Source organism: Salmo salar, chromosome 22 (assembly GCF_965601325.2).
Source record: "Salmo salar chromosome 22, fSalSal1, whole genome shotgun sequence".
Classification (NCBI taxonomy): Eukaryota; Metazoa; Chordata; class Actinopteri; order Salmoniformes; family Salmonidae; genus Salmo; species Salmo salar.
Window position 1 is genome coordinate 2,187,905 of NC_138312.1, and position 144,179 is coordinate 2,332,083.

The 144,179-nt window shown below is 41.8% G+C and overlaps 2 protein-coding genes and 1 long non-coding RNA gene across 4 annotated transcripts; all 3 read left to right on the forward strand.

Annotated features, from left to right (window-relative positions):
* Positions 1–35,524: 35,524 nt before the first annotated feature.
* On the forward strand, positions 35,525–88,236 carry LOC106582625 (charged multivesicular body protein 4b). The gene is made up of 5 exons (XM_014165851.3): positions 35,525–35,870; positions 64,847–65,024; positions 85,919–86,033; positions 86,332–86,464; positions 86,772–88,236. The coding sequence occupies exons 1-5, from the start codon at positions 35,687–35,689 to the stop codon at positions 86,834–86,836; spliced, it is 675 nt and encodes a 224-aa protein (XP_014021326.1). The 5' UTR covers positions 35,525–35,686; the 3' UTR covers positions 86,837–88,236.
* An 8,146-nt stretch (positions 88,237–96,382) lies between these two features.
* Positions 96,383–102,526, forward strand: LOC106582626 (uncharacterized). 2 transcript variants are annotated; one of them, XR_006761337.2, is made up of 2 exons: positions 96,383–99,692; positions 99,795–102,526. It is a non-coding gene; the product is annotated as an uncharacterized LOC106582626 (long non-coding RNA). The 2 variants fall into 2 exon arrangements; XR_001323351.2 differs by having other exon boundaries at positions 96,383–97,712.
* A 12,515-nt stretch (positions 102,527–115,041) lies between these two features.
* Positions 115,042–136,303, forward strand: LOC100194597 (adenosylhomocysteinase). Its single transcript, NM_001142321.1, is given in 10 exon segments — positions 115,042–115,133; positions 119,849–120,039; positions 124,473–124,548; positions 125,480–125,632; positions 131,358–131,470; positions 131,773–131,980; positions 132,746–132,833; positions 133,318–133,435; positions 133,543–133,737; positions 135,512–136,303. Coding segments are annotated over 10 exon segments (1,302 nt in total). The 5' UTR covers positions 115,042–115,105; the 3' UTR covers positions 135,644–136,303.
* Positions 136,304–144,179: the final 7,876 nt, after the last annotated feature.

Below are 144,179 nucleotides of genomic sequence, written 5' to 3' on the forward strand. Positions count from 1 at the left end.
ATCACGGAAGTTAGGGTAGCAGTGATCCAGTGTTTTGCCAGCCCGGGTACTACAATCAATATGCTGATATAATTTAGGTAGCCTTGTTCTCAAATGTGCTTTGTTAAAATTCCCAGCTACAATAAATGCAGCCTCAGGATATATGGTTTCCAGTTTGCACAGAGTCCAGTGAAGTTCCTTGAGGGCCGTCATGGTATCGGCTTGGGGGGGATATACACGGCTGTGACAATAACCGACGAGAATTATTTTGGGAGATAATACAGTCAGCATTTGATTGTGAGGAATTCTAGGTCAGGTGAACAAAAGGACTTGAGTTCCTGTATGTTGTTACAATTACACCATGAGTCGTTAATCATGAAACATACACCCCCGCCCTTATTCCCGGAGAGATGTTTATTCTTGTCGGCGCGACGCAACAAAGAATCCCGGTGGCTGTACCGACTCCGACAGCATATCCCCTGAGAGCCATGTTTCTGTGAAACAAAGCATGTTACAATCCCTGATGTCTCTCTGGAAAGCAACCCTTACCCTAATTTTGTCTACCTTTTATCCAGAAACTGGACATTAGCGAGTAATATACTCAAAAGCGGTGGGGGGTGTGGGCGCCTCCGAAGTCTGACCAGAAGCCTGCACCATCTACCTTCTGCGGCGACGTTGTTTTGGGTCAGCATCTGGAATCTATTCGAATGCCTTGGGTGGTTCGAACAAAGGATCCGCTTCGGGAAAGTTGTATTCCTGGTCGTAGTGCTGGTAAGTTGACGTTGCCCTGATATCCAATAGTTCTTCCCGGCTTTATGTAATAACACTTAACATTTTCTTGGCTAACAATGTAAGAAATAATACATTAAAAAAACAAAATACTGCATAGTTTCCTAAGGACTAGAAGCGAGGCGACCCTCTCTGTCGGCGCCATCTTGTCGAACGGTGTTCTCGGCCTATTCTACTGACACTGACAACCGATCAATAAAAACAACCTTGTCTTGAATGCAACCATGTTGTCTTGGCCAAAAAGTTTTGTTGTTGTTGCATTTTAGCTAACCCTATTCCTAACGTTAACCTGATGCCTAAATTCTCCTAATCTGCTACGAATTATCAAATATTGCGTACATTTGACAAAAGCTGGATCCCTTCTAGCCATGACCATGAAAAGGGGATATGCAAATTGTACGATATAAGGTCCATATGTGACCGACTGGCTGAAATTGGTCTTATGTAATAAAATTTGAAATTGTGTTTTTTACATTGGATAAAAGTAGAGACTCAGCACTACAAAATGGTATGTCATACACTACAGTTGAGGAACAATGGGAAAGTAATTTTGCTTTGAAAGATGATAAACTTGTAAACTCCATTTTGAGAAAATGGCCTTTGAATGTTTTGGAACTACTACTGGAGAGCCCTTCTTTGTCTAAACCCATTCAGCATTGTTCACACCCTCTTAAGCTTTAGCCCCACCCATCTCTTTAAGGGTTTGACCGAGCGTTCTGTACTAACAACAGCAGTCAAGCACCCCTGTAAAGACGTTTATTATACACAAATTCAAAAAAGCTATTGATAACAAATGTGTATTTTGTGGTTGTGACCCAGAGACTCTTGACCATTTATTTTGGGACTGTTCTAATGTCAGAAGATTTTGGAGTGAGTTAGAAGATTTTATTTTAAAATAAACTATTATTAATGTTAATTTGAAAGACTGATATTATGTTTTATTTTGATCCAAATTATTGACCCTGATTTAACTTTCATTGTTAATTTGTTTATTTTTCATGGCAGATTCTCTATCCATAAAATGAAGTGGGCGGATAACAAACCCCTCTTCACATTGTTTATGTAATGGCTGTCTGTAAGAGGGAACCAAGGTGCAGCAGAGGATGTGTTCATCATTAGAATTTTAATTCAACAAACAAGAGAACACTACAAAATGAACAAAAACGACAGCAAACAGTCCTGTTAGGAAAATATTCTAAACAGAAACAATTACCCACAAAACCCAAAGGAAAAACATGCTCCTTCAGCAGCAACGAGCTTCAGCTGTGCCTGATTGGGAGCCACACACATGGCCCAAAACAAAGAAATACCAAAACATAGAAAAAGGAACATAGAACGCCCACCCAATGTAACACCCTGGCCTAACCAAAATAAAGAACAAAAAACCCCTCTCTATGGCCAGGGCGTTACAGTTTAAGATAGAATTTAAATATTATTTTGAAATGATCATTAAGTGTAAAAACAAAAAAATCAATACATACCATAAAGCTTTTTGACAAATTTAATATTTATCTCTACGTAATACCCCTGTCTGTTAGGTTTATGTACTCTTCAAATCAAATCAAATTGATTTATATAGCCCTTCTTACATCAGCTGATATCTCAAAGTGCTGTACAGAAACCCAGCCTAAAACCCCAAACAGCAAGCAATGCAGGTGTAGAAGCACGGTGGCTAGGAAAAACTCCCTAGAAAGGCCAAAACCTAGGAAGAAACCTAGAGAGGAACCAGGCTATGAGGGGTGGCCAGTCCTCTTCTGGCTGTGCCGGGTGGAGATTATAACAGCACATGGCCTAGATGTTCAAATGTTCATAAATGACCAGGATGGTCAAATAATAATAATCATAGTAGTTGTCGAGGGTGCAACGAGTCAGTAACACAAGAGTAATTGTCAGTTGGCTTTTCATAGCCGATCTTTGAGAGTATCTCTACCGCTCCTGCTGTCTCTAGAGAGTTGAAAACAGCAGGTCTTGTTTGTATATTTCTGTTTTTGCATTTGTTTTGTTCATAATAATATATTTTTTTAAATAGCAGTCAAGCACCAAAGCTAACTTGACAGCTACTTCCAGACACAAATGAGAGAACAGCTCACTGAATATTACTCGCCCTAGCAGAGCTGGTTAGGCTGTTATGTTATCCAGAGTGTTGGTGACTGCAACTGTGCTGTCAGATTGTCCGTTCGTAAATTCAAAACGTGTCGCTCTCGGAGCGTTCAGAGAGCATATCAGACGCTCTGGCCGATGAGTAGGGCTGATCCGAACGTTCTGAACTCACAACAGCAGTCAAGCACCCAAGCTAACTGGCTAATATTGTCTAGCTTGCTAACTACTTCCAGACACATAATGAAAGAACACCCCACTCTGACCCTTTTACTCGCCCTAGCAGAGCTGGTTAGGCTGTTTTCATGTTATCCAGAGCATTGGTGACTGCAACTGTTCTGCTGGGAACAATTTAATTATGCTTTTTTGATGACGTTTACTGACACCGGCTATATTCAACTAGTGTTGAGCGTTCGTTAATTCATAAGTTATTCTGCACTCTGGAAAACTCAGATGAGAGTGCTCTGAAATCAGAGTAGATGGCCAGTGTGAATTTACGAACGCACCCGAAATGGTTACTTGCATAGTGGAGACTTTTGTTAATGTAGCTAGCTAGCTAGCTAGCTAGGTAAACAATGAACCATAATCACAACTCATGATGTTACTACCCTGCATGAATCTGCAGGTAGCTAACCGAACAGGTTCAATGTTAGCTAGCTAACATTAGGCTATAGCTAGACAAGCAAATGGCGAATAATAAGATCATTCACATAACATTAGCTAGCAAGCCAGCCAGCTAATGTTAGCTAGCTAACAGACACTTTAACTTGAAATGAAACCACTTTCTTACCCGTGTACATCATAGATGGACGCGTCTCCTGTCATGGATGCAATGGTTGCCATTAGTTTGAAGATGTAATCCTGAGACCGGTGTTTTCTCCATCTCCTTAGCTATCATACTCAAATTCCACTGAACTCGGTCCTCCAGAGAGTGGAGAGCAACACTCATGCAGTTTTATTACGCAATACATAAAAAAGCCGCATTAGACAGGATTACCAACACATACTGACCTGCTCAAATAGACAGAAGAAACACAGCCAGCCATGTGGATGATTGGAGGACTTCCAACAGACTGACTTTGGTCTTCCAAAATGGCGTTTGCTTGGTGATTTGTGACGCAACTGCAAGCCCTCTATGTTTCACTTTGTTTACACTGTAAGAACGTTTGTTGGCCCTGTCGCCATGACTACAACAGGTTAGCTTGGCTGGAGCTAACTTTAGCCTATGTAGCTTCTACGCTAACAGACTTTTATAAATTAATTAAACTATCAAAATATTATAAAAAATAACAAAAATGATATCTTTACACTCAGCTTAACTCTGTATAAATACTGTACATTTTTACAAAATGCCAAAGATTAGGCTACCGTATATCTCACATTGTCCCAAATTCAGGTTTGCAACACAGAGAAAATGTATTACCCCTTTTTCACAGCAGCTATTTCCCGTTTTCTTTGATGTTACAGACCAAGTAGCATGCTTCTGACTTTATCAGAAACTTGCCCATACTGGTATAGAAATTCATCAATATAATACCAACCAAACTTTTTTGACCTTGGTAGGGGGGTTATTTATTTAATGCATTATACTGCCATTGTACTATGGTAACACATAATTAATAAAGATGGTATTATATGATAATTTTTGGTACCATTTATCATGATTGTGCATAATGCAGTTTAAAAACATGGTATTTTCATGATTCAGATCTATACCATGGTATAAATTAGGGATGCAAGATATATCAGTAAGCATATCGGAATCGGCCGATATTAGCTAAAAATGCAAACATCGGCATTGGCCTGATGTCTAGTTTAACGCCAATGTGCAAAACCGATGTTAAAGCTGACGTGAATACCTATATAACGTAGGTAGATGATGTAATGACGCCACATAAAATATACCGCTACATGTGCAACACAGCATTCCTAACCTAGCCCACAACGTCTGCTGTGTGGATCGAGCAGTCAACAAGTCGAGCAGTCATTTTGAAAGAGTAAGAAAATGTCAGCGAGACAACACAAAGGTGAAATCCATTAACGCCCATATAATGGAATTCATTGCCCTTGACAGTCAACCGTTCTCTGTTGTGGATGATGTTGGCTTTTGCCGATTGGTCGAGCACCTCGAGCGCCGGTAAACACTACCAAGTAGGTGCTATTTTTCAGATCTTGCCCTACCGGAGTTAAACAGTGTTGTTGAAATGCACATCCATGAGCTACTTGCTATGGGCGTCACTGCTATTAGCTTCACGACTGACATTTGGACCAGCGAGCATGCTGAGTCTGACAGCACAGTGGGTCGACAAGGATTTTGTACTGAGGAAAGCCGTATTGCATGCTCAAGAATGTGCTGGTTCTCATACCGCTGCTGCCATGTCAATGGCATTTGAGAACATGTTTTGAATCTTGGAAACATGAAACACTCCTAGCTCCATTCGAACATCTGACTCGAGAAATAAGCTCTTCAACTGCATCTGCAGCAGACGTGATACCTCTGTCATGGCATTGAAATGCCTGCTCAACAAAACTGCTGACAGACCGTGGGGTTAACTTGGAAAAGCACTCTAGAGACTGTGAACAAGCGATTCGGTGGCATTCTCTCTGAGCCTCTTTAATGTGTCGCCACCATGCTCGATGCTAGGTACAAGAACAGCTACTTTGATGCAGACAAGAAACAGGGTTTCCGTGAAATGTTAGACACAGCTGGACAAGATGGAAACGGACAAAGTGACAGTGCGCACCGAGGAAGAGAAGCCACGGACAGACAGAGCTGAATCTTCACTGCTTGACATGTATAATGAAATCCTGGTTGAGAATGAAACGCCTGAACAAATTAACAATGAAACAGCACAGCAAGTAAGTGAAAGAAATAGGTTTTGATTATGTTTTACTGGGAATGGGGACATACGTAAATGCCAACAAAATAACTTTTTGGTCTTTGTGTGTGTGGCTGTTTTTCAACTATTTAACTGTACTAGAATGCTTAAAAGGCCGCTAAAATGTTAAATAGTGGGTATCGGATTTTTTGGCAAGGAAAATATTAGATATCGGTATAGGCCAAAAATGTCATATCGGTGCATCCCTAGTATAAATTATGCAATACCATGTTAATATTTTGGTAAAATGGTAGTACCATCATACTTCAAGGTAATTTTCCATGATTCAGACTATACCACGGTATAAGTGAAAGTACCATAGTAGTACTATGGTATGAATGAAACTACCATAGTAGTACCATGGTACATTGGTAATGTGGAGTGAATGCAATGTTTTTGATCCATGCACAATTCTCTCAGGTCAGTGGCAATAAATTATGTGGCTGTTTTTAAAATCTTCTTAAGCCTCATAGTGAGCAGTTCCCATTCTCTCCCGCAGCTCAGTTTGGAAGGATGGCCAGATCTTTGCGGTGTCTGGGTGATATAATACACCATCCACAGATGAATTACCATACTCAAAGGGATGTTCAGTGGCTTGGAATTATTTCTTAACTTCCCTTGGGAGGTAGGTCATCCAACTCAGAATTCCAACTCGGGAACTCGGGCCTCTTTCTAGAGCGCCAACTTCTCCGACCTGAAGATCACTGATGTCAGGTCAACAAAAAACATGGCGGACCCTTTCTCTTATGGTAAGAAGGAATTCTTATAAAAGTTTGTTTTAAATAATGTAACACATTATATTGGGTGTGTTTGTTTTTTGAGCGACATTCATTTATATTGACTATATTGATTATTGTTGTTAGGTAAAGTTATGAAATATAATAGCTATGGCTGAGATCAAAGTACTAGAATATAAAGCAATAGCTAATGCTAGCTAGCAAGCGCAGATGATGTTTAAGATAGGTATTAACTATCATTGTAAACATATCCCTGAGCTTGCGGCCTCTTGGATTTCAGTGTAGGCAGACAAGAACATGAATTTGTTCATCGATCTGGAACAAAACAAACCCCTCAAGTCGCCCCTGTATCAACCAGTTGGGGATCATACAAGCTACTTCCTTCATGAAGATTTGACTATAAGAGTTCACGTGCTTGAGTTGAACAAATTACTCTAGCTACATAATCAAGTGATTCGTCTAATGTTACACAGCTATTAATATCTTTTATCGTACAATAAACCGATGAGATGTAATTATTGATCCAGGTCTTGAGGCCAGCTGTGAGGTTGGAGAGAGAGAGAGATGTCTATTGAGACCGAGCAGCCAAGAGAGACAGTCCAGCTTTCTACGAGCACATCCTCCCTGCCAACCAACGATGTGTTCAGTCGAGAACGAACCCTCTTTCTAAATGATTTAATGTGGCAGAATTTGGAAGCAGGTGGCAGAGTTTTGCCAAAAAACATTACAGAACTGAATGCCAGGGTGAAATTACTTTGTTTGGATGTGAATGCCAAGCTATCCAACCAATTCAAAGAGACCTTTGATCCAGACATAGTAGCCAGGAAATAGTACACCCTTGCGGATGCGTATAAAAAGATAAGACAACAACAGCACAATCTGTTTTCAGTATTTTAATGAAATGGAACTTCTCTTTGTAACCATGACATAGATTATAAAGTTATTGACACAGCAGAAGCCGTGGAGATCACGAGACCAGAAGCTTTGGGACTTGATGGCCACAAAATGCCCACCAATGAGGCCTCATCAATGGTGCCAACCACGCAGTCCAGTCTACCGACCCCTCGCAGGTGGAGGGGAAGAGCAGAGGATGACCCTCTTCTGGGGTTCTTGAGGGACTGAAGCCGCCAGCCAGACCAGACATCAGGTGATGCTCGCCCAGATGAGATCATCAAATTAAATCAAGTTATTTTTGGTCACATGTTTAGCAGATGTTATTGCGGGTATAGCGAAATGTTTGTGTTTCTAGCTCCAACAGTGAAGCAGAATCTAACAATTCACAAATCTACATGTAAAACAATGGAATTAATAAATATATAGATATTAGGACCAGCAATTTTGGAGTGGTATTGACTAAAATACAGTAGCAAAGAATAAAGTATACATATATACATATGAGATGAGTAAAGCAGTATGTAAACATTATTAAAGTGACTAGTGTTCCATTATTAAAGTGGCCAGTGATTCATTGCTATGTATATAGGGAAGCAGCCTCTGACAGAGCTCCAGAGTTCTTCTGTGGAGATGGGAGAACCTTCCAGATGGACAACCATCTCTGCAGTACTCCACCAATCAGGCCTTTATGGTAATGTGGCCAGACAGAAGACACTCCTCAGTAAAATGCACATGACCGCCCTCTTGAAGTTTGCCAAAAGGCACCAAAAGACTCTCAGACCATGAGAAACAAGATTCTCTGGTCTGATGAAACCAAGATTGAACTCTTTGGCCTGATTGCCAAGCATCACGTCTGGAGGAAACCTGGCACCATCCCTACGGTGAAGTATGGTGGTGGCAGTATCATGCTGTGGGGATGTTTTTCAGCGGCAGGGACTGGAAGACTAGTCAAGATCGAGGGAAAGATGAACGGAGCAAAGTACAGATATCCTTAATGAAAACCTGCTCTGTCCCCAGTCTAAAGGTTCGCCTTGAAACGGGACAGCGACCCTAAGCACAAAGCCAAGACAACGCAGGAGTGGCTTCGGGACAAGTCTCAATGTCCCTGAGTAGCCCAGCCAGAGCCCGGACATTATTAATTATTGTTTAAACTGAATAAGTAAAGATGAAATTATTTGTGAAATTATGTAAGGTGATTTTAAACTGTTTAACCTGTTGGAGGTAGGGGGCAGTATTTACACGGCCGGATAAAAAACGTACCCGATTTAATCTGGTTATTACTACTGCCCAAAAACTAGAATATGCATATAATTATTGGCTTTGGATAGAAAACACCCTAAAGTTTCTAAAACTGTTTGAATGGTGTCTGTGAGTATAACAGAACTCATATGCCAGGCAAAAACCTGAGAAGATTCCTTACAGGAAGTGCCCTCTCTGACCATTCCTTGAGCTTCTTGTCTCTGTTTATTGAAGACAGAGGATCTTTGCTGTAACGTGACACTTCCTACGGCTCCCATAGGCTCTCAGAGCCCGGGAAAAAGCTGAATGATATCGAGGCAGCCCCAGGCTGAAACACATTTGCGCTTTTGGCAAGTGGCTGATCAGAGGACAATGGGCTTAGGCGCGTGCACAAGTCGACCCCATGCTTTATTTTCTTTCGTCTTTTTACCTAAATGCAGATTCCCGGTCGGAATATTATTGCTTTTTTACGAGAAAAATGGCATAAAAAATGGATTTTAAACAGCGGTTGACATGCTTCGAAGTACGTTAATGGAATATTTAGAATTTTTTTGTCACGAAATGCGTCGTGCTCGGGATCTTCTTTACCATTCGGATAGTGTCTTGAACGCACGAACAAAACGCCGCTATTTGGATATAACTATGGATTATTTTGAACCAAACCAACATTTGTTATTGAAGTAGAAGTCCTGGGAGTGCATTCTGACGAAGAACAGCAAAGGTAATAACATTTTTCTTATAGTAAATCGGACTTTGGTGAGTGCTAAACTTGCTGGGTGTCTAAATAGCTAGCCCTGTGATGCCGGGCTATCTACTGAGAATATTGCAAAATGTGCTTTCACCGAAAAGCTATTTTAAAATCGGACATATCGAGTGCATAGAGGAGTTCTGTATCTATAATTCTTAAAATAATTGTTATGATTTTTGTGAACGTTTATCGTGAGTAATTTAGTACATTTTTTGTAAATTCACCAGAAGTATGCTAGTTCTGAACGTCACATGCTAATGTAAAAAGCTGGTTTTTTATATAAATATGAACTTGATTGAACAAAACATGCATGTATTGTATAACATAATGTCCTAGGGTTGTCATCTGATGAAGATCATCAAAGGTTAGTGCTGCATTTAGCTGTCTTCTGGGTTTATGTGACATTATATGCTAGCTTGAAAAATGGGTGTCTGATTATTTCTGGCTGGGTACTCTGCTGACATAATCTAATGTTTTGCTTTCGTTGTAAAGCCTTTTTGAAATCGGACAGTGTGGTTAGATTAACGAGAGTCTTGTCTGTAAAATGGTGTAAAATAGTCATATGTTTGAGAAATTGAAGTAATAGCATTTCTAAGGTATTTGAATAACGCGCCACGGGATTCAACTGGCTGTTGAGTAGGTGGGACGATTTCGTCCCACCGACCCTAGAGAAGTTAAACAGCCATCACTAACATTGAGTGGCTGCTGCCAACATACTGACTCAACTCAAGCCACTTTAGTAATGGGAAAATTGATGTGATCAATTATATTATTTATGTTAGATAATGTTTACATAACCTACATTATTCATCTCATATGTATATACTGTACGCCATACCATCTACTGCATCTTGCCATCTTGATGTAATTAGATGTATCACTAGCCACTTTAAACAATGCCACTTTATATAATGTTTTCATAACCTACATTACTCATCTCATATGTATATACTGTACTCTATACCATCTACTGCATCTTGCCATCCAGATGTAATGTATCACTAGCCACCTTAAAGAATGCTGCTTTATATGTGTTCATACCCTACAATACTCATCTCATATGTATATACTGTACTCCATACCATCTATTAAATCTTGCCTATGCCGTTTGGCCATCACTCATTTATATATTTGTATGTACATATTCGTATTCATTCCTTTACACTTGTGTGTACAAGGTAGTTGTTGTGCAATTGGTAGATTACTTGTTAGATATTACTGCATGGTCGGAACGAGGAACTAGAAGCCCAAGCATTTCGCTACACTTGCATTAACACCTGCTAACCATGTGTATGTGACAAATAAAATTTGACTTGATTTGAAATGCAATAAGAAATGTCCAAATGCAATATGAAAGTATTGAAAGTGCCAAATCAGAATGTTTTGTCCATTTACAATATGATATCATAGGAAGTCAAAAGTAGAAGTCAAAAGTCAGTGAACCATTGCCAAATGCCATAAGAAATGTCCAAATGCAATATGAAAGTATTGAAAGTGCCAAATCAGGATGTTATGTCCATTTACCATGTACGATCATAGGAAGTCAGTTTCCAAACCCAAAGGTCAGTGAACCATGTGCAAATGGCATTTATACATCCAAAATGATATATAGCACTATGTTAAGCCATGAATCAACCTAGATGGTCTATTTGTCATGTATGATGAGGGAGAAGTGGGACTGTTGTTTTTTAACGATTTTTTGAAAAATGTCCAAAATGACCAGGGGTGCCCCCTATTGGATGGGCATGGGTGAGGGGTGCTCCCTACCCAACCGTGGACTCCTTGCACCCTCTAAAGGCATTAAAAAATATTTTTTAAATGTTCTCCTGGTAATCCGTTCCAATGACCATGCGCCCGCACTGGCTATTTGCAATATGTTTCAATGGGCATTTACCATCACGAATTTAAAATGCAAAAAAATACTGCAGGAATGCGAAATAAACTGGCCCGATGAACACGGGATGGCCGGGCAGTGATTCTGGTTCCTCTCCATCGCTCCTTGGTGTTGATTTCAGAATGTCAATTTGGTGATGGTCTAGCACTGTTTAGACATATTGCAAATGTACAAAAGTCACCCAGCAAGTCAGCATCCATCAGTCAATTAGATATCATTCTGACACCAAACTGATACCATCTGACACCAAACCCACTTTTTCCAACTCGTTTAGAAGCCAACTATCACATATTTCAGAGCAGGCCCAAAATTCACAGCGGCTTCTGTTTAAACCATAATAAAAACATAAATCACATAGTTACGTTCTAGCTGCGGGTCCAGTTTTGACATTTTGTGTAGGCCTAGCTGAGGCGACCTCGAATCCCGAGTTTCAGCTCGATAGGTCATTTGGTGCCCGAGCAACGACCTTAATTGGTGCTGAAAATCCACTTTTTCCGGGCGATGCTACGGGGTCCTTGAATGAGCTATCGGACAGAAACATTGGGGTCCGTCTCTATGGGCCGAGGCGGTTTCAATGCACCTAGTCTTGCGACTCTGGGACTTTTCTAAGTGTCGTCATTTTCTTAATGGTCAAAATGAATTGAAGTTATTGCAAATGTATGAGGCTGTTTCTCGGACTGAGAACCTTCTAGAGCCACATAACTCACCACGCACTATCGACTTGAGCTCTAGAACAGGTTTCTAAAGTTTCAGAGCTCTAGGTCTGATGGTTCTTTGACAGTTTGAACAAAAGTAACTATTGCAAGCTCTGTGTGTCTCTAAGCCCCACACTGTGTCCCTCCATCCCTGCTGTGTGTGTGTGTGTGTGTGTGTGTGTGTGTGTGTGTGTGTGTGTGTGTGTGTGTGTGTGTGTGTGTGTGTGTGTGTGTGTGTGGTGTGTGTGTGTGTGTGTGTGTGTGTGTGTGTGTGTGTGTGTGTGTGTGTGTGTGTGTGTGTGTGTGTGTGTGTGTGTGTGAGAGAGCTTTTCTTTGACATCTGTTGAGAGAAATGACTGATTTACAGTTCATGAGGGTTGCCTAATCACACATACAGTATGAAGTTTTGAAAAGATCTGTCCTTTTTAACCCTTCAAAACAGCCCCTATGACACCATTTTAAGGCACTTCCAGTTGACACGGGAAGCAGAAAGTAAACACATATCCTCCTTGGGGTAGGCTCTTATAGAATATTGAGTTTTAAGTCTTTACGTTAAGAACTGACTTATTTACAGAGGGTTGAATGAGTGTGTGTTATTTCAGAAAATCACAGAAAATCACAAATCTCGCAGAGCTCCGAAACCCGCCTTAACAGATTCATCTGAACACGCTGCAACTGGATCTGTAACTTTTTGGGGGACGAAAAACAATTTTTATTTGAACATCACCAATTGTACATTGTACGATTTCTCTTTAATTACGACAGATAAATGGCTGGTTCTTTTATTCCTGACACCGTAGGTTCATGTACTTTGACGTGAAGTGGTCAAATTAGCACTCTATTTTCGTTTTTGACCTTTAATCCCAGAAAAATGGCCTTAACTCAAAAAGCGTTAATGCCTCGATGCCAGCTTGTTCAGGGCTAACTGCCCATTATGCCAAACCTATGCTCACCAAGTTTAGTCTTTGAAGTCTTTTCCGTTTTGGAGAAATGGCCATGTCGTGATTGGTGATGTTTTGTACATTTGCAATAAGATTCCATTCGCCTTCTGCTGGAATTCACCGAGACAGCGGAAAAATGACCAAAAGTGGAACATTTTGGAAAACGGAAACCGATTGTCTGAGAGACTTCGTTCGATGACTTCCCGGAATATCTGGCCCCGGTGCACGGCCTGCCGCTGTCCGTGAATTTTACAAACATTCGCGGACGTCTAGTAAGGGACCGTTCATTTGCAATATGGAGTTTCTCATCGATCATACAGCAAATGCCAAAAAATGCCCTTCATGTATGTAATGACACGTTATATAAACTCTTTATAGTGTTTTATTTACATTTTAGAGGCGACAAGGTGATTAGTTGGACAGATCGAGTGAAAAAAGCCGTTTCTCCAGACAACATCTCTCCTTTTCACAATCACGCAATAGGTTTTGCTTCCCCACCCGCCATTTTAAAAAAAAAGACCAGACGGAGCTCATTGCCTCCTTGAATTATGCTGAGATGGGCATCATGAAGGTGTTACGTACCTCCTAGTAGGAGGGAGGTGCAGGAATCTGGAGCAGGAGAGCAAGGAAGTCCCAGTGGCACAATCGTTTATTCAAGGAGTCCCAAACAACAACATGTGGGAAAACAAGCTAAAATGAAGTCGCCACACACAGGGAAGAAACGCAACTCACGGAGGAGAAACTTCTACTCCTAGATGAATAAATCAAAATGGTAACATTACCATGAGCAAAGAAAACCCAGTGGTGCATACACGCACTCCTAACAAAGTAACACTGAACAATCTCACACAAAGACTAGCAGGCAGCGGGGTGTAAATAAACCCATCAAAATCAACTAAATGAACACAGGTGTGATAAAACAGACAGACACAAACGAAAAGGAAAAATGGATCGGTGGCAGCTAGTATGCCGGCGACGACGACTGCCGAGCACCGCCCGAGCAGGGAGACGAGCCACCTTTTGTGGAAGGCGTGACAGAAGGTCTCGTCATTGATTTTGTTGGAAAAGGGAGAAATTGTGCTTTACAATGGTATTGATATTACAGTTGATCTGGAATTATTACATTTTTTGGGCGCTAAAATTAGGTCAATTGTACGGACCAGCGCGATGTACAAAAGTGAGTGAGTTTACGTTAGCTAGCTAGTGTTATGACATGAGTATGAATGTCATTTTTAATTTTTTATGTTTTAGGGACTCCTGAGAAAACCCGGCTCTTGTCTTGTGAAACAGTGGATGTAAAGAATCTAGCTAGCGAAAACATTTACTGCACATTGAATGTACAATTGTGTTAGCTTGCCTTGCTTACATTTGCCATGTAATACAGCTGAAGTAACATAGCTAGCTAACTATTTATTTATTTGCTTATTGTGTAGTGGAGGATAAAAATAACTGTATGCCTATGGATGTGTAGCTAGCTACAGTATGTAGCCGATCTGTGTATGGACCCTAAAACGTTTGGTATGAATATTAGTTCAGAACCTATGAACCTCAGCTATCATAGTTGGCTTATCGACTTCAAGTCTGAATGGCATTAATGAAGCCTATGGATTGAGTAGAATATAATAACTTTATTGTGCTAAGGATGCAAGTCCTATATACATGTACTGTAGTTACTACCACGCATGAGATCCCAACATTGTAGCCTGTACATTGAATATATTCACTGATCATGTACTCTTTCTTGGCAAATAAAGGTGCGGTTCAGATATGAATCTCTATGAGACATTCTTTTTCAGTCATATCTGTTACGTGTCATGTTTTTCTTGCTCCCCATTTTTCCATGTTAGTGTGTTTGTGTCCTAGGCATTACAGGTGTACCTAGTTGCGGCTGACGATGGTGGGCGTGGCTGTAGCTGATTGAAGAGAGGATATCTGTTTTCCGTGTGAACCCAGAAGTGGAGAGAGGGGGAGAGAGAGGAGACACTTGTTTTTTTTGGCTATTTGATGATTTGTTGTTTTAATTTATCTTTGTTTGTTTTAGAGCCTGTCCTCCTGATGTACTCCACCCTACCTAGGTCCTAGAGAAGAGAAAAGGTAGATCTGCCCATGGGTGTACATTCCCACGTAGATAACCCATTGTTTTATACACTAGGTTAGCCGGGCGGGTGTCACCCTTGTATTTATTTGGAACCAGGTAGGACAGTGGGTTAGGTTTTAGAGTGTGTTAGGAAGGATTAGGTCTGTAGAAGAGGAGGGACCTTTTGTTTATTTTCATTACTTGGACCCCGATCCCAAACATTCCCTTCTCTTACCTTCCCTGGTTGTGGTTGTTAGTTTTTGTTATCTTACTGATTCTTTATGGGTGTTTTATATTGTTTATTTAATTACTTTACTAAACATCCCCTGAGGGCTAAAATTGAGTTCTGGTTGTGGTTTGATTATTTTAGCTCATTACACCCCACATTTCTTCCCCTTTCATCTGGTTTACCTGGTGTGTTTAGGCCCAGGTATTTACGTCTCCTCCTTAGACGAGCCACACCCGAGGGGAGAACGTAATATATCCAATAACAGGTGTATCAAACTCCATTCTTTGAATGATGCTGTGTCTGCATGTATGTATTACAATTATACACTTTAACATTGTTTACCACTCCTGCTCCTGGGACATCAATGACTACACATTGATCTATGCAATAGACTAGAAACATGTTTTAAGTAAAGGCTGATATGTAATTCAAGTATACAGAAATACACCAATGCATATCTAACTCCCTTCATCTGCATTAATCTGAGGACACAGGATAGGTGTAGTATTCCAATGAGATACTTAATTTAAACCATTGGAGAATGTGAAACGCTTTATTGAAAGTTCATTATCCAGGTGTTATAAATACATAATACATGCATTATAAATATTGTAATATTAGATTTTAACCTGTTTGGGATAGGGGGCAGTATTTTCACGTCCGGATGAAAAGTGTGCCCAAAGTAAACTGCCTGCTACTCCGGCCCAGAAGCTAGGATATGCATATAATTGGTAGATTTGGATAGAAAACACTCTAAAGTTTCTAAAACTGTTAAAGTAATGTCTGTGAGTATAACAAAACTTATTTGGCAGGCGAAACCCTGAGGACAAACCATCCAGGATTTTTTTGTTGTTAAGGTGACTGTTTTCAATTGGGTTTCTATGGGAACCTAGATCTCTGTGGCACTTGGTTGCAGTTCCTATTGCTTCTACTAGATGTCAGTCTTTAGAAATTGGTTGATGTTTTTCTTTAGAGAAATGAAGAAGTACGGCTATTCAGAACGAGGGTCCAGCCGAGTGGACTATACTGTTTTGATGCGCATTCCAGGTATCGTGCTTCACGTTGTTTTTATCCGGTATTGAACACAGTTTATCCCGTCTTAAATTGTATCGATTATTTACATTTTAAAATACCTAAAGTTGGATATTCTGCCCTTGAATTGCGTTCCCATGCAAAACTAGACAGATGGCTAACAACTAAGTCTTCAATAAAACTCCCAAGGCGTGACTTTTCTTGAATGAATATATTGAAAACTGCAAAATACAGAAAATAATATACTTCAGTATTCAATTCACATCGACATACTGTAGCTGTACATTATACCTTTCAAGTTGAAGTTGCATGAAAATACAAAGCACGTGCCAAGGTACCATGCATCTGGCATGACGCCAAACCATATAGCTAATTGTTACTCATATGGTAATTGGCTAACTCCTTCCATTACTCTAATGTACAACCATCTCTGTAGAATAACAAAGCATATTACACTAGAAACAGTAACAAAACTTTAGTATTGTATGTTTTACAATTCGCTTACATGACGCACGAGCAAAGTAATACAGTTGACAGCATACATGAAAGGCATTGCAATGTGTGAGTAAATGCAACCAACCAACATTGATATGTAAGCAATTCTATCAATAACAAGATTATCATCACTAGCTAAATGCTTGAATCGAACTTACAAACAAATATTTTCCGAGGCTGAAGCGTGACAAGAAATAGCTACACTGAAAGACCTGCACCGTAGCGTTGTTTTTAGCTGCTTCTATGCGTGCAGAACGAATTCTCTACTTCCTGTTTGCCTACAGTCTAAGTACCAGAAAGCTCCACTAGGGGGCGAATAACACCATGGAACACAATGAAAATCCATCTTAACCATTGTAATAAAATGATCTGTTACCTTCTAACAGGATGGCAGCACATTGGATTAGGAAAGTTGTTTGAAATGTTTGGACAGTGTTTACAGGTAACTTATTAGATATTTTTTTGTCATGCTGGGCGAGTTGGAACCGGTGTTTTTCTGAATCAAACGCGCCAAATAAATGGACATTTTGGAGATATAACGACAGAATTAATCGAAGAAAAGGACCATTTGCGATGTTTATGGGACATATTGGAGTGCCAACAGAAGAAGTTCTTCAAAGGTAAGGCATGAATTATATTGTTATTTCTGAGTTTTGTGTCGCGCCTGGCGGGTTGAAATGTGATTGTCATGTGTTTGTTTGATGGTGTGCTGTCCTCAGATAATCGCATGGTTTGCGTTCACCATAAAGCCTTTTTGAAATCTGACACGGTGGCTAGATTAACAAGAAGTTAAGCTTTAATTTGGTGTATTGCACTTGTGAATGTATGAAAGTTAAATATTTCTAATAATATTTTTTGAATTTTGCGCTCTGCAATTTCACCGGATGTTGTCGAAACGTTCCGCTAGCGGAACCCCCAGCCATAACAGCATAAATACAAGTTCAATCTGTACTTCAATGCACATATGGTGTGCATTATAAAAAAAGAGGAAGAAAGAGGAGGTGGGGAGAGAGGTGTAGAAGACAGAAAAGGAAAGAGGAAAAACAGAGGAGCATATGATTAATGAATTACAGTGCTACCCTAATATTCTCTCAGTTCATCACAATTACATAGTGTCTCTTGCAGTGTCTCCTAACCAGCCTTGGGCTCCAAGTCGGCCCGAAGGTTATCTTAACCTGTTGGGGCTAGGGGGCAGTATTTGCACGGCCGGATAAAAAACGTACCCGAATTAAAGTGGTTACTACTCTTGCCCAGAAACGAGAATATGCATATAATTAGTAGATTTGAATGGTGTCTGTGAGTATAACAGAACTAATATGGCAGGCCAAAACCTGAGAAAGTTCCATACAGGAAGTGCCCTATCTGACAATTTGTTCTCCTTCTGTGGCATCTCTATCAAAAATACAGCATCTCTGCTGTAACGTGACATTTTCTAAGGCTTTCATTGGCTCTCAGAAGGCACCAGAAAGTGGAATGACATCTCTCCTGTCTTTGGGCAAAAAACAGCAGGAGATTTTGTGAGTGGTCAGGCTGAGAAAAGTGACACTGGAGATGCGCGTTCATGTGAATTCTCAATTTTTTTCTTTCAGCCTTTGAATGAATACAACGTCGCTTAGTTGGAATATTATCGCTATTTTACGAGAAAAATAGCATAAAAATTGATTTTAAACAGCGTTTGACATGCTTCGAAGTACGGTAATGAAATTGTAAGTTCACCTGTGGATGTATTTCAAGGCCTACCTTCAAACTCAGTGTCTCTTTGCTTGACATCATGGGAAAATCAAAAGATATCAGCCAAGACCTCAGAGAAAAATTGTAGACATCCACAAGTCTGGTTCATCCTTGGGAGCAATTTCCAAACGCCTGAAGGTACCACGTTCATCTGTACAAACAATAGTACGCAAGTATAAACACCATGGGACCACACAGCCATCAAACCGCTCAGGAAGGAGACGCGTTCTGTCTCCTAGAGATAAACATACTTTGGTGCGGAAAGTGCAAATCAATCCCAGAACAACAGCAAAGGACCTTGTGAAGATGCTGGAGGAAACGGTACAAAAGTATCTGTATCCACAGTAAAATTTGTCCTATATCGACATAACCTGAAAGGCCGCTCAGCAAGGAAGAAGCCACTGCTCCAAAACCGCCATAAAAAAGCCAGACTACGGTTTGCAATTGCACATGGGCACAAAGATTGTACTTTTTGGAGAAATGTCCTCTGGTCTGATGAAACAAAAATAGAACTATTTGGCCATGATGACTATCGTTATGTAAAAAGGGAGAGGCTTGCAAGCCGAAGAACATCATCCCAACCGTGAAGCATGGGGGTGGCAGCATCATGTTGTGGGGGTGCTTTGCTGCAGGAGGGACTGGTGCACTTCACAAAATAGATGGCATCATGAGGAAAGAAAATGATGTGAGTATACTGAAGCAACATCTCAAGACATCAGTCAGGAAGTTAAAGCTTGGTCGCAAATGGGTCTTCCAAATGGACAATGACCCCAAGCATACTTCCAAAGTTGTGGCAAAATGGCTTAAGGACAACAAAGTCAAGGTATTGGAGTGGCCATCACAAAGCCCTGACCTCAATCCTATAGAAATTTTGTGGGCATAACTGAAAAGGCGTGTGCGAGCAAGGAGGCCTACAAACCTGACTCAGTTACACAAGCTCTGTCAGGAGGAATGTGACAAAATTCACCCAACTTATTGCGGGAAGCTTGTGGAAGGTTTCCCTAAACGTTTGACTCAAGTTAAACAATTTAAAGGCAATGCTACCAAATACTAATTGAGTGCGTGTAAACTTCTGTCCCACTGGGAATGTGATGAAAGAAATAAAAGCTGAAATAAATCATTCTTTGTACTATTATTCTGACATTTCACATTCTTAAAATAAAGTGGTGATCCTAACTGACCTAAAACAGGGAATTTTTACTAGGATTAAATGTCAGGAATTGTGAAAAACTGAGTTTAAGTGTATTTGGCTAAGGTGTATGTAAACTTCTGACTTCAATTGTACTTTGTATTGCTTTGTTATATATTTTGCATTGTATTATGTAGTGTATTATGTAGTGTTATGTATTTTAGGTAATCTATTTGTTGTGTTTTGTTTCCTGTTTGAACCCCAGGAAGAGTCGCCACTGCCTTGGCATCAGCTAATTGGGGATCCAAATAAAATACAAATACACACGCATCATACTCACAAAAGCTATAACTGCGACTACACATTAAACCATATGAGTTCACATGATAAAGATGGTTATGGCGTTGGGAAGAGTCGAAGGAGTGACTGAGAGAGACAGAGACCAGAGGTCTAGAAAGCGTGGGTGTGCCTGCAGGCATGAGGTAACGTCAGCCTTTGACGTCAAACTGTGGAGCCAGTCTAGCACACCCTGAAATAATAATAACACATCCCTCTCCTCTCACACCTCTCCATCCCTGACTCCTCCGCTCTGACTTTCAACAACAACAAAAAAAATAGTACCAGTCTACCCTCCTCTTCTTCTCTCTTCTCCTCTTCTTCACCACGTTCTGTGTTGCTAAGTGCAGGTGAATATTCTGGAGACAGACACTCTCTTATCAAATAAATACTTGATTCATTTTGGGTCTGCGAGCTCGCTGATTTGCTGTGCATGACCGTAATGCTGTTATAATTTTTTTGTCATAGTTGCATGAGCAAGAGCTGATTATTTGAAGACAAAAGATTGGCACCTGTTTCAGAGGTGTGATTGTAAATGGTCTGTGAACTGCCTCTTGAAAAGATGGAAAGAGGAAAAGCAGAGAATAAAATAGTCAGGTAAAATTGGCCAGACTCAGGCCAGACTGAGTATGTCATCACCTTCCACACTCAAAGTGCACTCTATAAAAGTAGTTTATTCAAATCCCCATAAAACCCTAACATAAACTCAATTGCTAAAAACATTTACAGTCTCGAAATGCAGTTTTGTGGTATGCTTATAACACGCATGCCATCGCTCCCTCTCTTTCTCACTCTCTCTCCCCCTCTCTCTAACTCACACACACACACACACACACACACACACACACACACACACGCACACACACACACACACACACACACACACACACAGTGAAACACTCCCAGCAGACACTCAAATCTTTCCTAAAATCCCCTGGCAACCCAACAACAGAGACTAATAATTCCAGACTGCCAGCACTATCTCCTGCGCATTTTGATTATTTAATGGGAGAGGGTAATCATCATAATCTGATTTGGCCGTGACAGTTTAGTTCCTCAGAATTTCCTGCGCAGTCTACCCGCCTTTGGGTGGTCACAGTCCAATCCCCTCCAACACAAATCCCACACACACTACCCACCACCCTCACTTACACTTTGCATAATGAGAATGCTGGCAACCAAAAAGAAACTAGCTCCAATTTCCTGCTAAACCTGGAACTTTCCTCAGTAAGTGCGAAGATCTCTCTGCCTGCGTATGTTTCTCACTGGCCTCCAAGGAACACCTGCAGGGCTAAACAAAATGGAGAGAAGTGCAGTGAAAAGCCCCCCAAACCATAGCTCGTCTTAGGGCTAGGGGGCAGCATTGACACGGCTGGATAAAAAACATACCCGATTTAATCTGGTTACCACTCCTACTCAGTAACTAGAATATGCATATACTTATTACATATGGATAGAAAACACCCTAAATTTTCTAAAACTGTTTGAATGGTGTCTGTGAGTATAACAGAACTCAAATGGCAGGTCAAAACCTGAGAGATTCCTTTACAGGAAGTGGCCTGTCTGACCATTTCTGGAACTTCTTTGCCATCTCTATCATTTACTAAGGATCTCTGCTCTAACGTGACACTTCCCACGTCGTCCATAGGCGCTCAGAGCCCGGGAAAAAAGAGAATGTCGTCATTCCAGCCCCAGGCTGAAACACATTATCGCCTTTCTCAAGTGGCCCATCAAGAGACACTAGCTTATGCGCGTGACCCCGACCGCCCCCGCCTTTGGGATTTTTTCCTCTGTTTGCCGAAAAGGAGATTCCCTGTCGGAATTTTATCGCTTTTCTACGAGAAAAATGACGTAAAAATTGATTTTAAACAGCGGTTGACATGCTTCGACGTACGGCAATGGAATACTTTGAATTTTATTGTCAGGAATTGCGCCAAGCGCGCGACACTTCTTTACTATTTCGGATAGTGTCTGGAACGCACGAACAAAACGCCGCTATTCGGATATAACGATGGATTATTTTGGACCAAACCAACATTTGTTATTGAAGTAGACGTCCTGGGTGTGCATTCTGACGAAGACAACAAAAGGTAATGACATTTTTATAATAGTAAATATGATTATGGTGAGTGCTAAACTTGCCGGGTGTCTAAATAGCGAGCCCGTGATGCCTGGGCTATGTACTTAGAATATTGCAAAATGTGCTTTCACCAAAAAGCTATTTTAAAATCGGACATATCGAGTGCATAGAGGAGGTCTGTATCTATAATTCTTAAAATAATTGTTATGCTTTTTGTGAACGTTTATCGTGAGTAATTTAGTAAAATGTTAGCGAATTCCCCGTAAGTTTGCGGGGGGTATGCTAGTTCTGAACGTCACATGCTAATGTAAAAAGCTGGTTTTTGATATAAATATGAACTTGATTGAACAAAACATGCATGTATTGTATAACATAATGTCCTAGGGTTGTCATCTGATGAAGATCATCAAAGGTGAGTGCTGCATTTAGCTGTCTTCTGGGTTTTGGTGACATTATATGCTGGCTTGAAAAATGGGTGTCTGATTATTTCTGGCTTGGTACTCTGCTGACATAATCTAATGTTTTGCTTTCGTTGTAAAGCCTTTTTGAAATCGGACAGTGTGGTTAGATTAACGAGAGTCTTATCTTTAAATGGCTGTAAAATAGTCATATGTTTGAGAAATTGAAGTAATATGATTTTGAAGATTTTGAAAATCGCGCCACAGGATGGCAGTGGCTGTTACGTAGGTGGGACGAATTCGTCCCGCCGGTCCCATAGAGGTTAATCTTTTAGTGCTTAGTAAAATTACCCGCATAAAATAGAACAGTTATTCTTCCGAAAGCATTCATAATAAGTGGGAATTTGAAAAGACGACACTCGAGCTGAACCGAAATTATATCATGAATTCAATTTGAGGGTGTTCATTATATCCATTAGACACTGTTGTTGTTTTTGTTGGAGCCTGACAGCCATTCATAACGAGAGTAACCTATTTGGAAGGCCTCAAAGATATTCATTTCAGTCTAGTTCCCAGAAAATATTTGTCACTGCCACATCATATGCACTACTGGTGTGACAAAACAAGACAGTTAAACCCTCTCACAGAACAACAACAAGCCACTGACAATGCTGATTGAGGGATGACGGGAGTTCATTTGAGGAAAGTTGGCCCGTTGAATGCTTTGCTTGGTATCGAGCTGTTTTCCCATTTGTCCCCCCCCGCCCCTGTTGTTATGGTAGCCCCAGTGTGTGACACCTTCTGTAACCGACAGTCACCGACAGTATGTTTGACCTCGGCTCCAGACAAAATTTTGCTTCGGAGACTGTGAGAGATGCCTGATTGGTGATGTCATTTGGACTGTTTCCTGGATTCAGTTAGGTCACAACAACACAAACAAACAAAAGTTGTTTTGTCTGGTGAAGAGCAGGATGCCTTTGATGAATTTGTGTTGCCAATTGCAGAGGGACATACAAGAGAAACATGCAAATAAAAAGGGACATTTTGAAATGTGACATTGTCGAAAACAACCAAAGATTGGGGAAAGTTAGAAACAACTACTGGTATCAAATAAAATAAAATAAAATTATATTAGTCACATGCACCAAATACAACAGTGAAATGCTTACTTACGAGCCCCTAACTAACAATGCAGTTTAAAAAAAAATATGAGTAAGAATAAGAAATAAAAGTAACAAGTAATTAAAGAGCAGCGGCAAAATAACAACAGCGAGACTATACACAGGGAGGTACCGGTACAGAGTCAATGGGCCGGGGCACCGGTTAGTTGAGGTAATATGTACATGTAGGTAGAGTTATTAAAGTGACTATGCATAGATGATAACTACAGAGAATAGCAGCGGTGTAAAAGGGGAGGGGGGCAATGCAAATAGTCTGGTTAGCCATTTGATTAGATGTTAAGGAGTCTTATGGCTTGTGGGTAGAATCTGACATAGACTTGGCACTCCGGTACCGCTTGCCGTGTGGTAGCAGAGAGAACAGTCTATGACTAGGGTGGCTGGAGTCTTTGACAATTTTAAGGGCCTTCCTCTGACACCGCTTGGTGTAGAGGTCCTGGATGGCAGAAAGCTTGGCCCCAGTTATGTACTGGGCCGTACGCACTACCCTCTGTAGTGCCATGCGGTCGGAGGCCAAGCAGTTGCCATACCAGGCAGTGATGCAACCAGTCAGGATGCTCTCGATGGTGCAGCTGTAGAACCTTTTGGGGATCTGATGACCCAAGCCAAATCTTTTCATTCTCCTGAAGGGGAATAGGTTTTGTTGTGTCCTCTTCATGACTGTCTTGGTGTGCTTGGACTATGTTAGTTTGTTGGTGATGTGGACACCAAGGAAGTTGAAGCTCTCAACCTGCTCCACTACAGCCCCGTCGATGAGAATGGGGGCGTGCTCGGGCCTCCTTTTCCTGTAGTCCACAATCATCTTGTCAGGAATCTCGCTTCCTGAGTCTGTTTCTGCCTGAGCTGACTGTTTTTTGTTTGGAGTGTTGTCTAAGGTTCCTGAACACACCCTGTCTGGTTGCTAGGCAATGAAGTTAGGCGGGAGATCTAGTGATTACCCTCACCTGCATCTCATCAACCTTCTGCACACCTGGTCCTGATCATCACCTCTTCTTAAGCCCTGAGCTGACATCCATTCCCTGCTGGATCGTTAGCAACGAACAGTATGTTGTGCCAGCGTATCAGCCTCATGTTTCCTGAGCTTGTTTTGTACTTGTTGCTGGTTACTCACTCCCGTTTACTCTGTCTACAGTCATTCTCCCGGAACATTCAACTCCCTTGCCTGGCCGTCGGTGGATACAGTGACATCATTGGATCAACCCATTTACTCTCATCAACTCACCTCCGCTGCCGCTCCGTCGCCTGGATTACTCAATATACACATCAAGACTACCAATAAATACTCACTTTCATTTTACTCACCTTGTCCTGGTCTGCTTCTGGGTTCTGTCTTAGAGAATCGTGACACATCTCCTTTGTCTTGATCACGTTGAGGGAGAGGTTGTGATCTGGCACAACACGGCCTGGTCTCTGACCTCCTCCCTATAGGCTGTCTCGTCGTTGTCGGTGATCAGGCCTACCACTGTTGTGTCATCGGCAAATTTAATGGTGTTGGAGTCGTGCCTGGCCGTGCAGTCATGAGTGAACAGGGAGTACAGGAGGAGACTGAGCACACACCCCTGAGGGGCCCCTGTGTTGAGGATCAGCGTGGCGGATGTGTTGTTACCTACCCTTACCACCTGGGGTTGGTCCGTCAGGAAGTCCAGGACCCAGTTGCAGAGGGAGGTGTTTAGTCCCAGGGTCCTTAGCTTATTGATGAGCTTTGAGGTCACTAGGGTGTTGAACGCTGAGCTGTAGTCAATGACTAGCATTCTCACATAGAACACCTATGTTCACATGATAATGATATAGTATGATTGTGTGGTGATATGATGATGTGATTAGTTATGTACTTTTCTGTCCTTAGAAGCTCTAGGATCTTTAGGAATGTCTGGATTCCCCCCAAAAAAACATCTCAGGTCATCAGACTTGTAATTTACTGAATACAAATCCAAGAACAATCCTTCATTCATTAGATAGAGAAATGTATTCATCCAACAGCTATGAATCATAAAGCCTAAATGAAAACTTTGATTATTCATGTGCCCCATTTATTTATTCCATGTATTATATAAGCTTAACAAGGAACGACTGAACATAAAGTATCTCTGTCTCCTTTTCAGTGGCTGTACTGATACTTATTACACGTTGGTAAATCAAGGATGAAAAATTACTTCAATAGTTAACCTGTTGGGGATAGGGGGCAGTATTTGCACGGCCGGATAAAAAAACGTACCCGATTTAATCTGGTTACTACTTCTGCCCAGTAACTAGAATATGCATATAATTATTGGCTTTGGATAGAAAACATCCTAAAGTTTATAAAAATGTTTGAATGGTGTCTGTAAGTATAACAGAGCTCATATGGCAGGCCAAAACCTGAGAAGATTCCATGCAGGAAGTGGCCTGTCTGACAAGTGGTGTTTCATCTTGGCTCTTTTTTTTTTCATCTAGCCCTGTGATGCCGGGCTATCTACTGAGAATATTGCAAAATGTGCTTTCACCGAAAAGCTATTTTAAAATCGGACATATCGAGTGCATAGAGGAGTTCTGTATCTATAATTCTTAAAATAATTGTTATGCTTTTTGTGAACGTTTATCGTGAGTAATTTAGTAAATTCACCGGCAGTGTTCGGTGGGAATGCTAGTCACATGCTAGTCACATGCTAACGTAAAAAGCTGGTTCAATGCCATTATACACTTCATCTCTTCGGCTTCAAGGTGGTATCCAAGATGGCGTAGCAGTGCAGACGTGGTTTGTCGTCCTCTCGTGTACTTTTGTATTTTTTGTATTTTTTTTGTATATATTTCAATTTATTTTCAATCTCTTTTCCATTTTTAAATTAAATATACCTTCCAGTAACGCACCTTACCCAATGTGACTCGGATCCTTTATTTTTCTTTTTAGATCTTATAGCCAGAACCTCAATCAGAAGCTAGCCAGCTAATTAGCTACAAACTATTTAGCCATTGTTAGCCACTGCTAGCAGCCTTTCCTTCTGCACAGACACCAGACGTTTTTTTTTCGCCTGGATAATACTTGCCAGCCTGCCTGTATCGGACTGTTTCTCAACTACAACGCTGGATTCCTGCCGTAAACCCTGGACCATTACTCCTGATCATCACAGCTAGCTAGCTGCCACCGAGTGACCCAGCCCCGAAGCTAGCCTTGAGCCAGGCCCACCTCCAGGTCTACTCTGTGATCATTCGGCTACTCAGCCGATGCCTTCCGGACTCTACCTCATCGCTGCTACCGAATGGCTATAGTGGCTAATGCCCCTGCCCCGAAACTAGCACCAGTTAGCTGCGAGCCAGGCGCATCTCCCGGTTAGCAAACAAAATTCCTACAACTACAATTACCTCTTTCGCCATCTGGTCTGGACCCTTTGTCGACACCTCGCCCCGCCGTACCACCACGACTGGTCCGCCGACTTAACTCCATCCGCTGTGCCCTCAACTGGCCTTTGCTGGACGTCGGAGCAGACGCTTCTACTTACCCCGGCCTGCTAACTTTAAACGCTGTGTCTCCCACGTGCTAGCATAGTAACGACTACCCCGCGGCTTCCCTGTTCCATCTATTGCTGTTCACTGGACCCTATGATCACTTGGCTACATAGCTGATGCCAGCTGGACTGTTCATTAATCACGGTACTCCATTTTGTTTATTTTTTGTTTATCTGTCGGCCCCAACTCAGGCCTTGTGTGTAGTTAACCGACCCTCCCTGCCCATTCATCGCCATTTTACCTGTTGTTGTTGTCTTACCCATTGTTGCCTTAGCTAGCTCTCCCAATCAACACCTGTGATTGCTTTATGCGTCGCTTTAATGTCTCTCTCAAATGTCAATATGCCTTGTACACTGTTGTTTGGGATAGTTATTATTGTCTTAGTTTACAGCGGAGCCCCTAGTCCCACTCAACATACCTCAGATACCTCCTTTGTCCCACCTCCCACACATGTGATGACCTCACCCAGCATAACTAGCCCGTCCAGAGATGCAACCTCTCTTCTCATCACTCGGTGCCTGGGTTTAGCTCCACTGTACCCGCACCCCACCATACCCGTCTGTACATTATGCCCTGAATCTATTCTACCATGCCCAAAAATCTGCTCCAAAATCTGCTCCAAATTCTCTGTCCCCAACGCACTAGACGACCAGTTTTGATAGCCTTTATCCGTACCCTCATCCTACTCCTCCGCTGTTCCTCAGGTGATGTGGAGGTTAACCCAGGCCCGGCGTGTCCCCAGGCACTCTCATTTGTTGACTTCTGTAACCAAAAGGCCTTGGTTTCATGCATGTTAACATCAGAAGCCTCCTCCCTCAGTTTGTTTTACTCACTGCTATAGCACACTCCGCCAACCCTGATGTCCTTGCCGTGTCTGAATCCTGGCTAAGGAAGGCCAACAAAAATTCTGAGATTTCCATCCCCAACTACAACATTTCCCCTCAAGATATAACTGCCAAAGGGGGAGGAGTTGCAATCTACTGCAGAGATAGCCTGCAAAGTTCTGTCATACTTTCCAGGTCTATGCCCAAACAGTTCGAGCTTGTAGTTTTAAAAATGAATCTCTCCAGAAATAAGTCTCTCACTGTTGCCGCCTGTTATAGACCCCCCTCAGCTCCCAGCTGTGCCCTGGACACCATATGTGAAATGATTGCACCCCATCTATCTTCAGAGTTCGTTCTGCTGGGTGACCTAAACTGGGATATGATTAACACCCCGGTAGTACTACAATCTAAGCTAGATGCCCTCAATCTCACACAAATTATCAAGGAACCCACCAGCGACAACCCTAAATCCGTAAACATGGGCACCCTCATAGATATTATCCTGACCAACTTGCCCTCCAAATACACCTCTGCTGTTTTCAATCAGGATTTCAGCAATCACTGCCTCATTGCCTGCATGCGCTATGGGTCCGCGGTCAAACGACCAACCCTCATCACTGTCAAATGCTCCCTAAAACACTTCTGCGCGCAGTCCTTTCTAATCGTCCTGGCCCGGGTATCCTGGAAGGATATTGACCTCATCCCATCAGTCGAGGATGCCTGGTCGCTCTTTAAAAGTAATTTCCTCACCATCTTAAATAAGCATGCCCCTTTCAAAAAATGTAGAACTAAGAACAGATATAGCCCTTGGTTCACTCCAGACCTGACTGCCCTCGACCGGCACAAAAACATTATGTGGCGGACTGCACTAGCATCGAATAGTCCCCGCGATATGCAACTTTTCAGGGAAATCAGGAACCAATACACGCAGTCAGTCAGGAAAGCAAAGGCTAGCTTTATAACCTGTTGGGGATAGGGGGCAGTATTTGCACGGCCGGAAAAAAAACGTACCCGATTTCATCTGGTTACTACTCCTGCCCAGTAACTAGAATATGCATATAATTATTGGCTTTGGGTAGAAAACACCCTAAAGTTTCTAAAACTGTTTGAATGGTGTCTGTGAGTATAACAGAACTCATATGGTAGGCAAAAACCTGAGAAGATTCTGTAAAGGAAGTGCCCTCTCTGACCATTCCTTGGGCTTTTTGGCTCTGTTTATTGAAAACTTAGGATCTTTGCTGTAACGTGACACTTCCTACGGCTCCCATAGGCTCTCAGAACCCGGGAAAAAGCTGAATGAAGTAATTCCAGCCGCTGGCTGAAAAACTTTAGCGCCTTTGGATAGTGGTCGGTCAGAGGACCATCAGACTGAGGCTCGTGCACGAGGGGATCCCATGTTTTTATTTTCTCTCTCTTTGAACGTAATCACGCTTTCCCGGTCGGAATATTATCGCTTTTTTACGAGAAAAATGGCATAAAAATTGATTTTAACCTCTCTGGGCTAGGCGGGACGAATTCGTCCCACCTACGTAACAGCCACTTGAAGCCTGTGGCGCGATTTTCAAAACCTTAAAAATCCTATTACTTCAATTTCTCAAACATATGACTATTTTACAGCTATTTAAAGACAAGACTCTCGTTAATCTAACCACACTGTCCGATTTCAAAAAGGCTTTACAACGAAAGCAAAACATTAGATTATGTCAGCAGAGTACCAAGCCAGAAATAATCAGACACCCATTTTTCAAGCTAGCATATAATGTCACAAAAACCCAGAAGACAGCTAAATGCAGCACTAACCTTTGATGATCTTCATCAGATGACAACCCTAGGACATTATGTTATACAATACATGCATGTTTTGTTCAATCAAGTTCATATTTATATCAAAAAACAGCTTTTTACATTAGCATGTGACGTTCAGAACTAGCATACCCCCCGCAAATTTCCGGGGAATTCGCTAACATTTTACTAAATTACTCACGATAAACGTTCACAAAAAGCATAACAATTATTTTAAGAATTATAGATACAGACCTCCTCTATGCACTCGATATGTCCGATTTTAAAATAGCTTTTTGGTGAAAGCACATTTTGCAATATTCTAAGTACATAGCCCAGGCATCACGGGCTAGCTATTTAGACACCCGGCAAGTTTAGCACTCACCATAATCATATTTACTATTATAAAAGTTTGATTACCTTTTGTTGTCTTCGTCAGAATGCACTCCCAGGACTGCTACTTCAATAACAAATGTTGGTTTGGTCCAAAATAATCCATCGTTATATCCGAATAGCGGCGTTTTGTTCGTGCGTTCCAGACACTATCCGAAATGGTAAAGAAGGGTCGTGCGCATGGCGCAATTCGTGACAAAAAAATTCTAAATATTCCATTACCGTACTTCGAAGCATGTCAACCGCTGTTTAAAATCAATTTTTATGCCATTTTTCTCGTAGAAAAGCGATAATATTCCGACCGGGAATCTCCTTTTCGGCAAACAGAGGAAAAAAATCACAAAGGTGGGGGCGGTCAGGTCACGCGCCTAAGCCCAGAGTCCCTTGATCGGCCACTTGAGAAAGGCGATAATGTGTTTCAGCCTGGGGCTGGGATGACGACATTCAGGTTTTTCCCGGGCTCTGAGCGCCTATGGACGACGTAGGAAGTGTCACGTTAGAGCAGAGATCCTTAGTAAACGATAGAGATGGCAAAGAAGTTCCAGAAATGGTCAGACAGGCCACTTCCTGTAAAGGAATCTCTCAGGTTTTGACCTGCCATTTGAGTTCTGTTATACTCACAGACACCATTCAAACAGTTTTAGAAACTTTAGGGTGTTTTCTATCCATATGTAATAAGTATATGCATATTGTAGTTACTGGGTAGGAGTGGTAACCAGATTAAATCGGGTATGTTTTTTATCCAGCCGTGTCAATACTGCCCCCTAGCCCTAACAGGTTAAACAGCGGTTGACATGCTTCGAAGTACGGTAATGGAATATTTAGAAATGTTTTGTCACGAAACGCGTCGTGCGCTGTTCGCTCTAGTGGTTGCTACAGTTGCACCATGGAGAGCATCCTGACTGGTTGCATCACCGCCTGGTATGGCAACTGCTCGGCATCTGACTGCTCGGCATCTGCTCGGCATCTTTACACTTCGGATAGTGTCTTGAACGCACAAACAAAACAGAGGATATTTGAACATGACTATGGATTATTTTGAACCAAAGCAACATTTGTTATTGAAGTAGAAGTCCTGGGAGTACCAGCAGTGTACAAAACAAATGGGGGGATGGGGGTGTCAATGTAAATAGTCCGGTGGCTATTTGATTAATTGTTCAGCAGTCTTATGGCTTGGGGGTAGAAGCTGTTAAGGAGCCTTTTGGTCCTAGACTTGGCGCTCCGGTACCGCTTGCTATGCGGTAGCAGAGAAAACAGACTTTGACTTGGATGACTGGAGTCTGACAATTTTATGGGCTTTCCTCTGGATGGCAGAAGCTTGGCCCCAGTGATGTACTGGGCCGTAAGCACTACACTCTGTAGTGCCTTACGGTCAGATGCCGAGCAGTTGCCATACCAGGCGGTGATGCAACCAGTCAGGATGCTCTCGATGGTGCAACTGTAGCAACCACTAGAGCGAACAGCTCACTCTGTGGGCGGAAACAAGCAACACAGGGAACATGAGCAAAAACGGTACTATTAATACAGAAAGTATTACTATTTCTGTATTAACAGAAACAATTTCACCTTTTCTTTGATGTTACAGACAAACTAGGACCAACAATAGTAGCCTGCCTCTGACTTTATCAGAAACATGTCCATACTGTTGTATAAATTAATCAACATAAAACCAACTGACCTCGTTTGACCTGGGGGGTTATTTATTGAATACATTATACTAGCATTGTACTATGGTAACACACAGTTAATAAAGATGGTACCATAACGATAATTATTGGTAACATTTATCATAATTGTGCATTACCATGGTAGAATGTCTAATGCAGGTTAAAACCATGGTATTTCCATGATCCACAACTATACCATGGTATAAATGAGGCAATACCAGGGTAATATTTAGGTGCGTGGGAGTACCATCATACTTCAAGGCTAAAACCATGGTACATTTCCATGATTCATATCTATACCGTAGTGTAAATGATGCAATACCATGGTAATATTTAGGTACAATGGCAGTACCATCATACTTCAAGGTTAAAACCATGGTACATTTCCATGATTCAGACTATACCATGGTATAAATGAAAATATCATAGTAGTATCATGGTATGAATGAAAGTACCATAGTATTACCATGGTACATTTTTGTAAGGGAAGGCATGTACTGCAGACAGAGTATCTGGTTACCGTGGAAATGGCCTGATTCACTGACTAAACCTCTCGTAAAAAGAGATTGCATTTATTTGGTGAGAGCAAAATAAAACTTCTACAATCAAGACAGCATAACCAAATTGATTCAGAAGTTAACCTCTATGGGACCCCTTCCCGTTCTCATCCCGTTAACGGGATTGCTTGACAAGATAGCGTGGCGCGAAATTCAAAACAGCAAAAATCAAATAATTTCAATTTCTCAAACAATCAACTATTTTACACCATTTGAAAGATAAACATCTACTTAATCCAACCACATTGTCCGATTTCAAAGAGGCTTTACGGCGAAAGCATAAAGTTAGATTATGTTATGACAGTACATAGAAATTATGCACTAACCTTTGACAATCTTCATCAGATGACACCCCTAGGACATTATGTTAGACAATACATGCATTTTTTGTTCTATCAAGTTCATATTTATATCCAAAAACAGCATTTTACAGTGGCGCGTGACGTTCAGAAAATGTATTTCCCCCAAACCTGCCGGTGAATCAGCACAACAATTTACAAAAATACTCGTCATAAACGTTGATAAATTATTAAACTGTTATTCAAAGAATTATAGATTAACATCTGAATGCAACCGCAATGACAGATTTCAAAATAACTTTACTGGGAAAGCACACTTTGCAATAATCTGAGTACTGTGCTCAGAAAAATACACATAGCCGCCATTTTGGAGTCATCTAAATGCATAAATAGCATTTTAAATATTCACTTACCTTTAATAATCTTCTTTAGAAGGCACTTCCAGGAATCCCAGGTCCACAATAAATGTTGTTTTGTTCGATAAAGTTTATAATTTATGTCCAAATAGCTCCTTGTTGTTCGCGCGTTCAGTTCAGCTACTCCAAATGTAGGAAGCGCGCCAAAAATTTCACGCCGAAAAGTAAAAAAAAAAATCTATTTACGTTCGTTCAAACATGTCAAACGTTGTATAGCATCAATCTTTAGGGCCTTTATAACGTGAAACTTCAGTAATATTCCAACCGGACCCATGCATTGTCTTGAAAAACGTTTTGGAACACAGGTATCTTCTCACGTGAACGCGCACAATGAATTGAAGTGGTTTTCTCAGTCACCTGCTTCCCAGCCTTCTTGTTCGGTCTGTGTTAGCCGCAAAAGGCTCAAACAACTTTCTAAAGACTGTTGACATTTAGTGGAAGCTTTAGGAAGTGCAAAATGAATCCTTAGTCACTGTGTGTTAGATTGGCAATGACTTGAAAAACCTACAGGCACCAGATTTTCATTTCCTGCTTGGAATCTTCTCAGGTTTTTGCCTGCCATATGAGTTCTGTTATACTCACAGACACCATTCAAACAGTTTTAGAAACTTCAGAGTGTTTTCTATTCAAATCTACTAATAATATGCATATTCTATTTTCTGGGCCAGAGTAGTAACCTGTTGAAATTGGGTACGTTTTTCATCCGGCCGTGAAAATACTGCCCCCTAGCCCCCCTAGCCCCCACTTTAGCTAGTTTTGTTGCCATTGATTGTGCATCTTCCATTGTTTAGCTAAGTAGCTGAATTAAGCAATTAAGGGTTAGGGGACCCCATGGGCACCCTTAACCTTTTCACTTCATTTAAAGGGGGGATTCACCTTAAAATGTTTTGTGCAACTGACTTAAAGTTAAAAAAGTATTATTTTTATGCAACTGGGCAGTGGCAGAGCCCCACCTGTTTTGTGACTAAATTTTTAGCATGTTTAATATGTGTCACATATCAGTTTTACAAACAATGTAAAAAATATATATCATTGAGTTAATAAAGCCACATACAAACATGATCTCTTTTTTGTTTTCTTGAGTAAGGCAGCTCCATAATGCAGGTGTTTCAGTGCTTTCTGTGGTAGTGGGGCAAGCCAGCAGAAAATATGGAGCATTGCGCCATGATTGGCTCAGTGTTCTGTCACTCATGGGGACACTGCGTTACCGCCAAGTCTAAGGGTAGACTTAGAAAATTCTAGCCCCTTGGGTGATGCCATAGAGTTACATCAGAAGTGCCCATCCAAGAAGGCTCAATGTCATTGCCCACAGATAAAATGACGTCAAATCACGTTATATGTACAGTTGCTTTGATTGGTAGAGCATGGTGTTTGAAACACCAGGGTTGTGGGTTCGATTCCCACGGGGGACCAGTACGGAGAAAAAATGTATGAAATGTACGCATTCACTACTGTAAGTCGCTCTGGATAAGAGCGTCTGCTAAATGACTAAAATGTAAAAGGTAAATCATGTCAACATCATACTTTCAAAATCTTAGCTAGCAGTCATCATGATGAATCAAGTTAACAATCTACTGGAAAATCTTTGTCATATGAAGATAAATAATTAAGAGAAATTATAGATAAAATGTACCGGTCCTAATCGGCCATTGGACATAAACACTACACAACAAGTTGGAAATCGCAAATACAACAATGAGTGGTTTGGAAGAAATCAGTGACAGTGGCTGTGTGGTCCCAAATCTGGGATTAAGGGGCTCTTTTCGAAGTTTAAAATCATAAACATTCAACATTGGCCATGCTGTCAATGAAGCATGATTTGTGCTGTGCTCAAAACAACTTTTAACTCGGGAACTGCAAAAACTTGACTTCAGTGAGTTCAAGACAACTGGGAAGTCAGGAATAAACGAGCTCCGACTGGGAAAATAAGTTTTGAACGGTCATCCAACTCGGAATTGTAAATCCGGCTACTTTCTAGAGCTATGACCTGAAGATCAATGACGTCATCATGATTCAACCTTGTTTTTTTGCGAGTTCCCAGTTTTTTTGAAAGCACCATAAATCCAGAGAATGCCAGACTTTGATGACAGAATTTTCCCACGAAGGACCGCTGAGCCACCTTCCTGTTAAAGTGAGCACAGCACAACAAGGTGAGTCCAAAAATGTTTTGTATGCTGCTGCATAAATTGTGTAATATGCTAGGGAGATATGTATACTGTAGCTAAGAAAGTAATACTAAGTGTATGTTGTGTAGTAAGATGTTAGTAACCCATGTGCCTCACCCTAATAATTTGGGTGAGGTGTAGACCTTACAGTGGAATTGCTTACATACAAGTCCTTAACCAACAATGCATTTAAAAATAATAAAGTGTTGAGTAAAAAAAATAGATAAGTAAAACATTTAAATAAAAGTAACAAATCAGTGATCCATTTGTAATGCAGATCAGTGATCTTCTTTCTGAAGGAGGAATACTGTAAAGGGCTCATTAACATAGGAACATCATTCTCATTACGTCATTGACCCACGCCCTGGTGACATCACGAGGCCTGGTGGGAAAGAGGAAGAAGAAACAACAACAGCAGCTCTGCTGGGCGAGTGACAGCGAGAGAGAACATACGAGACTAGTTGAATGTTGTTAATTGCTATCGAATTCGTAGTATCAGTTATTGTTGTTATTCAGCGCAAATATGTCTTTGTTGGGGAAGTTATTTGGCGCTGGAGGTAAAGGTGGGAAATCGGCTAGCCCTCAGGAGGCGATCCAGCGACTTCGAGACACAGAGGAAATGTTGACGAAGAAACAGGAATTTTTGGAGAAAAAGATTAACCAGGAACTCATCATTGCGAAGAAGAATGGCACAAAAAATAAAAGAGGTGAGACCTATGAGAAATACGGTTTTATCATGCCGTGTTCAACAACTATCGTAAACTCGGAACCTCCCGACTAGTTAAAATGAACGTTGTATTTGCACAGAGCTTCCTATACTATAGCAATAGTTGATTCTGGTACTTTCAACCGGGAAACTCGGAGCTCGTGTTTCTAAAACGAGTTTCCAAGACGGAAATGTCCTAGTTCCGACTAGCACGTGAACACGGTATGATTAGCTAACTGGCTAGTTTTTTATCCAACAACTTCACAGGAAGAACGAAGTACCACAGCCACAAAGTCAATAGGCTATATCGTACAAATGTAATGGATTTAGCTAACTTCAAGCAAAGACATGATAGTGGGGGTAGGTAACCCTAGTCCAAGAGTTCCACAGGTACCTCATGTTTTTGATTTAACCAAGCTGGAACGTTTTTATTTAATCTTTATTTAACTAGGGTAGTCAGTTAAGAACCGGCCGGTTGTGATACAGCCCGGGATCGAAGCAGGGTCTGTAGTGATGCCTCTAGCACTGAGATGCAGTGCCTTAAGACCGACCGCTGCGCCACTTGGGACCAGGTATGTTGATTTTTAAGCGATCACTGAACTAATCAATTAGCTCAGTGGCGCCTAGTCAAACCAAATCCTGCAGTACCTGCGACAGTCCAGCAACTGGGTTGCCAACCCCTGCAATATAGTATCGAGATAAGCAGAAACTGCTTCTCCAATAGAAATGGTCGTCACTAGATACCACAGCCACAAATTCAGAAGGCCTGCCTACTCAACCAATCAGTTCAAGGAGTATGATGACGTTTATTTCTGCTTGTGGTTCGCAGTAAACAACCAATCAGATGAGGGAGTGTGATGACGTGTGCAGGGGAAGAGGAGAGACATTTTATTTTATCTAGTGATCCATCAATGATTTGGTTATTAGGTATAATTAAACTAACCGTTCCAAATGCAAAGTGGTAATCAGATGCCTTATTCAAACTCAGCTTGCAATCTTATGTTTGCCCTCACTCCTAGTTACTTGTCTTAACCCAAAATATGTGTAGGCCTACTCAAATAGCTGCATTGTTTTTTAAAATGGCATGTAGACAAACAAATTGACACATCTTGATTTTTGTTTTCAAAATCCACAAGTAATCTACATGTAAAACGAAGGTTACGCATGTAACCACGGTTATGTGAGCTTTATGGATCACTCCAATATATTTATATATTGGTATCACTCCGCGGCGGAAGGATACATGCGAGGTGAGGATTTACTCCCATGTACACCTGTGTCACGGCTGGGGTCCGCCCCTATATATGGACCCCATGGCCGCGACACACGTTCTCTACATCATTTTTGAGGCGCCTCTAGCACCGTAGAGGATTGGAGTGATCCATATAGCTCACATAACCGTGGTTACATACGTAACCTTTTATGTTTCACTATATTGGAACACTCCAATATACCTGTACCAGATTAGTCGGTGCTAGAGGGACCTGGCCAGCCAGCAGCGAAGTCCCAGCGCGGGACCGAGACGCAGGTGCCATCAATATGGAATGTGGGTCCCGGCACAGTCCCCGGAAGGGGAGGCGACGCCCAGGACTGCTGAAGCAACTGAATTGGGAGGTGCCACATTTACCCGATAATACCTAGCAAAGGTGCAAGAGGAAGCCCAGCTGGCCGCGGCACAGATCTCAGTGAGGGGCACTCCTCTCAGTAGAGCCCAGGATGCAGCCACACCTCGTGTTGAATGTGCCACTACAGATCCCAGCACTGGCATGCCAGCCAGGCCGTATGCTGTCGTAATCGTGTCCACGATCCAGTGAGAGAGCCTCTGCTTTGATAGCCCAGCCCCCAGGACTCTCTCACCATAGCAGACAAAGAGCTGGTGTGTTGCTCTCACTGACTCTGTCCACTCCACGTAGGCAGCCAGTGCTCTCGCAGGCCTCCCCCGCCACTGCCGGGAGGTCATAAGTAGACAGGATAAAAGGGATGTTCACATGCCTGTCTGACAGAACCTATGGGAGGAATGAGGGGTTGGGACGGAGAGATATACTCCTTCCACCAGGGTCCATCCGGTAGCACTCAGAACTTCCCGAAAAAGCATGGAGCTCACCCACCCTCTTCATGGAAGTAATCGCTACCAAGAAAGCCACCTTCATAGAGCGGTGTTTCAGGGAGGCAGGTTTAAACGATTCGAAAGGCAGCTTTGCCAAAGCTGCCAAGACCACATCCAGATCCCAGCTCGCCATTGAGCGGGTCCCAGCTGGACGCAGGCAACAAACCCCCTTCAATAAACCTGGAGACCAAGGGACGGCGCCCCACTGGCCTGTCCATCCACCCCACATGGCAGACAGATTTAGCGGCCAAATACCCTCAGTTTTGAGGCTGCTAAACCCTCATCCAAGCGAGACTGCAGGTATTGGAGGACATACTGCACCACGCATGACTCAACCACCACCACAATACCAGTGCACCAAGAGCAAAACAACCGCCAGCGCAACAGGTATGCTGCGGTTGTAGCCGGTGCCCTTGCGCTCTGCATGGTGTTCATCACACCCTCCTGTAGTCCTAACATGGACCATTAGCGCCGTTCAGTGGCCAAGCCCACCGACTGAGGCGGTGTGGCCTCGGATGCCACAGAGTTCCCCCAGCCTCAGGGGAAGTTACCAAGGTGTCCCAGACAACAGGGACAGGAGAAGGCTGAACCAGGGTCGTCTGGGCCAGTATGGGGCCACCAGAAGCAGATGATGCTCTGCCATCCTGGTCCTGTCCAGCACAGCCTGGAACAGGGAAAAAGGGGGCAATGTGTTAAGCTCCAGCCCTGGCCAATCATGAGCTAGAGCATCCAAGCCCAGAGGCCCTGGTGGCTCTGACATGGCGTACCTGCGGGGGCAGTGCGCATTGTCCAGGGAGGCAAACAGGTCCACCTGCGCCCTCCCAAACCTGTCCCACGGGTGTTGCACCACCTGGGGATGTAGGCTCCGGTCCCAAGGTGGCGGGCCCTCCCTTGAGAGCATATCCGCTGCCACATTCAGGATGCCAGGTACAGTTGAAGTCGGAAGTTTAATACACCTTAGCCAAATACATTTAAACTCAGTTTTTCACAATTCTTGACATTTAATCCTAGTAAAAATCCCTATCTTAGGTCAGTTAGGTAAACCACATTATTTTAAGAATGTGAAATGTCAGAATAATAGTAGAGATAATTATTTATTTCAGCGTGTATAATCTTTCATCACATTCCCAGTGGGTCAGAAGTTTACATACACTCAATTAGTATTTGGTAGCATTCCCTTTAAATTGTTTAACCTCCCTGGGCAGTCCCACCTAGTCAACAGCCAGTGGAATCGCGTGGCGTGAAATACAAATACCTCATAAATGCTATAACTTCAATTTCTCAAACATATGACTATTTTACACCATTTTAAAGACAAGACTCTCGTTAATCTAACCACATTGTCCGATTTCAAAAAGGCTTTACAGCGAAAGCAAAACATTAGATTATGTCAGGAGAGTACCCTGCCAAAAATAATCACACAGCCATTTTCAAAGCAAGCATATATGTCACAAAAAACAAAACCACAGCTAAATGCAGCCCTAACCTTTGATGATCTTCATCAGATGACACTCCTAGGACATTATGTTATACAATACATGCATGTTTTGTTCAATCAAGTTCATATTTATATCAAAAAACAGCTTTTTACATTAGCATGTGATGTTCAGAACTAGCATACCCACCGCAAACTTCCAGTGAATTTACTAAATTACTCACGATTAACGTTCACAAAATACATAATTATTTAAAAAAATTATAGATACAGAACTCCTTTATGCAATCACGGCTAGCTAATTTGACACCCACCAAGTTTGGCCCTAACCAAACTCACATTTACTATAAGAAAAATTGGATTACCTTTGCTGTTCTTCGTCAGAATACACTCCCAGGACTTCTACTTCAACAACAAATGTTGTTTTGGTTCCAAATAATCCATAGTTATATCCAAATACCGCCGTTTTGTTCATGCGTTCAGGTAACTATCCGAAGGGTGACGCGCATTTCGTGACGACAAATTTCAAAATATTCCATTACCGTACTTCGAAGCATGTCAAACGCTGTTTAAAATCAATTTTTATGCGATTTTTCTTGTAAAATACCGATAATATTCCAACCGTGCGACATTGTATTCATTCAAAGGCTGAAAGAACAAAATGGAGAATTCACATGAACGCGCATCTCCAGTGTCAGTGTCCCCAGCCTGACCAGTAACAAACAGAGCTGCTGTACTTCGCCCAGAGACTGCAGACATCTCAATCCGCTTTCTGGCGCCTTCTGAGAGCCAATGGAAGCCTTAGAAAATGTCACGTTACAGCAGAGATGCTGTATTTTTGATAGAGATGCAACAGAAGGATAACAAATTGTCAGACAGGGCACTTCCTGTATGGAATCTTATCAGGTTTTTGCCTGCCATATGAGTTCTGTTATACTCACAGACACCATTCAAACAGTTTTAGAAACTTCAGAGTGTTTTCTATCCAAATCTACTAATTATATGCATATTCTCATTTCTGGGCAAGAGTAGTAACCAGTTTAAATTGGGTACGTTTTTTTATCCGGCCGTGCAAATACTGCCCCCTAGCCCCAACAGGTTAACTTGGGTCAAATGTTTCGGGTACCCTTCCACAAGCTTCCCACAATAAGTTGGGTGAATTTTGTCTTATTCCTCCTGACAGAGCTGGTGTAACTGAGTCAGGTTTGTAGGACTCCTTGCTTGCACACGCTTTTTCAGTTCTGCCCGCAAATTTTCGATAGGTTTGAGGTCAGGTTTGTGATGGCCACTCCAATACCTTGACTTTCTTGTCCTTAACCTGTTAGGGCTAGGGGGCAGTATTGACACGGCTGGATAAAAAACGTACCCGATTTAATCTGGTTACTACTCCTGCCCAGTAACTAGAATATGCATATAATTATTGGCTTTGGATAGAAAACACTCCAAAGTTTCTAAAACTGTTTGAATGGTGTCTGTGAGTATAACAGAACTCAAATGGCAGGTCAAAACCTGAGAGATTCCTTTACAGGAAGTGGCCTGTCTGACCATTTATTGTCTTTCTTTGACATCTCATTCAATTACAATGGATCTCTGCTATAACGTGACACTTCCCACGGCTCCAATAGGCTCTCAGAGCCCGGGAAAAAACAGAATGTCGTCATCCCAGCCCCAGGCTGAAACACATTATCGCCTTTCTCAAGTGGCCGATCAAGGGACAATGGGCATTAGGCGCGTGCACTGGCCGCCCCCGTCTTTGTGATTTTTCCTCTGTTTGCCGAAAAGGAGATTCCCGGTCGGAATATTATCGCTTTTTTACGAGATAAATGGCATAAAAATTGATTTTAAACAGCGGTTGACATGCTTCGAAGTACGGTAATGGAATATTTAGAATTTTTTTGTCACGAATTGCGCCATGCGCACTACCCTTATTTACCATTTCGGATAGTGTCTGGGACGCACGAACAAAACGCCGCTATTCGGATATAACGATGGATTATTTTGGACCAAACCAACATTTGTTATTGAAGTAGCAGTCCTGGGAGTGCATTCTGACGAAGACAACAAAAGGTAATCAAACTTTTATAATAGTAAATCTGATTTTGGTGAAGGCTAAGCTTGCCAGGTGTCTAAATAGCTAGCCCGTGATGGCTGGGCTATGTACTTAGAATATTGCAAAATGTGCTTTCACCAGAAAGCTATTTTAAAATCGGACATATCGAGTGCATAGAGGAGTTCCGTATCTATAATTCTTAAAATAATTGTTATGCTTTTTGTGAACGTTTATCGTGAGTAATTTAGTAAATTGTTAGTAAATTCCCCGGAAGGTTGCGGGGGGTATGCTAGTTCTGAACGTCACATGCTAATGTAAAAAGCTGTTTTTTGATATAAATATGAACTTGATTGAACAAAACATGCATGTATTGTATAACATAATGTCCTAGGTGTGTCATCTGATGAAGATCATCAAAGGTTAGTGCTGCATTTAGCTGTCTTCTGGGTTTTTGTGACATTATATGCTAGCTTGAAAAATGGGTGTCTGATTATTTCTGGCTTGGTACTCTGCTGACATAATCTAATGTTTTGCTTTCGCTGTAAAGCCTTTTTGAAATCGGACAGTGTGGTTAGATAAAGGAGAGTCTTGTCTTTAAAATGCTGTGAAATAGTCATATGTTTGAAAAATTGAAGTTTTTGTATTTTTGAGGAATTTGTAATTCGCGCCACGCCTATCATTGGATATTGGAGCAGGTGTTCCGCTAGTGGAACGTCTAGATGTAAGAGGTTAAAGAGCTAAGTTTACTCAGGCAGCCCAATTCCAACTAAAACAGGTTCTCATCAAGATGTTAAACAAGTTAAATAAATTACCTTAGTAAATGCCAGATAAAGTAACAGGGTTGAAGTTTATCTTAAATTAGCCAAAGATAAGCCAATTTCTAAATGTATAATGTATGTGAACATTGCTGTGAAACTGTGTACGTTATGTTTCACTACATTGGATCACTCCAATATATTGATATATTGGTATCACTCCGCGGCGGAGGGATACATCCGAGGTGAGGATTTACAGATTTACTCCGGTGTACACCTGCGTCACGTCTGGGGTCTGCCCCTATATATAGAGCCCATGGCCGCGACACACATTCTTTCATTTTCTCGGCGGACGTCCTTATGGTTTGAGGTACAAACTTTCTGAAATTCGCTTGGTAAGTGTAATATCTTGCGTGAAAGTATACTCACTGGCTGTTCGCAGCCTTGAGCAGCTGGCCATCAGGCCAGCCCTCTTCTTGAGTGCTCCACTCGCTGCGCGCGGTTGATCTGTATCTTCGCCCGTGGTTTGTCGCGCTTGTGTTTCGTTAGCGTTACACTACGACTCCGTGTACATTGATATATTGGTGGCTCTTGCTGCCACAAACTGTAATTTACCTTACACAACTTGCCGACTGGCTTGTTCTATGTGTGTGTTGTGAATTGCCTTAACATGTCCCGTGCTGTAAGTGCGGGTTCTCTACTAATTATCCTGCAGGGTTTTTTCTTTCCCCTGCAGAGTGCGAGTATCGTGCTGGGCTTTCCACTACATTGAGACATTAACTTTAGAGTTCCTTAACCTGTTGGGTCTAGGGGGCAGCATTTGCACGTCTGGATAAAAAAAATGTACCCGATTTCATCTGGTTACTAATCCTACCCAGTAACTAGAATATGCATATACTTATTATATATGGATAGAAAACACTCTAAAGTTTCCAAAACTGTTTGAATGGTGTCTGTGAGTATAACAGAACTCATTTGGCAGGCAAAACCCTGAGACATTTTCTGACAGGAAGTGGATACCTGATGTGTTGTATTGATTTTAAACCTATCCCATTGAAAAACACAGGGGTTTAGGAATATTTTGGCACTTCCTATTGCTTCCACTAGATGTCACCAGCCTTTACAAAGTGTTTTGAGTCTTCTGGAGGGAGATCTGACCGAACAAGAGCCATGGAACGGTGATGTCCCATTAGACACCTGGCGCGCTACTTCATGTTGGGTACCCTCGTTCCAATACGTTATAAAAGGCTATGCATTCGTCCACCTTGAATATTATTCATGTTCTGGTTAAAAAAGGCCCTAATGATTTATGCTATACAACGTTTGACATGTTTGAACGAACGGAAATATATTTTTTCCCCTCGTTCATGACGAGAAGTCCGGCTGGCTTACATCATGTGCTAACGAGACGGAGATTTTTGGACATAAATGATGAGCTTTTTTGAACAAAACTACATTCGTTATGGACCTGTGATACCTGGAAGTGACATCTGATGAAGAGAATCAAAGGTAATGGATTATTTACATAGTATTTTCGATTTTAGATCTCCCCAACATGACGTCTAGTCTGTATCGCAACGCGTATTTTTCTGGGCACAGTGCTCAGATTATTGCAAAGTGTGATTTCCCAGTAAGGTTATTTTTAAATCTGGCAAGTTGATTGCGTTCAAAAGATGTAAATCTATAATTCTTTAAATGACAATATAATATTTTACCAATGTTTTCTAATTTTAATTATTTAATTTGTGACGCTGACTTGACTGCCGGTTATTGGAGGGAAACGATTTCCTCAACATCAATGCCATAGTAAAACGCTGTTTTTGTATATAAATATGAACTTGATAGAACTAAAAATGCATGCATTGTCTAACATAATGTCCTAGGAGTGTCATCTGATGGAGATTGTAAAAGGTTAGTGTATCATTTTAGCTGGTTTTATGGTTTTGGTGACCCTGTCTTTGACTTGACAAAACATTACACACAACTCTTGTAAATGTACTGTCCTAACATACTCTAAATTTATGCTTTCGCCGTAAAACCTTTTTGAAATCGTAAAACGTGGTTAGATTAAGGAGATGTTTATCTTTCAAATGGTGTAACATAGTTGTATTTTTGAAAAATTTGAATTTTGACATTTATTTGGATTCAAATTTGCCGCTCTTGAAATGCACCTGCTGTTGATGGAGTGCACCACAGGTGGCACGCTAGCGTCCCACCTAGCCCCAAGAGGTTAAGGTGCTGTTTTTACTGCTTGGATATTAAACCGGCTAGGTAATATTGCAGTTGGTCTAAAACAAATACATCAAATCTATTACCTTGTTGCTGTTTTTCTCACAGGGGTCTCCCCCTGTGTTTGCAGAGGTACTGGGTAATTTATCCTCACCGGGTTCCTATTCCTCCAAGCGGGTCACGACATAGCTCTCCCAGGGCGTCGGACCCCTGCTCCGTGGCCTTGTTGGTTTGGCTGATATTATGGCTTCCCATTGTGACAGGTGTGATGGTGGCATCCCCCTGTGGATCCACCTAACTTGTGTATGCACTGCCTGGGATTGAGCCACGCGGAGAGGGCGGTGGAGCGCCCTAGTGGATACCTGTTTTGTGTGGTGTTCTCAGAACGCCTGCACCTGGCACGATTGGAGAACATGCGCGAGTGGGTATGCCAGGCTCAGGCTGGGGACGAGCTCCCTCCCCCAGGAGTGGTGCGGCAGCGAGCTGTTAGTCCCTCTACTGGGCACAGTACCACTCCCAGGAAGCATGGCCAGAGCTACCGCAGGCAGAGCCCATCTGCTGCCAGTCCTGGACAGGCGCATACCCTGCGTCAGGACGTTGATCGCTTCGATGGCGACGACACCTGTTGGCCAGTGATAGGCTGTTCCTGGGGGACGGTGCTGGCACTGTTCACCACCATGAGCAGGGCTACCAGGCTGACAGGCCATCAGAAGCCGCCAGCGGATCTTCATCGCCCCCAGCAGCTCGAGAGGCTATGAGGAGCCTACTCACTTGGGTAGGCACTGCACTGGACATCAACTGGTGGACGGTGATGACTCTGCATCTGTCCCCATCTCTGCTGAATTCCACGAGGCCTTGCAGGAGAGCTGGCCCTCTGCCAGGGCGGAACCCGCGACAAGGTGGGACCCAATCTTACGGAACGGGAGCTCCTTCTCTGGGGTCAGGGACATCACGCGTCTCTATGCGCAGTGCATACAGTTGAAGTTGGAAGTTTACATACACTTAGGTTGGAGTCATTAAAACTCGTTTTTAAACCACTCCACACATTTCTTGTTAACAAACTATAGTTTTGGCAAGTCGGTTAGGACATCTACTTTGTGCATGACAAGTAATTTTTCCAACAATTGTTTATAGACATATTATTTCACTGTATCACTATTCCAGTGGGTCTGAAGTTTACATACACTACATTTAAACAGCTTGGAAAATTCCAGAAAATTATGTCATGGCTTTAGAAGCTTCTGATAGGCTAATTGTCATCATTTGAGTCAATTGGAGGTGTACCTGTGGATGTATTTCAAGGCCTACCTTCAAACTCAGTGCCTCTTTGCTTGACATCATGGGAAAATCAAAAGAAATCAGCCAAGACCTCAGAAAAAATATTGTAGACCTCCACAAGTCTGGTTCATCCTTGGGAGCAATTTCCAAACACCTGAAGGTACCACGTTCATCTGTACAAACAATAGTACGCAAGTATAAACACCATGGGACCACGCAGCCATAATACCGCTCAGGAAGGAGACGCATTCTGTCTCCTAGAGATGAACGTACAGTCGTGGCCAAAACTTTTGAGAATGACACAAATAATAATTTTCAGTCTGCTGCCTCAGTTTGTATGATGGCAATTTGCATATACTCCAGAATGTTATGAAGAGTGATCAGATGAATTGCAAAGTCCCTCTTTGCCATGTAAATGAACTGAATCCCCCAAAAAACATTTCCACTGCATTTCAGCCCTGCCACAAAAGGACCAGCTGACATCATGTCAGTGATTCTCTCGTTAACACAGGTGTGAGTGTTGACGAGGACAGGGCTGGAGATCACTCTGTCATGCTGATTGAGTTCGAATAACAGACTGGAAGCTTCAAAAGGAGGTTGGTGCTTGGACTCATTGTTCTTCCTCTGTCAGTCATGGTTACCTGCAAGGAAACACGTGCCGTCATCATTTTACTTTATCAAAAGTAAAATAGATTTTGTAGCTGTTACAAAGAATAAACTCACAATTTGCCTTTCCTTTGCCTCCAACCCCTTTCCATACGTGGAACGGATGTGGGTGGGGCTAGGTCTACATAGAGGTGCTGTTTACCGAAAATTCACAAAAGCTCTGACGAAGGCCGTTAGGCCGATACGTAAGCTTATTAAATATCAGTGATACTATCAAGAACAGTGTGCGGTTTCCTTTTTTCATTCATCCTGTTTCAACTGTTGCCATGCACCTGTAACAAGATTGCTCAGATGTGCGAGTGCCTTTTGAATCTTGTTATACTGTTTTTCACTCTGCACTCTGAAACCTTGTAGTATACACAAAAGAAAAAGACGTACCAAATATACAATGGATTGACTACGAGAGATCAACTCACTTACTGAGCATTGTGCGAATACTCTTTCATTCACACAAGAAGACGCCGATAGGATTCTTTTTCCTACCTCCAACATGGACAACCCAGTTCAGCACTCGACTGTCGAACTCAAAATCCAACTCCAGAGACTTCGAGAGAAAGAAACTCGTTTGCTCCTGCATGGCACCACTCTTAGCGAGTATTGGCGCAACAAGCGCATTCCAAGAGGACTGAGAATACAGAAGGAGCCTACAATAGGGAAAAACGACAAAACTTTCGTTCATCAATGGGGTGATATACTCAATAAATGTTCACTAGATTTAATGTTATTAATCGTTGAGCATGTGTCGAAGGAAGCAAAAGAAGTTGAAGTTAAGATTAGCGAACATGAGGTTGTGATGAAGGAGATTCTAGGCCTTAATTTTACAGCCATAGACGACGTGATCAACCAGTCCATTGGGAAATACAGAGACTCTCTACAAGCAACAAAGATCAAGAAATATCAGCGTGACACAGAGGATTACCAGCTTAACCAGGTGTATGCATGGGAAGGCCCAAGGACAGGAGCACGGAGAGGCCGACGTAGGGACGCACCACTGATTGAGGGACGCAGATACGCAGCAGCAGGAGGACATGGAAATGTGGACACAGAGGCATCCACCGAGAGCGAATTCCCTACAGACAGTGACTCCAGCTATCATGGCACACAGCCGGTTTTTCTAGCCCGGAAGCAACACAAGGCTCTACGAAAGAAAAGAAACGATGTAGGAGAGGCAAGCGGTCGAAGAGGAGACCAGGATCACAGGCCGTGGACACGGAGCTACAGCAGGACGCGGTAATTAACCTCTCCAAAAAAGACCTTACTGACGCTCAAGTCTCAGTCTTATCTAAGGGTCTCTCTTTTGTACCTACATGTACAGATAAACCATTTGATACGAAAGTAGATCTGTTCAAATTCTTCCGTAAGATTAAACTTAAGCATGTGTTTTCACAAAACACTGTTTCGGGCCAAGAAACACATCAACGAACTGGCACACATTTTAAGCCCAAAAGCAAATTCTGTCCCATAGTTAACAATTCTTCGATTAATACCTATTGTAGGTTAGTCGAACAAGAAGCCATGTCAGTGTATACGAGACAAACAAACCACATAAAGAAAAATCTCACTAGAACAGAAGAACAGGCACTTAATGAATTAATGAAAGATTCATCGTTGGTTATTAAACCTGCAGACAAGGGGGGTGCTGTAGTTGTTTTAGACTATGAAAAATATAAAGAAGAAATTCAGAGACAACTCAGTAATGAACGTTTCTATAGAAAACTAAGTGTTGATCCCACACAGGTGTTCCAAAGGGATATATGCTCTAGTTTGGAGCAAGCCCTATTAAACCACCTTATCTCAAAACCTGAATATGAATATCTTTGCTGCAAATGTGCCATACGTCCATGCCTTTACATTTTACCGAAATTACACAAACCTAAAACACAACAAGGCAATTATCCAGGCAGACCAGTGGTTGCAGGAATAGGCTCAATGCTAGAGCCATTGTCGAACTTTGTAGACGCTTTTATTAAAACTCATGTGCAAGCATTGCCATCATATGTAAAAGACTCTATAGACTTCATAAACAAGATCTCACCAATAACGGGTTTGAAAGAAGACTGTATTCTGGTCACATTAGATGTCGAGAGTCTATATACCAGCATTCCCCATGCGGGGGGGGGCTGGCAGCACTAGCTCACTATTTGGGAGACAGAGATACTAATGAATATCCACCAACAAACTTTATTTTAGAGCTGGCAGAATATGTTTTAAAGTATAACTATTTTAGGTTTGATGATGAATACTACCTCCAAACGAATGGAACGTCGATGGGCTCCACATTCGCTCCGAGCTATGCTAACCTTTATGTGGGTCTATTTGAAGAACGTTTAGTCATTAACAAAAACGAAAATCCATTTTTGAATAAAATCCTGAAGTGGTATCGATATATTGACGACATTTTTTGCATATGGGAAGGAACTGAACAAGAGCTGTCAGATTTTATGGCACTACTCAATGACATGGATCCCAATCTCAAATTTACTATTGAAAGTGACACTCAACGCGTTCATTACCTCGATATGTGGATTGAGAAATCAAATGGAACCCTGTTTACAACTCTGTATCGAAAAGAAACAGACAGAAATACTCTATTACAGGGGGACAGCTTCCACCCTGAGCCATTAAAAAGAGGACTTCCTAGAAGCCAGTTTTTCAGACTGCGCCGTATATGCTATTCCAATGATGATTATCTAGAAAAAGCAGCGGAGATGCGCACTAGGTTTCTAAGAAGAGGCTATTCGCCACAATGTGTGGATGAAGCTCTTCATTTGGCATTGGGAAAAACACGAGATGAATTGTTACAAAAAAGACCAGCTAAAGCAAAAGAACACTCCGTTATGTTCACAACCACATATACTTTGAATTCGCGAAAAGTGGGAGGTGTGGTTAAGAAACATTGGCATATTTTATCATCGGACCCAGCTTTGCCGGCTGAATTCAAGAATCCACCACTCATTGTGTATAGGAGAGGTCGCAATTTGCGCGATAAATTGGTTCATGCCAACTGCCAGCCACGAAAGAAAATCAGCCAGGCTCTTTTACGCCCGCTACCAAATGGTAGCTATAAATGTAGAGGATGCGCACAGTGCAACAATATGATGAAGTGTGAATATTTCTGCCACCCACACACAGGAAAACGGTTTCAAATTAACGATATCATCACGTGCACCACCACCCATGTTATTTACATTATTAAATGTCCATGTGGGCTCTGCTATGTTGGTAAAACCTCCCGCTCTCTCAAACAAACAGAGAATTAGTGAACATAAAAGTTAAATCAGGAGAAACGACAGGGATTATCCAGTCGCAGTACATTTTAATGACCAAAAGCATGACATTTCTACCTTTAGATTTTGTGGTATAGAGAAAGTCAAGATATCAGACAGGGGAGGTGATATTAATAATACTCTGAGCAAAAGAGAATGTTTTTGGATTTTCACCCTCCAGACATTATTTCCTAAAGGACTTAATGATGAAATGCCTATGTATGTTATGTTGTGAATTTAAAATATGTTCCTATTTAAGATTACTTTGTTTTTTCGTATGATGTACCCAATGATTAATGAAAACTTGCTATGTCCTCGTTGTGATTTTATGGACGTGTTCGGTACGTCTTGTCTATACACTTTTGTAATATTTGTGAAATGCATATTGTTATGTTTGGTAGCACTTATTTATTTTTCCTTTGCCTCCAACCCCTTTCCATACGTGGAACGGATGTGGGTGGGGCTAGGTCTACATAGAGGTGCTGTTTTCCGAAAATTCACAAAAGCTCTGACGAAGGCCATTAGGCCGATACGTAAGCTTATTAAATATCAGTGATACTATCAAGAACAGTGTGCGATTTCCTTTTTTCATTCATCCTGTTTCAACTGTTGCCATGCACCTGTAACAAGATTGCTCAGATGTGCGAGTGCCTTTTGAATCTTGTTATAAAGAATTATAGATACAGAACTCCTCTATGCACTCGATATGTCCGATTTTAAAATAGCTTTTTGGTGAAAGCACATTTTGCAATATTCTAAGTACATAGCCCGGCATCACAGGGCTAGCTATTTAGACACCCGGCAAGTTTAGCACTCACCAATATCAGATTTACTATTATAAAAGTTTGATTACCTTTTGTTGTCTTCGTCAGAATGCACTCCCAGGACTGCTACTTCAATAACAAATGTTGGTTTGGTCCAAAATAATCCATCGTTATATCCAAATTGCGGTGTTTTGTTCGTGCGTTCCAGACACTATCTGTAAGGGTAAATAAGGGTCGCGCGCATGGCGCAATTCGTGACAAAAAAAATCTAAATATTCCATTACCGTACTTCGAAGCATGTCAACCGCTGTTTAAAATCTATTTTTATGCCATTTTTCTCGTAAAAAAGCGATAATATTCCGACCGGGAATGTCCATTTAGCTAAACAGAGGAAAGTAAACAAAGCTTTCGGTCGACGTGGGCACGAGCCTGAGTCTCACAGTACTGTAACCAGCCATTACCCAAACGCGCTACTTTTTTTCAGCCAGAGCCTGCAAAGCCACGATTCAGCTTTTTACCGCCTTCTGAGACCCTATGGTAGCCGTAGGAAGTGTCACGGGACAGCTAAGATCCTCACTCTTCAATAAACAGAGACAAGAAGAACGACACCTTGTCAGACAGGCCACTTCCTGCATGAAACCTTCTCAGTTTTTTTGCCTGCCAAATGACTTCTGTTATACTCACAGACACCATTCAAACAGTTTTAGAAACTTTAGGGTGTTTTCTATCCATATGTAATAAGTATATGCATATTCTAGTTACTGGGTAGGAGTGGTAACCAGATTAAATCGGGTACGTTTTTTATCCAGCCGTGAAAATACTGCCCCCTAGCCATAACAGGTTAATGTGATCACATTGTCCGATTTCAAAAAGGCTTTACGGCGAAAGCATAAAGTTAGATTATGTTTGGACAGGTACAACACAAGAAAAACCATAGCCATTTTCCAAGCAGGAGAGGGGTCACAAATACCAGAAATTCAGCTAAAATGAAGCACTAACCTTTGACGATCTTCATCAGATGACACTCCTCGGACTCAATGTTAGACAATACATGTATGTTTTGTTCGATAAAGTTCATATTTATATCCAAAAACAGCATTTTATATTGGCGCGTGATGTTCAGAAAATATTTTGCCTCCAATACTACCGGTGAATCAGCACAACAATTTACAAAAATACTCATCATAAACGTTGATAAAATATTAAACTGTTATTCAAAGAATTTTAGATAACCATCTCCTTTATGCAACCGCTGTGACAGATCTCAAAAAAGCTTCACGGGGAAAGCACACTTTGCAATAAACTGAGTACGGCACTCAGAAACATACACTAGGCAATACAGATACCCGCCATTTTGGAGTCATCTAAAATCATAAATAGCATTAGAAATATTCACTTACCTTTGATCTTCATCAGAAGGCACTTGCAGGAATCCCAGGTCCACAATAAATGTTGTTTTGTTCGATAAAGTCCATAATTTATGTCCAAATACCTCCTTGTTGTTTGCGCGTTCAGTAAGCTACTCCAAATGTAGGAAGCACAGGCAAAATGTCGCGACGAAAAGTAAAAAAAAGTTATATTTACGTTCTTTGAAACATGTCAAATGTTGTATAGCATCAATCTTTATGGCCTTTTTAACTTAAAACTTCTAATATTCCAACCGAACGATTACAATGTCTTGAAAAACATTTTGGAACACAGCTACCTCATCACGTGAATGCGCACCAATGAACTCATGTGCTTTCCTGAGTCAACAACTTCCAACTTCCTTTGTTCGCTCTTTGTTCACCATAGGCGCCTCAAACAACTTTCTAAATAAAGACTGTTGACATCTAGTGGAAGCCTTAGGAAGTGCAAAATGAACCCTAAGTCACTGTGTGTTGGATAGGCAATGACTTGAAAGGACTACAAGCACCAGATTTCCCACTTCCTGGTTAGATTTTTCTCAGGTTTTTGCCTGCCATATGAGTTCTGTTATACTCACAGACATCATTCAAACAGTTTTAGAAACTTCAGAGTGTTTTCTATCCAAATCGACTAATAATATGCATATTCTAGTTCCTGGGCCCGAGTAGTAGGCCATTTAATTTGGGTATGTTTTTCATCCGGCCGTGAAAATACTGCCCCCTACCCTAGAGAAGTTAAGGCACTTACATTACATATAAAAGATATATAGATGAATATATAGAAAAGATAAAACAGTACATCATATAACATTATTACACCACTACATATCTACAATACAAAATGTATAATACCACCATACAACAATATTGCAATGTACGTGTGTGATAGCGCTTGTGCGTATGTGTGTCGGTTATTTTGTATGTGTCTCTTCACAGTCCCAGCTGTTCCATAATAAGGTGTATTTTTACCTGTTTATTTTATCTGATTCTGCTGCTTTTATCAGTTGATTATTTAGAGATCCAAGATGGCGTAGCAGTAGGACTTGTGTGTTTCCTTGTCTTATCTCGTGTAAATAGCCGGTCATCTTCGTATATATCTTACGAACTAAATATACTTTCCTGCAACCCGCCTCACCCAATGTGGTACGGATCTGCTATTTTTATTCCTTATAACTGGAACTTCCATCAGGAGATAGCCAGCTAACTAGCTACTAGTCTTTGTTAGCCACGGCTAGCGGTCTTCACCTTTTTTTCTCGGTCACCAGCCAGCCAGCTCGGACAAGTCCTGCCTGTCTGCTCAGCGCGATATCATGCCTGTCTGCTCAGCGCAATATCAATCCAGAGCATATCAGACTGCTTCTCTCTACCAATCACCGGATTCCTGCCGCTCTGGATCATTACACCGGATCATCACAGCTAGCTAGCTGCAAACGAGTAGCTACTGTTAGCTACCGCCTCTGTCCCGAAGCAAGCACCAGCTAGCCTCAAGCTAGGCCCATATACTAGCTAATTCTAGGGCTACAACACCTCCTTTGCCAATTGGCCTGGACCCTTTATTGTCGACACGGAGCCCCACCGACCTATCACGACTGGACTGCCGAAGTGATCGCCCAATGTGGTCTCAACAGGCTATTCTGTTACAATGTTGCCGAAGAACCATCTACTAGTCCTGGCCCGCTGGCTTTTCTGAATGCTGTGTCCCCTGCTCGCCTAGCGTAGTGGTGACTACCGAACAGCATACTGACTCACCTATTGCTGCTCTTTTGACCCTATGATCACTTGGTTACACAGCTGATGCCCCCTGGACTGTTTCAATAACACTGTACGTCATTTTGTTTACCTGTCGGCCCCAGCCTCGAACTCAGGTCCTGTATGTACCGAACTGACCCGCTCTGCCCATACATCGCCATTTACCCGTTGTTGTCTTAGCTCTCCTGATCAACACCTGGGTTTGCTTTATGCCTCTCTAATGTCAATATGCCTTGTCTACTGCTGTCTTGGCTAGTTGTTATTGTTTTATTTCACTGTAGAGCCCTCAGTCCAGCTCAACATGCCTTAGATAGCTCTTTTGTCCCACCCCACACACATGCGGAGACCTCACCTGGCTTAACTGGTGCCTCCAGAGACGAAACCTCTCTCATCATCACTCAACGCCTAGGTTTACCTCCACTGTACTCACATTCTACCATACCATTGTCTGTACATTATGCCCTGAATCTATTCTACCACGCCCAGAAATCTGCTCCTTTTAGTCTCTGTTCCCAATGAACTAGATGACCAATTCTTATAGCCTTTATCCGTACCCTTATCCTAATCCTCCTCTGTTCCTCTGGTGATTTACAGGGTAACCCAGGCCCTGTAGACCCCAGTTTCACTCCTAATCCCCAGGTGCTATCAATTGGTGACTTCTGTAACCGTAAAAGCCCTGGTTACAAGCATGTTGACATCAGAAGCCTCCTCCCTAAGTTTGTTTTATTCACTGCTTTAGCCCCCTCAACAACCCTGATGTCCTAGCCATGTCTGACTCCTGGCTTAGGAAGTGCCACCAAAAATTCAGAAATTTCCATCCCCAACTACAACATTTTCTGCCAAGATAGAACTGCCATATGGGGTGGAGTTAGCCTGCAGAGTTATGTCATGCTATCCAGGTCTGTGCCCAAATAGTTTGAGCTTCCACTTTTAAAAATCCACCTTTCCAGAAAAAGTCTCTCACTGTTGCTGCTTGTTATAGACCCCCCTCAGCCTCTAGCTGTGCCCTGGACACCATATGTGAACTAATTTCCCCCATTTATCTTCCGAGTTTGTACTGTTAGGTGATCTAAACTGGGACATGCTTAACCTGTTGGGGCTAGGGGGCAGTATTTGCACGGCTGGATAAAAAAATTTACCCGATTTTAATCTGGTTACTAATCCTACCCAGTAACTAGAATATGCATATACTTATTATATATGGATAGAAAACACCCTACACTTTCTAAAACTGTTTGAATGGTGTCTGTGAGTATAACAGAACTCATTTGGCAGGCAAAACCCTGAGACATTTTCTGACAGGAAGTGGATACCTGATGTGTTGTATTACCTTTAAACCTATGCCATTGAAAAACACAGGGGCTGAGGAATATTTTGGCACTTCCTATTGCTTCCACTAGATGTCACCAGCCTTTACAAAGTGTTTTGAGTCTTCTGGAGGGAGATCTGACCGAACAAGAGCCATGGAATGATGATGTCCCATTAGACACCTGGCGCGCGAGTTCATGTTGGGTACCCTCGTTCCAATACGTTATAAAAGAGGATGCATTCGTCCACCTTGAATATTATTCATGTTCTGGTTAAAAAAGGCCCTAATGATTTATGCTATACAACGTTTGACATGTTTGAACGAACGTAAATATATTTCTTCCCCTCGTTCATGACGTGAAGTCCGGCGGGCTTAGATCATGTGCTAACAAGACAGAGATTTTTGGACATAAATGATGAGCTTTTTTGAACAAAACTACATTCGTTATGGACCTGTGATACCTGGAAGTGACATCTGATGAAGAGAATCAAAGGTAATGGATTATTTACATAGTATTTTCGATTTTAGATCTCCCCAACATGACGGCGAGTCTGTATCGCAACGCGTATTTTTCTGGGCGCAGTGCTCAGATTATTGCAAAGTGTGATTTCCCAGTAAGGTTATTTTTAAATCTGGCAAGTTGATTGCGTTCAAGAGATGTAAATCTATAATTCTTTAAATGACAATATAATATTTTACCAATGTTTTCTAATTTTAATTATTTAATTTGTGGTGCTGACTTGACTGCCGGTTATTGGAGGGAAACGATTTCCTCAACATCAATGCCATAGTAAAACGCTGTTTTTGGATATAAATATGAACTTGATAGAACTAAAAATGCATGCATTGTCTAACATAATGTCCTAGGAGTGTCATCTGATGGAGATTGTAAAAGGTTAGTGCATCATTTTAGCTGGTTTTATGGTTTTGGTGACCCTGTCTTTGAATTGACAAAACATTACACACAACTCTTGTAAATGTACTGTCCTAACATACTCTAAATTTATGCTTTCGCCGTAAAACCTTTTTGAAATCGTAAAACGTGGTTAGATTAACCTCTATGGGCTAGGTGGGACGCTAGCGTGCCACCCGTGGTGCACTCCATCAACAGCAGGTGCATTTCAAGAGCGGCAAATTTGAATCCAAATAAATGTCAAAATTCAAATTTTTCAAACATACAACTATTTTACACCCTTTGAAAGATAAACATCTCCTTAATCTAACCACGTTTTACGATTTCAAAAAGGTTTTACGGCGAAAGCATACATTTAAAGAATTATATTATATTCCTGTAAAGGAATCTCTCAGGTTTTGACCTGCCATTTGAGTTCTGTTATACTCACAGACACCATTCAAACAGTTTTAGAAAATTTAGGGTGTTTTCTATCCATATGTAATAAGTATATGCATATTCTAGTTACTGGGTAGGAGTGGTAACCAGATTAAATTGGGTATGTTTTTTATCCAGCCGTGTCAATACTGCCCCCTAGCCCTAACAGGTTAAAGTCACCGAGAACTGTGAGTAGTGAGCCATCCTCAGGAAAGGATCTTATCAAGCTCATTGATGAACTCTCCAAGGGAACCTGGAGGGCGATAAATGATAAGGATGTTAAGCTTGAAAGGGCTGGTAACTGTGACAGCATGGAATTCAAAGGAGGAGATAGACAGATGGGTCAGGGGAGAAAGAGAGAATGTTCACTTGGGAGAGATGAGGATTCCAGTGCCACCACCCCGCTGGCCAGATGCTCTCGGGGTATGCGAGTACACTTGGTCAGACGAGGAGAGAGCAGTAGGAGTAGCAGTGTTATCTGTGGTAATCCATGTTTCCGTCAGCCCCAAGAAGTCGAGGGACTGGAGGGTAGCATAAGCTGAGATTAACTCTGCCTTGTTGGCCGCAGACCGGCAGTTCCAGAGGCCGCCGGAGACCTGGAACTCCACGTGGGTTGTGCGCGCGGGGGCCACCAGGTTAGAGTGGCAGCGGCCACGTGGTGTGAAGCGTTTGTATGGCCTGTGCAGAGGGGAGAGAACAGGGATAGACAGACACATAGTTGACAGGCTACAGGAGAGGCTACGCTAAGGAGATTGGAATGACAAGTGGACTACACGTCTCGAATGTTCAGAAAGTTAAGCTTACGTTGCAAAAATCTTATTGACTAAAATGACTAAAATGATACAGTACTGCTGGCTGGTGAAGTAGGCTAGCTAGCAGTGGCTGCGTTGTTGACTTTGTTTGAAAGTGTAGCTGGCTAGGTAACCTCGATAGTTTCAGTAATACACCTTTATCATGATACAAAGGCAACTATGTAGCTAGCTAACATAACACTAATCAAGACGTTCCTTTGTAATGTATTTAGTTTCTACAATGCTGCTCGTCGGTAAAAGTTGGCTAGGTTTGGAAAATGGCGTCGCGGAGGACGACAATAGCTGGCTAGCTAATCTCGATAATTACTCTAAACTACACAATTATCAAACTATGACAAAGACAACTATGTAGCTCGGTAACACTACACTAATCAAATCGTTCCGTTGTAATGTATTAGTTTCTACAGTGCTGCTAGTCGGTAAAGGTTGGCTAGCTAGCAGTGTTGACTAAGTTTGGAGAACGGCGTCGTGGCGGACGAAAATAGCTGGCTAGCTAACCCCGATAATTACTCTAAAACTACACAATTATCTTAGATGCAAAGACAACTATGTAGCTAGCTAACACTACACTAATCAAATCGTTCCGTTGTAATGTATTAGTTTCTACAGTGCTGCTAGTCGGTAGAAGTTGGCTAGCTAGCAGTGTTGACTAAGTTTGGAGAACGGCGTCGTGGAGGACGAAAATAGCTGGCTAGCTAACCCCGATAATTACTCTAAAACTACACAATTATCTTAGATACAAAGACAGCAAAGACAACTATGTAGCTACATGTAAAGACTTGATAGAGAAGAGACTTGACTTGGAGCCTCCGGACTTGACTTTGACTTGAGACTAATGACTTGAAATTATCTGGCCCTGTTTTGTAACATTTTGTGGTGAAGAGTCCATGGATTACTTTCTCTGCTCTCTGATAGGACCAGTATAGTGTCAATCAACACAGTTCGGGTGAGCTAGCAAACAGATTGTTGTTTTTTTTGCAGCTATATGATTGGGGGCAGCGCAAAGGTCAAATTGTAGGGTGAGAGGATTGCCATAATAAATAAATATGCAGCTCCAACAATTGTTTGGTGATATTAAGAATATTAATTGTTTACTTTGGAAGCTCACCAGCAATGGGGCATCAAGCTAAAAATGACTAGCATAGGCCTACTGGTCTTTTAGCATCTCAGAATTGCTTGAAATATATCATTTCCTTTTGAAGTTTGCATTTGGAATTTGTTGTAAAAATGAATTATTACTGTGGTGAAGACGCACCATAGGCATGTCTCTCCACTTGCACTCTCCAAACTCCCGCCAGTGGAGAGCGCTTTGTTCTCTTGTTGAAATGCTTGCTGTTGCTTTCTTTCACACATTTAAATGCAAATGTGGCAAATCTACACTGACTGTACAACACATGTTCGTCCCATGATATAAACTGACCAGGTGAAAGCTATGATCCCTTGTTGATGTCACCTGTTAAATCCAATTCAAACAGTGTAGATGAAGAGGAGGAGATGGGTTAAAGAAGGATTTTTAAGCCTTGAGACAATTGAGACTCTAAGGGTGAATGGGCAAGACAATATTTAAGTATTTTAGGTTTTGGCAAACAGGAAAAAACTAACGGACAACTAGTCAAAGCTCAAACCAAGTTTATTTACCCACTGGGTCAAACAGCTGAAAAGACATAGACATGTTCCCATCAGTACAAGTATTTATACCCTCCTATTAGGCTGAGTCTCCTCCTTGCACATCTATACAGCCAATACATCTCTGTTGCAAGGCAGAAACTTAGGTGGTGTGTGTGTAATAGAACTGTTCCTTGTCACTTCATCTGACCTGACCTCGGCCCACATTCCTCACCCCTCCCTAATCCACAGCTCTCCAACCTTATCAGTGACTGAAACCAGACTGTTACCCTTTGGCCCTCTTCATAGGATCCATGAGATTTAACGATAACATTTTACATGTGAAGTAGTTCAAGTATAGTAACATGAATAAGTATATATTTCAAGCTAGAATCCAACTTTGCCTTTGAACAGGGTATGGTAGTAGGTGCCAGGCGCACCGGTTTGAGTGTGTGAAGAACTGCAATGCTGCTGGGTTTTTCATACTCAACTGTTTCCCATGTGTATCAAGACTGGTCCACCTCCCTAAGGACATCCAGCTAACTTGACACAACTGTGGAAAGCATTGGAGTCAACATGGGCCAGTATCCCTATGGAACACGACGAATTGAGGCTGTTCTGTGGGCAAAAGGGGGTGCAACTCAATATTAGTAAGCTGATCCTAATGTTTTGTACACTCAGTGTATATTCCATCTAATCCTACAATAATTGCTAGCGTTTCATCATTCCCTCTCCGTAACCTCGTACCCCTGCACATCTACTCGGTACTGGTACCCCATGTATGTAGCCAAGTTATCATTTCTAATTGTGTATTTATTACTTTTCTTATTACTTTTCTTTTTTTTCTCTATACATTGTTGTTAGTCTACACCTGTTTACGAAGCATGTGACAAATAAAAATGTATTTGATTTGACATTTATTGCAACACTTACACTGTACCCCAACCGGCCACGCGCTATCGTGCGCAAATTTATTTTGTCCCCACACACCAAACGCAATCACGACACACAGGTTAAAATATCAAAATAAACTCTGAACCAATTATATTCAGTTGTGGACAGGTGGTCAAAAAGCATTAAACATGTATGGCAATTTAGCTATCTATCTTGCAGTTGCTAGCTAATTTGTCCTATTTAGCTAGCTTGTTAAATTGCCATACATGTTTAATGCTATGTGGAAATGTCCTTTTACATTGTAGAATCAGTGTATTGGTTGTAATTGGGTAATTGTATGGTCCTGGTAGGGGCTAAGTGCTTATGTACCTGTTTGACAGATTCAATTTGGTTTCTCAAGGGGACACTGTGCAGTCTTGCCCTCTACCTGTGTCTGTTCAAATAGGACAGGTTAAGCCTAATACAGAGGCTATTTATTTTGAGATATTGCACGTGTATATTTGGTAAATCAACTTTCATCATTGGATTACCAAGACAAGTAAGTAAATCTACACAATGAGCCTTCTGCTGATTTCATGCAGAATGCAGGTCCCTATTTTACAATCACAGAATCAAAATGTGTTGAGGACAAAATAACGAAAAGGGCTGTCTGGTAGCCTCAAAAAAAGATTTGTTGTTGAACAAGTCATTGCATGTATATATTTTTTTATTTTTTTACTTGACTTGAAAGAACTTGACTCGACTTCCTCTTAAGAATGCATGATTTACTTGACTCAAGGCTTGACCTGTCCTACTTGGGACTCGGACCTTGTGACTTGAATAATAGTGACTAGGTCTCACCTCTGCCTAAAGGTATCATGTACTAGGGTTGGGCGATGTCAACCTTTATCCTATCATGATTATGCTACAATTGGACGCATAATCATGAAGAAAGATAATGTTGTTGAAAGCCTGTGCAGAGGCTATGTTGAGGCAAGTCTTCCTTTCTGGTGGAAACGGCTTCAGTATGGAACGGGTGTGTCTATGTAGCGTGCACATAAAGGAAAGTGAGGGAGAGGCATGCCACTCATGCTGCAGTGGGGGAGGTATGACAATTGGTAGAAAAAGTACCCAATTGTCATACTTGAGTAAAAGTAAAGATATCTTTAATAGAAAATGACTCAAGTAAAAGTGAAAGTTACCCAGTAAAATACTACTTGAGTAAAAGTATTTGGTTTTACATATACTTAATTATCAAAAGTACAAGTATAAATATTTTCAAATTCCTTATTAAGCAAATCAGACCGCACCATTTTGTTGTTTTTTAAATTTATGGATAGCCAGGGCACGCTCCAAAACTAAGACATAATTTACAAGCGAAGCATTTGTGTTTAGTGAGTCTGCCAGATCAGAGGTAGTAGAGATGACCAGGGATGTTCTCTTGATCTGTGTGAATTGCACCATTTTCCTGTCCTGCTAAGCATTTAAAAATGTAACTACTACTTCTGGGTGACAGGAAAAATGTATGGAGTAAAAAGTACATAATTTTCATTAGGAATGTAGTAATGTAAAAGTTGTCCAAAATATAAATAGTAAAGTACAGATTACCCCAAAAAACTACTTAAGTAGTACTTTCAACAGGGTCCCGTTGGTTGAGCATGGTGTTTGCAACGCCAGGGTTGTGGGTTCGATTCCCACGGGGGACCAGTACGGAGAAAAAATTTATGAAATGTATGCATTCGCTACTGTAAGTCGCTCTGGATAAGAGCATCTGCTAAATGACTAAAATGTACTTTAAATAATTTTTACATAAGTAATTTACACCACTGGGATGGTGTGTGTGTGTGTGTGTGTGTGTGTGTGTGTGTGTGTGTGTGTGTGTGTGTGAGAGAGGAGCAGAGTGGACAGGAGAGGGAGAGACGCAGTAGCCAACTAAGCCATGCCAATTTAATGTTTTGTATCATCCCATTTGACAATGCCTGTTCTGACTACATCTAATCCGAATAACCTAGAGAAGCTAGCTGAGCTAACTGAATTTTAATCCCATTTTTCATTGAGCTCTCACTTCACTTTCTACACATGGAACAAATTTTGACAGTAGTGCTGCTCTGATTGGCTGACAAAAACAACAAGCTACACGTGAAGGCTACCGGTCTTCTGACATCAGAGAGAGAGAAACAATCTACAGTACCAGTCAAAAGTTTGGACAGACCTATTCATTCAAGGATTTTTCTTTATTTTTACTTTTTTCTACATTGTTGAATAATAGCGAAGACATCAAAACTATGAAATAACACATGGAATCATGTAGTAACCAAAAAAGTGTTAAACTAATCAAAATATATTTTAGATTCTTCAGTGTATCCACCCTTTGCCTTGATAACCACTTTGCACACTCTTGGCATTCTCTCAACCAGCTTCATGAAGTAGTCACCTGGAATGCATTTCAATTAACCTCTCTGGGCTAGGCGGGAAGCCAGTGTAATCCCGTAGCGCGATTTTCAAATACCTTAGAAATGCTATTACTTCAATTTCTCAAACATATGACTATTTTACACCATTTTAAAGACAAGACTCTCGTTAATCTAACCACACTGTCCGATTTCAAAAAGGTTTTACAACGAAAGCAAAACATTAGATTATGTCAGCAGAGTACCCAGCCAGAAATAATCAGACACCCATTTTTCAAGCTAGCATATAATGTCACAAAAACCCAGAAGACAGCTAAATGTAGCACTAACCTTTGATGATCTTCATCAGATGACACACCTAGGACATTATGTTATACAATACATGCATGTTTTGTTCAATCAAGTTCATATTTATATCAAAAACCAGCTTTTCACATTAGCATGTGACGTTCAGAACTAGCATACCCCCCTGCAAACCTCTGGTGAATTTACGAAATTACTCACGATAAACGTTCACAAAAAACATAACAATTATTTTAAGAATTATAGATACAGAACTCCTTTGTGCAATCGAGGTGTCCGATTTTAAAATAGCTTTTCGGTGAAAGCACATTTTGCAATATTCTGAGTACATAGCCCAGCCATCACGGCTAGCTATTTAGACACCCACCAAGTTTAGCCCTGACCAAACTCCGATTTACTATTACAAAAGTTTGATTACATTTTGATATTCTTCATCATAATGCACTCCCAGGACTACTACTTCAATAACAAATGTTGGTTTGGTTCAAAATAATCCATCGTTATATCCAAATAGCGGCGTTTTGTTCATGCGTTCAAGACACTATCTGAAGTGTAAATAAGGGTCACGAGCATGGCGCAATTCGTGACAAAAAATCTCTAAATATTCCATTACCGTACTTCGAAGCATGTCAACCGCTGTTTAAAATCAATTTTTATGCCATTTTTCTCGTAAAAAAACGATAATATTCCGACCAGGAATCTGCATTTAGGTAAACAGACAAAAGAAAACAAAGCATGAGGTCGACTCGGGCACGCGCCTGAGTCTCACAGTACTGTAACCAGCCACTACCCAAACGCGCTACTTTTTTTCAACCAGAGCCTGCAAAGCCACGATTCAGCTTTTTGCCGCCTTCTGAGAGCCCATGGGAACCGTAGGAAGTGTCACCTAACAGCAGAGATCCTCTGTAATGGATAGAGATAATCAAGAAGGGCAAGAAATTGTCAGACAGGCCACTTCCTGCATGGAATCTTCTCAGGTTTTGGCCTGCCATATGAGTTCTGTTATACTCAAAGACACCATTCAAACAGTTTTAGAAACTTTAGGGTGTTTTCTATCCAAAGCCAATAATTATATGCATATTCTAGTTACTGGGCAGGAGTAGTAACCAGATTAAATCGGGTACGTTTTTTTATCCAGCCATGTCAATACTGCCCCCTAGCCCTAACAGGTTAACAGGTGTGCCTTGTTTAAAGTTCATTTGTGGAATTTCTTTCCTTAATGAGTTTGAGCCAATCAGTTGTGTTGTGACAAGGTAGGGGTGGTATACAGAAGATAGCCCTATTTGGTAAAAGACCAAGTCCATATTATGGCAAGAACAGCTCAAATAAGCAAAGAGAAACGACAGTCCGTCATTACTTTAAGAAATGTCAATCAATTTCAAGAACTTTGAGAGTTTCTCCAAGTGCAGTTGCAAAAACCATCAAGCGTTATGATGAAACTGGCTCTCATGAGAAACCAGCCTCAGAAATTTCAGCCCAAATAAATGTTTCACAGAGTTCAAGTAACAGACACATCTCAACATTAACTGTTCAGAGGAGACTGCGTGAATCAGGCCTTTATGGTCAAATTGCTGCAAAGAAACCACTACTAAAGGACACCAATAATAAGAGGAAACATGCTTGGGCCAAAGAACACGACCAATGGACATTAGACCGGTGGAAATCTGTCCTTTGGTGGTTCCCACCGTGTATGGAGGAGGAGGTGTGGGTGTGCTTTACTGGTGACAATGTGATTTATTTAGAATTCAAGGCACACTTAACCAGCATGTTTACTACAACGTTCTGCAGCGATACGCCATCCCATCTGGTTTGGGTTTAGTGGGACTCATTTGTTTTTCAACAGGACAATGACCAAAAACAGTCTGTGTAAAGGCAATTTGACCAAGAAGGAGAGTGATTGAGTGCTGTATCAGATGACCTGGCCTCCACAATCACCTGACCTCAATGCATTTGAGATGGTTTTGGATGAATTGGACCGCAGAGTGAAGAAAAAGCAGCCAACAAGTGCCCAGCATATGTGGGAACTCCTTCAAGACTGTTGGAAAAGCATTCCAGGTGACTACCTCGTGAAGCTGGTTGAGAGAATACCAAGTGTGCAAATCTGTCAAGGCAAAGGGTGGCACTTTGAAGAATCTCAAATATTAAATATATTCAGATTTTTTTTTAACACTATTTGTTTACTACATGATTCCATATGTGTTATTTCCTAGTTTTGATGTCTTCACTATTATTGTACAATGTAAAAAATAAAGAAAAACATTTGAATGAGTAGGTGTGTCCAAACTTTTGACTAGTACTGTATATAGTGTTGAGTTTAGTCAGCTATTTGAAACATGTCTGAAATGAGTTCTAGGGAGGTTCAAGGTAAGATGTGATCCAGAAATCTACAAGCTACGCAGTTAAAGCATCGTATCACGTCTAAGATACTTCAGATAATGTCTCATCTCAATTAAATACCTATTGTAAGCCTATACAAGGTCTCCCAGTGAATACAGAGTTAAACAAATCAAATGAACAGCGTTATATTTTGTATTTCCTCTTGCAGAGCTATAGGCTTATGCTGCTCTATTAGTATTCCCACCCCACATATCCTCTCACAGTTGTCTCCTTCCTCTCCTCTTGTATCCAGCTGCTCTGCAGGCATTAAAACGGAAGAAACGGTACGAGAAGCAGCTGGGCCAGATCGATGGAACGCTGTCCACCATCGAGTTCCAGAGGGAGGCGCTAGAGAACGCCAACACCAACACCGAAGTGCTGAAGAACATGGGCTTTGCTGCCAAGGCCATGAAGGCAGCCCATGAAAACATGTAAGGGCCACCACCACTTCTGTTTCACAAATGCTCCATGAAAGACACACACACACACACACACACACACACCTCCAAGAATGCAACAGAGTGCCTCTGTTGACCCAGGCCCACATTGTTCTTCTTCATATTTGTCTAGTAAAAAGCACGAGGTGATGCACCCACAAATGTTTGTAGAGGTGTTGACTAACAGAGAGTAAACTCTATGAAAAGAAAGTCACGCACTATATACAGTGCATTTGGAAAGTACTCTGACCCCTTGACCTTTTCCACATTTTGTTACGTTACAGGCCTCTTATAAAATTGATTAAATCTACACACTCATCAATCTACACACAATACCTCATAATGACAACTCAATAAAAAACGGAAATATCATATCAAACTTTATTTGTCACATGCGCCGAATACAACAAGTGTAGACCTTAGCGTGAAATGCTGACTGACAAGCCCTTAACCTGTTGGGGATAGGGGGCAGTATTTACACGGCCGGATAAAAAACGTACCCGATTTAATCTGGTTACTACTCCTGCCCAGTAACTAGAATATGCATATAAGTATTGGCTTTGGATAGAAAACACCCTAAAGTTTCTAAAACTGTTTGAATGGTGTCTGTGAGTATAACAGAACTCATATGGCAGGCAAAAACCTGAGAAGATTCCATACAGGAAGTGACCTGTCTGACAAGTTCTTCTTCATCTTGGCTCTTTTTATTGAAGACTGAGGATCTTTGCTGTAACGTGACACTTCCTACGGCTCCCATAGGCTCTCAGAACCCGGGAAAAAGCTGAATGATATCGAGGCAGCCCCAGGCTGAAACACATTATCGCCTTTGGCAAGTGGCCGATCAGAGGACAATGGGCTTAGGCGCGTGCACGAGTCGACCCCATGCTTTATTTTCTTTCGTCTTTTTACCTAAACGCAGATTCCCGGTCGGAATATTATCGCTTTTTTACGAGAAAAATTGCATAAAAATTGATTTTAAACAGCGGTTGACATGCTTCGAAGTACGGTAATGGAATATTTCGATTTTTTTTGTCACGAAATGCGTCGTGCTCGTCACCCTCCTTTACCATTCGGATAGTGTCTTGAACGCACGAACAAAACAGAGGATATTTGGATATAACTATGGATTATTTGGGACCAAACCAACATTTGTTATTGAAGTAGAAGTCCTGGGAGTGCATTCTGACGAAGAACACCAAAGGTAATAACATTTTTCTTATAGTAAATCTGACTTTGGTGAGTGCTAAACTTGCTGGGTGTCTAAATAGCTAGCCCTGTGATGCCGGGCTATCTACTCAGAATATTGCAAAATGTGCTTTCACCGAAAAGCTATTTTAAAATCGGACATATCGAGTGCATAGGGGAGTTCTGTATCTAAAATTCTTAAAATAATTGTTATGCTTTTTGTGAACGTTTATCGTGAGTAATTTAGTAAATTTTTTGTAAATTCACCGGAAGTTTGCGGGGGGTATGCTAGTTCTGAACGCTAGTTGAAGCTCTCGACCCACTACAGCCCCGTCGATGTTAACCTCTCTAGGGTATGTGGGACGAAATCGTCCCACCTACTCAACAGCCAGTGGAATCCCGTGGCGCGATATTCAAATACCTTAGAAATGCTATTACTTTAATTTCTCAAACATATGACTATTTTACACCATTTTAAAGACAAGACTCTCGTTAATCTTACCACACTGTCCGATTTCAAAAAGGCTTTACAACGAAAGCAAAACATTAGATTATGTCAGCAGAGTACCCAGCCAGAAATAATCAGACACCCATTTTTCAAGCTAGCATATAATGTCACATAAACCCAAACGACTGCTAAATGCAGCACTAACCTTTGATGATCTTCATCAGATGACACTCCTAGGACATTGTTATACAATACATGCATGTTTTGTTCAATCAAGTTCATATGTATATCAAAAACCAGCTTTTTACATTAGCATGTGACGTTCAGAACTAGCATTCCCACCGAACACTTCCGGTGAATTTACTAAATTACTCACGATAAACGTTCACAAAAAACATAACAATTATTTTAAGAATTATAGATACAGAACTCCTTTATGCAATCGCGGTGTCCGATTTTAAAATAGCTTTTCGGTGAAAGCACATTTTGCAATATTCTGAGTAGATAGCCCGGCCATCATGGCTAGCTATTTTGACACCCACCAAGTTTGGTACTCACCAAACTCCGATTTACTATAAGAAAAATTGGATTACCTTTGCTGTTCTTCGTCAGAATGCACTCCCAGGACTTCTACTTCAATAACAAATGTTGGTTTGGTTCCAAATAATCCATAGTTATATCCAAATAGCGGCGTTTTGTTGTGCGTTCAAGACACTATCCGAAGGGTAACGAAGGGTGACGTGCCCGGCGCGTTTCGTGACAAACAATTTCAAAATATTCCATTACCGTACTTCGAAGCATGTCAAACGCTGTTTAAAATCAATTTTTATGCCATTTTACTCGTAAAAAAGGGATAATATTCCGACCGGGAGTCATTGTTTTCGTTCAAAGACTGAAAATGTAAACATGGAGTCGTCTCGTCCACGCGCGCACCAGTCTCATTGTTCTCAGATCGACCACTTACCAAATGCGCTACTGTTTTTCAGCCATGGCCTGCAAAGTCATCATTCAACGTTCTGGCGCCTTCTGAGATTCTATGGGAGCGTTAGAAAATGTCACGTTACAGCAGAGATCCCCTGTTTTGGATAGAGATGATCAAGAAGGCTAAGAAATGGTCAGAGAGGGTGCTTCCTGTTTGGAATCTTCTCAGGTTTTGGCCTGCCAAATGAGTTCTGTTATACTCACAGACACCATTCAAACAGTTTTAGAAACTTTGGAGTGTTTTCTATCCAAAGCATAATAATTATATGCATATTCTAGTTTCTGGGCAGGAGTAATAATCAGATTAAATCGGGTACGTTTTTTATCCGGCCGTGAAAATACTGCCCCCTATCCATAACAAGTTAAGTAGACAGTGATAGTAATTGCAATGAGCCCAACAACTTACATAAATACAGGAGTCTTGTAAAGGAGTCTATAGTGTTTCTCCTGTTGGAACACTTTTACAACCAAGTCGACGACTGACGGATTTTAAATGAACAAAATATGTTGGTTGGGTGACTAAACTACATAACGTGTTATCGTGTGTAATGGGCCAATAGAGTCCTCAGACACACGACGCATACAGCAGCAGAACAACGTGTAGTGTTTTTACAAGAGAAGGTAACACTGAAAGCTTCAGTTTACATTATTGACAAGCTATTATCAAGTTACAGACAAACCATGACATTTTCCCCCATTCCATAGTCCCCACATCATGCATTGAGCTAAAAGTTAATTTACCTTAACTTAATTACCTTCGCTATAAAGTAGTGGGTGGTGGTCACGAAGATGACTCAAGAGATTTTAAGACAGGGTGACCATCTTCGATTAAGTTTTCCTCAGCACTCTTGTAAAACCCAAAGTATGACAACACTTCAGATTTGGATCTCTTAGAAGGCTGAAAAATCTCCCGAGCGCTGTCACTGCCTTCCTCCATGTTTTCACACAAAACAAACCCACGTTGCATGCTGCGCCTGCGTCAGACTGTTGCTAACTTTGCTTGATGCTGGACAGTATTTACCGTGAGTTTTTCAAACCGTGGTTATCAAACATGGTTTTAATGATAATTCAAATTTGAAATGGCAATGCTAATTGTCGGGAATTTTACCGTGGTTTATCGTGAAACCGGTAACTGTTTCATCCCTAGTAGTCCGTAATAGTTTTCAAGCCCTGCCACATCCAACGAGCGTCAGAGTCGGTGTAGTAGGATTAAATCTTAATCCTGTATTGACGCTTTGCTTGTTTGATGGTTCGTCTGAGCGCATAGCGGAATTTCTTATAAGCCTCCTGATTAGTGTCCCGCTCCTTGAAAGCGGCAGCTCTAGCCTTTAGTTCGATGCGGATGTTGCCTGTAATCAATGGCTTCTGGTTGGGATATGTACGTACGGTCACTGTGGGGCCGACATCGTCGATTGGTTGATTATTGATGAAGCCGATGACTGAGGTGGTATACTCCTCAATGCTATCGGATGAATCCGGGAACATATTCCAGTCTGTGCTAGCAAAACAGTCCTGTAGCATCTGCGTCATCTGACCACGTTTTCAGTGAGTCACTAGTACTTTCTGCTTTAATTTTTGCTTGTAAGCCGGAATCAAGAGGATAGAATTATGGTCAGATTTGCCAAATGGAGGGCGGGGAAGAGCTTTGTATGCATCTCTGTGTTTGGAGTAAAGGAGGTCTGGAGTTGTTTTTCCTCTGGTTGCACATGTGACATGCTGGTAGAAATGAGTTAAAAGGGATTTAAGTTCCCCTGCATTAACCTGTTGGGGCTAGGGGGCAGTATTTTCACGGCTGGATAAAAAAAACGTACCCGATTTAATCTGGTTACTAATCCTACCCAGTAACTAGAATATGCATATACTTATTATATATGGATAGAAAACACCCTAAAGTTTCTAAAACTATGAATGGTGTCTGTGAGTATAACAGAACTCATTTGGCAGGCAAAACCCTGAGACAGATTCTGACAGGAAGTGGATACCTGATGTGTTGAATTACCTTTAAGCCTATGCCATTGAAACACACAGGGGCTTATTAATGTTTTGGCACTTCCTATTGCTTCCACTCGATGTCACCAGCCTTTACAAAGTGTTTTGAGTCTTCTACTGTGAGATCTGACCGAACAAGAGCCTTGGAACGGTGATGGCCGATTAGACTCTGGCGCGCGAGGTCATGTTGTGTACCCTCGTTCCAATACGTTTTAAAAGAGAATGCATTCGTCCACCTTGAATATTATTCATGTTCTGGTTAAAAAAGGCACTAATGATTTATGCTATACAACGTTTGACATGTTTGAACGAACGTAAATATATTTTTTCCCCTCGTTCATGAAGTGAAGTCCGGCGGGCTTAGATCATGTGCTAACAACACGGAGCTTTTTGGACATAAATGATGAGCTTTTTTTGAACAAAACTACATTCGTTATGGACCTGGGATTCCTGGAAGTGACATCTGATGAAGAGAATCAAAGCTAATGGATTATTTACATAGTATTTTAGATTTTAGATCTCTCCAACATGGCCGTTAGTCTGTATCGCAAAGCGTATTTTTCTGGGCGCAGTGCTCAGATTATTGCAAAGTGTGATTTCCCAGTAAGGTTATTTTTAAATCTGGCAAGTCGATTGCGTTCAAGAGATGTAAATCTATAATTCTTTAAATGACAATATAATATTTTACCAATGTTTTCTAATATTAATTATTTAATTTGTTGTGCTGACTTGACTGCCGGTTATTGGAGGGAAACGATTTCCTGAACATCAACGCCATAGTAAAACGCTGTTTTTGGATATAAATATGAACTTGATAGAACTAAAAATGCATGTATTGTCTAACATAATGTCCTAGGAGTGTCATCTGATGGAGATTGTCAAAGGTTAGTGCATCATTTTAGCTGGTTTTATGGTTTTGGTGACGCCTGTCTTTGAATTGACAAAACATTACACACAGCTATTGTCAATGTACTCTCCTAACATAATCTAACTTTATGCTTTCGCCGTAAAACCTTTTTGAAATCGGACAACGTGGTTAGATTAAGGAGATGTTTATCTTTCAAAGGGTGTAAGATAGTTAGTTGTATGTTTTGAAAAATTTGAATTTTTACATTTATTTGGTTTCAAATTTGCCGCTCTTGAAATGCACCTGCTGTTGATAGGGTGCACCACGGGTGGCACGCTAGCGTCCCACATAGCCCCAAGAGGTTAAAGTCCTCGGCCTCCACTTCTGGATGAGCATTTTCTTGTTTTCTTATGGCCTTATAGAGTTGGTTGAGTGCAGTCTTAGTGCCGGCATCGGTTTGTGGTGGTAAATAGACGGCTACGAATAATATAGATCAAAACTCTCTTGTTAGTGTGGTCTACAGCTTATTATAAGGTACTCTACCTCAGACGAGCAATACGTCGATACTTCTTTAATATTAGACATTGCGCACCCATAGTCTTACCAGACGTAGCTTCTCTGTCCTGCCGGTGTATGGAAAATCCCGCCAGCTCTGTTATCCGTGTTGTCGTTCAGCCACGACTCGGTGAAACATAAGACATTACAGTTTTTAATGTCTTGTTGGTAGGATAATCTTGATTGTAGGTCGATTTTATTTTCCAATGATTGTACGTTGGCCAATAGAACGGATGGCAGTGGGGGTTTACTCGCTCGCTTACGTATTCTCAGAAGGCAGCCCGACCTCCGCTCCCTTTTTCTCTGTCTTTTCTTCACGCAAATGACGGGGATTTGGGCCTGTTCCCGAGAAAGCAGTATATCCTTCCCGTCGGAAGCTTCTTCCAGTTCGAGGTGAATATCACATTTACATAAGTATTCAGACCCAAACATTACATGGAATATCTGAACATCTGAAGAAACTCATAGATACAGTGCATTCAGAAAGTATTCAGACCCCTTTACTTTCCACTTTTTGTTACATTACAGCCTTATCCTAAATTTATTACATCGTTTTTCACCCTCAATCTTCACACAATACCCCATAATGACGAAGCAAAAACAGGTTTTTAGATCTTTTTGCAAATATATTAACAATTAAAAAAACAAATAATACATTAACATAAGTATTCAGACCTTTTACTCAGTACTTTGTTGAAGCACCTTTGGTAGGGATTACAGCCTCGTCTTCTTGGGTATGACACTACAAGCTTGGCACACCTGTATTTGGGGAGTTTCTCCATTCTTCTCTGCAGAACCCCTCAAGCTCTGTCGGGATGGATGGGGAGCGTCGCTGCACAGCTATTTTCAGGTCTCCAGATATGTTCGATTGGGTTCAAGTTTGGGCTCTGGCTGGGCCACTCAAGGACATTCAGAGACTTGTCCCGAAGCCACTCCTCCATTGTCTTGGCTGTGTGCTTAGGGTCGTTATCCTGTTGGAAGGGGAACCTTCGCCCCAGTCTGAGGTCCTGAGTGCTCTGGAGCAGGTTTTCATTAAGGATCTCTCTGTACTTTGCTTTGTTCATCTTTCCCTTGATCCTGACTAGTCTCACAGTCCCTGGTGCTGAAAAACATCCTCACAGCATTATGCTGCCACCAACAGTTCTTCACCGTAGGGATGGTGCCAGGTTTCCTCCAGACATGTCGCTTGGCATTCAGGCCAAAGAGTGCAATCTTGGTTTTATCAAACAAGATAATCTTGTTTCTCATGGTCTGAGAGTCTTTAGGTCCCTTTTGGCAAACTCCAAGTGGGTTGTCATGTGCCTTTTACTGAGGAGTGGCTTCCGTCTGGCCACTCTACCATAAAGGCCTGATTCGTGGAGTGCTGCAGAGATGGTTGTCCTTCTGGAAGGTTCTCCCATCTCCACAGAAGAACTCTGGAGCTCTGTCAGAGTGACCATAAACATCTCCCTGACCAAGGCTCTCCTTCCCCGATTGCTCAGTTTGGCTGGGCGGCCAGCTCTAGGAAGAGTCTTAGTGGTTCCAAACTTCTTCCATTTAACTTTTTAGGGACAGACGTTCCGCTAGCGGAACGCCTCACCAATATCCAATGGTAGAGCGTGGCGCGAAATACAAATACCTTAAAAATGCTATAACTTCAATTTCTCAAACATATGACTATTTTACACCATTTTAAAGACAAGACTCTCGTTAACCTCTCTAGGGTAGGTGGCACCAAATCGTCCCACCTACGTAACAGCCAGTGTAATCCCGTGGCGCGTTATTCAAAAACCTCAAAAATGCAAAAACTTCAATTTTTCAAACATATGACTATTTTACACCATTTTAAAGACAAGACTCTCGTTAATCTAACCACACTGTCCGATTTCAAAAAGGCTTTACAACGAAAGCAAAACATTAGATTATGTCAGCAGAGTACCCAGCCAGAAATAATCAGACACCCATTTTTCAAGCTAGCATATAATGTCACATAAACCCAAACCACAGCTAAATGCAGCACTAACCTTTGATGATCTTCATCAGATGACAACCCTAGGACATTATGTTATACAATACATGCATGTTTTGTTCAATCAAGTTCATATTTATATCAAAAACCAGCTTTTTACATTAGCATGTGACTAGCATGTGACTAGCATTCCCACCGAACACTTCCGGTGAATTTACTAAATTACTCACGATAAACGTTCACAAAAAGCATAACAATTATTTTAAGAATTATAGATACAGAACTCCTCTATGCACTCGATATGTCCGATTTTAAAATAGCTTTTCGGTGAAAGCACATTTTGCAATATTCTCAGTAGATAGCTAGCCCTGTGATGCCGGGCTATTTAGACACCCAGCAAGTTTAGCACTCACCAAAGTCAGATTTACTATAAGAAAAATGTTATTACCTTTGCTGTCTTCGTCAGAATGCACTCCCAGGACTTCTACTTCAATAACAAATGTTGGTTTGGTTCGAAATAATCCATAGTTATATCCAAACAGCGGCGTTTTGTTCGTGCGTTCAAGACACTATCCGAAAGGGTAAATAAGGGTGACGAGCATGGCGCAATTCGTGACAAAAATTTTCTAAATATTCCATTACCGTACTTCGAAGCATGTCAACCGCTGTTTAAAATTACCACAGATAACACTGCTACTCCTACTGCTCTCTCTTCGTCTGCCCACGTGTTCTCGCATACCCCTAGAGCATCGAGCCAGCGGGGTGGTGGCACTGGAATCCTCATCTCTCCCAAGTGGACATTCTCTCTTTCTCCCCTGACCCATCTGTCTATCTCCTCATTTGAATTCCATGCTGTCACAGTTACCAGCCCTTTCAAGCTTAACATCCTTATCATTTATCGCCCTCCAGGTTCCCTTGGAGAGTTCATCAATGAGCTTGACGCCTTGATAAGTTCCTTTCCTGAGGATGGCTCACCTCTCACAGTTCTGGGTGACTTTAACCTCCCCACGTCTACCTTTGACTCATTCCTCTCTGCCTCCTTCTTTCCACTCCTCTCCTCTTTTGACCTCACCCTCTCACCTTCCCCCCCTACTCACAAGGCAGGCAATACGCTTGACCTCATCTTTACTAGATGCTGTTCTTCCACTAATCTCATTGCAACTCCCCTCCAAGTCTCCGACCACTACCTTGTATCCTTTTCCCTCTCGCTCTCATCCAACACTCTGCCCCTACTCGGATGGTATTGCGCCGTCCCAACCTTCGCTCTCTCTCTCCCGCTACTCTCTCCTTTTCCATCCTATCATCTCTTCCCTCTGCTCAAACCTTCTCCAACCTATCTCCTGATTCTGCCTCCTCAACCCTCCTCTCCTCCCTTTCTGCATCCTTTGATTTTCTCTGTCCCCTATCCTCCAGGCCGGCTAGGTCCTCCTCTCCTGCTCCGTGGCTCGAGGACTCATTGCGAGCTCACAGGACAGGGCTCCGGGCAGCCGAGCGGAAATGGAGGAAAACTCGCCTCCCTGCGGACCTGGCATCCTTTCACTCCCTCCTCTCTACATTTTCCTCTTCTGTCTCTGCTGCTAAAGCCACTTTCTACCACTCTAAATTCCAAGCATCTGCCTCTAACCCTAGGAAGCTCTTTGCCACCTTCTCCTCCCTCCTGAATGTTCCTCCCCCCCTCCTCCCTCTCTGCGGATGACTTCGTCAACCATTTTGAAAAGAAGGTTGACGATATCCGATCCTCGTTTGCTAAGTCAAACGACACCGCTGGTCCTGCTCACACTGCCCTACCCTGTGCTTTGACCTCTTTCTCCCCTCTCTCTCCAGATGAAATCTCGCGTCTTGTGACGGCCGGCCGCCCAACAACCTGCCCACTTGACCCTATCCCCTCCTCTCTTCTCCAGACCATTTCCGGAGACCTTCTCCCCTTCCTCACCTCGCTCATCAACTCATCCTTGACCGCTGGCTACGTCCCTTCCGTCTTCAAGAGAGCGAGAGTTGCACCCCTTCTGAAAAAACCTACACTCGATCCCTCCGATGTCAACAACTACAGACCAGTATCCCTTCTTTCTTTTCTCTCCAAAACTCTTGAACGTGCCGTCCTTGGCCAGCTCTCCTGCTATCTCTCTCAGAATGACCTTCTTGATCCTAATCAGTCAGGTTTCAAGACTGGGCATTCAACTGAGACTGCTCTTCTCTGTGTCACGGAGGCTCTCCGCACTGCTAAAGCTAACTCTCTCTCCTCTGCTCTCATCCTTCTAGACCTATCTGCTGCCTTTGATACTGTGAACCATCAGATCCTCCTCTCCACCCTCTCCGAGTTGGGCATCTCCGGCGCGGCCCACGCTTGGATTGCGTCCTACCTGACAGGTCGCTCCTACCAGGTGGCGTGGCGAGAATCTGTCTCCGCACCATGCGCTCTCACCACTGGTGTCCCCCAGGGCTCTGTTCTAGGCCCTCTCCTATTCTCGCTATACACCAAGTCACTTGGCTCTGTCATATCCTCACATGGTCTCTCCTATCATTGCTATGCAGACGACACACAATTAATCTTCTCCTTTCCCCCTTCTGATAACCAGGCGGCGAATCGCATCTCTGCATGTCTGTCAGACATATCAGTGTGGATGACGGATCACCAGCTCAAGCTGAACCTCGGCAAGACGGAGCTGCTCTTCCTCCCGGAGAAGGACTGCCCGTTCCATGATCTCGCCATCACGGTTGACAACTCCCTTGTGTCCTCCTCCCAGAGTGCTAAGAACCTTGGCGTGATCCTGGACAACACCCTGTCGTTCTCCACTAACATCAAGGCGGTGACCCGATCCTGTAGGTTCATGCTCTACAACATTCGCAGAGTACGACCCTGCCTCACACAGGAAGCGGCGCAGGTCCTAATCCAGGCACTTGTCATCTCCCGTCTGGATTACTGCAACTCGCTGTTGGCTGGGCTCCCTGCCTGTGCCATTAAACCCCTACAACTCATCCAGAACGCCGCAGCCCGTCTGGTGTTCAACCTTCCCAAGTTCTCTCACGTCACCCCGCTCCTCCGCTCTCTCCACTGGCTTCCAGTCGAAGCTCGCATCCGCTACAAGACCATGGTGATTGCCTACGGAGCTGTGAAGGGAACGGCACCTCCATACCTTCAGGCTCTGATCAGGCCCTACACCCAAACAAGGGCACTGCGTTCATCCACCACTGGCCTGCTGGCCCCCCTACCTCTGAGGAAGCACAGTTCCCGCTCAGCCCAGTCAAAACTGTTCGCTGCTCTGGCACCCCAATGGTGGAACAAGCTCCCTCACGACCCCAGGACAGCGGAGTCAATCACCACCTTCCGGAGACACCTGAAACCCCACCTCTTTAAGGAATACCTAGGATAGGATAAAGTAATCCTTCTAACCCCCCCCCCCCCCCCCTAAAAAGATTTAGATGCACTATTGTAAAGTGGTTGTTCCACTGGATATCATAAGGTGAATGCACCATTTTGTAAGTCGCTCTGGATAAGAGCGTCTGCTAAATGACTTAAATGTAAATGTAAAATCAATTTTTATGCCATTTTTCTCATAAAAAAGCGATAATATTCCGACCGGGAATCTGCGTTTAGGTAAACAGACGAAAGAAAATAAAGCATTCGGTCGACTCGGGCACGCGCCTAAGCCCATAGTACTCTGATCGGCCACTTGCCAAAAGCGATAATGTGTTTCAGCCAGAGGCTGCCTCGATATCGCTCTGCTTTTTCCCGGGCTCTGAGAGCCTATGGGAGCCGTAGGAAGTGTCACGTTAGAGCAAAGATCCTCAGTCTTCAATAAAAAGAGCCAAGATGAAACACAACTTCTCAGACAGGCCACTTCCTGCATGGAATCTTCTCAGGTTTTGGCCTGCCATTTGAGTTCTGTTATACTCACAGACACCATTCAAACAGTTTTAGAAACTTTAGGGTGTTTTCTATCCAAAGCCAAATTATATGCATATTCTAGTTACTGGGCAGGAGTAGTAACCATATTAAATCGGGTACGTTTTTTATCCGGCCGTGTCAATACTGCCCCCTAGCCCTAACAGGTTAATCTAACCACATTGTCCGATTTCAAAAAGGCTTTATAGCGAAAGCAAAACATTAGATTATGTCAGGAGAGTAGGTTCATGCTCTACAACATTCGCAGAGTACGACCCTGCCTCACACAGGAAGCGGCGCAGGTCCTAATCCAGGCACTTGTCATCTCCCGTCTGGATTATTGCAACTCGCTGTTGGCTGGGCTCCCTGCCTGTGCCATTAAACCCCTACAACTCATCCAGAACGCCGCAGCCCGTCTGGTGTTCAACCTTCCCAAGTTCTCTCACGTCACCCCGCTCCTCCGCTCTCTCCACTGGCTTCCAGTCGAAGCTCGCATCCGCTACAAGACCATGGTGCTTGCCTACGGAGCTGTGAGGGGAACGGCACCTCCGTACCTTCAGGCTCTGATCAGGCCCTACACCCAAACAAGGGCACTCCGTTCATCCACCTCTGGCCTGCTCGCCTCCCTACCTCTGAGGAAGCACAGTTCCCGCTCAGCCCAGTCAAAACTGTTCGCTGCTCTGGCACCCCAATGGTGGAACAAGCTCCCTCACGACGCCAGGACAGCGGAGTCAATCACCACCTTCCGGAGACACCTGAAACCCCACCTCTTCAAGGAATACCTGGGATAGGATAAAGTAATCCTTCTAACCCCCCCTTAAAAGATTTAGATGCACTATTGTAAAGTGGTTGTTCCACTGGATATTATAAGGTGAATGCACCAATTTGTAAGTCGCTCTGGATAAGAGCGTCTCCTAAATGACTTAAATGTAAATGTACCCAGCCAGAAATAATCACACAGCCATTTTCAAAGCAAGCATATATGTCACAAAAACCAAAACCACAGCTAAATGCAGCACTAACACTCCTAGGACATTATGTTATACAATACATGCATGTTTTGTTCAATCAAGTTCATATTTATATAAAAAAACAGCTTTTTACATTAGCATGTGATGTTCAGAACTACCATACCCACCGCAAACTACCGGTGAATTTACTACATTACTCACGATAAACGTTCACAAAATACGTAACAATTATTTTAAGAATTATAGATACAGAACTCCTTTATGCAATCGCTGTGTCAGATTTTAAAATAGCTTTTCGGCGAAAGCACATTTTGCAATATTCTGAGTAGATAACTCGGCCATCACAGGCTAGCTAATTTGACACCCACCAAGTTTGGTGCTCACTAAACTCAGATTTACTATTAGAAAAATTGGATTACCTTTTCTGTTCTTCGTCAGAATGCACTCCCAGGACTTCTACTTCAACAACAAATGCTGTTTTGTTTCCAAATAATCCATAGTTATATTGAAATGGCTCCGTTTTGTTCGTGCATTCAGGTCACAATCCGAAGGGTGATGCGCGAGCGTATTTCGTGACAAATTTCAAAATATTCCATTACCGTACTTCGAAGCATGTCAAACGCTGTTTAAAATCAATTTTTATGCTATTTTTCTCGTAAAATAGCGACAATATTCCAACCGGGCGACGTTGTATTCATTCAAAGGCTGAAAGAAAAAAATGGAGAATCCTCATGAACGCGCATCTCCAGTGTCACTGTTCCCAGGCTGACCAGTAACAAAATCTCCTGCTGTTCTTCGCCCAGAGACTGCAGACACCTCATTCCACTTTCTGGCGCCTTCTGAGAGCCATTGGAAGCCTTAGAAAATGTCACGTTACAGCACAGATGCTGTATTTTCGATAGAGATGCAACAGAAGGAAAACAAATTGTCAGACAGGGCACTTCCTGTATGGAATCTTCTCGGGTTTTGGCCTGCCATATGAGTTCTGTTTTACTCAGACACCATTCAAACAGTTTTAGAAACTTTAGAGTGTTTTCTATCCAAATATACTAATTATATGCATATTCTAGTTTCTGGGCAGGAGTAGTAACCAGATTAAATTGGGTACGTTTTTTTATCCAGCCCGTGAAAATACTGCCACCTATCCCAAACAGGTTTTAAGAATTATGGAGAACTCTGTTCTTCGGGACCGTCAATGCTGCAGAAATGTTTTGGTACCCTTCCCCAGATCAGTGTCTCGACACAATCCTGTCTCTGAGCTCTACGGCCAATTCCTTTAACATCATGGCTTGGTTTTTGGTCTGACATGCACTGTGAACTGTGGGACCTTATATAGACAGGTGTCATGACCCGCCTCACATTTCCTGGTCTAATCTTGGCAATGCTTTTTATGCACCCTCGTCAAAAGGGGATTGTTTCGTCAGTCTGACATGCTCTCTGAGATGGATTCTCTTATCTCTCCTAAAATCACATTCCTATCTTAACAAAAATACTTTAACCTCTCTAGGGTATGTGGGACGAAATCGTCCCACCTACTCAACAGCCAGTGGAATCCCGTGGCGCGATATTCAAATACCTTAGAAATGCTATTACTTCAATTTCTCAAACATATTACTATTTTACACCATTTTAAAGACAAGACTCTCGTTAATCTAACCACACTGTCCGATTTCAAAAAGGCTTTACAACGAAAGCAAAACATTAGATAATGTCAGCAGAGTACCCAGCCAGAAATAATCAGATACCCATTTTTCAAGCTAGCATATAATGTCACATAAACCCAAACCACAGCTAAATGCAGCACTAACCTTGATGATCTTCGTCAGAATGCACTCCCAGGACTTCTACTTCAATAACAAATGTTGGTTTGGTTCAAAATAATCCATAGTTATGTTCAAATATCCTCTGTTTTGTTCGTGCGTTCAAGACACTATCCGAAGGGTGACGAAGGGTGACGCGCCCGACGCGTTTCGTGACAAAAAATATCGAAATATTCCATTACCGTACTTCGAAGCATGTCAACCGCTGTTTAAAATCAATTTTTATGCAATTTTTCTCGTAAAAAAGCGATAATATTCCGACCGGGAAACCCTGTATTCGGTTAAAAACAAAAAAAGAAAAACATGGTGTCGGCTCGTGCACGCGCCCCCAGTCTCATTGTTCTCTGATCGACCACTATCCAAATGCGCTACTGTTTTTCAGCCATGGCCTGCAAAGTCATCATTCAACGTTTTGCCGCCTTCTGAGAGCCTATGGGAGCCGTAGGAAGTGTCACGTTATAGCAGAGATCCTCACTTTTCAATAAAGAGAGTGTAGAAGGCCAAGAAATGGTCAGAGAGGGCACTTCCTGTTTGGAATCTTCTCAGGTTTTTGCCTGCCATATGAGTTCTGTTATACTCACAGACACCATTCAAACAGTTTTAGAAACTTTAGGGTGTTTTCTATCCAAAGCCAATACTTATATGCATATTCTAGTTACTGGGCAGGAGTAGTAACCAGATTAAATCGGGTACGTTTTTTATCTGGCCGTGTAAATACTGCCCCCTATCCCCAACAGGTTAAGGGCTTGTCAGTCAGCATTTCACGCTAAGGTCTACACTTGTTGTATTCGGCGCATACGTTTTTTATCCGGCCGTGCAAATACTGCCCCCTACCCTAGAGGTTAATCATTTTTCATAATAAATGCACAACGTATTGGATGGAAACGTGACAGATAAAGGGGATATACATTCCAAGTTACAGTATTTTGTCCCTACAATTTTTTATGACATCACAAAATGAAAACCCATATGAGTTTTCTATAGTTCCCCATGGACCATTCCCCACATTGTTAGAAATATTGTTCCATTATCCACGTTTGACCGTGTTAGAGTTGAAAAGGGAAAACTGTCTGTGAAACATAGTCATTCCTTTTGTTGATACTTAAGGGGGAGAAAGTGCCTTCTACTTAAATTTACGACCGGGTGTGGAGGTGTCAAAACCCCCACACCAGTTCCCTCCTCCCCTCTGAGGGTGAGAGAAGGTCTGGTTATTGTCAGCCATTGCCAAGCTGATCTGATCCATTGTCCAATCAATTGAATTTTCCACAGCTGGACTCCAATCAAGTTGTAGAAACATCTCAAGGATGGTCAATGGAAACAGGATGCACCTGTTAAGTTAAAGCTACATTTCGAGTATCATAGCAAAGGGTCTGATTACTTATGGAAATAAGGTATTTCAGTTTTTAATTTTTAATAAATGTGCAAAAAAAAAAATGTTTTCACTTTGTTGTTATGGGGTATTGTGTTTTAGATTGATGGGGGGGGAAATTATTTAATACATTTTAGAGGAAGGCTGTAAATGAACAAAATGTGGAAAAAGTCACTGGGTCTCAACTGGTCTGAATGCTTTCCAAATGCACTGCATCAGGGATTCTTGAATGTCAGGACAATTCACATTTAGGGGGATTGTATGAGGGGAAAGCTTAGCTTTTGGAATTTTCTAAATATTTTCAATATTATTCATTTCCATGTTTTTATTTTTTATTTATTTCACCTTTATTTAACCAGGTAGGCAAGTTGAGAACAAGTTCTCATTTACAATTGCGACCTGGCCAAGATAAAGCAAAGCAGTTCGACAACATACAAAAACACAGAGTTACACATGGAGTAAAAACAACATACAATCAATGATACAATAGAAAAAAAATAAGACTATATACAATGTGAGCAAATGATGTGAGATAAGGGAGGTAAAGGCAAAAAAGGCCATGGTGGCAGAGTAAATAAAGTATAGCAAGTAAAACACTGGAATGGTAGATTTGTTATTTGAAGAAAGTTCAAAGTTAAAATATAAATAATATGGTGCAAAGGAGCAAAATAAATAAATAAAGTAGGGGAAGAGGTAGTAGTTTGGGCAAAATTATAGATGGGCTATGTACAGGTGCAGTGATCTGGGAGCTGCTCTGATAGCTGGTGCTTAAAGCTAGTGAGGGAGATAAGTGTTTCCAGTTTCAGAGATGTTTGTAGTTCGTTCCAGTCATTGGCAGCAGAGAACTGGAAGGAGAGACGACCAAAGGAGGAGTTCGCTTTAGGGGTGACCAGAGAGATATACCTGCTGGAGCGCGTGCTACAGGTGGGTGCTGCTATGGTGACCAGTGAGCGGAGATAAGGGGGGACTTTACCTAGCAGGGTCTTGTAGATGACCTGGAGCCAATGTATTTGGCGACGATTATGAAGCGAAGGCCAGCCAACGAGAGCGTACAGGTCGCAGTGGTGGGTAGTATATGGGGCTTTGGTGACAAAACGGATGGCACTGTGATAGAGTGCATCCAGCTTGTTGAGTAGGGTATTGGAGGCTATTTTGTAAATGACATCGCCGAAGTCGAGGATTGGTAGGATGGTCAGTTTTACGAGGGTAAGTTTGGCAGCATGAGTGAAGGATGCTTTGTTTTGCGAAATAGGAAGCCAATTCTAGATTTAACTTTGGATTGGAGATGATTGATGTGAGTCTGGAAGGAGAGTTTACAGTCTAACCAGACACCTAGGTATTTGTAGTTGTCCACAAATTCTAAGTCAGAACCGTCCAGAGAAGTGATGCTGGACAGGCGGGCAGGTGCAGGCAGCGATCGGTTGAAGAGCATGCATTTAGTTTTACTTGTATTTAGGAGCAGTTGGAGACCACGGAAGGAGAGTTGTATGGCATTGAAGCTCGTCTGGAGGGTTGTTAACAGTGTCCAAAGAAGGGCCAGAAGTATACAGAATGGTGTCGTCTGCGTAGAGGTGGATCAGAGATTCACCAGCAGCAAGAGCGACATCATTGATGTATATAGAGAAAAGAGTTGGCCCAAGAATTGAACCCTGTGGTACCCCCATAGAGACTGCTAGAGGTCCGGACAGCAGGCCCTCCGATTTGACACACTGAACTCTATCAGAGAAGTAGTTGGTGAACCAGGCGACGCAATCGTTTGAGAAACCAAGGCTACTGAGTCTGCCGATGAGGATGTGGTGATTAACAGAGTCAAAAGCTTTGGCCAGGTCAATGAATTCGGCAGCACAGTATTGTTTCTTATCGATGGCGGTTACGATGTCGTTTAGGACCTTGAGCGTGGCTGAGGTGCACCCATGACCAGCTCTGAAACCAGATTGCATAGCGGAGAGGGTGCGGTGGGATTCGAAATGGTCGGTAATCTGTTTGTTGACTTGGCTTTCAAAGACCTTAGAAAGGCAGGGTAGGATGGATATAGGTCTGTAGCAATTTGGGTCAAGAGTGTCACCTCCTTTGAAGAGGGGGATGACAGCAGCTGCTTTGTAATCTATGGGAATCTCAGACGACACGAAAGAGAGGTTGAACAGGCTAGTAATAGGGGTTTCAATAATTTCGGCAGATAATTTTAGAAAGAAAGGGTCCAGATTGTCAGGCCCAGCTGATTTGTAGGGGTCCAGATTTTGCAGCTCTTTCAGAACATCAGCTGAATGGATTTGGGAGAAGGAGAAATGGGGGAGGCTTGGGCGAGTAGCTGTGGGGGGTGCAGTGCTGTTGAATGCAGATGGGGTAGTTAGGTGGAAAGCATGGCCAGCCGTAGAAAAATGCTTATTGAAATTCTCAAATATAGTGGGCTTATCGGTGTTGACAGAGTTTCCTATCCTCAGTGCAGTGGGCAGCTGGGAGGAGGTGTTCTTATTCTCCATGGACTTTACAATGTCCCAGAACTTTTTAGAGTTTGAGTTGCAGGAAGCAAATTTCTGTTTGAAAAAGCTAGCCTTGGCGTTTCTAACTGCCTGTGTGCATTGGTTTCTAACTTCCCTGAAAAGTTGCATATCGCGGGGGCAGTTCGATGCTAATGCAGAACGCCACAGGATATTTTTGTGTTGGTTAAGGGCAGTCAGGTCTGGGGAGAACCAAGGGCTATATCTGTTCCTGGTTAAAAATTTCTTGAAAGGGGCATGCTTATTTAAGATGGTGAGGAAGGCATTTAAAAAAATAACCAGGCATCCTCTACTGACGGGATGAGGTCAATATCCTTCCAGGATACCAGGGCCAGGTCAATTAGAAAGGCTTGCTCGTTGAAATGTTTCAGGGAGCGTTTGACAGTGATGAGTGGAGGTCGTTTGACCGCTGACCCATTACGGGTGCAGGCAATGAGGCAGTGATCGCTGAGATCTTGGTTGAAAACAGCAGAGGTGTATTTAGAGGGCACGTTGGTTAGGATGATATCTATGAGGGTGCCAGTGTTTGTGGCTTTGGGGTTGTACCTGGTGGGTTCATTAATCATTTGTGTGAGATTGAGGGCATCAAGCTTGGATTGTAGGATGGCTGGGGTGTTAAGCATGTCCCAGTTTAGGTCACCTAGTAGCACGAGCTCTGAAGATAGATGGGGGGCAATCAGTTCACATATGGTGTCCAGAGCACAGCTGGGGGCAGAGGGTGGTCTATAGCAGGCGGCAACGGTGAGAGACTTTTTAGAGAGGTGGATTTTTAAAAGTAGAAGTTCAAATTGTTTGGGTACAGACCTGGATAGCAGGACAGAACTCTGCAGGCTATCTCTGCAGTAGATTGCAACACCGCCCCCTTTGGTCGTTCTATCTTGTCTGAAAACGTTGTAGTTAGGGATGAAGATTTCAGATGTCAGCTGTATGCCTGGAATTGCCCTTGTCTGGAGCAAAGGATTCCAATTTCAACCCCCCCCCCACACACACATTTTTATTTATTTTTATAAATAAATAATGAATATTAACCAAAATAAATCTTATGTAGTTTCTTGCAATATTCCTCTCTGACTTAAAATAATATTCCTCTGAAAATGTCCAGAGATTTGGTCAATTCTAAATCCTAAATTAATCAGAAATGAACAGGGTCAGTTACACCATAAGAACCCCTTTTTCATGTCCTCATTACATGTAGTGCAACAACACCAAACAATATTGAAATCACTATGGTTCTCTAATTTTTTTGGGCACTTAGAAAATGTGAAAAATGTAGCCTGTGCTTAGCTGTATTCTGTTTTTTACCCTAAAAATCTCCATAGTCCTTGCTGATGACAAGCATAACATTTGGAGAGTGGTACTCAGTGATGTGTTGTTTTGGATTTGCCTCAGACATATCGCTTTGCATTCAGGACAATAGGTGAATTTCTTTCCCACATTCTTTGCCGCAGTATTACTTAAGTGCCTTGTTGCAAACAGGATGCATGTTTTGGAATATTTGTGTTCTGTACAGGCTTCCTACTTTTCACTCTGTTATTTAGGTTAGTATTGTGGAGTAACTACAATGTTGTTGTTTTCTCATATCACAACACTTACACACTGTTTTAAAATCACCATTGATCTCATGGTCAAGTCCCTGAGCATGTTCCTTCCTCTCCTGCAACTGAGTTAGGAAGGACACCTGTATATTTGTAGTGACTGGGTGTATTGATACACCATCCAAAGCCTAATTAGTAACTTCACCATGCTCAAAGGGATATTCAATGTCTGCTTTTTGAATTTTTACCAATCGATGCCCTTCAATTCAATAATTGATTGAGGGTTTACAGATAATTGTATGTGTGGGGTAGTCATTCAAAAAAACCTATTATTGAGTCCATGCAACTTATGTGGTTTGTTAAGCACATTTTTACTCCTGAACTTATTTAGACATTTCAGCTTTTCATTTATATTAATTTTGAAAAATTTCAAACAAAATTTCACTGACATTATGGGGTGTTGTGTGTAGATCTGTGACAAACAATGTCAATTTAATCATTTTCAAATTCAGGCTGTAACACAAAATGTTGTAAAAATAAAGCGGTGTGAATACTTTCTGGATGCACTGTAGAGCATGCAACTTTCTTTTAATACTTCACATTTGTGACAGGCACTTTGCATTATAAATAATGTAATAAAACACCAATTTCTGCTGTGAGGTTGATTTTCATTTACCATATCTCTATCCTAAATCTTGTAAATGTTTGGGAATTTCATCATTGCAGCTCATGGTGTAGTAATGTCCATAAATGGCTGGTGCTAGAAAATCTTTCAGAATGCCACTATTTTTCTTTCCTGAATTTGCTATGAATGATGTCCATTGCAAATGAAATGGTATTTTGTTATTTTTGCCCACAGGGACATAGACAAAGTGGACGACTTAATGCAGGACATCACAGAGCAGCAGGAGCTGGCACAAGAAATCTCTGACGCTATTTCTAAACCCGTAGGGTTCGGAGAGGAATTTGATGAAGTAAGCTAAAGCTAAGAAGCTGAGTGCGCATGTCTCAATTTTCCCGTACCGAAGGGTTAGTGCAATTCGGTATCATTGGTACGTCCCTCCCCTGAACCCTAACTTCAACCCTTAACCTTAACCATTTTAAATGTCAACTTCAATGGGGTAGGGACGTCCCAAAGATCACGGATAGCAAGAACTCATACCGAATCAGACTGCAGTCATCTACTATCGTTGTTGTTATTAAATGTATCCTTATCTTCTTTGGATATATAGACTTGTCTAGCCCATAATGACGTTTTATTTGTTTGTTTAGGATGATCTCTTGGCAGAATTGGAAGAACTGGAACAAGAGGAACTAGACAAAAACCTGCTAGAAATCGCAAGCACAGAGAATGTACCGCTGCCAAATGTACCCTCAAATGTACCCTCTGCTGCAAGACCAGCAGGTAATGGATATGTTGGCTTAGCCACTCAAGCTTAGCCTCCTTTAAAGCTAGCTAATATCTCTTAAGATCACTGCCAGGAATTTAATGTACCATTGCAATGCCGTTGTTTATAAAATACTGTCTGGAGATGGGGAGGGAGGGAGAGAGAAAATGTACACAATAATAATTTGGTGCGATACCCAACATGAAACACTTTAAAATCAATGTAATTGTCAGACATTGTAGCATATGCTACTTCAGTCTTAATTTATAGGCAGATTGAAAAATCTTACTTACTTTATTAAATGAATGTGGTTAATTCTTACAGTACAGAAGAAGCAAGAGGAAGACGAGGAAGACATGAAGGATTTGGAAGCATGGGCCGCCAACTAGTCACTGCTGTTACTCCATAGCTGCTATAGGTGGAAAAGAAAGCCTATGGTTTAGTGTGATGTGTTTTCGTATTTGGGGAAGGAATAGAATAAACAGACTTAAAAAAAAAAAGACTAAACATCAACTTGACAACCTTTCGCTTAATGCCAAGCTCAATCTCCTATAGATGGGCAATGGCATGTTGTACCTTTCACCACCAAAAGCCCCAAATCTCTGGAGCAACCAAACAGAAAAGGCTAATTAAAAATGTGTGTTTTTCTGTGCGTCCCTCACCTCGTTCTCTTCTGTAAAGCGTTGGTGCATTTCCTCCTCTTAGCCCACAGAATATATTTTGAAGAGAAAGTATAAAAATGACTCCTCAAAACCTCCATGTAGAATTTCTAATACCTCATACTGTTAATGTGTAGTGCAACAAGATATTACAATATCCTGTATTCATTTTTGTTGTTTATGCACAATATCAGTGTCATGTGTTCAAATGGCAATCAGCTGTTCTTGAATCTGTTTGTAAAAATATACATTTAAAATATACCTATTTTACATTATATTTATTAATATCAATTTCCAGCGTGAAGAATTTGATTCCCATTTGCAGGGCTGTTGGGTTTAAATGAGCTTTTGACTGGATTTATTTAACTATATTCTTCCAGATACTCTGGCTTTCAAACAGGCAGATATCTATGAGGAAAACTCCACATGGTGTCCTTGAAATTCTTCTCTGGGTAATGGTTCACACGTTTATGTATCTTTGAAGTGAATGAATCTAACCGAACCTACAACTAGTTACATTTTGCAAACACAATGACATTTCTCTTGAAATATGTTTGTACTATATCTGTTCTGGTTTGTGCAACTGAAGTGACTGTGTGAGTGACAGTATGCGTACCTCTATGAGTGTGTTTGTTCACTTTCATCTTTAAGAGACATTAACACTAGATGAGGTTTAAAAAAATATATATATTAGGGTTTGGGCTTTTCAGAGTTATGTAATTTTTTTGTTTTATGATATGCTGTTGTGTGTAGGAAGAGATAATTGATTGTATTTCAACTCCAGGCAGTCAAATAAACCTAACATCATGGCTTTTCTGAGTTTGTGAACTTACCCCACTATTTTATAGTTCACCGTGGTGCTTCAGATGTTTTCAAATGTTACATTTTTCTCCCAAATCAATTTTTTCTGTCTAAATGTAACTAATGTTTTATGACCGCATTTTGTTATGTCTGACATGCTCTGTGTGTTTGTATAAGGGGCTGTTTTTTGCAGTCTGGTTCCTGTTTTTGTTTGGTCTGTCTTCCTACCCTGCCTATCACAACTTGCCCTTGTTCTAATGGTATGCCTAAATGAAACCTTTTGACAAATTATGTGCTTTTTTGTTAATTAAAAAAAAAAATACTAAGAATATCTGTGCATTCCTTTATCAAGTACTGTTGGTCAGAGTTATGGCAAGAGCTTGTGATGAGATCTATACTATTGAGAGGGCCAAGGTTCATGTAATAGTAAGTGTTAGGTCAAGGGTTATGGTTGTGCAAGGGCTATTCTTAGGCCACAGTCATCTGCTGACAAAGTCTGAGATTATGTAGCATGTATAAAAAAATAAATGGAAAAAATGGAAAAGATTTAATACAATTTTTGTTTAGAATGGCATGGAACTACAGTAGTACTGATGTTTTATTACCTTAACCTTATTTTCCCAAAATATAAATAATTAGTTCAGTCTTCCAATGAGCTTGTGCACAGCCCTGTCAATATCTTTGTTTGCATACCACTGTGTTGCTTGTGAAAAAAGCTCTGAGGCGGTGTCAGCTTTATAAGCTCCATTACTGTAATATACCTCAAGGTATCATTTTGGGTAGCACTTCCTTTGAACGTTGCATACATAAAGCAGACATAAACCTCCATGAGTGTCATGTTGTGATAAGTGATATTCATAAGGCCCTTAAATAAAGCATCCATGTCATTAGTTCTGTAGTTGCCATGGTGCACTAGTAGCAGCCTAAGCAGAGCACTCCTGTATATATGTTCATATACAATTATTTTAGATGAAGTTTTTCATCATTTTTTTTAATCAGCTGTTTTGTTTTTGATGACATTAAGTTTTACTGGATATGGACTGGCAGATCAACTATTTTTGGCTTGGCTGGCTAGCTAGCTAGCTAGCTAGCTGGCTAATTGTTTTTGTTTGAATGATGCGTCTGGACACTACCAGCTTTTTTGTTACACCTGGCTGCTGGTTCCTGATCTTTTGAAAACATCAATTGAAGAGTCACCTGAAGCTTGAGAGGAATGGGAGATGCAGTAAAGGAATGCAGTTCTGAGGCAGAATGCCAGCCTGAATTCATGGACTAGACATAACATAGTAAATGTAAATACGGGACCCTCAAATTACTATGATACACTAGATGACCAAAAGCAAGTGGACACTTGCTCGTTAAACATCTAATTCCAAAATCATGGGCATTAATATGGAGTTGATCCCATCTTTACTGCTATAACAGCCCCACTCTTCTGGGAAGGCTTTCTACGAGATGTTGGTACTTTGCTGCGGGGACTTGCTTCCAGTCAGCAACAAGTGCATTAGTGAGGTTGGCCAATTCGGCCTGGTTTGCAGTCGGCGTTCCAATTCATCCCACAGGTGTTCAATGGGGTTGAGGTCAGGGCTCTGTGCAGGCCAGTGAAGTTCTTCCACACCGATCTCGACAAACTTTCTGTTTGGACCTCGCTTTGTGCACAGGGCCATTGTCATGCTGAAACATGAAAGGGCCTTCCCCAAACTCTTGCCACAAAGTTGGAAGCACAGAATCATCTAAAATGTAATTGTACGCTGTAGCGTTAAGATTACCCTTCACTGGAACTAAGGGGCCTAGCCCGAACCATGAAAAACAGCCCCAGACCATTATTCCTCTTCCACCAAACTTTACAGTTGGCACTATGCATTGGGGCAGGTAGCATTCTTCTGGCAACCTCCAAACCAAGATTCGTCCATTGGACTGCCAGATGCATCACTCCAGAGAACGTATTTCCACTGCTCCTGAGTCCAATGGCGGCACGCTTTACACCTCTCCAGCCGACGCTTGGCATTGTGCATGGTGATCTTTAGGTTTGTGTGTGGCTGTTCGGCCATGGAAACCCATTTCATGAAGCTCCCGACGAACAGTTATTGTGCTGCCATTGCTTCCAGAGGCAGTTTGGAACTCGGTACTGAGTGTTGCAACCGAGGACAGACAATTTTTACACACTTCAGCACTCTGCGGTTCCGTTCAGTGAGCTTGTGTGGCCTATCACTTCGCAGCTGAGTGGTATTGCTCCTAGACGTTTCCACTTCACAATAACAGCAGGGCAGAAATATGATGAACTGACTTGTTGGAAAGGTGGCATCCTATGACGGTGCCACGTTGAAAGTCACTGAGCTCTTCAGTATGGGCCATTCTACTGCCAATGTTTGTCTATGAAGTTTGCATGGCTGCTCGATTTTATATACCTGTCAGCAACAGTGTGTGTAAATAGTGTGGTTGAAATAGCCAAATCCACTAATTTGAAGGGGTGTCCTCATACAGTGGATTCGGAAAGTATTCAGACACCGTGACTTTTTCCACATTTTGTTATGTTACAACTTTATTCTAAAATGGATTAAAAAAAAATCTAAATCATCAATCTACCTACACACAATACCCCATAATGACAAAGCAAAAACAATTTTTTATACATTTTTGCAAACTTGTTAAAAATATAAAACTGAAATATCACATTTACAATATTCAGAACATTTACTTAGTACTTTGTTGAAGCACCTTTGGCAGCGACTACAGCCTCCAGTCTTCTTGGGTATGATGCTACAAGCTTGGCACACCTGTATTTGGGGAGTTTCTCCTATTATTCTCTGCAGATCCTATATGACAAAACACACATCATGACAAGAGAGACAACACAACACCAAAGACGACAACATAGCAAAGCAGCAACACATGACAACACAGCATGGTAGCAACACAACATGGTAGCAGAACAAAACATGGTACAAACATTATTGGGCACAGACAACAGCACAAAGGGCAAGAAGTTAGAGACAACAATACATCACGCAAAGCAGCCACAACTGTCAGTAAGAGTGTCCATGATTGAGTCTTTGAATGAAGAGATGGAGATTAAACTGTCCAGTTTGAGTGTTTTTTGCAACCCATTCCAGTCGCTAGCCGAGGATCGACCTGGGATGTGTGTGCTTTGGAGACCTTTAACAGAATGTGACTGGCAGAACGGGTGTTGTATGTGAAAGATGAGAGCTGCAGTAGATATCTCAGATAGGGGGGAGTGAGGCCGAAGATGGTTTTATAAATAAGCATCAACCAGTGGGTCTTGTGACAGGAAGGTGAACCTTTTCCCCAGTCTGAGGTCCTGAGCGCTCTGGAGCAGGTTTTCATCTGGATCTCTCTGTATTTTGCTCCATTCATCTTTCCCTCGATCCTGACTAGTCTCCCATTCCCTGCCACTGAAAAACATCCCCACAACATGATGCTGCCACTAGCAAGCTTCACTGTAGGGATGGTACCAGGTTTCCTCCAGACGTAACGATCGGCATTCAGGCTAAAGAGTTCAATCTCGGTTTCATCAGACCAGAGGACCTTGTTTCTCATGGTGGTCTGAGTCCTTTAGGTGCCTTTTGGCAAACTCCAAGCGGGCTGTCATGTGCCTTTTACTGAGGAGTGGCTTCCATCTGGCAACTCTACCATAAAGGCCTGATTGGTGGAGTGCTGCAGAGATGGTTGTCCTTCTGGAAGGTTCAAGTTGTAGAAACATCTCTAAAAACCTGTTTTTGCTTTGTCATTATTGGGTATTGTGTGTAGATTGATGAGGATCTTTTATTTTTTTAATCCATTTTAGAATAAGGCTGTAACGTAACAAAAGGTGGAAAAAGTCAAGGGGTCTGAATACTTTCCAAATGTACTGTATATAAACCCTGGATTACTGATACTATGTATGTGCCATTGAGAGGCTTTGAAGCCACCGGTCAGACATATTCGCACTCCCAAGTAGGAATTTCAATTAAATGTTGAAAAAAGGACAAAATTACATGTATTGAAGTAAATATATATATTTTTATTTATTTAGGTCACATATAGCCACGTACCGCAACTAGCCATTTAAATGACCATTTATATCAAAAATCTGGACTTTTACTTTTAATGTTACAGATGTTTAACATTAAACGTTTAATATTAATGGTAATTTAAATGGCTAGTTGAGGGACAAAGCTAGATCACATAAAATTATTTAATAGTATGCATAAAGGTGTCTGTTGTTTCAATATGCTTTGTGTAATAGTCATGACAGACAAAGATATATAGTTAAGCAAACTTTACTTGGCATGTTGTCAACCAGCACATTTAGTAACGTAAGTAACAACTGGTTTCCGTTTCCTGTGTAATATCAATATTGCTACATGTTCTCTTTTTATTTTTTTACAACAAAGGCAGACTCCACCTAACTTTGGCTTGTAGTCCACGTCTGCAATAAACTGGAATGTGAACTGAATGCTTGTTTACTGTCTCTGACTGTCCATTAATTATTATTATTTTTACCTTCACACAGTCTTTCAGGTGTATAGGTCTTCAGCTGGCCCAACCAGACCTTGTGTGTGGAGTGTTGATTACATCAGGAGGTGCTTGACATGAGATGTTTGGATCTTCTTGTTGAGGTGCAGCGTTCACTTCTCGGTTGTGTTCAGCACGCTGCTGGGCGTCAGCTGGTGCTCTGTTTACTGGTTCTGTGCCAGGCTCCTCAACAGTGGGGAACTGCCCCTCTATTTCTCTGCTCTTCCTCAGGTGTTGCCTGTTCCTCCTGAAGACTTGTCCCTGTTCTGTCTTCACCTTGTAGGACCTTTGCTCCACAGGTCAGACTACTGTGGCCCTCTGCCACCACTGTTTCTGTCCTGTGAGTGGCTGAACTCTCACCCTGTCATCTCATTGCAGCTCTGTGATCCTTAGCAGAGGTGTCGTAGTACTTTGCCTGTTTCTGTTGTCTTTCTTTGAACTTCTCCAGCTGACAGTTTCCCATCCCCGGTCTCAGAAGATTTTCACTCATTATAAGTAGTCTTTGTACGTCTTCCCATGAGCACCATTGCAGGGCTGCCGTTTTGTGGGTAATGTCCCAAGCCTTACTGAAACTTCAGAACTCATCTGAAGAGTACTGGGGACCATTGTCTGAGTAAAGGATGTCAGGTATCCCATAGCGTGCAAAGTGTGTCTTCAGTTTTCGAATGACCGTTTTCGACTGTGCGTTCTCCAAATGGTCCACTTCCCAGAAGTTGGAGAGATAATCAACTGTGACCATGTGTAGTCTCTGTCGTTGAACTGGAACACGTCGGTCCCTATTTTTCCCCAGGGAAGCTTTGGTGCTTCGTGTGGCCTCAACGTTTCTTTCTGCTGCTTCATACCCCATGCAGTGCAGGTGCTACATTGTGCCATGTATGTTCTCAGCTGTGCATTCATGCCTGGCCAGTAGACACACTCGCAAGCTCTTCTCAGACATCCCTCTGTTCCTATGGCTACTTCCAAGGGTACATGTCCTTTCACTTCAGGCCACCCCTGCAGGATCCCATTTTTCAGTGTCTGGAGCTCCCGGTCCAGCTCTGGATGTGCTTTAGTCTCTCGCTTGACACAGGGAGGTAGTGTATCATATTGATTGATTCCACTTCGACCTCTACAGGGCCTCTGTTTTCTTGTTTTGTGAGATACGCCCTGCTCAGGATGTCGGCCAGCACCGATGCATTTCTAGGAACTCATCGGAGACAGACCTCATAGTTTTGGAGTCTCATGAAAATGCGTTGTAGTCTTTTTGGTGCCCTGAGGAGAGGCTTTTTCATGATGCTCTCTAGAGGCTTGTGATCTGACTGCACTTCCACAGTTCGTCCATGTGTGAATTGGTGGAACCTCTCCATGCCAAACACCACTGCAAGCAGCTCCTTCTCTATCTGTGCATACCCTTTTTCAGTCTCTGTCAGGGCTCTGCTGGCGTATGCTATTGGTTTACATTTACATTTTAGTCATTTAACAGACGCTCTTATCCAGAGCGACTTACAGTAGTAAATACATTTCATAAATTTTTTCCCCCCGTACTGGTCCCCCATGGGAATCGAACCCAAAACCCTGGCGTTGCAAACACCATGCTCTACCAACTGAGCCACACGGGACTGTTGTCCTCCCTGCATCAAGGCTGCTCCTAACCCACTCTCTGAAGCATCACACTGTAGTGCAAGCTGCTCTGTTGGGTTGTAGTATTTCAGCACAGGGGTCTGTGCAATGGTATCCCTGATTTTATTGAAAGCCTGCTCATGTCTCTCTGACCACTCCCACAGTGAGTCCTTGTGTGTTAGCTGTCGCAGTGGCTCTCAGAGCTCCATGGCGTGGCTGCAGAACTTGGCTAGGTAGTTTACTATGCACCCCCTGCACATCTGTAGGCCTAGGCATCTGTTTGATGACTGTCACTTTTCCTGGGTCCACTTTCAACCCCTCTGATGTTAGCAGGTGGCCAATGTAGGGCACTTCCTTCAGCCTGAGCTGCAGCTTCTCCGGATTCAGCTTGATATTGAGCTTCCTGCATCTGTCCAGGAGCATTTTCAGGTTTTTGTCATGGTCCAGAGTCGCCGCTTCATCATTGTCTCCTTCTCCCACAATCAGGATGCCATCTGCAATGATTTGGCCTCCTGGAAGACCTTCCATTGCCTGGTTTAACTTCCTCTGAAAGGTCTCTGGGGCTGGACTGATTCCCATTGGCATGCGCAGCCACCTGTAGCGTCCCATGGGAGTAGAGAACGTGGTGAGATAGCTGGATTCCTCCTCCAGTTCCACATGCCAAAATCCGTTTTTTACATCACAGAGAACACGCGTGCTCTGTTCAGATCTGGCAGCACGTCTTCAATAGTGGGATGTGGGTAATGGCTCCTCTTGAGCACCTTGTTGAGAGGTTTCGGATCAATGCAGACTCTTACTTTTCCAGACGGTTTCTTCACTACGATCAGGCTGCTAATCCAATCTGTGCTTTTTTCAACTGCTTTTATCATCCTTCTTTTCTCTAGACCACCGAGCTCCTCTGAGTGGTTTATGTAGTGCTACTGGCACTCTTCTCTTTGGCAGCTGGACGGCTCCAGTCGCTCATCCACTTCGAGCTTCAGTTTGCTGTGTAAGCATCCATCTCCCTGGAATACATCAGAGTACTCCTGTTTAATTTGCTCTTTAGTCCAGGATCATGTTGTTTTCTCGATGGCCAGGATGTTGTGATGTTACACAGTAATCAACACCATTGTCTGGATAGCTGTGCATCCTAGAATGGACCTGTGGATATTCTTGTGGACTTCGATGAACTCAACTCGGTAGGTTTTCTTATTGCGTGGATTGATCACTTTAAGTGTGCACTTCCCCAGTGGCGTCATAGTACTCTTGTTATACATCACCAATACGTGACTGCAGGGCTCTAGGTGACTGGCTTTTATGAGGTTTGCAGGGATAACATTACAACTAGCACAGCAATCTAGCTGAAATCTGACTGACTTTTTTGCTGATCAGCATGGTTGCAAAGAGAGCTGCATTGGGGTCTGTGGTTTTCTCCTGCACCACGTTGATGCTCTCTGACTTTGGCCCTAGTGTGATGCAGAGAACATCCTCACTGCTCTCTGAGTCAGCTGACACATTTTCCATTGCCAGGACTCTGTTTCTCTTCCTGGTCCCTGCACTTTTGCAAACCGTAGAGAAGTGAATGCTTTTTCCACAGGATTTACATTTTTGTCCATATGCAGGGCATTTTTCATTTTTTTCTCTCATGTGTCCGTCCACAGTATCTGCATTGTATAATGCTCTGTCCCTCAGTAGGGTCTCCTCTCCCTTTTGGTCTCTCTTCCTGTGTTATTGCATGCACTGCTACAGGGCCCTGCACATTTATGACAGTCCTGCAGCTCCTCCAATCTGTATGCATTTCTCTAAACTAAGATCAGTCTCTCTGAGCAAGCGCTCTCTTAGGCCACACACAATCCTGTCCCTGATAAGAGAGTCTGTGATTACTCCAAAGTCGCAGGTGGCCACTAGAGTCCTCACTTCATTGAGATATTTGTCTAAACTCTCATCTTGGCCCTGACTTCGCATTAAAAAATTATCTCTCAATTGTTTCATTTTTCTTGGGATCACAAAATGCATCCAGTGCTGCAATTACTTCTTCAACAAAGAGATTGTCTTTTGTACTGCCCACACATAGGGTCTCACAAATCTCTCTGCCTTTTTCCCCAATGAGATAATAGAGTAGCTTCACTTTGTAGTCATCACGTTTTTCTCTCATTGTAAGAGCCATGTACAAATTCAATTCCTCTTTCCATCTTTTCCAGGTCAGTGCTAAATTACAATCATCAAAGTCTATTTTTCCCGTAGGTTTCAGTGCATTTTCCATGGCGATTTAGTTGTAGAATGGAACGTTAGCTACTCACGAATCTGCTTGTATCCAATAGCCAGCTAGCTTTTAGCACAGAGTCACTCACGATAGCCAGTTAACGTAGACGTTCGGCGCGATGACTAGCCTGTAAACGCGGCACTTTTTCAAACTGTCGCCTGGGATGTATTCTTCATTTACATCGATGAGATACAGGTTCTTTTGAGTACCGCTGCCACCATGTTTCAATATGCTTTGTGTTGTAGTCATGACAGACAAAGATATATAGTTAAGCAAACTTTACTAGGCATGTTGTCGACCAGCACATTAATAAAGTAAGTAACAACCGGTTTCCGTTTCCTGTGTAACATCAATATGAGTAACATCAATATTGCTACATCTGTAATAGAATACAAGTGTTAAAAAAACAAATATAGACATTAATAAATGCATTTCTGTCGCTTCCAAAATATTTTTTACAATGGTGGGTGAGTGCCAAGATGGAGGCACAGTGGCTTCAACACAACAAGCCTATCAGTCCTCTAGTGTATATATAAATCGTTGGGTGAAACATCTGGTTCATTGTTCTATCCGTGTTGTTAATGCACAGATTATCCACTATATAGTCTACCACAGTAAGAGTCATAATAGTCATAATACCCATAAAACCTATCGTTCAAACATGTAAACGGTTTCAATAATTTTTCCACCATTCTTTTTCCCATAGGGGATTTTAGAACCACTTCACATGTATGTCATCTAGGCTTACCCTGGCGTGATGTTTTGCTAATCGTGTAAATCTCTCTCGGACAAGGTCACTTATCAATATCATACAGAACTACACATCCTGTCGCAAGCTTTGGCATCATCACTCAAGCCAGCGTTTCAGAGTAGGAAAAACATCCACATTTCTCCATGTAAATTCATATCGACAAGTAGCAAGTAACCTAGCAAGTAAAGTAAAATAGAATAAGTAGTAGATATTAAAGCTTTTTTGTAGTTTCTCAATTATATAATTGACATTGTGTATTTATCGTGTGTATTGTTGTTCAGCATTTTTCAAATTACCTACCTTAGCATTTTTTTATTACTAGTGTAACAGTGTAGGTTCCGTCCCTCTCTTCGCCCCAACCCGGGCTCGAACCAGGGACCCTTGCACACATCAACAACTGACACCCCACGAAGCATCGTTACTCATCGCGCCACAAAAGCTGCGGCCCCCTGATTGAAACGCTATTAGCGCGCACCACCGCTAACTAACTAGCCATTTCACATCGGTTACACTAGGATTTGTTTAATTACCCTGGCCTATAAAGCTAGCTAGCTAACCTTAGGTATCTCTGTCGATCAGAAGCAAGGATGATTCTGTGCTATGTACCGGATTTTATCCACTACTCTGATAAGCACACATGCATTTTATCGTTTTCCAACCTCTGTAAGCGAGAAGCGTCGCTGGAGCCGTGTGATATGGTAAGCCCTGTTTTTTAGCTTATAACAAACTATTTTGGGTAATAAGACAAAGATCTGTGGTTAGCTAGGTGCTAATGAAAATTAGCTAAGTTAGATAACCACCGACTGTAAAGTGTATAAGGCATTTTACCTTCCTTACAAGTGTAACAGTTTAGCTTCCGTCCCTCTCCTCGCCCCTACCTGGGTTCTAACCAGGGACCCTCTGCACACATCAACAACAGCCACCCTCGAAGCATCATTACCCATTGCTCCACAAAAGCCGCGGCTCTTGCAGAGCAAGGGGAACAACTACTTCAAGGTCTCAGAGCGAGTGACGTCACCGATTGAAACGCTATTAGCGCGCACCCCGCTATCTAGCTAGCCATTTCACATCAGTTACACAAGTAAAAAGAAAACAAGCATAAGCTAGCATAATGACTGTTGTGACCTTTTATTATTGTCCTTTGTGAGCTAGCCAGCTAGTTAACCTTAGCTCATAATTCGTGTAGTCATACTTTTCAACGTGGTGACATGCAAGCTAACGTTAGCCCACCAGGGCAGGGATATTTGGCTATCTAGCTAGTTAACGTTAACTCACCGTTCATGTAGTCAAGACTTTTCCAAGTGGTGACATGCTAGTTAACGTTAGCACGGACCAGGGCAAGGATAGTTAACTAGCCTGTCACCACATAGTAATGTCTGACTACATGAACGGTGAGCTAATGTTAACTAGCTAGCTAGCTAAATATCACCTGGTGGGTTAACGTAAACTCACTCACTTTTGTACACCGCCTTGGTCCGTACAATTGACCTTATTTTATCGCCCCAAAAACGTAATACTTCCAGATCAACTGTAATATCAATACCATTGTAAAGTACAATTTCTCCCCTTTCCAACAAAATTAATGACATGAGATCCACGCTGCCCGTTTCTGCATAATTCAAGAAGGCAATGAACTCCTTCGGGTCTTTTTAAAAATGGCGGGTGGGGAAGCGAAACTAATGCGTGATAGCGAGAAGGCGAGATGTATGGGAAACCTGCTTTTTTTCACTCGATCTTATCACCTTATCGCCTCTAAAATGTAAATAAAAAACTATTAAGAGTTTATATAATGTGTCATTACATACCTATTTGAAGGTTTGTGTCGAATTTGAATCGGGTTTTTAGGGCGGTGCTAAAGTGATCTTCAGAAGTAAACAGCGGCTTTGAGAGTCATGATCGCTTACAGTGATGACGCAAAAAATGACTAGGTATCCCCCTTACCCCCGTCACTGTCCATTTCTTGTTTTTAAACGATGAGAGAAGTGCTACACCTGGTGGAGAGAGATTGTAAGACAGAAATAGTTGCTTTATGCGTGCTGTACGTTACGATGTAATGGAGGGTCAGATTTTTCTACTTTTCTCCAATACTATAGAGCAATTACCATGTCGATCAACGCTTGAATAGAAACGTAGTTCACACCCCAGATGTTGAAGTCAACACAGTCGCTACAGTCCCAGTAGCCTCATTTGAATGTCGCGGTTGCGCACATTTGTACGGAATGGGGTGAGTTTACGTTAGTTAGTTAGGCACATTGGTTGGCTACCTAGCTACATTATCTAACGTTACACCGTATCTCACCGTCGTGTAGTCAGACTTTCCTGACAGGCGGTGACATGCTAGCAGGTGTGCCAAACTTGAGCAATTAGCGCTAGCTAACATTAAATATCCCTGCCCTGGTGGACTAGCTAGCATGTTAAAACAAAACTTAGGGTCTGGGGAAAAGTCTGACTACATGAACGATGTGCTAACGTAGCTAGCTAGCTAATGTTAAATATCCATGCTCTGGTGGGCTAACTACATGTCACCATGTGGAAAACAATACAAATTGTGAGCTAACGTTAACTAGTTAGCTAATTAAATATTTATGAATTTGTGGATATAGCTGTTCAGTATGTTTGTGTATGGTTCTCATGATTTAGGGTCGGGTGTTGAGGGACCACTTGTCACGTTGTCCAAGGTGTGTTTGTGTTATGATAAACAATGCATTTTCTGTAAAAATAAAGATGGTGAAAAAGCATTAAAAAAGACCGACCACTGACCAAATGTCTTTGTTTTCCAGCCCAACAGGAGAGCATCCCTCAAGCCATCTGGTACATGGACATTGTGTGCCAGTATGATCCGAGCGCAAGAGTCCAGTTGTAGTCTACAGCAGATTGAGCATGTGGAAGGACAGATCAGTAACTCATCAAATGAGAAACATTATTGTGTAAAACATTGAATTTGTAGATTTTGAGATTTGTCTCCCTTTTTTCCCGTTTTAGACATTTGATTTTTGTATTTTTTTTCCCCCTTATTTTACCAGGTAAGTTGACTGAGAACACATGAGGCGTGACACACGGAACATCTTCAGGCTCCCTCCATGAGAAGCATTGCATGATGTTCAAAGCCACCCCCGGCAAGGATATCTGTTGGAAATGATGGCTCTCCCATCTTTAGATGTACTCTATACAACTCTGTGTCCTATCCATCCAGCTCTACTTACTTCTTATTAGGAGTTCAATGAAAACATTGAACTTCCAGGTGTAGCATGGTTCATTCTGAGTTGTGTACTTTTAATGAGGACACTGCCACAACTGGAAGTCTGCTGGTTGGATTATTTTAATGAGGACACTGCCACAACTGGAGGTCTGCTGGTTGGATTATTTTAATGAGGACACTGCCACAACTGGAGGTCTGCTGGTTGGATTCTTTTAATTAGGACACTGCCACACCTGGAGGTCTGCTGGTTGGATTCTTTTAATTAGGACACTGCCACAACTGGAGGTCTGCTGGTTGGATTATTTTAATGAGGACACTGCCACAACTGGAGGTCTGCTGGTTGGATTATTTTAATGAGGACACTGCCACAACTGGAGGTCTGCTGGTTGGATTCTTTTAATTAGGACACTGCCACACCTGGAGGTCTGCTGGTTGGATTCTTTTAATTAGGACACTGCCACAACTGGAGGTCTGCTGGTTGGATTATTTTAATGAGGACACTGCCACAACTGGAGGTCTGCTGGTTGGATTCTTTTAATGAGGACACTGCCACAACTGGAGGTCTGTTGGTTGGATTCTTTTAATGAGGACACTGCCACAACTGGAGGTCTGCTGGTTGGATTCTTTTAATGAGGACACTGCCACAACTGGAGGTCTGTTGGTTGGATTCTTTTAATGAGGACACTGCCACAACTGGAGGTCTGTTGGTTGGATTATTTTTATTTGCCCTGCACACGAAGAAACAACACACAATATTTTAGCCCTTGGCGCAGTCACAGCTCTCAGGCACCTGCGCAAGCACATGGACACTCACTCAAACACTGTCCCAAGTACTCACAAGTTACAATAGGTACCCTAGTTAGCGAGCTCGGTGAAACTTGTTACCATAAATCTTTATATTTTCCACATTGTAACAAACGTATGGTAGCGTAACAGCACATTGTGTAACATTACCACGGTTTTATATTGAACAATAGCGGAGCCAAGGACAACATACCTCGCTAAGCCGAAGGTCAGGCAAAAGAGAACAATAAGGAGGTACGGAAATACAGATAACCCTCGATGGGCCAAACCAAAATATACAAAACTTTTACAATCACTTGTATGTACAATATTGATATGAAAAACTGTTTGTACACCAAAAAATAACATTAGCTATGCAGCTGTAATTAAATATAAAAAAACACACAGAATTATTTTTATTATTATCAAATGATTAACATCCCCTCTTGACCTGGCCTATTTGAATTGGTCCTTGTGTGCAACTTGGTGCATAATCTAGGGGAACAACATCACACTGCTACACAGGCACCTCCACCATGGCACAGTTCCAGAATGTTCTCACTGAGGTGCATCTTGTGGGCTCAATGTTTTTCCCATACAAACCACAGAAACGGTTTTGTTCCACGAATGCATCTGTTGTACATGACTAATCAAATTACCTGTGACGTCAGTTAGACACGTCAGTCCCTTTCAGATGATTCCTCAACCACTGTTGCTCCTCCTTGGTGATTTTACGGCTCAGAGTGTTTTAACTTTGCTCTTGAGAATTTTTATCATAAGTACAGTCGTATAGCTCATTGCAAGACTTCACCTCTTTTGGACAAATAGTACCCTTGACTGTCCTGATCATCTAGTTAAGCATTCCAGATAAATCCTCCATCCCAGCAGGAATGTCCCATCCACATAATGATATATGATTTTCCAGCTCAGCATTCTTAGGTGTTATTCTGTGTTCTATGAAAATGGAGTGAGTCAACTCATTGTCCAGTGAGTGAGGCTTGCCTACATAGTGCTTAGTTAGTAGCCTAGTTGTGGTTCACTTCCACTAGAAGGTCCTTGTTATTCCCACCAGGTGTTTCTTCAGGCTGTTGGGGATTGCCTCAACATTTTTCCCACACAAACCACAAAAACAGTTTTGCTCCACTGAGTGCATCTGTTGAACAGGATTTTTTCACCTGACTTTGAAAATACAAATGGGAAGGATCATACAAATCAAGACTATGAATGCATTTAGCTCTATGACAGTGGTTCCCAACCAGAGGTACTAGGATCCCTGAAGGTACTTGGCCTATCCACAGGGGGTACTTAAGAAGACTCATGAGGCCATAGCCCTACTGGTAAAATGCATATGAGGGGGTACCCTGGGCAGAGCAGAATTCAGTTGGTCGTACAGTACAGTAACCGAAAAAGGTTGGGAACTACTGCTCTATGACAGAGCACTCCTAAAAAGTAAATACTGTGTATTGGTAGATTTGTCTCTGGATGTCTAAATAATAAATTCAAACATTTCTGAATGTGAATATATGTCAATAGATGTTTTGATTCATTCTCATCAATGACAACATTCTAGAAATGAGTTATCACTCATCTAAGTCTGGTATCCGGGGTAACCTGGTTAATGATTATGTAAATCTTTCCTTGTAGAATGTTGACAGCTGTATAGAACACATTGTATTGCTAAGACGCTCAAACTTCAGTTAATAGCTACACTGACCGACACAGGATAAACTTTATCCTTCACGCTGGCCCTGACCAAACCAGTAAGTTGCCCCTCATTATGTTGAAATGTTTGCTGTTACTTTCACAAATTTAAATGCATATGCCCTATGTGGTAAATCTATATTCTATCTAATACTACAATTATTGCTAGCATTTCATCATTCCATCCCCTTACTGTTTATTGCAACACGTAGACATTTCTGTTTCATGTTTAATAGGCCTATGATACATTTTCATTTAGCCAACCATTTCTTACCCTGCTCTGAGTGGGCATGGTGTTTATAGTGCACATGAACATATGCAAGATTCAGGTAGAAGTTCTGTTTATTCAATTCAATGTATGGTTTCCTATGTTCATATTTCCCGGATTATTTCCGTGTATCGGTGTCCCATTTCTCTGTCATTTTTGTTGTGCTCAGTGTTGTCAGGTCAAGCTAAAATTTCTAGCCCATGACTGCTCAGAACCCACCCACAAGCCCTGAAAACTAGGCACATTTTTCAGCAGCAAGAGAGGAGTTTACACATTTATCCAATAGGTGTATCCATAATAACAATCTAAATACTTTCTTGTGAAATGGTGTTAGTAAATGGTTAAGAGGTATGTTCAGAAAACATTTTTGTGAAATGGTGTTAGTAAATGGTTAAGAGGTATCTTCAGAAAACATTCTTGTGAAATGGTGTTAGTAAATGGTTAAGAGGTATCTTCAGAAAACATTCTTGTGAAATGGTGTTAGTAAATGGTTAAGAGGTATCTTCAGAAAACATTCTTGTGAAATGGTGTTAACTTAATGTTAATCATTGTGAAATAGTGTTAATACAAGTCACATTGCTCTTAAATAATCGTATTCCTTTATACTGGAGTATAGACATTTTAAATTCCCAAAAGTTTGCTTTTTGGCTTTTTTTATTTCATAATAAATGTAAATGAATGAGTTGAGATAGAGAGTAGAGGAACAGACAGTGATATAATGAGGGATGAATTAAATTAACAGGGGATTGAGACTACAGACAGGTCACTGAGGAAAGTGTGTGTGTGTGTGTGTGTGTGTGTGTGTGTGTGTGTGTGTGTGTGTGTGTGTGTGTGTGTGTGTGTGTGTGTGTGTGTGTGTGTGTGTGTGTGTGTGTGTGTGTGTGTTCTGCACACCCCCAAAGTGCTGGGTTAGACCAACCAGGAGCCCCACTACCAGGTTGAAGCAATTTCTTGGACTTTATGGTACACTGAGCAACAAGGTTCCAGCCATTGAGGGGCAAAAGGAGGTACATTCTGGTGATCCCCATACAAGTTGGTGTGATTAGAGAGTTCCTTGCTGTGGTATCTTATCACCACACAGTTGCTTCTTGGTTGCGACATCAATACTTTCATCAATAATCAATGAGTAAGACTCATTCCCAATGTCCTTTATTCGTTCAGGCTCTATAACTGCATTTACGAGCACTGTGCATTTTGTTCTGTTGATATTGATTCCTTTCTTTGCAGTATCTTCAACAACACATCACAGGTGATCTACAGTTGCAATGCTGGAGTGGCATGCAATATGTGCAGCCATCTGTAACTCTGATCATTTAACCACAGATAGAACAATGGATGTATAAATGTGAAGCAAATATGGTAGTGAGAGGAAGCCGGTGGGCAGTGGGTGAAGATGGAATGAGATTTTGGCTGACATTCGTCACATTTTCTCATCGATGAAACATTTGATCTCAATATAGTTTTCTGTTCCCAAAACTGGAATATGTTATGAACAGAGTGGACTAAGTTTTGTAGACTTTACCCTTTGCAAAAGTTTTAAAAAACGGAGTTGTTTAGAAGGTGCACCATGGCGAATTTAGTTATTGCACACGCGCACTTCAAAAAGTAGACATCCATAACGGAAATATGCAGATGCATACCTAGAACACGCCAATAGTATCTCACAAGCTCGAGCTTGGCTCTGCCCACGTCCTTGCTTGTTCTTTCCACTATGACTAATTTGTTCCCATTGGAAACGACAGGTTGTGGTCTATCTTGGTTTAGTTTAAAAAAATATTTGGTTTATTCTCTCTTGCAAATGTAAACTCAGCAAAACAAGAAACTGTCAACTGTGTTTATTTTCAGCAAACTTAACATGTGTAAATATTCATATGAACATAACAAGATTCAACAACTGAGACATAAACTGAACAAGTTCCACAGACATGTGACTAACAGAAATGGAATAATGTGTCCCTGAACAAAGGGGGGAGTCAAAATCAAAAGTAACAGTCAGTATCTGGTGTGGTCACCAGTTGCATTAAGTACTGCAGTGCATCTCCTCCTCATTGACTGCACCAGATTTGCCAGTTCTTGCTGTGAGATGTTACCCCACTCTTCCACCAAGGCACCTGCAAGTTCCCGGACATTTCTGGTGGGAATGGCCCTAACCTCACCCTCCGATCCAACAGGTCCCAGACGTGCTCAATGGGATTGAGATCCGGGCTCTTCGCTGGTCATGGCAGAACACTGACATTCCTGTCTTGCAGGAAATCACGCACAGAACGAGCAGTATGGCTGGTGGCATTGTCATGCTGGAGGGTCATGTCAGGATGAGCCTGCAGGAAGGGTACCACATGAGGGAGGAGGATGTCTTTTCCCTGTAACGCACAGTGTTGAGATTGCCTGCAATGACAACAAGCTCAGTCCGATGATGCTGTGACACACCGCCCCAGACCATGATGGACCCTCCACCTCCAAATCGATCCCGCTCCAGAGTACAGGCCTCGGTGTACCGCTCATTCCTTCGACGATAAACGCGAACCCGATCATCACCCCTGTTGAGACAAAACCACGACTCGTCAGTGAAGAGCACTTTTTGCCAGTCCTGTCTGGTCCAGCAACGGTGGGTTTGTGCCCATAGGCGATGTTGTTGCCTGGTCTGGTGCGGACCTGCCTTACAACAGGCCTACAAGCCCTCAGTCCAGCCTCTCTCAGCCTATTGCGGACAGTCTGAGCACTGATAGAGGGATTGTGCGTTCCTGGTGTAACTCGGGGCAGTTGTTGTTTCCATCCTGTACCTGTCCCGCAGGTGTGATGTTCGGATGTACCAATCCTGTGCAGGTGTTGTTACACGTGGTCTGCCATTGCGAGGACGATCAGCTGTCCATCCTGTCTCCCTGTAGCGCTGTCTTAGGCGTTTCACAGTACGGACATTGCAATTTATTGCCCTGGCCACATCTGCAGTCCTCATGCCTCCTTGCATCATGCAATATTTTTCGCCCGTATTTTGCCCATTTACCTGGCATACTGACAGTAGACTCGTGTCTAGCCAGTAAACTAGCGTGTCAAAGAGGTTCATTCCTCTTTCCGCATCTCTGCACGTTGCTCCCTCTCTCCTCTGACTTCAACTTTCTGGCCAACACACCCAGAGAGAAAGCACATTGTTTGATCATTTCTCCCTCTCTCTTAAACTGTTGTGTGATTATTTCGCAGTTTCACTCCCTTGCTGTGTTGGCTGTAATGATTGGTAGGACTGGGGGCGGTCAGGTTACAAAGAATGAAGCAAAGAATAATTTTTATGGAGAAGTATGTAGTTAGCTAGCTAGTGCTGCTGTTCGTTGTTGAATTTCACATCACTTGTCATGATGTGCATGCACACTGCTCTCCTCTCACTGACATGAGTCAGCTGAGCTTCCTGCTGCAGCAGAGGCGCACTGTCTCAACAGTACTACACGCACAACCCTCCGGCCCGCCCCTCCCTTCCAATGACTGTATGAAGCTCCTTCCCTGCCACAACCACCACTCACTCACTCCTCTCACTCACTCAGCAACAGCAGCCTGCCTCACTGCCTGATAGTCAGCAGCAACAGGTCACAGTGAAACTAATGGAGAATAAAAAAAAAGAGAAATGCCATGGCGGCTGTGGAGCAACTTAGCTTCTCTAGGGCCAGTGGGACGATTTCGTCCCACCTACGTAACAGCCAGTGGAATCCTGTGGCGGTTTTATTCAAATACCTTAGAAATGCTATTACTTCAATTTCTCAAACATATGACTATTTTACACCATTTTAAAGACAAGACTCTCGTTAATCTAACCACACTGTCCGATTTCAAAAAGGCTTTACAACGAAAGCAAAACATTAGATTATGTCAGCAGAGTACCCAGCCAGAAATAATCAGACACCCATTTTTCAAGCTAGCATATAATGTCACATAAACCCAAACCACAGCTAAATGCAGCACTAACCTTTGATGATCTTCATCAGATGACAATCTTAGGACATTATGTTATACAATACATGCATGTTTTGTTCAATCAAGTTCATATTTATATCAAAAAACAGCTTTTTACATTAGCATGTGACGTTCAGAACTAGCATACCCCCCGCAAACTTCCGGTGAATTTACTAAATTACTCACGATAAACGTTCACAAAAAAACATAACAATTATTTTAAGAATTATAGATACAGAACTCCTCTATGCACTCGATATGTCCGATTTTAAAATAGCTTTTCGGTGAAAGCACATTTTGCAATATTCTAAGTAGATAGCCCGGCATCACAGGGCTAGCTATTTAGACACCCACCAAGTTTAGCACTCACCAAAGTCAGATTTACTATAAGAAAAATGTTATTACCTTTGCTGTTCTTCGTCAGAATGCACTCCCAGGACTTCTACTTCAACAACAAATGTTGGTTTTGTTCAAAATAATCCATAGTTATATCCAAATACCTCCGTTTTGTTTGTGCGTTCAGGTCACTATCCAAACGATAATGCGCGAGCGCATTTCGTGGCAATTTTTTTTCAAAATGTTCCTTTACCGTACTTAGAAGCAGGTCAAACGCTGTTTAAAATCTATTTTTAACCTCTTACATCTAGACGTTCCGCTAGCGGAACACCTGCTCCAATATCCAATGATGGGCGTGGCGCGAAATACAAATTCCTTTAACCTCTTACATCTAGACGTTCCGCTAGCGGAACACCTGCTCCAATATCCAATGATAGGCGTGGCGCGAATTACAAATTCCTCAAAAATACAAAAACTTCAATTTTTCAAACATATGACTATTTCACAGCATTTTAAAGACAAGACTCTCTTTTATCTAACCACACTGTCCGATTTCAAAAAGGCTTTACAGCGAAAGCAAAACATTAGATTATGTCAGCAGAGTACCAAGCCAGAAATAATCAGACACCCATTTTTCAAGCTAGCATATAATGTCACAAAAAACAAAACCACAGCTAAATGCAGCCCTAACCTTTGATGATCTTCATCAGATGACAACCCTAGGACATTATGTTATACAATGCATGCATGTTTTGTTCAATCAAGTTCATATTTATATAAAAAACCAGCTTTTTACATTAGCATGTGATGTTCAGAACTAGCATACCCCCCGCAAACATCCGGTGAATTTACTAAATTACTCACGATAAACGTTCACAAAAAACATAACAATTATTTTAAGAATTATAGATACAGAACTCCTCTATGCACTCGATATGTCCGATTTTAAAATAGCTTTTCTGTGAAAGCACATTTTGCAATATTCTCAGTAGATAGCCCAGCCATCACGGCTAGCCATTTAGACACCGACCAAGTTTAGCCCTGATCAAACTCCGATTTACTATTACAAAAGTTTCATTACCTTTGTTGTCTTCGTCAGAATGCACTCCCAGGACTGCTACTTCAATAACAAATGTTGGTTTGGTCCAAAATAATCCATCGTTATATCCGAATAGCGGCGTTTTGTTCGTGCGTTCCAGACACTATCCGAAATGGTAAAGAAGGGTCGTGCGCATGGCGCAATTCGTGACAAAAAAATTCTAAATATTCCATTACCATACTTCGAAGCATGTCAACCGCTGTTTAAAATCAATTTTTATGCCATTTTTCTCGTAGAAAAGCGATAATATTCCGACCGGGAATCTCCTTTTCGGCAAACAGAGGAAAAAATCACAAAGACGGGGGCGGCCAGGTCACGCGCCTAAGCCCACAGTCCCTTGATCGGCCACTTGAGAAAGGCGATAATGTGTTTCAGCCTGGGGCTGGGATGACGACATTCAGGTTTTTCCCGGGCTCTGAGCGCCTATGGACGACGTAGGAAGTGTCACGTTAGAGCAGAGATCCTTAGTAAAAGATAGAGATGGCAAAGAAGTTCCAGAAATGGTCAGACAGGCCACTTCCTGTAAAGGAATCTCTCAGGTTTTGACCTGCCATTTGAGTTCTGTTATACTCACAGACACCATTCAAACAGTTTTAGAAACGTTAGGGTGTTTTCTATCCATATATAATAAGTATATGCATATTCTAGTTACTGGGTAGGATTAGTAACCAGATTAAATTGGGTACGTTTTTTATCCAGCCGTGAAAATACTGCCCCTTAGCCATAAGAGGTTAAAATCCGAAAACTTCAATTTTTCAAACATATGACTATTTCACAGCATTTTAAAGACAAGACTCTCGTTAATCTAACCACACTGTCCGATTTCAAAAAGGCTTTACAACGAAAGCAAAACATTAGATTATGTCAGCAGAGTACCAAGCCAGAAATAATCAGACACCCATTTTTCAAGCTAGCATATAATGTCACAAAAACCCAGAAGACAGCTAAATGCAGCACTAACCTTTGATGATCTTCATCAGATGACACACCTAGGACATTATGTTATACAATACATGCATGTTTTGTTCAATCAAGTTCATATTTATATCAAAAAACAGCTTTTTACATTAGCATGTGACGTTCAGAACTAGCATACCCCCCGCAAATTTCCGGGGAATTTACTAACAATTTACTAAATTACTCACGATAAACGTTCACAAAAAGCATAACAATTATTTTAAGAATTATAGATACAGAACTCCTCTATGCACTCGCTATGTCCGATTTTAAAATAGCTTTTCGGTGAAAGCACATTTTGCAATATTCTCAGTAGATAGCCCGGCATCACAGGGCTAGCTATTTAGACACCCAGCAAGTAGCATTCACCAAAGTCAGATTTACTATAAGAAAAATGTTATCACCTTTGCTGTCTTCGTCAGAATGCACTCCCAGGACTTCTACTTCAATAACAAATGTTGGTTTGGTCCCAAATAATCCATTGTTATATCCAAATAGCGGCGTTTTGTTCGTGCGTTCAAGACACTATCCGAAAGTGTAAAGAAGGGTTACGAGCACGGCGCATTTCGTGACAAAAAATTTCGAAATATTCCATTACAGTACTTCGAAGCATGTCAACCGCTGTTTAAAATCAATTTTTATGCCATTTTTCTCGTAAAAAAGCGATAATATTCCGACCGGGAAATCATTTTTTATTACAAAGAGAGTGAAAGTAAAAGCATGCTATCCCCTCATGCACGAGCCTCAGTCTAATGGCCCTCTGATAGAGCACTTGCCAAACGCGCTAATGTGGTTCAGCCTGGGGATGGAATTACATCGTTCAGCTTTTTCCCGCCTTCTGAGAGCCCATGGGAGCCGTAGGAAGTGTCACGTCATGCCAGAGATCCCTGTATTTGTTAGAGATGATCAAGGAGGGCAAGAAATTGTCAGACAGGCCACTTCCTGTAAGGAATCTTCTCAGGTTTTGGCCTGCCAAATGAGTTATGTTATACTCACAGACACCATTCAAACAGTTTTAGAAACTTTAGGGTGTTTTCTATCCAAAGCCAAAAATTATATGCATATTCTAGTTAGAAACTGGATTATGAGTTCGGCGTGATCCCAAAGATGCCATATGATGTAATACTGGGTAGATACTTTCCTAACTTTGCAAAGTTAGGCCAAAAGAACGGCATATTTGAGAAGCCAACAACCCTGACCAAGCAGGAAGTAGCATGTCGCCTTCAACCAAAGCCAAGAAAAGAGTTCTCCCAGGGGCCAAACTCACAGGTGCTAGTAGGGGAGGATGAGGAAGAAGTGGCAGACCTCGTTGATAATGAGCAGCCCGGTACTAGTGGGGCTGATCTATCACATAAACCTGTTAGAAGCATGGAGAGAGAGAGAAACACTAATGGTCACGTACCCCACACACTCAGGAGACAGCCAAAATAAATAATTCACTCTGTCCGCAGCACAAGTACAGGAAGTAAAGACCCTGATCCAGAAAAACAGAGATGTGTTTTCAGAGTATGAGGCCATATCGGGTACCTAAGGCTCGACATGCCGCGATTAGAGCAGAGACGGAGCTGGAGTGATCGAAGAGGTCTAGCCCAATTGTCTCCAAGCCTGATGGGTCTTTGCGGTTCTGTAACGACTTTCGGAAGGTAAATGAAATCTCCAAGTTTGATGCCTACCCCATGCCCAGAGTAGACGAACTACTGGGGAAAATTGGTAAAGCTCGGTACATTACGACCCTGGACCTGACAAAAGGGTACTGGCAAATTCTTCTGACACCCAGGGCCAAAGAAAAGACAGCCTTTGCAACCCCTGACGGTTTGTTTCAATACACCGTCATGCCATTCTGCTTACACGGGGCCCCAGCCACCTTTCAACGGCTCATGGACAAGGTCCTAAAACTGCACCAAGCATACGCCGCAGTTTATTTAGATGATGTGGGGATCTACAGCCCAGATTGGGAATCCCATTACCCCGGGTACAGGCAGTGTTAGACGCCCTTAGAAAGGCAGGGCACACGGCGAACCCTGCCAAGTGTTACATGGGGTTAGAGGAAACAGAGTATCTGGGATACACCGTGGGAAGAGGGTTAATCAAACGCCAATGTAAGAAGGTGGAGGCAATTAGAGAATGGCCGAAACCAGTAAATAAGAAGCAGGTTCGAGCCTTCCTAGGGCTGACCGGTTACTACCGGAAGTTCATCCTAAGTTATGCCACAGTGGCCGCCCCATTCACCGCCATGACTAGAGCCAGAGGGCCAAACATTGTCAAATGGGATGAAAGGGCCACCAAAGCATTTAGGACATTACAGGAGGCTCTCTGCTGTAATCCAGTGCTGGTGGTACCAGATTTTGAGAGAGAGTTTGTGGTTCAGACGGATGCCTCAAAGGTTGTCTTGGGAGCGGTGCTATCCCAAGAGGTAGAAGGGGTGGAACACCCCATCCTGTTTTTAAGCAGGAAGCTGGAACCACGGGAGACCAACTACTCAGTCGTTGAGAAAGAGGCGCTGGTAGTAAAGTGGGCTCTAGAAAGCCTGAAAAACTACCTGCTGGGGCACCACTTCACCCTCATCAGTGACCATGCCCCACTCACCTAGATGCATAGGGCTAAAGAGAAGAACGCTCAGATGATGTGGTGGTTTTTGAGTCTCCAACCGTTTCACTTTGACTTAAAACACAGAGCAGGGAAGGAAATGGGAAATGTGGATGGGTTATCCCGCATGCACAGATATTTTGCTGCGGTAGCCCGACCTAGGGGGTCAGCTCTAGGGGGGAGATGTGTGGCAAAGAAGGGGGTCGAGTGATAAATGGCAGATATGTGAGAGCAGAACTAATAAACGGGCTCTGCCCTATCACTAAAATGGCCACCCCCATCAGAACTCCAGATCACAAAATGTCCGACTGCCAAAACTACAATTCCCAGAAGCAAGGGGAACCCTCAGAAAGTGAGGCTGACCCTCAGATAAAGGGTCAAGACAAACCAGGAAGAGAGAGAGAAAGGGCTGGAAGGATCTGTGAACCATAGAGAAAGAGACAATATATATCGGCTGGATTTACCGTGTATGAGCTGGACTATTTGGACCTACCGAGAACCCGATTTGTGTACCAAACCCTGCTATCCTTGACCATGCCTGTGGCCTGGGTGGACCAGGATGGAGAAACAAACACACAGGTACTGTCCTGTTCGAAAGAATTGTCATTCTGGGGTGATTTTGGTGACAGTTTCCCACTTAATTTGTGACAAACGCTCCTAATCTTGAAAAGATTTGCCACAATTTGTTTTGATTTAGAATGGACCATTATCATGCACCTGTCTTGAAACAGGGGCAGTGTAAAAAATACATGTCATCTATGCACTTAATTAGCGAATGCAGGAAGCTTTTCATGTGGTTCATTTTCATGCCAACCAGGTAAGCTATACTCCTGTTGTAAAGAGAAGCAATGTGCTTAATATTTGGAAAGTTGAGAAATAATAATAGTAGGCCTAGCCTATAGAAAGCTGATGGGATCCTCTTTTTTTAACAGATGCCATCACTGTTTTCTCACTCAATTGCATAGCCTATAGAAATGTTGCAGAACATGTTCTCATGAAGAGTTTGATTAGATTTTCAAATTCATTTGCATTGATGTCAGAGTAATTAGAGGGACAATAGAGTGCTGACTACCAGGCAGTTAGCAAGTTTGGTAGGCTACTAATGACCATCAGCAGCATCAGAGGTTGGAGAAGCCTAATTACCGTGAGTAACAGTCACATGGAATTTGACTGCCTTCATGACTTGTGACCGCCGGATTGGCAGTAATACGGTCGCTGTAACAGCCCTAGTCTGGTAGCCTCAATAAATAGACAAAGATTTGAAGTTGAACAAGTCATTGCATGTAGATTTTTTTTAAACTTGACTTGATTTAAATTTGTGATTCGACTCAACTTGCTCATAGAATGCACGACTTGGAATTAACTCCAGTCTTGACCTGTTCTACTTGGGACTTGACTTGAGACTCAGGCCTTGTGACTCGAATAATAGTGATTTGGTCCCACCTCTTGATACAAGCGCTTGTTTGATCATCTCAAAGACTAAATTCAATGTAGAATCAGTTTAACAGGTGAGAAACAGATTATTTTACTATTGTAACATGTAGTGGGGAGAATTCTTTCCATTGTCCCTGTCGGGAGCCCAGGTTTTGCCATAGATGCTAGAGTTCATGTCTCTGGACCACACAAGCTTTAGATTTCATTCTGCTAAGGCACCTGTCAGCTACATTGGTGACCAGGGTGGGATCCTTTCGATACACCTATGGGGCCTGAGCACACAAATGCTCCTAGAGAGAAGGGGGAATACTGAAGCATCTGTTGATGACAGTTCTACAGTTGCCATCAGAGGCCCAGGCTTTTGGCATAGATGGTAAAGCTCTCATTTCTGGACTGCAACATTGTAAGATTGTGCCCTCCACGGCACTTGATATACATTGATTGGTAGGTTATGCTATATTTAGATACTTCAAATACTGGCTGACACCTTTGCAATTTGTCTCCTCACTGATTAAATTGTGAAACACTATTTGTGATGGTGTTCTTTGTTGGAATGTATATGATGAAACGTACATTATGGAAAACATGTCTCACACTCAGTCATAGTTAGTAGAATAATGAATGGATTGGCAAGATTTTGGCACAGTACCTTTCCTACTAACCTTCTAAAAGTTTAATAATTTAAATCACCTAAATATACTCGCATTCACATTTAGTGAATGCGAGTATATTTAGTATATAAACTTCAAATCTTCATAGCAGCTTCCTAATTCTATGGTGGGCATGAATGCATCAGAATACAAGGTTTGGAAAATGATAGAGCCTTTAGGATTATAGAAAAAGCAGTTGGGAAATAAAGATTTGAAGTTCATATACTAAACCATCTAGATGTCACTGTAATTAATATTGTTAACCATCTAGAGGTCACTGTAATTCATATTGTTAACTGGGTGGTTCCATCCCTAAATGCTGATTGGCTGACAGCTGTGGTATATGAGACTCTATACCATGGGTATGACAAAACATTTATTTTTACAGCTCTAATTACTTTAGTAACCAGTTTATAATAGCAATATACCACAAACCCCGAGGTGCTTTATGGCCAAGAACGGCCCTTAGTCGTGGCCATCCCCTCAAGCCTTATTGCTTAAATCTACTACGGCAACAATCGGGACAAAGTGCCCTTCACTCCTGCTTGACAAACACGTTAACTACATAGGAAGTAGATAACTAGCCAATATCAGGGTGACAGTAAACACACGGATACAACCTACGACGCAACAGTATCCTACACCTATCATCAGTACTTTTAATAAAAAATAAACAATCAGCAGTTTTATAGCTGAAATGTACAATTATTTGTGTAAAAGTGTTAGTGAAATACGACTCATCCTATGGTTTAAAAACGGAAGAAACCCCCCCCCCAGCTCAATCAAAAACCGTCTACCTATAGCAGAGCGCTTTGGTTGCCATATAGGGCTGCAGCTTTGGCTCTTCCTCTCTGCTGTTGAGCAACACACCCACCTTGGGATTCGGGTTCCTATTGGCTGCCACTCCCGGTGGCTGTGAGAGCCTATGGGTTTCCTCTCACACGGGGCAGGAACATTCTCAGCCAATTGGAATCGTAAGGTGGAAGATTGGCATGGGAACTCATGAATATTACAAAAGGGCAAATGACGGCTACTTAAATTCAAGTTCACACCTATCGTTCCCTCCTTCTCTGTCCCTGTCCAAAGCCAGGCAGTAACAACCATACAGCGACCACGACTGAACGATCCAGAAGAAGACAATCATGTCCGAGAAACTGCCCTTCAAAGTTGGTCAGTATGAATTTACATTTATTTCTATTCTTTATCATACACGCGATCTTCAAGTCCTTCATTTATTGTGGATTACCGGGTGGCTAGCCGGCTAATGCTGTCGCGTAGCATTGATTTTAGCCTTCAATTGGCTAGCTAGTGCGTAATTTGTCTGACTCTAAAATAACTTAGTTAGCAAACATTTTATCTTTGGACATTTAGCTAACAAAACATTTGCACAGGTATTTATAAACGTGAATAATCCAGTTGAGGTGGAACACATGGTCCATTTCCCTGCTGCCTTCTTGTTATACATAATTTTTTTTACAACGCTTTGCCCATGCATAACCGCTAACAGAAATTGAAGAATGTAAATTACATAATTTGGTAAAATGCAAGTTTTGTTACAGAACGAATAGAATCGGCATGACGAACATAACACTGGCCCGCAAGCATGGTTTCATTCAGAATACGTATTTCTAAGTTGTTGGTAGTTGTAGTCCATTTAGTCGAGTTTGGTGCTTTCGTTCATATTCGGAACTTGGTAGTAAAACTACATAACCTAAATGTCAGCGTGTGGAGCCGCCAGTTTTCATTGATTGACAGGCAGTCTGGCACAGCAGGCAAAGCAGGGCACTATAACAGTGTGCTATTGTTTCTGCACTAAATCCATACTGAGGTTTTTTTTTTATGGTTCAATTTTGGAGGGAATTGGGCACAAGTTAAGATTTGTTGAGATAAAAAAAATGCCCGTCATTATAAATAAGAATGTGTTCTTAACTGACTTTCCTAATTAAATGAAGGTAAAATAAAACAATTCTAAGCTTCTGACTTTGGTGACAATGACTACACTTGTTTGAAAGTACCTATGTATGAAGGGGAAAAATCCCCACACTTGCTTGGAAGGGTTCGATGAAGTGACACTACAGTATGTAACCATTTAGTATTTCACCTTTCTACCAGTCTGTGTCTTAATTGGTTACATAACATTTTAAAACGTCTCACCTAGTATTTTTCAGTCCTCACTTGTCACCTTGACACTTTAAACATTTTTTTTGTAATAGATGAGGGAAAGTTAATCAATGGCTTGATGGTTAGTGCCCTAACCATGACCCCTGCATGACCACTTTAAATGTAAAATTCAATTGGGGGGGTGTCCAAGGTACCAAGGAAAATTGCTTGATGGCTGCCTTAGACTTTGTTCCACAATTTTCTTGGTCAGAGTTGCCCAAACGATACTTTTAGCATTGTATCATTCACTCAATATGTATACTAGGCCTATTTCATTTTTTTTATTCCACTTATAAAAAATGATCTCAAAACATCCTGGAATAATATCCATGGCTACGTTTGAGCAGCCTATGTTTTGCCTCAGTCTTGATAGTTTTGCAGGGTGTGGACTTATTTTGGACACTTGACGCAAGCTGGACTGCTCCAGTTCAGTGTGGTTGTTTGCAGTTGGCACATATTCTGGCTCACCGCATCTGACTGGCGTACAGGAGTAAGGTTCAGTTTAACTCTAACCTAGTGGTGTATACCCTTTTATTTTTTTTATTTTTTTGGCTTTTTTTTTTCGCCTTTATTTAACCAGGTAGGCAAGTTGAGAACAAGTTCTCATTTACAATTGCGACCTGGCCAAGATAAACAGCTGGCACCCCATGGGTTCTCAGTTGATTGTACTGATCACAGCTGGCTCCCTTGTGAACAATAAATCCAGATTCTTTGTTTAATCCCAACGCTTTGTCTTTCGATGCGGGTTTGGAAACCTTTGGAGCTATCATAAGCGAGAATCTTTTAAATACAAAATATACGTTCTGTGTGCAGTTTAGATACATTTACTATGTGACATCTTATCACCTTGCGCTCAAATTTCCATTGGACCATTGATTTCCTCTTTCTGAAAATACAGCCAGGTGCAACATTTCTAATCTGTGTACAGTAAGTGTATTGTATTTGAACAATTGTTTCTTGCTTATATGAAAGTTTGACACATTTGGAATTTAACTATCATGTCCGAGGCATATTTGCGTTTTTATACAGAGCGTTTAGGCAGCGTCGGAGAGTTTTGAAATCCCCTGTGGCGGCTGACTGTCTATTCACAAAGCAGTAATGTTCAGTAACATTTACCGTCTATTTGAATGTGCTTTGTTCAGTTAGGAGACCTCTGAAGAGCACAGTGTTGGATTGCAGCTGTTAAGACCCAGTAGTCGGTGGAAGCTGCAACTGATGTTGACTCCCAAACGCGTTCAGCCAGTGCAAAGCAGCTGCCAGTGTCTTATTTTAAGACAAACTACTCTCACTGTCAGCCCGCTCTCCTAAACCACAGCTTGATCTCAATAGATCATGAGATGACCACTCGCAATGAGTTTTGGTTAAATTGCTAATTCTTTCAAATCAATGGCCACGAAGTGAAGGAGATGCTAAGGGATGGAAATGATCATGGACGGTTTAGACTTGATCAACCTATACTGAATTTTTTTTTTAGATGCGACAATTTCAAAGATTTGGCTGAGTTAGTTCATATAAGGAAATCAGTCCACTGAAATAAATAAATTAGAACCTAATCTATGGATTTCACATGGCTGGGCAGGGGCACAGTCATGTCCCCCATCCTCTTACGATCCCACAATTGAAGAAGCTAGATGTGGAAGTCCTGGGCTGGTGTTACATGTGCTCTGCGGTTGGGAGGCCGGTTACACGTACTGCCAAATTCTCTAAAACTATGTTGGAGGTGGCTTATGGTAGAGAAATGAACATTAACTTCTATGGGCTGCGTGGGACCTGCGGGACACAGCCAGTGAAATATCAGGGCGGCAAATTCAAAACAACAATCTCCTCATAATTCTAATTTCTCAAACATACAACTATTTTACACCATTTTAAAGATGCATCTCTCCTTAATCCAACCACATTGTCCGATTTCAAAAAGGCTTTACGGCGAAAGCATAAAGTTAGATTATGTTAGGACAGTGCCAACACAAGAAAAACCACAGCCATTTTCCAAGCAGGAGAGGGGGTCACAAAAACTAGAAATACAGCTAAAATGAAGCACTAACCTTTGACGATCTTCATCAGATGGCACTCATAGGACTTCATGTTACACAATACATGTATGTTTTGCTCGATAAAGTTCATATTTATATCCAAAAACCCCATTTTACATTGGCGCGTGATGTTCAGAAAATATTTTGCCTCAAACTTCCGTTGAATGAGCACAACAATTTACAAAAATACTCATAAACGTTGATAAAATATTAAACTGTTATTCAAAGAATTATAGATTAACATCTTAATGCAACCGCTGTGACAGATTTAAAAAAAGCTTCACGGTGAAAGCACACTTTGCAATAATCTGAGTACGGCGCTCAGAAAAATACATCAGGCAATATTGGAGTCATCTAAAATCATAAATAGCATTAAATATTCACTTACCTTTGATCTTCATCAGAAGGCACTTACAGGAATCCCAGGTCCACAATAAATGTTTAGTTCTAAAAAGTCCATAATTTGTCATTTGCGCATTCAGTAAGCTACTCCAAATGTAGGAAGCGCGGCCAAAATTTCACGACGAAGTCAAAAAATGTTATATTTACGTTCGTAGAAACATGTCAAATGTTGTATAGCATCAATCTTTACGGCCTTTTTAACAAAACTTCAATAATATTCCAACCGGACGATTCCAATGTCTTGAAAAACGTTATGGAACACAGCTACATCATGTGAATGCGCGCCAATGAACTCGTGCTTTCCTGAGTCGCCAACTTCCCGGCCTTCTTGTTCGCTCTCTGTTCACTGCAAAAGCCTGAAACAAGGTTCTAAAGACTGTTGACATCTAGTGGAAGCGTTAGGAAGTGCAAAATGAACCCTAAGTCACTGTGTTAGATAGGCAATGACTTGAAAAGACTACGAGCATCAGATTTCACACTTACTGGTTGGATTTCTCAGGTTTCTGCCTGCCATATGAGTTCTGTTATAGTCACAGACATCATTCAAACAGTTTTACAAACTTCAGAGTGTTTTCATTCCAAACATACTAATAATTTGCCAATATTTGACTCTGGGCCCGAGTATTAGGCAGTTTACTCTGGGCACACTTCTCATCCGAAATCGAAAATACTGCCCTCTATACCTTAAAAAGTTAAGCTCTGTGGCAACAGCTCTAGTGGACTTTCCATGCCAATTGCACGCTCCCCGAACTTGACATGTGGCATTGTGTTGTGACAACTGCACATTTTACTGGCCTTTTATTGTCCGCAGCACAAGGTGCACCTATGTAATGAACATGCTGTTTAATCATCTACTTAATCTATTCACCTGACAGGTGTGACATATCTTGACAAAGGGTAAAATGCTTACTAACAGGGATGTAAACAGATCTGTGCACAACATCTGAGAGAAATGTGCCTTTTGCGAGTATGGAACATTTCTGGGATCTTCTTTCAGCTCATGAAACATGGGACCAGCACTTTACGGTTTGCCTTTAGATTTTTGTTCAGTATACATAATCTCAGTTATTCAGAAGTAGCTGAACTTGGACTTAAAGTGATAGTTTACTCAAATAAAAGTTCAGAACCCCAAATATTTGAAGGATAAACTCTGGCTTATTTGAGCACTTTAGAAGGTGCATACCCTTTTCTAACTAACATTGAGGTCTGAGAAGCTCTGATATGTTGAACTATCACTTAATCAACATGCAGAACCTGTTTATTTATGAATGTATTTTTCCCCCTCCGTAGCTGACATCAGCCTGGCGGAGTGGGGTCGCAAAGCTATCGACATTGCAGAGAACGAGATGCCCGGCCTGATGAAGATGAGGGAGATGTACGGCCAGTCCAAGCCCCTGAAGGGTGCCCGCATTGCAGGCTGCCTCCACATGACCCTGCAGACCGCCGTGCTCATTGAGACCCTCACTGCCCTTGGAGCCGAGGTGAGAGACACACTTCCATGCAGTCTTCCTCTAAGGTTTGACTAGATACTTTCCTGCACACTGCATGTAGCCTCAAGTGTCACTTGTGTACTTTAAATGCTAACATCTTGGTCTGTTGACCTTCATCACATTATCTGACAAAGAACTGTTCTATTTCAAATAAAAGTGAAACTTTGTGTGAGCAGTGTGCTGGAACGTCTTGTATTGGGTTAGGACTCTGGTCAGGCATAACGAGTTCATCCTGGGTTCTGAGTTATGTCTCGAACAGATTCTTTTGGTTGGTCATATTAGAATTGGAAAGCAGGTCTCAATCTTGCAGGTTTGAAAATCACTGCAAGAAGGGAAATGAAACTTATTTGAATAAGACCCTCTTTTGGCAAAGACGCAGCTAAACCTTAGCTTGTTTTTGCTAAGGCATCATGACCGTGGGAATGGAGAAGTCCACACAAGTGTTTCGGTTGACCGTGTCAACTAAATGTAAGTCACTGTGGATTTGCCCCTGTGGTAGCCATCCACCACAACACTTTAGATTAATTTGGTCAGCCCAAAGTCCAACTCATTCAGTTGGATTAAGCAGATGCTAATTTGATCTCAATAAATGTGAATTGTTAGTTGAATCTTGATGGTGAACATTACATTTCCATTTTTTGTATTGATGCAACTGTCAAGTGTCATTGACCGAGTCGCTTATGAAAATGTCCAGGCCTACACTGCATTCGGAAAGTATTCAGACCCCTTGACTTTTCCACATTTTGTTACGTTACAGCCTTATTCTAAAATGTATTAAAACACATTATTTCAGCAATCTACACACAATACCCAATAATGACAAAGCCAAAACGTTACAGCCATATTCAAAAATGGATTAAGTAGTTTTCCTCAGTCTGCACACAATAACCTATTTTTACTTTGTCATTACAGGGTAAGACATTTTTGAAAAAGTTTTTAATACAATCACATTTACCGGTATTCAGACCCTTTACTCTAGAGGTCGACCGATTTTATGATTTTTCAACGCTGATACCGATTACTGGAGGACCAAAAAAAGCCGATGCCGATTTTTCTTTATTTGTAATAATGACAATTACAACTATACTGAATGAACACTCTTTTATTTTAACTTAATATAATAAATCAATAAAATCAATTTAGCCTCAAATAAATAATGAAACATGTTCAATTTGGTTTCAATAATGCAAAACACAAAGTGTTGGGAGAAGAAAGTAAAAGTGCAATATGTGCCATATAAAAAAAGCTAATGTTTAAGTTCCTTGCTCAGAACATATGAAAGCTGGTGGTTCCTTTTAACATGAGTCTTCAATATTCCCAGGTAAGAAGTTCTAGGTTGTAGTTATTATAGGACTATTTCTCTCTATACCATTTGTATTTCATATACCTTTGACTATTGGATGTTCTTATAGGCACTTTAGTATTGTCAGTTTAACAGTATAGCTTCCGTCCCTCTCCTCGCCCCTACCTGGGCTCAAACCAGGAACACATCGAAAACAGCCACCCTCGAAGCATCGTTATCCATTGCTCCTCAAATGCCTTGGCCCTTGCAGAGCAAGGGGAACAACTACTTCAAGGTCTCAGAGCGAGTGCTGTCACCGATTGAAACGCTAACTAGCTAGCCATTTCACATCGGTTACACCAGCCTAATCTCGGGAGTTGATAGTCTTGAAGTCATAAACAGCTCAATGCTTGAAGAGCTGCTGGCAAAAGCACGAAAGTGCTGTTTGAATGAATGCTTTCGAGCCTGCTGCTGCCTACCACCGCTCAGTCAGACTGCTCTATCAAATCATAGACTTAATTATAACATAATAACACACAGAAATACGAGCCTTAGGTCATTAATATGGTCAAATCCGGAAACGTATTATTTGGAAAACAAAACATTATTTCAGTGAAATACGGAACCGTTCCATATTTTATCTAACGGGTGGCATCCCTAAGTCTAAATATTGCTGTTACATTGAAGGTTGTACAATGTTATGTCATAATTATGTACAATTCTGGCAAATTAATTTGTTTTTGTTAGGTATAAATGGTCTTCACACAGTTCGCAACGAGCCAGGCGGCCCAAACTGCTGCATTTACCCTGACTGCTTGCACGGAACGCAAGAGAAGTGACACAATTTCCCTAGTTAAAAGAATGTCATGTTAGCAGGCCATATTAACTAACTAAATATGCAGGTTTAAAAATATATACTTGTGTATTGATTTTAAGAAAGGCATTGTTGTTTATGGTTAGGTACACATTGGAGCAACGACAGTGCTTTTTTTCGCAAATGTGCTTGTTAAATCATCACCCGCTTGGAGAAGTAGGCTATGATTTGATGAGAAATTAACAGGCACCGCATCGATTATATGCAACGCACGACACGCTAGATAAACTAGTAATATCATCAACCATGTGTAGTTAACTAGTGATTATGTTAAGACTGATTTGTTTTTTATAAAATAAGTTTAATGCTAGCTAGCAACTTACCTTGGCTTCTTGCTGCACTCGCGTAACAGGTAGTCAGCCTGCCACGCAGGCCCCTCGTGGAGTGCAATGTAAGGCGGGGTTAGAGCGTTGGACTAGTAACCGGAAGGTTGCAAAAACGAATCCCAGAGGTGACAAGGTAAAAATCTGTCGTTCTGCCCCTGAACAAGGCAGTTAACCCACCGTTCCTAGGCCGTCATTGACAATAAGAATGTGTTCTTAACTGACTTGCCTAGTTAAATAATGGTAAAAGAAATCGGCCACAATCTGTGTCCAAAAAATGCCGATTACCGATTGTTATGGAAGCTTGAAATCGGCCATTCCGATTAATCAGTCGACCTCTACTTTACTCACTACTTTGTTGAAGCATCTTTGTTAGCGATTAGTCTTCTTGGGTATGACGCTACAAGCTTGGCACACCTGTATTTGGGGAGTTTCTCCCATTCTCTGCAGATCCTCAAGTTTTGTCAGGTTGAATGGGGAGTGTCGTTTCACAACTATTTTTAGGTTTTAGAGATTTTCAATCGGGTTCAAGTCCGGGCTCTGGCTGGGTCCCTCAAGGATATTCAGAAACTTGTCTCAAAGCCACTCCTGTGTTGTCTTGGCCACAGAGGAACTCTAGAGCTCTGTAAGTGACCATTGGGTTCTTGGTCGTATCCCTGACCAAGGCCCTTCCAAACTTCTTCCATTTAAGAATGATAGTGGCCGCTGTTATTGGGGATGTTCAATGCTGCGTACATTTATTTTTATTTTTATTTTTTTTGTACCCTTCCCCCAGATCTGTGCCCCGACACAATCCTCTCTTGGAGCTCTACTGACAATTCCTTCGACCTCATGGCTTAGTTTCTGTTTTGACATGCACTGTCAACTGTGGGACCTTTTTTTAAATGGACAGGTGTGCCTTTCCAAATCATGTCCGGTCAATTGCATTTACCACAAGTGGTCTGCAAGTTGTGGAAACATCTCTCAAGGATGGTCAATGGAAACAGGATGCACCTGAGCTTTGTATTTAATTTAATTTTTTGATCTGCAAAAATTTCTAAACCTGTATTCTTTGTCATTGTGTGTAGATTGAGGACAAAGTACTTAATCCATCTTAGAATAAGGCTGTAATGTTACAAAATGTAGAAAAAGGGAACGGGTGTGATTCATTTCTGAATGCACTATACATGCATGCACTCACTACCGGTCAAAAGTTTTAGAACACACTCATTCAACGGTTTTTATTTATTTGTACTATTTTCTACATTGTAGAATAATAGTGAAGACGATTAAATAACACATGGAATCATGTGTTAAACAAATAAATATATTTTAGATTCTTCAAAGTAGCCAAACTTTGCCTTGATGACAGCTTTGCACACTTGGCATTCTCTCAACCAGTTTCATCAGGTCGTCACTTGGAATGCATTTCAATTAACTGGTGTGGTTTAAGTTAATTTGTGGAACTTCTTTCCTTAATTCGTTTGAGCCAATCGGTTGTGTTGTGACAAGATAGTCAATCTTCTGTATATCCCGCCCTTCCTATTTGGTAAAAGACCAAGTCCACATTTTAAGGGTGAGAACAGCTCAAATAAGCAAAGTGAAACGACAGTCTGTCATTACTTTAAGACATGAAGGTCAGTCAATATGGAAAATTGAGAACTTTGACAGTTTCAAGTGCAGTCGCAAAAACCAACAGGCGCTATGATGAAATAGTAAAAAATTAAATTAACAAACCCTTGAATGAGTAGATGTTATAAAACTTTTGACGTATGTCTGTATGTATCTGACGTCTAGCCCGTGGTAACAGTAGCAACCTCCTTCCCCACTCACTGCACCAAGTGAGCACAATTTAAATGGACTCGTTATCTGTCAGTAAGCAATGTTCTGAGAATTACAAAAGGACTTGTGTGGGAGTGCGTACTGAGTGTCCTAGTCAACCTGTGACCGTTTATCTCTTTTGTAGGTTCAATGGTCCAGCTGCAATATCTTCTCCACTCAGGACCACGCCGCTTCAGCCATTGCCAAAACTGGTGTTCCAGGTACACACAACTGTTTGTTTATAATACCCCAAGACCTGCTCTGTGTTTAGCACTGGTTTCTACCGGCTCTCACTTGGCCCTTGTGCAACAGTAAGAGAAGGCAGACCAGAAGTACACAAGGGTCCTCAATTGATCTTTTAAGGCCTATGGGGCAGAGTGTTCTGCTAAATAAGCCTGTTGTTCACCCTCTATACACTGGTATCATGTGATAGATAGATATATATATATATATATATCACACTCGATAAAGTAGAACATTCATTTTTCCTTAAATGGGGAGTGTTGCATAGTCCAATTTTATTTAATTCAGGAGAACGCCTATATTCCTTGCTTAACATTCATCCTAGGATGTCTCTCTGAGATGTCACCATTGCTTAGCGCAACATTATCCTGGCAGTCATGTCAATCTGAAGTTCAAGAGGATATTTCCTGTGTGGTTTTCCAAATGTAATGACGTAACACTCGAGTGGTGTTCTGGGTGAGAAGTTACGAGGTGTCTGCATCAGTGGGATGCTTAATTGGTTTGAGCTATAGCCAGGTTTCAGCCGCTCGCTGTTCAAAGCCTCGAATGGCATAGGTTGACGTGATTCCTGAGTAACACTTTTCCAGGCGTGATCCGTAGCCCAGTGTGACTGTGGGGGGGGGACCTGGAACGCGCCCATTATGTGTCAAATGAGTTTTGGAAAGCTCTTCACACTTCAGTTAACGACAGTAGTTGGATTTGTCAAGGAATTTGATCATAAGCCAAGAATGTATTACTTGTTTCACTAAAAAGAACTTCACCTAATGGATAAAATGTTAGATGAAAATGAATGTTCCAATTGGTAGTGCCTTTTTAGAACGTTTTCTTCTGCTTCATGCCTATAGACCACAACCCTTGTCTCTGCCATTGCAAAGCAGTCTCTCCTCAACTCTGATTCTTTCATTGCAGTGTACGCCTGGAAGGGCATGACCGATGAGGAGTATGTGTGGTGCATTGAGCAGACCATCTACTGGAAGGATGGCCAGCCCCTCAACATGATCCTGGACGATGGCGGTGACCTTACCAACATGGTCCACAAGAAGTACCCCAAACTGCTGTCAGGTACGGGAGCTAGCTACCTCTGACAACCGTCAGGGCCTCACAGATGGGGCAGCTTCATTAATGAAACAAGGCACTGTATTGTTACACCTTACAGATCTGCAAACATTAAAGGTATAGGGAGGAAAATAGGATTTACTGGTCCCAATTTGCTCCCTCCCCCTTGGCCCCACCAGATCTGGGTAGGTTTAATAAAGTTGTCTAGTGGTTGAGCGCCAATTTTGCTTTCAGTGTAATTGAGTCCGCAGACTCGCTAGTCCGGCATCCCATTGTGACATAGCTAGGCTGCTCTGAGACCACCATCCATGGGGATGCACATCCCAAAATCCCCAACCAAACAGGGTTCCACGTACACATCTATTCATTTGAATGTGGTGACGGTTGGAGAAGTGGCCTGAGCAGTGCTGAGAATACCAAAAGTATGAAAGCCAACTGGTCCAATATTCTAGGACACTGCTGTGCATACACGTTTTGGACTCTGATGTTTACAGATCTGTGAAGTGTCTGAGGGTTAGTTGGGACTTGCCTTGGCTTATGGGTGTTTTGAGGCACTGTGCTTTTACTGGTGCTTTCTGCATTGTCCACTAGTGTTGCTGCAGGTAGGAAATATCGAAGATCTATTATATTGACAAGATAGTAGTGACTGCTCTAACAATGGAAATGCATGTTCTCAAAGATGAAAGGCGAGATCAGGTGAGAGCCTTCTAGCCAATGAGAGGGCAGATACGAGTGAGTGAACAAGTACAACTAAGTTAATTTCTCTTGAGTCGGAATGGTGCTATGCCGGTGTTGTGCCGAAAATCTCCCCCCTGCCAGAATTCCCCCCCCCCTCGTGTGAACGCGCACACTCAATTCTTCATTCCTGCGACTTGCTTGCTAGTTGAGATTTCTAGCTACCAAAATGATTATGAAGTGTGCCAGGCCTTGCAGTCCCAAGATAGGTGGGGACCCCCCCCACTAATTTCCTTAAATTTTGTAACTAGTCAAATACTTTCGGTGGCACACATCAGTTAAATACTTTCTATAGAACAAACTTCATCAGGATAGGCAACCGAAATGAATAATTAATGTATGTGTGTTATATTAAACAGAGGAAGTAAAATGCAGGCAGGCAAACATTTCAGAACATCTACTAATCGAATAAGACATGGGAGAGATGACAAATTTTGGCAAAGATTTATTTATAGACTAATACACCCGATACAAATAGCCAAACCTAAAACTGCAGACATTACTAGTGCCTTCCCCACGACCAAACCGCCATAAAATTAAAATGAAACGCAGCGTAACGTGATCATTGACAGCTGACTTGAAGGACACAAATAAAACATGCTTTCTGCTACTAAGATCAGTGAAATGTCGGCTAAACTGACAACTGAGTGAAGAGCAGAAATCCCAACTAGCAAGCAAGTTGCAGGAATGAAAAACTGAGTGTGTGTTCATGCGGGATGGGGTGGTTCTGGCAGGGGCGAGATTTTTGGAACACCGTTCCTCAAGTTATAATGCGTTAGTTGCTCACTGGACCCTGGCAATCTGTGTGAAATGTTAACTAACTGTTTTCCCTTACGCTCTGCCTGAAAGAGATCCATTATGCCAACAAAGGGTATCATGCTCAGCTGGCACATAGTAGAATAGCTGTACACAGGCAGAAAGTGTAAGATGTTTTTGTTGTGTTGAACTTCACAGTAACACGTGAGTGAGGCGGATAATAAAAAAATATATATATATATATATACTCGGTGAACGTTTATTTTTCCACACATGTAGCCTTGTGCACTTGATCGACGTCACCTATAGTGGCCACTATATAATAGAGCAACAATAGAATGCCTGTTTCATTCTATTTCTACTTTGTTTTTTTCACAAGTGCAATATTTAGGTGTGTTTGGTCACGCGTTCTATTATAAGGGTTGTCATGGCTAACTGCAATATTAGTGGATTTTTCTCAAGACTTCAGTGTCATTTGCAGTAAAGTTTAGGCAACAAATTACATTGCTTTCTTTACATTTTTTTTAATAAAGTGGTTCACATTAACCACTTTATTTTACACAGACTGATCATGTAGATCGTATTTGTTTAATTAGTTAAAACCTGCATTTCCCCCGAGCAGGGATAATTGTTTGTTTTTGCATGTTTCAGTGCAAAAGTCACCTTTTTGTCCCTCACCAGTTTTCATCCCTGGGTGAGGCTTTTTAGCTGGCATTTACTTAACAATGGCTAACTGAACTTTTTAAACATTCTCATAAAGCAACAGTCTTTCTGAGTTTGATTCTGATCACCAGAAGTCTTTGTCACACTCCTGAGCGAAACACTAGACTACATTAACATAACACTGGCTGCCCACTAATGTGGGTTGTCTTAATGGAAATGAACTGTAAGATCAGTGATTTTACACCTTGATTTTCTCAAGCTGATCCCCTCCAAAGGACTTAGTGTAGCTAAAAATAAGTAAATTAGGGGAGAGTCAATGAAATCAACCGTAAAAATATATTGTAGTGAATTTGGGGAATAATCTGGTTGGAAGTGAGCTGGCAACCAGAGGGTTGTTGGGATCAAATCCTAGATGCCATTGCCTGCCAGTGTCCCCTTGAGCAAGACACTTAACCCCCCACAACAACAGCTCCCTGGGCACCCAGTGTGGCAGCCCCCGCACCTCTCAAACTTGTACATTGGATTTGGAAAGTATTCTCCTTCACTCTTTCTACGTTTTGTTACTTTACAGCCTTATTCTAAAATGGATTAAATATTTTTTTCCCCCTCAATCTACACACTACCCCATAATGACAAAGCAAAAACAGGTTTGTATTAAAAAAATTAATTAGGGCATTTACATAAGTATTCAGACCTTTTATTTGGTTGAAGCACATTTGGCTGTGATTACAGCTTAGTCTTCTTGGGTATGACGCTACAAGCTTGGCTCACCTGTATTTGCAGCGCTTCCCATTTATTTTCTGCAGATCCTTTCACGCTTTGTCATGTTGGATGGGGAATGTCGCTGCACAGCTATTTTCAGGTCTCCAGAGATGTTTGATCGGGTTCAATTCCGGGCTCTGGCTGGGCCCCTCAAGACTTGTCCCAAAACCACTCCTGCTCTGTCTTGGTTGTGTGCTTAGGGTCGTTGTCCTGTTGGAAGGTGAACCTTCGCCCCAGTCTGAGGACCTGCTCTGGAGCGGGTTTTCATCAAGGAGCACTCTGTACTTTGCTCCGTTCATCTTTCCCTCGACCCTGACTAGTCTCCCAGTCCCTGCCACTGGAAAAACATCCCCTCAGCATGATGCTGCCGCCACCATGCTTCACCGTAGGGATGGTGCCAGGGTTCCTACAGACGGGTTGCTTGGCTTTCAGCTCAAAGATCAAATCTTGGTTTCATCAGACCGGAGAATCTTGTTCCTCGTGGTCTGAGTCCTTGAGGTATGTTTTGGAAAACTCCAAGTGGGCTGTCATGTGCATACCACCCTGCATCCCACTGCTGGCTTGCTTCTGAAGCTAAGCAGGGGTTGGTCCTGGTCAGTCCCTGGATGGGAGACCAGATGCTGCTGGAAGTGGTGTTGGAGGGCCAGTAGGAGGCACTCTTTCCTCTGGTCTAAAAAAAATATCCCAACGCCCCAGGGCAGTGATTGGGGACGCTGCCCTGTGTAGGGTGCTGTCTTTTGGTTGGGACGTTAAACGGGTGTCCTGACTCTGAGGGTCATTAAAGATCCCATTGCACTTATCGTAAGCGTAGGGGTGTTAACCCCGGTGTCCTGGCTAAATTCCCAATCTGGCCCTCATACCATCACGGCTGTCTAATCATCCCCAGCTTACAATTGGCTCATTCATCCCCCTCCTCTCCCCTGAAACTATTCCCCAGGTCGTTGCTGTAAATGAGAATGTGTTCTCAGTCACCTTACCTGGTAAAATAACGGTAAAATAAAAAATTTAACTGAGGAGTGGCTTCCATCTTCCATGGTCCCGTGTGGCTCAGTTGGTAGAGCATGGTGTTTGCAACGCCAGGGTTGTGGGTTCGTTTCCCACGGGGGACCAGTACGGAGAAGAAAAAAAATATGTATGAAATGTATGCATTCACTACTGTAAGTTGCTCTGGATAAGAGCGTCTGCTAAATGATCTACCATAAATGCCTGATTGGTAGAGTGCTGCAGAGATGGGAGAACCTACCAGAAGGTAGATCATTTCCACAGAGGAACTCTAGAGCTGTCAGTGACCTTCGGGTACATGGGATTTGGTCAGGGAGGTGACCTTCTCCCCTGATTGCTCAGTTTGTCTGGATGGCCAGCTCTAGGGGGAGTCTTGGTGGTTCCAAATGTCTTCCATTTAAGAATGGAGGCCACTGTGTTCTTAGGGACCTTCAATGCTGCAAATATTTTTTGGTACCCTTCCCCAGATCGGTGCCTCAACACAATCCTTTTCTGAGCTCTACGCACCATTCCTTTGATCAATTTATTTTTTACAATTTAAAAAAAATGGTTTTATTTTTTTTGCTCTGAAATGCACTGTCAACTGTTGGACCTTATATAGACAGGTGCGTGTGCCTTCCCAAATAATGTCCAAGCAATTGAATTTACCACAGATGTTTTTACCAAGTTGTAAAAACATCTCTAGCATGATCAATGAAAACCAGATGCACCTGAGCTCAATTTCAAGTCATAGCAAAGGGTCTGAATACTTATGTAAATAAGGTATTTCTGTTTTATTTATTTTTTTATTATTTTTTTTGAATTCATTTGCAGACATTTCTAAACCTTTTTTTTTTTTTTCTTTGTCATTATGGGGTATTGTGTGTAGATTGAGAATAATTTATTCAGTTTTAGAATAAGGCTAATTTAACAATGTGGAAAGTTAAGAGGTCTGAATATTTGCCTACTGTACTTGTCTTTTCAGAGGGGTTTGGGTAAAAGCGTAAGTCAAATTTCAGTTGGCCCTCTTCATTTTAATCCTGGTCGGTGATACCCCCCCCCTGAATTTGCAACATTGGTGTAAAAAGTGGGTCGTGGGGGGGGCACTCTCTTCCGAACAACTGGGGTGGTGTAGCAACCATGACCCGACGTCTAATGAGTCTGTCAATAGGTTCAAACCTCTTGGTTTAACCGTTAAGGTTTTGTAAAGACAGTTGCTGGGCCTGGGTTTGTGTCCTGGTTGGGGCTACCCACCGAAATTGCTCCAATTTACTGTACTTCCATGGTTGGTTTCATTGACTCTCCCCTTTAACTGCCCCTAATTTGACCTATTTTCAGCTACAACTTCCAAGTCTGTTGGCGAGGATCCGCTTGAGCATATTAAGGTGAAAAATCCCTGATCTACAAGTGGGATTGCCCAATTTCGAGTCAAGTTTTACAATGTATTTTTTGCAAGGGTCGTACTGCTGTAATTGTCTCCAGGGCTGTTGGTTGGAGTCTTGTACACTAGGTGGCAGCATTACTCCACAAAGCCTATACTGAGAGAACCTCATAACTAAAGGGATTTGGCAAGCAACATGCAGCAGGCACTCTAACAGTGACCATTAACTTAAATGCAGTACCGGGGGAATGTTACTTTGGATTGAAGACTTGATTGCTGTTTGTAATGTTAACTACTATGAATGGCAAGTTAACTCGGGAGAGATACGGCTATGGTCCTGATAATTTTCCACCATTGTTTTGGTGCCACGTACCAGATGTGAATGCCATGACAAATGGTCTTAATTTAACATTGTTTTGACCATGTTTGACAATGTTAATTGTCTCCCCTCAGGAATCAAGGGGGTGTCTGAGGAGACCACCACCGGGGTGCACAACCTGTACAAGATGATGAAGAACGGCGACCTCAAGATCCCAGCCATCAACGTCAACGACTCAGTCACCAAGGTAGACCCACTCGTCCTCCCATAGTAGAGCCATGCATACATCCTCTGCTCTTAATGGTGCCATTAAATTATGCTGGTGAATGCAATGTATTAAATGGGAGAGCAACATGTAGAATGTAAACTGAATTAATATAGATGGGTCATTAATAGAACTGATACAATTGCATGGTTTATCCAACCTTCGTTGGTTAGTATAAAATGCATTTATACTTGCGCATTTTGTAATGTTGCATCCTCTTGAGTAGGCAGCGGTACTAAGTTCCAATACAGTAACTCCCTCTCTTAATACCATCGCTCTTTCAGAGCAAGTTTGACAACCTGTACGGCTGCAGAGAGTCTCTGATTGATGGGATCAAACGGGCCACAGACGTGATGATCGCCGGGAAGGTGGCGGTTGTTGCCGGTTACGGTGATGTTGGCAAGGGCTGCGTTCAGGCCCTCCGTGGGTTTGGTGCCCGAGTCATCGTCACAGAGGTTGACCCCATCAACGCCCTGCAGGCTGCCATGGAGGGTCTGTACCTTTTTAAGTTTGGTTATATGACAACGTTATTGTTTGGATTTAATTTACATTATCCCAGGACGTTCTTGGAGATTCAACAGCTCATAGAAAGTAGGTTATAGGTGTGTGTTCCTTTATCTTGGGTGCCTGGCAAATAAAATTGAGAGAACTGTTTTTAAGTTCAGGGCCATGTTATAAGTGACGTGCCAATAATTTATGCTTTACCCCATCTCATTTGTTCACTGCAGCAGCGAGTTCACCTTTTACATTTGAGCTTAAGTTATTGATTACTAATTATACATTTTTGTCCATATTTTTTTTTGGGGGGGGGGGGGGTTTCACCCCTTTTTTTTCTCCCCAATTTCGTGGTATCCAATTGGTAGTAGTTACAGTCTTGTCTCATCGCTGCAACTCCCGTACGGACTCGGGAGAGGCGAGGGTGGAGAGCCATGCGTCCTCCAAGCCACACTGCTTTTTGACACAATGCACATCCAATCCGGAAGCCAGCCGCACCAATGTGTCAGATGAAACACCGTCTACCTGGCAACCATGTCAGTGTGCACTGCACCCTGCCCACCACAGGAGTCGCTAGTGCACGATGAGACAAGGATATCCCTGCCGGCCAAACCCATGGGCCTCCTCCGGCGACCGAGCCTGGGCTCGAACCCAGAATCTCTAGTGGCACAGCTAGCACTGCGATGCAGTGCCTTAGACCACTGCGCCACTCGGGAGGCCTTATTGTGTAGTATTTAATTGTATTTTGTGATAATGTTGTAGGATACGAAGTCACCACCATGGAGGAGGCTTGCAAGGAGGGAAACATCTTTGTAACCACCACTGGCTGTGAGGACATTCTTTTGGGCAAGTAGGTATCATTTTGGAGACCTGTAGAGCACCATGCAACTTGTGTTCAGCACTGTCTGATCAGAAGAACAGTTAAATCCTACCTCGTTATTATTCCTCAATTCAGTGATTCTATTCAACACACATGCATTGAGTAGAAGTTACCTCTAGGTACAGATCTCGGATCGGCTTATTCTCGCCTAATCCTTTTTGAAGATTGCCCACTAGCCTATAACCCTTCCCATTAGTGGAGGAAACTTAAAGCTGACCTGATGCTGCATTCACGTGCCATCAAACTGGGAATCTGAGTTTTAACATTAACTTAAGTTATTTAAGTAGAGCTTCCTATTGGTTGATTTTCATTCTTTCAAGTGGGGAAACTCGATCATCTTTCTACAACCAGTAGACATTTCTGAGTTTTTAGGGGCAACAGCATCCTTCTCTGAAATGCAACTGCTGCCGTGTCTACAACAGGACATTAATGTGTACACTGGTGTGTTCCCCAGACACTTTGAGCACATGAAAGACGACTCCATCGTTTGCAACATCGGCCACTTCGACTGTGAGATTGACATGAACTGGCTTAACGCCAACGCAGCCGAGAAGATAAACATCAAGCCACAGGTAAGACATGACATACAGAGCACATTTAGTGTGTGTGTGGTTAGTCTACAGTAATTTATCTCTTGAGTTTTGGCCATTGTCCTATACCAACGTTCTCCTCCCGCCAGGTGGACCGCTACCGCATGAAGAGTGGCCGCCACATCATCGTGCTGGCTGAGGGCAGATTGGTTAATCTGGGCTGTGCCATGGGTCACCCCAGCTTTGTCATGAGCAACTCCTTCACCAACCAGGTGTTGGCCCAGATTGAGCTGTGGAAGAACACCAGCAAGTACCCCCTGGGAGTTTACTTCCTGCCCAAGAAGGTGAGCCATTGAGCGAAGAAACGTTTCCAATTTCCACAAGATTGATGTGTATTATGTAGCTATGCGGTTGCGGGAACTAAAGTTGTGTTGCACTGTGAATTTGGCAGAACAAATGCTGCAATGCGTGCGCAATATGGCGCTCTAGTCTTGCGACTTATAGCGATAGTTTGTCACGACCTGTATATGTTGCAGGGTTTTAAAAAGGGTTCAATATTTTCAGTGCCTGGAGCTGTATACAGTTTATTAGGAAGAAATGTTGCGATAAGACATAGAAATCTTGAGTGGGGTATTCTCTAGAAAGCAAGCATTGTATCCAAAGTTGACCATGCTGTAACCCTTGATCGAAATGAACAGGTTTCAGACTGGAAAAATACCAGGTGGACACAAGTAGATTTTTGCAGTTCTGAGCATTAGACATGCATTTTTGCAGTTAGTATGTAATCAAGTATGCTCCATTAACATTACAGAGTAGCCTGTATTCAGTTTGCAGAACTGTGTAATGCATATTTTATTGATCTCTGCTTGAGTTGTTTTTAAAGGCAAATTCTGCCACTTTCAACCTATTCATTATCTCAGCACCATACCAGTGTCTCCATACAGTATGTGAAAATGGCGTGTTTCGTTGATCTGGTGTTAAGGTCAGGAGGTCCTAAAAAAAAAAAGGCTTCTGTCATCACCGGGTAGGATTAAAATGAAGAAAAACATTGATTTTTCAAAAACTGCAATGAGTTTCCTTGCTCCCCATGTCTCCACGAATCTTAGTGTTTGAAAATGATTGGGTAGAACTTTTCAATTTTATTTTCTACAAAATGTAAGTGTGTTCTGTTTTCACATATGTAAACACTGGTATTGTACTGAAAATTAAGTTGAAAAGTAGTGGAATTGCCCTTTAATGCTCGACTATTGACAGTCCTACCATCTGACTGGGAATTGGCAATTTCACTATCAAATTGTGTCCTTTAAGGCAGAATTGTTAATAGCCCATGTTGGATTTGGGCATCATTGCTTTCACTGTACATTTTAGATTTTTGGGCATAGTTTTTAATGTGTATATTATGTCTTGTGACTATTCAAAGAAATTGAAATTAGGCTAAATGGATTAATGATTACCTCTGAAATGGGTAGCCAAATGAGGCTCTCTGTACTTGGGGCAGAAATTTTGCATTACAGTGTCATTTTGCACTGAGTGACACATGGGTTGTGGTGAACATCTTAAGGCCTTTAACTGAAGCCATATGCTCAGAGCTGAGAGATATACTCATGAGAAGATGGGAACTAAGCCAGGGAAGGTTCTCTTGAGTGTCTGCCGACTAGCAGGAATTCTGTCCATAGCATCACGAACCGTACCCCATGTGATAAAAAACATTCCAGCTGCTAACTTAACCCATCCCTAAGAGGTCAACCTATTGCCATGAGAGAATGTGTTTTTATTTATTTTGTTTAAGAATACATGGTCTGTCAAATAGAAGAACCACCCCTCTGATATATCATTCTTCTGTTGCTAAAAACCTAATGTTCAGCCTTGTCTTGACGGCCTTGTTTTGACAGCTCCATTGGATTCTGTCTGCTCTTGGCATTGAGGCCAGTTTTGACATTTTTCCTGTGATTTTTGACCCAACTGCTTGGGAGCAACAAAGCATGTTAATTTTTTGTTTGGTGGGGTGAATGTGGTTTTGAGTGATTGAACCCCGTAACTAATCGACGTGTTTTGTCCCAGTGTAAGGAAACTTTTATTCAGAATTTGACTTGTGAAATCCTTTTCTCTTGTCTGCAGCTGGATGAGGAGGTGGCTGCTGCCCATCTTGACAAGCTCGGTGTCAAGCTGACCAAGCTTTCAGATAAGCAGGCCAAATACCTGGGACTGCCCCGCGAAGGACCCTTCAAGCCTGACCATTACCGCTATTGAGAAATGTAAGGAAGGTGGCCAAGCAGCGGCCCAGACTCATGGTGGGGGTCTGATGGTGGTATGGTGGCGCATGGACACGTGGGTTTGGGTAGGAGTCTTTTGGAGGTTAGGACATTTTTGCTAATGCTCTGCTTCAACTACCCTTTCAAATGTCTTGCCCGTTCTACATACCTTTTAGATTCCAACCAGAGCTCCTTCGCCTTTCAAGTAACAAGTGCTAAATTGCTTCTAAAGGCATTATTCTTGTTATAAATTGCATTCCCTCTTTGATCATGTAAAAAACTTGATGCTTTTAGTTGAAAATCCCCATACTATTCAAGTTTACATATACACCATAGCTAATATGGGAATAAGTGCTGGTTTCATATCATTGTCTTACGGAGAAACTCCGAAGTACCACCAAAGCAGTTCTTGCCTGTCTTAAAGAACACACTTACTCAGTTTCCCCATTTGCTTATTTTGTAAGTCTAGGATTCTGGCTGATGGGACAGAAAACGTCCAAGTGCTTTCCTGTTCTGTTTTCTTAGCGGAACTGTGACGAATGGGCTGTGGTCTGGTGGAACATATATGGCCATGTTTAACGGTTACGTTGTTTATCCCAAGTGTTGCATTTCCTACAGTACTTGCACTGAAATGTGATGCAATAAAGATACAATTTTACTGGCTTGTAATTCTCTTATTTTCAAAAAGGATGAACTTGTGTTCCATTGACGTATGGCAAACGCAAGAGTTGAAATAATGCAACGTATGCTGCAATGCGGAGAACAAAGGAGGGCAACTCAACCTGTCAGAATCCTCAATTGGAAACAATTGAAATTCTGCCAGCACACCATTGCTGCAGTTAATCTGCACATGGCAAATTGGAGCCGTGCAAAGCTATGCATTGGGGGATTATGCATGTGAACGTTATCAATGAAGCTAAATTTGCTCTGCAATATCAACATTTTGATTTAATGTAACTTGACTAATTGAATACCAGTTTCTTGCCGTTATTCCCTGTCCCCACCAACACTCATTGAACAACTCTGCCGTATACGTTTGAAGCATTTGGGTTTGAAACTGACCTGTTCTTAGTCAGGAAGAAGTGAATAAATAAATGCCAATTTCAAGGCTTGAAAATCTTACACTACAATCTGCTTACGGTCTGGAATTCTTGAACTACGTTGATCCAAGGTATACAGATACACTACCTTCGGAAAGTATTCAGACCTTTTGGCTTTTTACACATTTGTTAGGTTACAGCCTTATTCTCAGCAAAAAAAATCCTCAATCTACACACAATGCCCCATAATGATAACGCAAAAACAGGTTTTTAGACAATGTACATTTTTATTTAAAAAAACAGAATACTTGTGTAAATGTGAGACTCTTTATTCAGTACATTGTTGAACCTTTGGCAGCAATTAACAGCCTCATGTTAAGTTTGGCACAAGCTACAAGCTTGGCACATCTTTATATTGGGAGTTTCTCAATGCATTATGCACAGCTATTTTCAGGTCTCCGGAGATGCTCAAGGACATTCAGAGACTTGTCCCGAAGCCACTTCTGTGTCGTCTTGGCTGTGTGCTTAGAGTTGTTGTCCTGTTGGAAAGTGACCGTTCGCCCCAGTCTGAGGTCCTGAGTGCTCTGGAGCAGGTTTTCATCAAGGTTCTCTACTTTTCTCTGTTTAATCTTTGACTCCATCCTGACTGGTCTCCCAGTCCCTGCTGCTGAAACAGGCCACCACCATGCTTCACCGTAGGGATGGTGCCAGGTTTCCTCCAGATGTGATGCAGAAGAGTTCAATCTTGGTTTTATCAGACCAGAGAATCTTGTTTCTCATGGTCAGAGTCCCTTAGGTGCCTTTTGGCAAACTCCAAGCAGGCTTTCATGCCTTTTACTGAGGAGTGGCTTCCGTCTGGCCACTCTACCATGAAGGCCAGATTGGTGGGAGTGCTGCAGAAATGATTGTCCTTCTGGAAGTTTCTCCCATCTCCACAAAGGAACTCTAGAGCTCTGTCAGTGAGACCATCGGGTTCTTGGTCACCTCCCTGACCAAGGCCCTTCTCCCCTAATTGCTCAGTTTGGCTGGGCGGCCAGCTCTAGGAAGAGTCTTGGTTCCAAACTTCTTCCATTTAAGAATGATGGAGGCCACTGATCTTCAGTGCTGCAGAAGTTTCTTGGTACCCTTCCCCAGATCTGAGCCTCAACACAATACTGTCTTGGGGCTCTACACACAATTCCTTTGATCTCCATGGCTTCTTTTTTTTTTCTCTGACATGCACTGTCAACTGTGGGACCTTATATAGACAGGTGTGTGCCTTTTTCAAGTCATGTCCGATCAATTGAAGTTACCACGGGTGGACTCAATCATGTAGTAACAGCTCAAGGAGGATCAATGGAAACATGCTGCACCGGAGCTCAATTTCGAGTCTCCATAGCAAAGGGTCTGAATACTTAGGTAAATATGGTTACAAATTTGCATACAGCTCAACCTGTTTTCGCTTTGTCATTATGGGGTATTGTGTGTAGATTGCTGAGGATTTTTATTTAATCCATTTTAAAATATGGCTGTAACATGGAAAAGGTGAAGGGATCAGAATACTGTTCGAAGGCATTGTAAATGTGGCTACTCTGAGCATAATACGCCATGGGAGTGCTCAGATCAACTACATCAGCCATCTTCCCCACAATAATTGCTGCAATTGAAAAGGGTTGAGGTTAGGGCGGTATACTGAATTTTACTATATACCGGTATTGATGCAAGGACCGGTTTGGGTTTTTACTTTTACTTTACCTCCTATAACGGTATTTGAATGTTTGGTTTGTTATATGTGATAGGCCGTGTGTAACGTCCATTTTTATAGTTAACCCTGCTACTTGAGTCATCCCGCTCCGCTCTCTCGCTCCACACAGACCTAGTCCCACAACCTGTCACTCAAGGAGCGCATTTGTCGCTTGACCACGATACACTTTCGTTCAGTCTGCATGGTCAATACAGCACATGGAACAATGTTGATGACAACAATGTTTCCACTTTGATCTTAATATAACTCCACAAGCGTTCTATAGCTACAATATTAGTTTGTTTCTTACAATTGCAAACAGCTAGTTTGTATTTTCTTAGCAAGTTAAACTAAATCGTTTTAGCCACTAATGCTAATCGTTAGTTAGCTGGCTAGCTAATAGAAGTACTGAGTCAGAGCAAACGTAACTAGCTAATACAGCCTGATACCAGTGCTGGTGGAGGCCTAAATCAGCATGGTGTTTGTGTTAACAGTATCTTCTAAATCAAAGAGGAATAGGCAAAGCATGAAAAGTTAACATTAATAAAGATTTAATGTAGCCAAAGATTTATAGGGTCCCCTAGGAAACACGGAACATCACTTTGGGTCCTACCCTGTCACAATAACTCCATGGCATTTTCATTCGTTGTCATGTCAAACAACACTATTCAAAGTGCCCACTATTATTTATATTCTATTTCCATTATTCCAAAAGTTCACCCAAGTGTTTTGATCGCAATTGCAACATTTGGTTAAATCAGGCCTAGTATTTTTGCCCATATTGTGGCAGTGTGGAAATTATCTCACATGAGTGCAGAAATTGATGGAAAAGCAGGAAATTATTTTAGGTTGACGTTGAATTGGTTTAAACTGTTCAATCTGAATGGAGAAAGACCCATTGAAATAATATAGAATATATGTGTTGTCACGCACTACTCATAAAGCAAATGGAGAACTTTCATTAATCAAAAACATAAAATGCCATCAAATTTGAAAAACACCATATGATGTTTTGGCCATATCGCCCAGCCATAGTTGAGGTCTTAAATATATTCATTAGCTGTGAGGGGAAAAGTATGCATTTGATGCAAGCACATTAGGTTTGCACCGACAATCTTACTGTCAAACTGCTTGAGCCCTGAGTTTTTCTGAAGTATACAGCTTTGTCAGTCATTCTGTACGTCGAGTTAAACCTTTATTTTTTTATGGACATAGGATGAATATGCATTGTATTTGTCTACAGGCCCTAACATTTCAAATCGATGTGCACCCCCCTAATCTAAAATTGTTTGGTTAACTTAGCTTGCCATGTTTACTTTAAATCCGTAAATGGCTTTAAAGGAAAACCTGCACAAAAAGTCTATTTGCTGAACTAGAGTGAAAAATAAATAAAACATACTACCTGCTCATGGACATGGTGAGAAGAGAAATCACGCGGCAAGCATTGTGTAATTGTCTTTTTGCGTACTCCTAGGGCTGTTTTGTGGACCGAAGTCTTAACATTCAATGTTGGCCTAGCTTTCTCTTGCTGTGTTCGGTAGCACACATTAAGCGATCACCACAGCTCATGTTATAGTAAAATGTCACTGTGTTTATTAAATGTTTAATATTGGTTCACTTTGCCAGGCACTGAACAGCTACAGTGCCATCAGAAAGTTTTCAGCTCCTTTTTCCACATTTTGTTACAGCCTGAATTTAAAATGTATTAAATTGAGATTTTGTCATTGGCCTACACACAATGCCCCATAATGTCAAAGTTGTTTTTAGATTATTATTTTTTTAACAAAATAATAAATGAAAAGCTGAAATATCTTGAATTAATCAACCCCTTTTTGTTATGGCAATCCTAAAGTTCTGGAGTAAAAATGTTCTTAAGTTGCATGGACTCACTGTGTGCAATAATGGTGTTTTAATATGATTTTTGGAACACATTATCTGTAAGGTCCCTCAGTCGAGCAGTGGATTTCTAACAAAGATTCAACCACAAAGACTAGGGAGGGTTTCCAATGCCTCGCAAAGAAGGGCACATATTGGTAGATGGGTTAAAAATTATGACTATTCTTTTGAGTATGGTCAAGTTATTAGTTACACTTCGGCGGTGTATCAATACACCAAATCGCTACAAAGATACAGGTGTCTTTCCTAACTCAGTTGCCGAAGAGAAAGGAAACCTCAGGGATTGCACCATGAGGCAAATGGTAAAATCCAACACATCACTGAGTACCATTCTTCATATTTTCGGTGACTGCATCATGTTATGGGTATGCTTGTTATCGGTCTAGGGTGTTTAAGGATGAAAAGAAACAGAATAAAGCTAAGCACAGACCAAATCCTAGAGGAGAACCTGGTTCAGTCTGCTTTCCAACAGATCCTGGGAGAAAAATTCACCTTTAACCAGGACAATAACCTTAAACACAAGGCCAAATAACACTTGAGTTGCTTACCAAGACGACATTGAATGTTCCTGAGTGGCCGAGTTAGTTTTGACTTAAATCGGCTTAAATCTGGCAAGACTTGAAAAGGTCTGTCTAGGTTGATCAACAACCAACTTGAAAGAGCTTGACAAATTTTAAAAAGAATGCGCAAGTATTGTACAATTTAGGTGTATAAAGCTCTTATAGACTTACCCAGAAAGACTCGCTGCCAAAGTTGATTCTAATATGTATTTACTCAGGGATGTGAGTACTTATGTAAATTATATATATTTCATTTTCTAAAAATGTAAAACATGTTTTCACTTTGTCATTATGGGATATTGTGTGTAAAATGGATTTAATCCATTTTGTATTCAGGCTTTAACACAATGTGAATTAAGTCAAGGGGTATGCAAAATTTCGGAATGCACTGTATCACACCAATGCTTTAACTTTTTATTAATAGTTTATAATGCATTAATAAATTCATAATTAAAATTAATTACCATATTATAAACCCTTTTATAAAGACTACTTTAAAGGGATAGTTAAAAAATTACGTTTCCACATGCTAACGTTTTAGCATTTGTTGCTCAAAACTTATTTAAGTCATGGGACTGATTTATTAACATTTTTGGAGCATTATTTTCAAAACATTTCTGTGTTTCAAAACAAGTGACTTTGAGCTTCAAACAATTGTAGATAATTTCGGATGATTTGGACATGATGCGCAAACATTTATAATATTGGTCCCATATATATTCATGGATGCCAAGGTAAGCCAGGCTTCCCCAAAACATTACAGAGAGAAATAATTTAAAAACATGTAAAATAATTTCTTTCATCTCTCCGTTCCATAATTGCTGTATGTACCTCACTGGAGAAAGCATCCGAACGAGTGAAATAGATGGCCTACACATAGTGACAGAGAGGCGCTATCTGATACTGTCTGGTCTAAACGAGTATGACATTGTTGCTGCCCGTAGCATTGAATGCAAAAAAAGCCAGTGAGCATTTGGCCTCCCTTGATCAGTGTTGCTCTAAACTGAGTGAACTCAACTGTGAATGGTCCAAACGCACCATAAAAAAGTGTCAAGGGAAGCCAGCTTGGATTTGGCGTCACTTCAATCAAATCTTATTGAGAGCATACATCATTGACAGAAACAACTTGAATTGTTGCACCTCGTTGTGTTGTCCTCTGGTTGCTAGCTAAAATTGGCCCTTTCCTAAATGAACCATGGATGGAGATAGAGATTTGAAATTGTGGTTTTACTTAATTTTCTGTGCTGGCAAATGATTATAATGGTGACTGATCCAACTATTAATTCATCCATTGTTGTGCCCCTGACCTGAGAGGATGGAAGTTCAATGTGTAGCTAGATGTAGAAGGCAAATATTAACTAGCTAACGTTGCCCATGAATGGAAGTTAGGCTAGCAAGCAAGCATTTTAGTCAGGTAGACTAGGACAACAAAAAACAATAGCGTGTACTGTATAACAGTGATAGACCGTTTCGTCAACATGAGAGGAGGGTGGAATTGGCATTTCTCTACAAGTAGGGTGAGTCAACATGTTTTTTCTACTTGCACAAACACTCACGCACACACACAAATCAGAATCATGGACAGCCACATTTCAGGGGTGTATTGATGGGAATGCATGGGGTAACTCAGGGCCGGCTACAGGCATTTAAAAAATATTTTTGGGAAACTCAATTGAGGTGTCAACTTACTGTTTAAAAGTTAGAATAGTAGAATACACAAGGTGCAAGTTCTAAATTTGGTTGTGCATCTGCAGTTTTTCTATTGTTTTTGCCAGTCACTGATTAGTTAATCTAGCCAGTTATCTTAACATGGCAAGTCATAGCAAAATGTGTAGAACTGCAAAACTTTAAAACTGCAATCTGCCCCATTGCAAAATGAAGATGGCCTTCTGTTTATAAAATTGCAACAGTTTCTCTGTAACCCATGGCAAAATTAGTAGAATTGCATTTTCTAAGAATGTTTTCTTCTTCCTGTGAATGGGAAACAGCTGCTTCCTGTGGTACCCAAAGTGTAACTCCCTCCCATTGATGTGTTTTGGCTCCTAATTTTTATGACTTGTACTGTCTGGGCCTGGTCAATGTTTACTGCCCAGCTCATTACACTACTCTGAGCTGCTCAGTCCTCTATCATGAGGGCCACTGGCACTAACTTTGATCTATGCAACCCAGTTTCCACATGGTTTTGTCGCTCGAAAGTGGCTTTCAGAGTCCAATGTGTCCACTTCCGCATAGCAGTGTTAGAATATTGAACTGTTGGCTTTCATACTTTCTTGAATTCTTAGCAATGCTCAAGCAATGTCTGTCATCACATTCAGTTGAATGGGAGCCAAGTACACAGAGCTGGGCTGGTTGGACATTTTGGGGAGGTCCACGGTCGGGCTGTAGGACCCCCGCGGACGGAGGTTGCAGAGCAGGATAGCAATGTCACAATGGGCTGTCGGTCTATCGCAGCTCTGAGACAGTGGACTCTGAATTGCACTTAAAGAATGTTGATGTTGTCGTGGAAAATTACATAATTAGTCATGCTATCCCATGTTTAACTGCTTAAATAGTCTCTTGTTATATGCTAGTGTTTTTTTCTAACCTGATTCAAACTTGTCTTTGTGGGACTTAGTTATAAGACTGGGCGTATAGCTAAGATCTGTTTGTGACAGCCTGTGGCAGCCTGTGGGTTTACTATCTTCAGGAAGTCACATGTATGGAAACTTGCAGAAAGGAGCACATTATAGTGATTGCTGTTGTGAATGAATTAGACGGCTGAGCCCTTGGGCTATCAACCTCATGCTATTTTAAATCTGCACAGACAATTGCCTTTTACACACACTGACTGCCAGGTATACAAAAAGATAACATACTGCTGTAATGATCTGCTATGCGGTTAATAAGGACAGCGTAACTAACAAATTGTCAGCCAACATAATGTATTACGTAACTTATTTGAAAAGTCATTACTTTAATTTGTCATAATTAATTAAATCATTGAATTTGTATCTTAAGACCAATAAGCATACTACATACTCAATTTACTTCACAAATAGTATGGTTAGTGCTGAGTACATCTACTAATCTTGTTTTTATTGATTTTTATTTTGGTTGATAGAACGCCATCATCAAAACGCTGGTGTATTGAGCTTTTGATTTCTTTCATTTCATTGTGCCAACTCAACAGCATCTCTGAATTCCTTATTAGATTGGGGCGGAAGGGTAGCCTAGTGGTTAGAGCGTTGGGCTAGTAACCTAAAGGTTGCAAGGTCGAATCCTCGTCAAGGTGCAAATCTGTCGTTCTGCCCCTGAACAAGGCAGTTAACCCACTGT

Excerpts from the sequence above, each read along its gene's own strand:
- LOC106582625 (XM_014165851.3), top strand. The coding sequence starts at position 35,687 with ATGTCTTTGTTGGGGAAGTTATTTGGCGCTGGAGGTAAAGGTGGGAAA. Across the intron at positions 65,025-85,918 it reads AAGGCAGCCCATGAAAACAT|GGACATAGACAAAGTGGACG; the intron begins GTAAGGGCCACC and ends TTTTGCCCACAG. Across the intron at positions 86,465-86,771 it reads CTCTGCTGCAAGACCAGCAG|TACAGAAGAAGCAAGAGGAA; the intron begins GTAATGGATATG and ends TAATTCTTACAG.